Raw genomic sequence first — 136803 nt, forward strand, 5'->3', positions numbered from 1 at the left:
GGACCATGTCCCCTTATACATATCTTTTCCCCATTCCCTTATATATATGTTTTTCCTCATTCCCTTTATACATCCATTCACCCATTCCCATATATATCTTTTCCCCCTTCCCTTTATGTACATATATATTATTTAATGCATTAACCAAGCATTAAATTGAGCCCATCCTCCCCCTGAGCTGCCCGAGCCCCAGCTCCTTGCCCTCCTGTATCCCCTTCCTCCCTCCAGGACAGGCAGGGAGAGGACGGTGAGCGCTGCAGCCCTGAGGACCGGCTTATTTCTCCCTTAGGTTGAGCTCCGATTTGCAGTGGGGTCTTTGAGCCCCACACCCCAGGAGCCAGCAGAATATTTCGGCATGGGTGGCAATGCGGGTCCAGATTTGTGCCCAGAGGGGAGGACAGGGTTGGGAATGGGGCGCAGCGGAGGTTTCATCCCTGAGGGACCAGCTCCATCCTTCTCCCTCCCGCCCCACAGATTACCAAGGTGACTACTACGGACCGGGAGGCAACTATGACTTTTTCCCCCACGGGCCGCCCTCCCAAGCCCAGTCCCCGGCCGACTCCAGCTACCTTCAGAACTCAGGACCCGGCTCCACACCCCTGGGACCCTTGGAGCCCCCCTTAAGCGGACACCACTCCTCAGAAAACCAAAGGTACACGGATATGATCTCGCATCCCGACACCCCCAGCCCCGAGCCGGGGATGACCGGCTCGCTGCACCCCATCCCAGGGGAGGTCTTCAGCGGGGGGCCCAGCCCACCCTTCTCCATGTCCAGCAATAGCGGCTACAGCGGGGCCCTCTCGCACCCCAACCCGGAGCTCAGCGAGGCAGCGGTGTGGTAGGCCTGGTGTGGGCACGTGTGTGTGTGGGGAGGGGGAAAACACCCCCGTGTTCCCCCACCCCACGCGTGTCCCCCCTCCACCCCACGGATAAAGACCCCCGTCCGATGCCAAAACGCATCCCTGCGTCCCCTCCAATCACTGCAGATCCCTCCCTCCATATGGGACCTTGGGGCCACCCCACTACCTCCCCCTCCCGGCACCTTCCCCCCCCAGCACTGGGGGGGGGGGATAAGGAATGGTGCCCAGCCCTGAAGACCCCCGTTGGCAGCGGGACCCCCGCCTCTCGGACCAAAGCTGAACTTGCCTGGACACACAGGTCCCACCGCCCCGGCGGCTCCTGGGGATGGGGACGGGGGGCTCTTGGCAGGGCTCCCCCCTGCTCATTAGCATCCTTTTTAATTATCCCCGACCACATCGCAGCAGGGGGGAAACGGGGAAGAGCAGGAATAACACCCCCCAGCCCCTTCCCTGCCCTGGTTTTCCGTTGTTCGCCTTTTATCCCCGAGGACAAGGCGGGTTTGGACCCGGTCTTTGGTTCAGAGGGGGTGTGGAAGGGGGTGCCCAGGGCTGCCCCAGTGACTGGCTGAGATTGAGCTCCCACACGGTGGCAAAGACAGAAAGAGGCAACCCCCCCCCCCCACTAACCAGGGAAATAACCCAGGACAAACCCACGCACCACCAGAGCAGAAATCAAACCCTGAGCCTCACCACCGAGCTCCACCCCAGCGATGCCCAGCGGCTCTGCCGAGTTACGGATGTATCATAGTTTTTGCTTCTAGTTTCTTTATTTTGTATAAAGGAGAAACAAATAAAGTATGGTTTTGTGTTTACTGATTATTTATTGTACTTTTAGTCACGGGAGGCTCCCAGGGTTTTCTATTCCGCAGGCGGGGGGGGGGGGGGGGGGGGGGAATATATAGAGTGGGAATGACAAAATAAAGAGGAAGGAGAATGGAAAAGGAAAGGGGAAAAGTTGTTTGCTGAAAGCGCCGTGGGTTTCCTGTCCCCGCTGCCTCTTGCGGAGGCTGTTAGTGTGAATGGCTCTTGTTGTTCGATGTGAATAAAGAACCTTTTAGTTACCTACTGCTCGGTCACCTGGTCCCTTTCGTTTCGTTTTGTGATCACTCCAGAGAAAGGCAAAGCCACGGGAGGTGCTGGTTGGGCTCCCCCATTGCCGACCCCAGCACTAATGTGGGGTCGGGGGGAGCCGCTACCAGCGCTCCCCTGCATAGGATGGGTACCATGGGCACCTCAGTGCTGCTGTATCACCCACCTGGTACCCCAGAACCCCCACATCCCCCCAGCTCTCCATCACTTGGGGGGGCACATTCCCCAGAGCAGAGAACCTGGGACATGATTCCTTTCTCCTGGGGAAGGGATCATATGGACACCCCAAAATCACCCGCCCCAAAGCAGTCCAGAGGCACCCTCAGCCACGCTGATCACCATGGGATGCTGCATCCCTACAGGAATACTGGGACACACACCACGGGGGTGGGATGTCCATGAACCCCATCTGCACCATGCAGGTACCAAGGGCAGGCAGGAGAGGGGTCCATCCCCACCAGCATCCAAGTCCATCCCCATCTCTCTTGCTTTTCCCTCTCTTGTTTTCCAAGATCCCAAACCAAATAAAGCCCACAACCGGCTGCAGCTCTGAGCTAATATTTAAAGCACACAATCGTGGCAGAGCTTAGAGCTTCCCCCCCTCCCTTGGCTTGCAGGAAACCGATAGAACCAGAATGAATTACCTCCTCTGCCTGGCTTACCAGCGTCCCTCTCTCCTGACCTGAATTTCAAGTCCTGGCTGGGTTGCAGCACGGAGCACTGATGATTTATGGAAAGCCAACCACTGCTCTGCATATTTCCCTCTGCTCAGCCAAGTGGTGGAATTTATCCTTCCTATGCCATTACCAGCATTAATAACGGGGTGGCAAACGAGCCGGGCTGAGCCCTGAGGAATCCCTCAGCCTGAGACCATCACAGCAGCTCAGCACACAAAGCACCTTCCCCCCTTTTATCAGGTGGGGAAACTGAGGCAGAATTGAAGCTGGGCCCTCCCTCGTGCTCCACCCCTGCCAGGTTGGGGTTATCAGGGCTCGTTATAAGGATGGGGCGTTGCATTGTTAAATAGCTCCCTCCCAGCATCGTTCCGAGGGTTATAAATGCAAGCACAAGGTCATTCAGTGGGTGAACACGCCGCCTATTATGATGATCATTGCTATTACTATAGCCAAGGCACACACTGGAGGGCTGTCAGCGGGCTGCTGGGCATCCCATCCCTGCAGGAGGGATTTGGGATGCTCCAAGCTGCCTCCTCCCATGCAGGCGGCTGGGGCTCAGCACCCATCCGAGCAGGGACCCACTGGCACTGAGGGGTGTTTCTGGTTGGGACCCGCAGCTCAGAGCTGGTTGCAGGAGCGAAGCCTTGCCCTGCTTCACTGGCCACCGGCTACTGCTGCCACCCCATCCCTGCAAGCACCCACCTGCGGCTTGGTGTCATGGAAAGGGCTGGATCCAGGGCACAGAGCAGGGAGCGGATGGGTTCAGCCCCTGAGCCGCAGCCAGGGCTGGGTCCCCATCACAGCCAGGGTCCCCACTGCAGCTGGGGTCAGGGCCCAGTATCACAGCCAAAATGGGGGCCCCACCACAGCCATGTCACAGCCAAGGCAGGGATCCCCCCCACAGCAACATCATAGCCAAGATGGGGATGCCAAGTGTGGCCACGCCACCCTCAGTGGGGTGTCCCCCACATAACCTGCACCCCCATGTCCCTGCCTTGGCCTAATCTTCCTCAGCTGGCACCCAAAGACCAAATGCTCCCTCAAGGCAAGAAACGGGGCAAAGCTCCCCGTTGGGGTCACCCCAACCCCAGTGTCAATAACCCCCCATGGGGCCATGCTGGGGACACACCAGTGTGAGCTCCTAGCTCCCCCCAGGCCCAGCAGAGCATCCTTAGTCCTGAGGATGAATTCCTTTCCCATTTCCAGCCTTTGGACAAGCATCATTGCTATTTTATATTGTATTCTGACTTTTCCCCCTTTTTGGGGGAGAAAAGGGAAGGGGAAGGTCTGCAGAAAGTGGAAAATAACCAGGTTTTGGACCCGGGATAAAAAGTAGCTGGAGTAGGTTGGGCTGACTCCTTACAATTAATAGTGTGTCTTGCAATAGGATTCTCCGGCCCTTGGTGCTCCTTGGAACACCTTTTTCGATAAGATGTTGCTCACGATGGAGTGGCAGAGGTTTGATTGATGGGGATTTGGCCTCCAAGAGGCAACTGGGGAGCAGGCCTGGACACTGGGAGAGATGGGGGGAGGCAGGGAGGGTGCTGCTGGGGGGAGCTGGCCAAGAGAAAGAGTTTCATGGGGCTGCCGGTGACTCAGGGGGCTGAGCCCCCCCTGCTCCAAGGGGAGAAGGGGGGCACCAGCAAGACCTTAGAGCAGCTCCGGTGCCTAAAGGGGCTGCAGGAAACCTGGAGAGGGGCTTGGGACAAGGGATGTAGGGACAGGCCAAGGGGAATGGCTTTAACCTGCCAGAGGGGAGACTGAGATGAGCTCTTAGGCAGAAGCTCTTCCCTGTGAGGGTGCTGAGGCGCTGGCACAGGGTGCCCAGAGAAGCTGTGGCTGCCCCATCCCTGGCAGTGTTCAAGGCCAGGTTGGACACAGGGGCTTGGAGCAAGCTGCTCTAGTGGAAGGGGTCCCTGCCCGTGGCAGGGGTTGGAGCTGGATGAGCTTTAAGGTCCCTTCCAACCCAAACCATCATTCCATGATCACCCAGGAATGGAAAGAAGGACAGGGGAGAAATGCACTGAGGGACACAACACCCAACAGGAGGTGCATTAGCAACAAGCTAAAAGGAAATGCAGCACTAGTGCAGGAAAGCCTAGAGGAAAAGAGGGGTTAGGAAAAAGAGTGCTATGGGAAGAAAGGGGGATCTTGTGGCTCCAGGATGGGGTCTACACCCCCCCCCCCCCTCCATCAGTGCACCTCAGAGCCCATGGGTGTTAAACCCAGCCAGGGAGCTCCACCAATAAATCACTGCAACCAGCAGGTCCATGTGTGTTATTCTCTTCTGACCACAGACAGAGCGGAAGGAATGGGAGAAGACTGTAATAATTAATAATCATTAGAATAATAATGCATAAAGGCAGTCACAAAGTAATTAGTCAGAGAACGAGTGCTTGCTAATTGGGGTGGGGAGCTGCATCCAACAGGGAGCAGGGGGTGCGGAGCAGGAGCTCATCCAAGGGGCAAAGAGGGGTGCGTGTACCCCAGTCCTGCCCTCGGACGGGCAGGAAGGGCCCTGGCTCCATCCCTGCCTGCAGGGTGAGCCCTGGCTTCACCCACCCTGCGTGCCTCAGTTTCCCCATCCTCTATAGATGCTGTGTGCTGGGCAGGGACTGCAGGAGGAGGCGAGGGGTCCAGCTCAGAGACCAGGCTCTATTTGGGTTATCCTAAAGGCCAGTCTGGTGTGAGGCACCGCTGCCCATGGCAGCGGGGTGGAACCGGGTGATCTTCAGGTGCTTTCCAACCCAACCCATTCCATGGTTTGGGAAGGACCCCACACGGGCAGGGATGCCTCACACCAGACCGCGTCACACACGGCTCCGCTGTGCCCCCCTCCTCAATGGACATCACTCCAGCCCCAGCTGGTCCTTGAGGGCGCGGAGCTGCGCGGGCCGGATGCTGCTGCCGCCGCACACCACCAGCACCACGGAGGCCAGCGGGGCCCGCAGCCGCCCCTCTCGCTGCAGCCGCTGCAGTCCTCCCGTGTAGAGCAGGGCCAGGGCAGCGCCGCACGCCGGCTGCACCAGCATCCTCTCGTCCTCTGCGGGGACAAGAGCCACCCTGAGCCGCGCCGTCCCCATCGCCCGCCACCAACCGGCACGGCGCAGGCTGCTGCCCCCGGTGCCGTCCCCATCGCCACCCGGCTCACCCAGGAACTGCTCCACAGCCCGCACAGCATCCGCGTCCTCCACCACCTGGGAGATGACCTCGCATTCCCGGGCGCACTCCAGCGCCCGCGCTGCCACGGTCTTGGCTCCCAAGCACTTGGCCACGCTTGGGATAGAAGTGGATGGGGTGTTCCTGAGGACCCTTCACGGAGCTGGGCTGAGACCCAGCAACTCCTCGCATGCACGACACGGCCTTACCTGGTGATGTCGGGCAGGGTGATGAGCCGCCCGGCCTCCAGCGCCGCGTGCAGGCTGTGAGCCCCCCACGTCTCCACGGCGATGATGGGGGTGTCCTGCCAGCCCACCCGCCACAAGCCAGCCACGACACCCGCCAGCAGCCCCCCGCCACCCACCGCCAGCACGACGGCGTCTGGCTTGGTGTCCAGGGAGTCCTTCAGCTCCTGGACCAGGCTGGCGTGGCCCTGCCTGCGGCGTGAGGAGGGGAGGATGTGGCCCAGAGCATCCCGGCCATGGGGATGGGGATGGGGAGCTGAGCACCGGCAGCACTCACTCACCACACCAAGGGGTGGTCGAAGGGGTGGATGCTGACCCAGCCCTTGGTCTCCACCAGCTCCAGGGCTCTCCCGTTGGCATCATCCCATACCTGGGGAAGTAACAGGGGCTCCGTGGGGCCACATCAGCTTTCACACCCCCCCCCGAAATGGGTCCGTCATCACCATAAACCCACAGAGGCACTGGGTTGAGGTCTGGGGTCCCCACGGTGACCATGCTGCAGGGCCAGGGTGCAGGTGATGCAGGACGGGGGGATTGCCATGCGCACCGCAGAGATGCTCCCACCCCGCACACCCCCAGGCTGCGGTACCTGTCCCGAGACCTCCACCTCTGCCCCCATCTCCTGCAGCCTGCGCACGGTGCCGGGGCCGGTGCTGCTGGGGACCACCACGGTCACCGGCACCCCCAGCTTCTGCGCCGCGTAAGCCGCGGCCAGCCCCGCGCTGCCCCCTGCGGGAAGCGGGGGTCAGGAAGGGCTGGATCCCCCCCCTCCGCAGCCCTCACAATGGGCCCCCTGCTCCGGCTCCAGTTACCTGAGGCACAAACGAAGTGGCTGCAGCCCTTCTTGGCAGCCTGAAAGGCAGGAGAGGAGGGAAAGGGATGGGGTTTACCCCCTCGTTGTGCCCCGTAAGGGCAGGAGCAGCGCCCTGGTACAACCCTCACCTCCTGGCAGAGGTGGCCGATGCCCCGGATCTTGAAGGAACCGGTGGGCTGAACGTTCTCCAGCTTCATGTACACCTTGGTACCCGCGGCCCTGGACAGGGGCAGGCTCTCCAGGAGGGGCGAGACGATGTGGAAGGGCTTTTGGCCCCCGCTGGGCTGGGCTGCCATGGCCTCAGGGGTGATGGATGCTCTGCTGTGGAGAGCTGGGTGAGGCACTGGCTGCTCCCCATGGGTACCCCCCGTTCCCCACAGCCCTGCTGCCCGCCTTGGTTCCAAGGGGGCCACATGGCTGGGACAAGGCTGTCCCCAGGTCCACCCCCAGTACCGCAGCAATGAGTCCTCCCTGCCAGAGCCCCATTGCAAGCAGGGCCACCCCATCTCCATCCTCCATCCCCAAGCCCCCCCCTGTCCCCAAGCGCCCCACGGTGGGGTTACCCAATGTCCCGTGTCCTCACTGCATGTGCTCAGCTCCGGATGGAGGAGGTGACGCCAGGGGGGCCGTGCCGATGTCCCCAGGCCCCCACGTGAGCCGGCAGCAGTTAGACATTGCCCTGGCTGTTTGCTCACAGCCGGATGGGCTTTGGCATCCACAGCACTGGACGCGTGCCCAAAGCACCCAGGCCATGGTACGGGCACGGTGCCGGTGGCCCAGGATCAGCCAAGTCCCAGCAGCCTTCATGTGCCAAGGAGATGGGAGGCCAGGAGAGGGGGCAGCTCCCAAATGACTTTGGGGGTCCCCAAGGGTAAGACCCCTGCACCTGAGCACAAGCCCTTGGGTCCATGTCCCAGGAGGCTGGAGGACTTTGCCCATTCAACCTGAGCCCATTGCCCCCACAGCAGCCATTGCACCCCTATGCCAGCCCTGCCAAGCCCCACAGCAGCCTTGCTCCGCCCCCCCCCCCCCCCATCCCAGCCTCATGCCCCATGGAACAAGCCCCTGTGTGCCAGGAGGGGTCAGGGGGTATGAAGGTCCCAACAGGGGACTCACTGCACATGAGCTGGCATAGGCATGACACAGCCAAATGGGATGCACTGGGAACCCCCCCCCCCCCACTCCCTGGCTCTGCCCCACTGTCACAGCAGTGAAACAGACCTGGAATGCTATGGGATTGCAGCCCCAGGATCCAAACCGGAGCTGGTCTTCCCCAGCAATGGAACAACTCCATGCTCCCATTAGGCTTCAGAGTGAACAGCGCAGAGCAGGGCAGGGCACCACAGGCAGTGCCACACCACGCTGCTTTGGGCACATGGGGACTTGCAATATGGGATGTGGTGAGGATTCCTTCAAGGGGGGCACACGAGCTCCAGCCCCCCCCCCCCCCATCTCCCAGTGGCCGCAGGGACCGCAGATGCTTCCCTGCGGATGGGACAGGGGTGTGGGACCATTGGTGGCAGCGCAGGGGAAGCGGTGCAAGGAGACCCCGCTGCTCATAGGGAGGATGCTGGAGCCAAGCTCAGCCCTCCTCAGCATGGGTGCACCCATCCCTCCTCATTGCTCTCCTTCTACCCCGGGAAACCGAGGCACAGGGAACCCCCACACCAGGGACATAGGCACGGATTCTGCCACCCCCTCAGCACCCATCCCTGTGGGATGGCTCCGGGGCTCCCATCGCAGCTTTAGGGGTACCAGCCCTGCTGCATCCCAGCTCCGTGCAGCCCCCAGGTTGCTGCAGGGCCCCCCAGGCCTGGTGGGAACCTGGAGCCATCAAAGCGGAGCCGCAGTAGCTCATTAATCCCCCGGTAATGACCTCGTTATTCCTAACGAAGCAGCGGGATCAAGGGAGCTGCCCTAAGAGGATTTTGCAACGGGGGTTTTGGGGCTGGGGGGAACACAGGTGTCAGAGGGAGGGGGAGGCAAAAGGGATGAGGAGGGACACCCCATCCGGGGGGGGGTGAGTGGTGGGGACCTCCCCGTTTCAGCCCCACACCAAGTACCCAGAGAAAGCTCAGCACCCCAAAAGAGGCCAGCCTGGAGGGCTGTGCACCCGACCACCAAGAAGCAGGGAGCATCCTGTTAATGTTGGGGGGGGGGGGGGGAGAAGACCGCTGCGTGAGCCCAACCCTTATACGAGACACCAGAGAATCTCAGCAGCGTGCAAAGCACAGCCACCCCCTCTGCTGCACGCAGAGCACTTTATTTGTCACAGCCAAACCAGTTCACTGCCCTGCTCTCTGCCTGCGGACCAGCACCAGCCTCCCAAGGGGGGGGGTCCCCCTTTTCTGGGAAGAGCCCCCCCAAAACCCGGTGTCAGCATCCAGGGAAAGGTCCCAGAACCCCATGGCTGGGAGGGGACACGGTCCCAGTGCAGCTCAGCACCACGGGGACACGGCAGTGAGAGGCAGAAGCAGAAAGACCCTGGGGTGCAGGGGACCCCCCCTCCTTGCACCCAAACCAGTCCTGCGGGCGCAGGGGCAACGCTGCGGCCCCCACGAGGGATTCCCACACAGGGATGCCCATGGATGGACGGGCTCATCCCGGTGCCTGCTCAGTCCCAGCGGACCTTGATGGGGGGGAAGGTCCATAGGTCCGGGTGGCCCATGTGCAGCAGGGCGCTGCATGGGGACGTGCTCCAGCGGAACGGGGGCACATCATCCCAGGCAGGACCGCTGGCAGCCACCAGCGCCAAGGTGGGGACCATGCCCGAGGAGGTGACCTGGGGGGGGGACACAACACATCAGCAAAGGGCTGTGGGAGGGGGTGCACCCCTAAAGAGGGGGGTCCTGGCTCCCACCTTCATGTCGGTGCCGCCGTGGCAGCGCTGGCGCAGGGCAGGGAAGGGGTAGGTGCCGTTGGGGGGGTTGAGGTCAGAGCGGGCGGAGATGGCGTTCTCTGCGTTCTGGGGGGGGTCACAGCCCCGGCACCGCGACAGCGGGTCCTGCAGGTAGTTGTTGGACCTGGGAAGTGAGGGGTGGGTGATGGCAGGGAGGGGAACGCGCATCATAGAGACACAGTCACAGCATGGGGTGGGTTGGAGGGACCTTGAAGCTCATCCAGTTCCAGCCCCTGCACCCTTGAGCTAGAGCAGCTTGCTCCAAGCCCCTGTGTCCAACCCGGCCTTGAACACTGCCAGGGATGGGGCAGCCACAGCTTCTCTGGGCACCAGCGCCTCAGCACCCTCAAAGGGAAGAACTTCTGCCTTAAATCCAACCTAAATCTCCTGTTTCAGTCTGAACCCATCACCCCTTGTCCTATCACTACAGTCCCTGATGAAGAGTCCCTCTCCAGCATCCTTGCAGCCCCCTTCAGCCACTGGAAGCTGCTCTGAGGTCTCCACGCAGCTTCTCTTCTCCAGGCTGAACAGCCCCTATGTTCTCAGCCTGGCTCCATACGGGAGCTGCTCCAGCCCCTGAGCATCCTCGTGGGCTCCCCTGGACTTGCTCCAACAGCTCCATGTCCCTCCTGTGCTGGGGACACCAGCACCGCACACAGCGCTGCAGGGGGGTCTCCCAGAGCAGAGCAGAGCAGAGGGGCAGGATCCCCTCCTTCAACCTCCTCCTTTCGATGCAGCCCAGGACAAAACCACCACTCCTGAGGGCTGCAACCCCCCTGTGGGGGGCACCCAGAGGCCTTGGGGTGCCCTCAGCACCCACCTCATCAGCCGCACCATGGAGTCCAGGTCGCGGACCAGCGTCTGGTTGCGGCGGAAGATCTGCGCGCGTGGGTTCTTGTCGTAGCTGAACCAGTCCCCATACTTCTCCACCAGCTCCAGGGTCCCGCTGGCGTTAAAGACCTCCTCGAAGTACCTGGAGATTTGGGGGGCAGTCAGCACCCCCAGTGCTGCGGGCTGGGGGCAAGGGCCAGCATCGGCTGTGCCCCTCTTTAACGGGATGGGGACGGGGGCTGGATGCAGCTCACGGCAGGTTGTAGCTGGCCCAGTAGCCCTGCTGGTACAGCAGCTCTGTCCGATCGGCCACCACCACCAGGCCCCTGCGTGGGGAGGAAGGGCATTGAGTTGGGATGGATGGGGATAGGCCGGGAAGGGGAGCAGCCCTGCCGGGATTCCCACCCCATCCAGAGCCGCACAGGCAGCTCCAGCCTGTATTTGTATCCCCAGCACCCAATTCCCACCCATTGGGCAGGGGCAGCTGTGGCTTCCCCCAACCCATGGGCGACGGGAGAGGGGATTCTCCCCCCATGGCTCAACTCACGGGATCTGCTCCAGCACGGTCAGCACGCCCTGCGGCGGGCTTGCTCTCCCCGGCGTGAAGGCGTTGTAGTCCACCACCATCCACTGGTTGTTGTACCTGGCACGGGGAGAGGAGGGAGCATCCCTGTGGCACCCAGCCGCATCCCTGCGCGCGGTCCTCCCAGCCTCCGGACCCCGGCGCATCCTCACGTGCCGCTGTTGAAGCGCCGGAACACGGCGGCCCACTCGGCACCGCTGCGCGCCAGGCGGTTGGCCACGATGTTCCGCAGCCACTCCAGGACGCTGCCGCGCGGCTCCAGGTACTTCCACCGCGCCGGGTTGTTGTTCCCAATGGTGGTTTCCAGCGCGACCTGCGAGGAAGGGAGGCTTTGGGAAGGCGGCGGGGCCGCGGAGGGGTCCCCCAGGGCCAGACCCCACTCACCAACCCGCTGCTGAGGATGTAGAAGTCGTCCCCGGAGAAGATGGTGCCGGGGTAGGAGGAGAACACTTGGGTGCTGCCAGGGATCTGAGCGTTGCCTGGGAAAGGGGATGTGGGAGCGAGGGAGCATCAGCAGGGGGGTGTCAATGGGAGCGAGGGAGCATCAGCAGGGGGGTGTCAATCGCAGCCCCCCCTCCCAGCTCACTCACCAGCACCCGAGGTGCGGAAGGGCAGCGTGTACTTCTTGATGACGCGCAGCATGGACTGGTAGGAGGTCCACGTGTCGTGGGCAACCAGGAGATCCCGGTGTCCCGGCAGCAGCTTCAGGAGGGCAGAGCAGGAGCCCGAGCCCAGGACGCGCCGTGGGGAGGAGCGGTTCAGGGCTGACTCCAGGTCCTCCAGGTCACCCCCCAGCTGCAGCAGGCTGGGGCAGGGAGTAGGACACGGGGTATGAAGTGGGGGACACCGCAACCCCGGAGCAGGGCCGCATCCGGAGCTCTCTGCACATCAATATCCAGGCCGGGGGTGCTCCTCCATCCCACCCCAGCACGGGCACCAGTGCTCAGCAGGGAGGGAAGGAAACTGAGGCAGGTGGTGAAGCAGGCTCGGAGGGGTACCCACCACCCAGCCCACGGGGTATGGAGGAGCCCCAGCAGCAGAAGGGTTTGAGTGGGACAGAGCTGGGCATCCCTCATCCCCCCAACCTCATCCCCCCCTCCATCACCCCCCCGAAGGAGCTCACAGGAAACCAAAGGGTGACAGAGAGACCCTGCCCCGGGGGAAGTCCAGGCGCCCGTTGTAGCTGTCCTCCAGCCCCTTCAGCTGCAGCAGGGCCAGGCGCACCTATGGGGACAGGGACAGGGCTGGGTTCCACAGGGGCACCCGGAAGGATGCTGGAGCACACAGCAGGTCCGGTGCTGCTGCAGAGGCAGGATGAGGCACAGGGGGAGCGTGATCATCAGTGTGGCTGTGACTCAGCACCGGTGGCTGGGGGGGGGAAGGAGGCAGTGCTGAGCCACCCCATGGGCACCCCAACAGGGGTACGTGTGGGGAGAAAGTCACGAGTGGGATCTGCTCATCCAGGGGAGGAGGATCCTCATCCCTGTCATCCTGCATGGAGCACAGCCAGGACCCAGGCACCTCTGTCTCCATCACAGCCCCAACTGATTTGGGTTGGAAGGGACCTTAAGGCACATCCAGCCCCAACCCCTGGCAGGGACACCTTCCACTGGAGCAGCTTGCTCCAAGCCCCATCCAGCCTGGCCTTATGTTAGCACGGGGGCCACCCAGGGTGCGGGGTCCCCTCTCCTCACCTGGTGCCAGTACTCGGGGTCCTCCCCCTTCCCCATCTGCTCCTCCATCCAGCCCAGGTTTGCCTCCAGGTAGCTCCGCAGCTTCTCGCAGTACTCGCTCTCGTACTTGAAGGGGCCGCAGTAGCCCACCATGGTGTTCATCCAGTGCATGTACATCAGCTGCGGGGCACGGCACCGCTCAGCGAGGGGATGGGGGGCTCGGGAACCAGACAGACCCCAACCCCACGGGGGTCCCCCCCTTACCTCCTCGGACACGGCCGCCTCGGCGAGCCCGGCAGCATAGGCCTGCAGGGTGTCGCTGTACGAGGCGTTGGTGCTCACCTCCAGGAAGGCCCATCTTGGGGTGGGGGGGGGAACACACACGGGTTAGAACCGGGGCACCCCCGCCCCCGACGGCTCCCCGCGAGCCCCCGTCGCGCCCGGTCCCTACCCCACGGCGGGGATGCGGTCGTCGAGGCTGGCCCAGGCGACAGCGGCGGGGCTGCGGCCGGGCAGGACGCGGAGCCCCGAGCGCGGCTCCAGCACCACCGAGACGTTGCGGGGCTGCGGCGGGACGGGAGCGGGGCTGGGCCCGGTGCGGGGGGCTCCGGGCAGGGCTGCGGACACCGCGCACAGCAGCAGCGGCAGCGGCAGCCCCGACACCGCCATGGCGGGCACGGAGCGGAGGGGCAGGGACAGAGGCGGGGCTTGCGATGGCCGCGCCGCCCCGTCGGGTCCCGCTGCCCGCCCCGGGTGCCCCCATCCTGCCCCCAGCCCCGGTCCCACGGGCGGGGCACAAGTGGGTGCCCCCCCCCGTGTGTCTCCCATCGGGGCAGCCCGTGGGGAGCGGGTCAGGGTGTGGGGACCCCATTGGGGTGATGCGCGGGGTGTGGGTGCCCTGTGGGCAGTCCCCGTTTACTGCAGGCAAAGTCCCCTTGGGGCGCGGTGGGGCGGGCACAGAGGCCTCGGAGCCCCCCCCCCCAGCATCCCTGCACCGCCGTGTGTCACCCCCAGCACCACCTGAGGGCTGGTGCACTCGTGCCGTGCCATGGAACAGGGGGAGGGAGGGATGGGGCTGGACCCCACAGCGGGGGCACCCAGTGTGGGTCCGTCCGGGTCCGCGTGCCCAGCAGCATCAGTAATGCCCTTTATTGGATCAGCTGGAAAAGGTGCCACACGCTTGGGGCTATTCCGGGCTGCGCAGCACCCGAAGGCACCGCACGGGTGGATCCCGGATCCAGCGCTCCCAAATCCCTGTGCTCGGTGCTGTATGAGCCACCCAGCCCCGCACCTACAACGGGGGGAGCGCGGGGCACCCACCGAGAGCAGGACCCGGGCCGCGCAGCCAAAGCTCCCCGGTGCGGTCACAGGGCCCCACCGGGGCAGCACCCTCAGACCATGCCTGCGATGAGCTCAGAGAGGGTGCCCCCCAGAACAGGGGCGCATCCCGCGGGGTGCGTGTCCCGCACAGGGCACCGGGACGCGGAGGGAGCTCCGTGTGCAGCCCACAGCGGCGCGGTCGCTTTAAGAGCGGAGGGTGGCGGCCCCTTTAAGATGCGGGCGGGGCGGTGGGGATCAGCTGCCCGCGCACAGCAGCGCGGCCGCGGCGCCGGGGTGGGTGCGCGGGGCGGGAGGGGACCTCGGGTACCACCGGCATCCCCCCAGCATCCCCCGGCACCTCCATCCCCTCCCTTGGGGGTGGCCCCCCCCTTTGCTGCGCTCGGGGCTGACCCCCCCCCCCCCCCGCTGGGGACGTGTGGCCGCTTTTTATCGTTCTTTTCATTTTAATTAATTATTATTAATAATAATTTGATTTTTAATTATTTATTTTAACCTTTCCTTCCCCCCATCCGGGGATACGGGGATGGGGGCCCGCGACCTGCCCCCGTTCCCCCTCCCCGGAGGCCGCTACCAGCGGTAGGTGCCCCCCAACCCGCTATGGGGCAGGGTGCTGTGGGGCTGGCTGGGGTGCTGGGCTTGGCCGGGGTGCTGGGACTCGCCGGGGCGCAGCCGGCCGGCCCCCCCCCGCTGCTGCTGGACCCGGGGCGCACGGTCCCGCCCGGGGGGGAAGCGCAGAGCCACGGCCGGGACCTGGATGTGAGTGAGTGTGGGGCGGGGGGGATGAGGCGGGGTTCGGGGGGCCCTGTCCCTGCTGCCCCGTTCCTGCAGCCGGGCTTTCCTCCCGGTGGGAGGGGGGTGATGGGGGCTCTGTGGGCCCATGGATGGGGTCAAGGGCTTGCACCCCCTTGGCCCAGATGGGGAAACTGAGGCAGGGCTGACGGTGCCCAGCGGTGCCCCTTACTGGAGGGCAATGGGGATGGGACCCTGGAGGGGAGCCTCTGAGCCCCCCCCCTGCTCTGCCCCACAGTGCTGGGAGGTGCGGAAACACAACAGCTCGGAGTGGTGCCGCTTCATCCGGAGCAACCCCGACTGCCGGCTGGACGGCGGCTTCCTCAACTACCTGGAGGGGGTGTTCTGCACCTTCCCCCCCCGGCTGCTGCCCCTCGCCGTCACCCTCTATGTAAGGATGGGCATGGGGGATGCTCTGCGTTCGGGGCACGCGGTGGCACTGACCCCTCGCTCTGGCCCGCAGGCTCTCTGGCTCCTGTACCTGTTCGTCATCCTTGGAGTGACAGCAGAGAAGTTGTGAGTAGCCCCATAGAGGGGATGGTTCCTGGGGTGAGGGGGACCCCTGTGTCCCGGGGCTGCCCCGTCACCCTTCCCCACCTCTTCTGCCTTTCCAGCTTCTGCCCCAACTTGTCGGCCATCTCCACCAACCTGAGGCTGTCTCACAACGTGGCAGTATCCTTGGCACGCCATGGCCGGGGAGGGCGATGCTGTGATGGGGTCACTTTGTGTCCCCTCAGCACCGTGCCAGGGGAAACCCATGCAGAGCATGAGCCATGGGGTTGGGTGCTGGCTCCGGGATGGAGCCCTGTGGCGCAGAGCGGGCAGACACCCCATGTCCCCACGGGAAGGGGTCTTTTCCTTGACGTCCCTTCTCCATGGTGTCACCTTCCTGGCCTTTGGCAATGGGGCACCCGATGTCTTCAGTGCCGTGGTGGCCTTCTCCAACCCGCGGACGGCAGGGCTGGCCATTGGGGCTGTCTTTGGTAAGGAGACCCCCCCCATAGCAGGGGGGTGTGATCGCTGTGGGGCATTGCCCCTCACAGGGAACCTATTGCTTTGGTAGGTGCTGGTGTGTTCGTGACCACGGTGGTGGCTGGTGGCATCGCCCTGGTCAAGCCCTTCACAGCCGCCTCCAGGCCCTTCCTTAGGGATGTCATCTTCTACATGCTGGCAGTCTTCCTCACCTTCCTGGTGCTCTACTTCGGCAGGATCACACTGGGAGAGGCTCTGGGTGAGTGCTGCTGGGGCTAGGGGGCAGCAGGAGCATCCTGGGGGTGCTGTAACCCCCGCGGGGTCCCCATGCAGGGTACCTGGGGCTGTACATCTTCTATGTCCTCACCGTGGTGCTGTGCACGTGGATTCACCGGTGGCAGCGGGGCGATGGGCCGGGCCCTCCCGGAGCCTGGGAGCCAGGTAAGGCTCATGCCAGCAGGACCCCTGCTGTGCTGGGGTCTCCATCCACTGCTCCCTCCTCTCCTCTCCTCTTCCCCACAGAGATGCCGACGGATGCTGAAGAGCCGGAGTCCTCGGGCACAAACAGTGGGGACTATGGTATGTGGCTCCCAATGGGCCCTGCTCTGTCCTGAGGCTGTGACTGAGCCCATGGGGCAGCTATGGCTGGGTGCAGGGGCCACGCAGGTGACCACAGCCCCATGGTATAGAGGGGTCGGGGGCCCTGGGGAGCCCCCATCCCGCTCAGCTGCCGTATCCCCTTGCAGGTGAGGAGTACCGGCCCCTGCTGCCCTCACGGGAGCCCTCCCTGCGCATCCTCACCACTGCCCTCAGCCCCCTGGACTGCCGCAAGTGGAGGAGGAAGCCCTGGTACTGGCGGCTCTTTAAGGTCCTCAAGGTGAGTAACTGGGGACAGGAGCCAGGAGGAGCCCCTCAAAGGGGGGGGCTTGTGATGGGGATGGTTGGGGATGGAAGATCTTGGGGTCCCCTGCTCACAGCTGCGCACCGTTTGCAGGTGCCAGTGGAGCTGGTGCTGCTGCTCACCGTTCCCGTTGTGGACCCTGACAAGGATGACCTGAACTGGAAGAGACCCCTCAACTGCCTGCACATCGTCACCAGCCCCCTGCTCTGCATCCTTACCCTCAAGTCGGGCACATGTAAGAGCCCTGAACAGCCCCAGACCCCAAAAGAGGATAGGATGGGGCTGGGATGGCCACCAAAGCCCTAGGCACTGTAGGAGCCCTTTGGAGTCCTGGTGAGATGAGGGTGGGACAGTGCAGAGCTGAGCTGGGGGCCCTGCTTTGCAGGGGGATGGTTCTGTCCTCCCCATAGGGGTGGGGATTTGGGGCCCCCAGCATCTGGGTCCTAAGGGGACAAAGGGGAGCAGACTGAGGCACAGAGGGGAATAGCCCCATGAGAGCTTAAGGCAGAGGTTGCTTTAAGGGGTAAGGATTTACCTTGTACCATGAGCCTGGTTGGATCCTGCCCCAGCCCACTTTGATGCTCCTTCTTTCCTCCATGTGCAGATGGGCTGTACCAGATCCAGGGCGTCTTCCCAGTCTGGGCACTGGTCACACTGGTTGGCTCTGTCCTGGCCATCATCATCTTCATCACCACAAGCAATGAGGAGCCACCCAAGTACCACTGCGTAAGGTGTCCCCCAGCCCTGAGTGCGCACTGGGGACCAGTCAGGCCCTCCTTCCCAGTCCCCAGGAGAGACACGGCTGGTTGGAGCTGTGCAGGGTCCCAAGGGATGCACCCAGGGCCCAGCTTGCCCCTCTTCTGGGCAGGTATTTGCCTTCCTTGGGTTTCTGGCCAGCGCCATGTGGATCAACGCCGCGGCCACGGAGCTGGTGAACATCCTCCGGACCCTGGGCATCATCTTCCAGCTGAGCAACACCGTGCTGGGCCTGACACTGCTGGCCTGGGGCAACAGCATCGGGGGTGAGGGCTCTGCTGTGCCCCGGTGCCACCCCATGAGCTCGCATCCTCCTGGCAAACACCAAGGTTTCCCTTTGTCCCCCTGCAGACACGTTCTCGGACCTCACCATGGCACGGCAGGGCTACCCCCGCATGGCCTTCTCTGCCTGCTTCGGGGGCATCATCTTCAGTATCCTTTGGGTGTAAGGGGAAGGTGGTAGTGACACTTGAGGCTCCTGGGAAGGAGGTGAGCAGGATCCATCCCAGGGATGCTAGCAGCCTTCCCTATGCCCTTCCCAGTGTGGTACCTTTGAACAGAGGTGCTGCAAGGATGGAGCCAGCAGCATTCCCATTGCTGTCCCAGCACCAGTGGGGCTGGAACTGGCAGGTTTGGGATCTGCCAAAGGTCAGATCAGCAGGTGTTGGGTGGTCCCTGGACCAGGCTGAAGCCTCTCCTCCTAGAGTGCTCCAGGTTGTATTTGCCACAAGCTCGCAATGCTTTGGGCTGGGCACCAGCCATGGGGTGCAGCCAGGGAGGAGGGATGCAGCCAGCTCCATCACTCCCGAGGTCTCCTGCTCTGCTTGTCTTCCTCCTGAACGTGCTGCAGACATCCTGGTTGGTGTGGGACTCGGGTGCCTGCTGCAGATGACCAGCAGCCAGCTGGTGGTGAAGGTAAGGCTGCAGGGACACAGCGGCACGGGTCGGGGTGGCAGCAGGATGCTGGTGTCACCCTACATCACTGCCCATCTCTCCGGCAGCTGGAGCCCGACAGCCTCCTGGTGTGGGTGCTGGCTGGGGCCCTGGGGCTGAGCTTGGTCTTCTCCTTCGTGTGGGTGCCTGCGCAGTGCTTTCAGCTGGGCAAGGCCTATGGCATCTGCCTCATCCTCTACTACCTGGCCTTCCTCTGCGTGGCCCTGCTCACCGAGTTCAGGGTGATCCGGCTCTCCGCAGCGTGAGCAGCCCCGCTGCTGGCAGGAGATGCGCATCCAGCTTTGCTTCCTGGCTGGATCACTGGGAATCCTGTCCCCTCTCTCCATCCCTGCCAGGGGGACCAAGGGCACCTCAATCCCAACTGTGCCGCTGCAGGCATCGCATGCCAGCCCTCAGAAGCTGTTGGAAAGGAAGAGGAGCTGTGAAGTCATTAGCTACGTCTTCTCCCTGCTCTGTTTAAGCTTGTTTAACTCAAGGTGGCTCTGAGCAGGTTAAGACCTTGGCTTCCACTGGCCTCAGTGGCAGAGGAGAAGCCAGCTCCAGCCCATGGTCACAACAGGAGAGGTTTTACTTCTTCAGCCACTTCACTTTCCCTTCCCCATCTCCATCCTTGCTGCTCTGGGCCTGGGCAGTCCTGCTCCATGGGGTAACACTGCAGGTCTGAGAACAACTTTGTCACTGCAAAGCACATGATGTGTTTGTGCCGCAGGTTTGAAATAGCTGAGGCAGAGCGAGATGGGGTTAAGGTCAGCCGAAGCTCCAGGGCAGTGCAAGCAAAGCTGGAGCAAAACCAAACCCAAGGAGCCTGGGTTCCCCTGTCTTTTTAAGCTGTGTTTTTCAACTTGAGTTTCAGATCCTAATTCCCTCCTCCTGGGGTGAGCAGAGCTGTAGGGAGGTTTCCACACACAGTGTTGGCCTTTAAGCACTGTAAACCACACCGAACTGCAATAAAACCCCCAAACCCCAGCCTCGGCTCGTGCTGTTTGTGTCGAGGGTGTTCTCTGCTGCTCAGGGGGAGCGTCACACAGCCCTTACCCTGTGGAGCTGAGCCAGCAGCAGTGGTTTCCTCTGGGTTCACGGGCAGTTGATTTCCCAACACCAGTCACATGCGCCTGACTCGGCCGTTCCCAAGCGGAGCTGCGGTGTCATGCTGCTCCTGGCACGGGTCCACATGGGACATTGCTCTGCTCCCCGGGATGGGGACAGCACTGGGGTGGCCCCAGGGCCTGGGGATGCAGGGCTGGAAAGCAAAGGGCTGTTAGAGACACAACCGCATCTATGCTCCGTGAGGGGCTGTTTGGCAAGAGGCTCAACGGCCAGACCCGGTTCCTGCTCCTGGAGCCTTCCTCCTTTCCCTAACCAGACACAGGCTCTCACAAGGAGGTAACGCTCCCGGTGCCTGCAGCCACTGGCTCCGCCCTGGACCTGCTCACAAGTTACAAGCAGTTGCTGGAATTACGCAGGAGATGAGCCCCACTTCCTTACGCTCAGCAGGGTTAAAGCAATCCAAACCACAGCCAACGCATGGGGCCACAGAGCGCCCTCCTCACCTTAAGCACTGCGTTGGGGTAGCTGTAAAAAGCAGGGGGTTGAAGGGATTACCTTAATATTAGGGCAGGGGAAGGCAAAAGGGAAGCTTTGCATTGTCCAGGGCCAAGAATCCAGGGCACGCATGCGGAATGTGCCCACATAAGCAGTCGCCGCCGGAGAGGGCAGACACCTCTTCAAGTGCTTCAGCTGCAGCCGAGCCCCACTTGTGGAATTCCACGGGAAGGAGGAACGGAAGCCGCTGCCTTTACAAAGCCCAGGATGCTTTTTATTAGTGTGCTTGGAAAAAAAAAAACGATCTAGAGAACATTTTACAGCTGTGTCCATAAAATCATGTGCTAAACAACCCCAGCATACAAAACCCTGCAGTGCTTCCTCCCTTGCTCCCTACAGCATGATTGTCTCTGTCGTCAGTCTGTGTGTCAGGTGGGGAGAGGAGGAGAAATAGAAGGGGATGCCCCGTACTCGAACTTTGTTTCCTTCCAAAACCATATGGAAGAAGTAAACTGTGACCCTTCTTGGTGTACAAAAATATACAGTCTGTACATGGGGGCAGCTCAACACCTCAGGAGCTGTGGAAGCAGTGCCTGAGCCCTGAACCCCATCCAAGCATTCCCACCTCCGTGACAGCCCTGGTATTGCATGGGAAGCAGGTTAGTGCCCCCTCAATAAAGCTGCAGCTTCTGTTACACCCAAACCCCATCCCTGACAGCCCTGTGAGGAGAAATAAGCTGCAGGGGAGTGCAGTGCTTAAACACAGTCACGTTTTGCTTCCCCCTCGCCTTCACAGTGCTCATTCTTTCTGCCCACAACTTAACAAACACCACCTCCTCCATCCAGCCCCAGGACTAACCTGGGTAAGGCTCCCAGGCTGTGGCTCCCTGCAGAGCAACAACTGCACTGCTCATTAATTTGTGGTCGAGTTTATGGTTTGGAAAACAGCCCTTTAAGATCCTTCTCGGTTCAGCTCAGGAGCAGTTTCATACCTGCAGGACCCAGAAAGGAAACAAGAGTTGCCCTGAGGCATGCAGGGAATCTGGCAAGGGTTGAGAGCAGCCACTGCCTGGAAAGTGGCTCTTTCCATCCCAGAGCCCAGATGCTCCCCTCTGTGCTCTGTGCAAGGAGAGGGTTTCAGAAGCAGCTCTGTTCTTCCCTACTTTTGAAAGGCTCATCCACTCAGGGAATGCTCCTGAGCTGCTGGGCAGGATCAGTCGTCTCCCGCTGTCCTTGTGCCATGTTGTGAGGCTACCAAGGAAAACACAGGTATGTGGGACAAGGGGAATGGGGACACACAGATCTCCCACTGCCTGATCTGCCTGCAGGAAGGAGAAAGCCTCCCCTGCAAGCTCTACTCTTAGTTTGAGCCTGAAGAAAGATCAAACAGCAAGAGGCAAGGACAGCCTCACTTTCTGTGCTGTCAGGAAGAAGAAAAAGGGACTTACAAGAGACAGGCTCTCACCACGCTGTGGGCAATGAAACACACGCAGTGATGCAACCTGCCATGATCACAGAAGAAACGTGGCAGGATGGGAAGGGATCCCTCTCCCCCTTCCTTCCCACCCCTCAGCAACGAGGTCTGGCAGCCTCCTTGCCAGCCACGGGAAAGAATCGCTGTGTCCCGTGTTCCTCCTGCATCCAGCATTCAGAGGAACAGAAAAGCTCTTCAGTGGATCCTCCTAAGCTCTGACTCAGTCAGCATCTGCCAGGCTGAGGAACATCTCTGCACAGGGGAGAGCAAGGGAGGAGCAGCACTGCTGCACTGTATGAACAAAGCAGCGACCTGGCAGCTAGCTGATGCTCATAAGCTCTCCCTAACCCAGAACCAAGCAGAAATAAGTCAGACTTGGAGGAGCAAACTCTTCCATTGCTTCCTCTGAGTCATCTATGTGAGCTAAGGACCAGCCAGAGACTTGCCACTAAGTGGCAGAGGTCAACAGCCACCATCACCCTGCAGGATCCCCCCTCTGAAGAGGGAGAAGCTCTGGGGTTTCCAGGGGTGATCCCAATCCTGGGCAGTACCTCTGAACGGACCAGCAGCAATGCAGATACCGGATAGCTGCAGCAGAGACAGACTTTGTCTCCCCAAACTCCTGTCCAACCCATGGTCATAACATAGTAAGATGCTGGCCCACTGCCACAGAACTGCTCAGGGACAGCCAAATTCAATCATCAGAGCTGGATCTACTACAGGGGGTGCATCTAACTGTGTCAAAAAGGAGGGGGAAGGCAGACTGCTCTTCCAAAAGTGCTGAAATTTCACACAACCTCTCCTTTTTTGCATAAGGAAAGGTGGAGAAGAAAGAAAAGCTCATTCCCTGATCTCTTATTCCTAGGTTAATGGTACCCTTTAAGCAAAAGAGCTCTCAAAAAGGGCTAAAGTTTTAATATTAAGCAGGTAGCTCTGGCGCATTTCCTGCTGTTAATGGATTACACAACCCTTTCCCCAAGGTCTGTTAGTGGTAAGACAAACAGCAGGCTGGAGCCTGGGCAGTGGCTCAGGGGGAGAAGGTCTCTGTCCTGTCCGAGCTGTTTGCTCTGTGCTGAGCATGGCCATCATGCTCAGTGTGTGTGTAGCAGCCTTACACAGAGTCCCCTGGGCCTCTGGTTTCCAGCAATTCACTGCCTAGGGGAAGAGCTTGAAACCCTAAAGCCAAACACTGAACAGATCTATATACACCATCCCGATATATACGCTGTGAAGTAATACTCTAGGTTATTGCATAGAAGGTGGCTTGCATTAGCTAGGCCTAAATGACAGTCTGGGATCGTTGTCGGAGGCTTGAGGGCTTCACAGAGCTGTTGGAAGCAGATGCAGGCTCCTGCAAAGGTGTCTGAGTTTCCTCTTTTCTGGAATGCTCCTCATACCATTCCTGCAACAGGAGATCAAACACACCAAGATAAGGCTCTGCCCCACACTGGCCCTGCAGCCCCCCAAAGGACCCTGAGGGTGCTTGGCTGCTCTGCCCTTTGAGGGCACACCGCCTCAGGCTCCAGGGGCTCATTCCACAGCCCTGGACACAGCCCAACCTCCTGGAACAACCTGGTGAACTGCAGCATGGTTGTGATGGATGCACCAAGACCTTCCCACCCACAGTCCAAGCAGGAAGCACCAGCTACAGTTGGCTGAACTGATAAAACCTGGGCAAGGAAACATGCCTCTCTCAGGATGTCTCTCCTGAACCTCTCCAGCTTTGATGTCTGTGGGATATTTGGGATTCGTGGAGTTGCTCCCAGTCCTGGGCAGTATGTTATGAATCAGAGACCAAGCTGAATGGGTGGGGAGCTTCTCTGCAGATTTCCATCCACCTCCATGGTAAATAACACGTTTAATTTTATGAGGGGTTTGAAGACTCATCCCCAAGCAAGCTGCCCAGGGACAAAGGACAGGTTTAAATGGGTATGAAATTAATTCTTTCAGTACTAATCATTACATTAGCCCACGACCTTCAACCTGGAGGTGAATATCTGGAGAGGAGTACAGTGACCAAAGCCATGGCATAAAGCTCCTGACCACGAAGGGCACTAGCAAGAACCCCTCAATCTAGAGAATGACCTGATTTAAGCGTTTCCCATCTTTGTGAGCTTGCTAAAGGAAAACCAGGCAGGAGAACACTGTGTCTGTCAGCCAGACACACCCAAGCTCAAACACAACCACATTCCAGTGGCTTAACAAATCCACCTGCAGCAGCCAAGCCCCAGGAACACAGCACACGTGTACTTGTAGCCCCAGCAGACACATCCACCTCGATGAGTCCAAGCTCAGAGCCTATACACCCTGTGAATGGATGGAGCTGGGCTGACACACACCACGCTGAGCACCTCGACACACTGAGCAGGCTCTGACATGCTCTGCAGATTAAAGAAGCCCCTGAGCACAAGAACTGGTCTATTTGGAGCACACTTCATCTACTGGCCACCCTCCATGGCTGCCTGGGTCTTGGAGGAAGAAGGCCTCTAGTGTTTAAAAGGATGGTTTGTTCCTCTAGGTAATGTTTGCCTCACCAGAGGCTTGCTGGTGTTTCCAGCTGAGGCCCACATACCTGGATCTCCTCCTCATACATCTTCATACTCAAATCACTCTTGGTTCTTGATCTGCGTCCCAGAAACACTGTTGACATTTGCTAAAATGTTGGGGGAAGGAGGAGGAGAAAACAAAGACAAAGACATTCATTAGTCACTGAGCAGCTCACTTGGTCAGCTCCTGGAAGGGCATCCTCCATGCTGACACCCATCATCCACCGAGGAGCTCAGGCTATCCTGGGCTCCTTCTGCTGTCACGGGAAAAAGGCGTTTTAGGGGGCACCTCACCTAAACAAATGCAGGCATCTACTGCAGGCTGAGCCAAATTGCACTGAGCAGATCCCCACAGACTGCAGAGGGAGATGGGGCTCAGACAGATGTGTCTGTCAGTGGTGCTTCATTTAGTGCCTGGAACAAGGCCTCAAGCTCAAGCTTCCAAGTAAGATCCTGCCTAAGAACAATCTCAGATCCCACTTGCCTAGACCACACTATTTACTTCATAGGCCTGGACTTCTTAATTCGTGTGCACAGAGAGCTGAGATCTGAATTACTCTCTGACTGCATAAGTTACATGCACAGGATTGAGAAGCAAAAGATGTTATCATCATTCTGTACTCCACTGCGAGGCTGAGGACAGCGTCTTCCTTTGCTTTACTGTCTTGACAACTGCTTCTGAGCAGTATCAGCATGGCTACTCTGAATTTTGTCTGCATGAACAAGAGCTCAGCCTTTAACCAAGCCAACCAAAGCAAATAAAGGTCATTTAAGAGACCAAAGCACCTGCACTTTATAGTGGTGATACAAGAACATAATGGCTATTATTAAAACAACCACTTAAGCTCTTCCCAGATGCATGAGACAACAGTTCTGAGGCAAGAGGTCAGCTCATTTTCCAAACGGTCCATCCTGGTCTAAACCAGTGCCATGGTGTTTGGAATCAATACCACCATATTGCTGCATAGTGTTTTGGGACTGCCCAAGCCTATATGTATGATGGCACAGGGAGGTCAGCAGAATTACAAGACAGTGGCTTCCTTAGGGAAAAACAAACCTACTTTTTTCCAGTCAATACTGGGCAGGACAGCTCTAAGCAAAGTCTGCAGACAACAGCAATGAGCCTTTGTCTTTGTTGAGGCTATTCAGAGCATTGGGGAAATTCAGCTGCTGCTTCCCTAGAGCAGCAAAACTTTGTGCCCATGCTGCAGAGTCCCTCCAGTAGCTCAGCTCTCAACGCTACAAAGACAAGTGCAGTGTCTCTCAAGACAGCATTTGTGGCCTTGGCATGCCTCCCTCCCTTGGAGCTGAGAGCTTGCACTCAGTGTTTCCTCTTACCCCATATTTGTCCATCTGCAAAACGATCTTCTGCAGCTGAGCTGTCTCACTGGCACCTGAAATCCGCTTGTACAGCTCAATGATGCCAACCACTTCCTCCTTGAAGATCTCCTTCTCCAGCACAATGCCGTTGTCTTCTGGAGAGGCAAGAAGAAAGAGAAGTCTCCAAGATGAGCATTGCTTCATCAGCCACTATTATAACCCTGGAAGGCAAAGCTTAACAGCACACAGGACCAAGCCAGATGTCAGGCACAGCCTGTACCTGCTTCTATGACTAGAACATGTAATGTCTTTGTCCTGCAACAAGGCAGGGAAGAAGTTAACTAGCGTGTAGGGCTAGCAAGCATCGAAGCTTTAGAAAACATCATGCTCCTCAGTATCTTGTAGCTATTTGTTTGCCTGCAAATTAAGTAGCAAAGCAAATAATCACAGGGGAATTGTTGCCTTTTGACCTTCAGCTGCCTAACCCAGCTTGGGAGTTCAGTGCTAACCAATGTCTTTCACTGCACCTTTCAAACAGGGTGCAGGAGGGATCACGATGGGAAGTGTTGCTGTAACTAACAATGCCTGGTGCCCATAGGCCTGTGGCACACAGATTTGATCTTCTGGCACCTAAGGACGAGGGGCTGATCAAAGGTACTCCTGTGGCTGGGGCCTGCATCACTTTGCTGTGGTAGATTCTTAGGTACTAAATGTATGAGCACAGAATCTCCTTCCTGCAGAAGTGTCAAGAATTATAAGGACTAATTTGCACGGAGAATGACTAGAAAAGTCTGGGTGCAGCTCACCTAAAGGACTAGTAGGAGAAGGGCTGTAAGAGATTAATGTGTTTATGGCACCTAAATTAGCAGGTCATGGAGTTAGATGCAGCTTCAGACAGCCAGCTCAGGAGACAGACAGTGAGTAAAACTGATGACTCACAGGGGTGAAGGCATGCAGAGACCAGTCCCTGCCAGCTCCTAAAGGGGACATGAAGGCATGTCCAAAACCAGCACACAGTCACCAGCCTAAGTACAACTGGGACATGTGGAAAGAACAGGACAGAGAGAGTCCATTGTCCTCCATGTCAGGGCAGAGAGTGCTGGGAAACCGCTTGGATACCGCATTTTGGTACTTGAATGCCGGACAAGCCACTTGGAGACATGTTCTGGTGCCAGTGGGTGTATTAATGAGGAAGGAAATTGGTTTAAAGAGAATAAAGAACTCCCTTCTCCTCCTATAAGGTCTCTTGTTCAGCTCTGCTACATCACTGCTCTAATGTTTCCTAGATTCCTTTCCTGAAATGTGTCAGACTTCTACCTTCAAATAATTTGCTTGAAATGGCTCAAGTATTTGATCTTTCCTGGCTAATCTTACTGTCTTTTAGAGATGTAAGACGCCAGGGAGAGAAGACACAACACTGTAGGTCAACCAGTCCTGACCTTCTGAATCCTGGTTCTTCCGAGTGTAGTTCATGCGGAAGACAAAAGCATCCAGAATAAAAGCCACGATGATGGTCATCACCACCTGGGAGAAGATGAGAACAGAAGGGATCAGGAGGCTGCTGCTGCGGGGGGTTCTTCCAGTCCAATTCAACAGGAAGCTGAGCATTTGGTCTGTGCTTCAACTCTATGCTCCTCCATGGCAGAGGAGATGCACATCATACATCTACCTGTGAGTAAACTACTAACAGTCAACTACAACAGGGACATGCTGCCCTAGTCCTTACCCCAGGCCCAGATTTGTGCAGCATCAGCTTTGTCAATGCCCTTAAATTCAACTTTCTGCAAGTGATGTGGACTCACACTTGTTTCTGGAAGACGTTTAGGTAGAAGAGCAAAGCTGTCCTCATTTAGGGATGTAAGCTCCCTCTGAACACAGTAAAAGCTGTCTCCCTTCCTCATTCCCACTATTAGATGCAGGAAGCATGTCCAGAAACCTACCATGGTCACAATATAGAAGATCATGAAGTAAAGACGGCTCCAGTGAGTGGTTTGGGATGTCACCCCTTCCTAAAGAGGAGAGTGAAGAAGTCAGTAGTGCACAAAAGAAGGGAGAGTCAGCTGTTATAACTGCTTGCCAACAGACATAAACCAGCATAAATACTCTCTCTCTCATTCACGACTCTGTAGCTAACCCTGGAACTGCCTTTGCAATGCTCAATGCCCCAGCTGCTCCTTGCAGCTAATCTGCCTCTCAGGCTAGAAGGAGAGGTTCCTGTATGTGACACACAGAACATTTAAAGCTCGAGGCTGCGGGAGACGTTGCTGCTATGAGAACACATCATGGACAGCAGGGTGACAAGCTGGAATACAGAGTGACTTCATTTGGGCAGATTGTGAAAGAAACGTGGCCTGAAGGCTGCTCCAGACTCATGCCCAGCAGCATGCCAGAGCTCAAATGCCAGCCAGTGATCAGGACCAAAAGACGCTTGGCAACAAGTGACAGTGTTGGGCCTGTCTCCAGCCACCAGGGGAAGAAAGCAGTGGTGGCCTGGAAGATCTAACTCGAGTGGCCAAGAGCCTGAGCTGTCTGTACACACAAGGTTTACTTACCATGATGATGTACCAGTCATTGACGACCGTCAGCTCAAACAGTGTCACTGTACACAAGTAGGAGAAAACCACAGACAATTGCTTTATCCATCCTGACCTACTTTACAGTGATTCTTAGATAAAGTATTTGACAGGGAAGACTGAGGCAAGACACCAAAGGTTAAACACAGCCAGCAAATCCAGAGGCAGAACCCTCATCACTGCTATTACTTCAGACAAAGAGCGTTAGGTCTACAGAACCAGGAGCACGGCTTAATCTGTGTTTCTTAACAGAATCAGAAACAGATCCGGCTCTTTCCACCAGAGAGCACAGAGACCTCTGAAATCTCCAGCAGATAACCATCTCTGCTTATACACTAAGAAAAACCATGGAGAGTAACAACACATTCAAGTTATTCTTCATCGGTGGGTTTATATAAATGCATTAGCATCACTATTGGCTCTTTAGAAGAGTAGTGACTTAAAGCCCTCCTTAAGCACCTCTGGAAATCTGGTCTGATCACCAGTCAGAACAGATCTGCTGGCTTCACGCTGGCTTTTAAGAGACCCTATGGCTTACCCTGCAAAACAGTCATGGCACAATTAGCCAGCTGGAGTTCTCCAGACAGAGAGCTGCATTAGTTGGACTCTGGGAGAGTCGCAGGCTTATATGAGCATCCCAGTCCTGCCATTCAGCTCTGCAGGAACACAGAAGCACTAAGGAATAATCTTTGCTACAGACAAAACTGCCCTTACCAAAGCTGTTCAAAATGTTGTCGAAGTTGTTGAGATAGTAATAACCTTCCTCCACAACAGTCTTGTTGCCAACTGTATGATTCACCCAGCGGTAGGCATCTGCAACTGTGCTTGTGCTGGTTGGAGAAACCAGGACAAAGAATGAGACTGGAAAGGCAAGGCAGATCTCAAGGGTTATAAATACCAGAACACTTTGAAAGCGCTGAGCAGCAGTTTCTCCTTCTTGGCCAACACTTGCCTTTTCCTCTGAAAGCAAGAGCCTCTCTCCTTCACAGTTCAGCACAAGCCCAGGGAGCACATAAGACTTTCTAATCATTCAGCAAATATTATAGTAGAGAAACTGAGTGTTTGAGTTGGACTCCTGGGCTCACACCCTTAAAGCTCGGTGTTTCCAAGTGCTCTGCCATCATTTAAGATAAAAAGGGTACAGGACAGCTCAGCTTCCAAGACCAGGTGAATTTAACTTGGTACAAAGTGAGGCCTTAACTATGTAACATGTCTGGACAAGCAACTCTGGCATCACCAAGATAGAGCAGATGTTACTAGAGTTTCCAGTCACAGCAGCGTGAAGAAGTGCAGCTCCCTGAAGCAAGTCAGAGCTCATTAAAACCAGCCAACCTACCACAGAACTCCCTCCCTTTCCAAACCCTTTCAAAAGCCATTTCATCCAATCTTGCATACATAGAGAAGTGAAGTGGCTCCTAGATTTTCACAGCCTTAGTTGCAAAACTCCATTCAGACCCGTTCTCTGGCCCCTTCTCACAGGGAGATAAAGCTGCCAAAGCTCACTGCTACTGCCTGTGCCCCAAAACCACTGCAGAGAGGGGAAAATCTGCACTACTCACTTGCAGCAGTTCGGGTAGACCACGCCTGCAAAGAACTCCATGCCAACAATGGCAAAGCAATAGTAGAAGATCAGCAGGGTTAAACCTAGGCTGGAGGCAAAACCAGAAAGCACTGTGTTACTGGAGAGTTGCTAGGGCAGGGAAACAGTCACAGGCTGGCTGCTCTCAAGGCATTTCCAAAGGATGGGAACCCCAGACCACCCTCCCTGCCGCTGTGGCTCTGCAGTTCTCTGCCTGCTCTCACTCAAGAAGCCCTAGGACAAGGAGCTTGGCACTCACTGAAAAGAGAAAGTAAAGGGCAGCCTGGATCCCCTCCCAGTCTGTCTTTTACTGGTAAACAAAAGCCTCTCCAGTTTCTTTATTGAAGAACAACACACACTGTTTCTGCCCTCTCCATGTCCTTGGATGCAGGGACTGTGCCAAGAACAGGGTTCTCTAACTAACACACTCTGCTCAGACCTCCTTCAAGGGAATAAAGTCTGAGGATGCCCCACTCAAACACCAAGCTCCTTCTGCCCCACCATTTCACAGTAATGCTCTTCAGTGGTTGTACTAAACATCTGGGGCTGAGTATCTTCATGTCAATGTTCCTCCCAAATGGACCTCCCTTCTCATCAAAAGCTGGGGTGGGGGAGACAAATTGAGCATTGGCTTGTAGTTATCCTCCTAACACAAAAGTAGGAGGAAGCCCAGGGTGCTGGAGCGTTGCTTATCACACACTGCTCCAAGAAACTGGAAGATGAACACCTCACTGCAGCACACTGAAGGATCAGTAACAGCCTACTGACAGATCAGAGCAGACAGATCAAATCTTGAGCAGGTTTGACAGGTCCCTATCCTAGATCCCAACCCTAGACACTAAACCCTCACTCCCCTCTCCCCACCATCACCAAAGGAGAAGCTAGTACCTGGCCATCCGGGGGAACAGCTCAAACATAGTGTCCAGGACGTTTCTGTAGCGTTTCTTCAATTTAAATAGCCTGAAAGGAGAAGCCTTTAAAGGAGAAGCTTTAAAAGGAGGAGTTACCTACACACAGCAATGCTGCTGTGGTGGTACCACAGTTCTCTCTACGTCCCAGGTCAATGAACAGCAAGGTTTCCCGATACCAAACTCACAGGATCCGCTCTTTCTGCTCACCTAACGGTGTCCTACTGTCCCACCTGAATGTTTATGGCACATTCAACCAAGTGTTCACAGGATTGAGGAACCTCAAGGAAAAGTCAAGGTCTTTTTACACAGCACGATGCAGAAATAGCAATTTAACCAACAATAAACTGCAAGAACTTAAACTAGTCCCATGCACAGGGTCAGGACTCATCACTCCTTTCTATCCTTCCCCCACAACCCAATAAAAATTGATGAAAGAAAAATACATTGAGCTAATGTAAGAGTTGGCAACCCCATCAGCCTCTAGAGAAAAACACAGCTGCCAAACACAGCCTTTGGCAGGGCAGCAACAGAGAAAACAGTATCCCCCCCCCCACCTTGAGTGTCATAAGGGGTTCTTTAAATCCTCACTGAAGAGCTAAATCACATTAGTTTGTTTTTAACAGAACAACATTTTGCCTCCAAGCCTTCCCACTGTGGCCCTCGCACTGTTCTGCAGAGGTACATCCCAACAGCCTCGAAACGAGAGGGTTAATCAGACCCAAGTAACTGAGCTGCAGGGAGGTTACAGGCCACAGTCTTGCTTCAAGTGTGTGAGACGTAGGGAGAGCAGGGTTGCACTTCACCCTAGAAAGCAGCATCCTTTGAGAACTGTAATTTCTGGTAATTCAATGGAAATTATTAAAGTGGCTCAGGCTGGCTCACCCTGACACAACAGCTTTCCTCTGAACAGCCTCAGACCATTTAGAGGAGGTGTAAGAACCCCACGAAGGCAGACACAGGATAATCTGCCCCTGGTAAATCCCTTGATCTCTATTAGAGATCAGCTTAAGCTCCAAAGCACAGGGTTTCGTATGCCATCCCAAGTTTTTGTTATCATTCATTTTGATAACTCTGGCTAATCTCATTACCCCACGCAATTCCTGCTTGCCACGGTCACGTACCCACAGAGCAATCCTTGCCCTCTCCTGGTAAGGAGCTCTGTCCTCAACTGGATTGATGGAAAACAAGCCTGGCTGTTTTCTCCCCTCTATATCCCCCTCCAGCCTTCCCATCTCACCTCAGCAGCTGAAGGGGTCGCAAGACCACAATGAAGTAGAAGGGTTCCATGTTAAACGCCAGTGCCATGAGCCCCAAAAACGCAAACAGGGTGACTGAGAAGTCAAAGCTGGAGAGAAAACGGAACAAACACCACAATAAAATAAGAGCAATGATTTAGCACTAGCGTTTCAGCAGAGAAGAGGTACTTGGTGCTGCTCCAGCCTAGCAAGATACACAAGGCCTGCTGATGGCCTCGTCTACAGGCCTGAAAACTCATCTCAGAGGTCAGTCCTTCTCACCCAAGCATTTTGACCACCTCTCTCTCAACAACATCAGTGCACACTTACAGATTCCAGCCTGAGGACAGGTACTCGACAGGCCCCAGCCCAGTGGTCTTCAGGAGCAGCTCCACGCCATAGACTGTAAGACAAGATGACAGCCATGGTCAGAAACGAGCAGCATCACAAGGAGGGCTTATGCAAAGGTTTGCCCTCAAAGATGTGTGGTGCTTTAAGCGCAGGACTTCTGAACATAGGTTTAACAGACTCCCACTCATCTTCCTTATTCTCTGCGTGATGCCAAAGAGACATTTTCCCTCCAAATCAACGCATTTCCTTGTATTCATGGTGATTTCTCTCCAGAGCAGTCTACAAGCCACTTAGTTGGCTGACATCCTATAAACATTGAGGCACAAGCTCCTGTAGGAAAGGCCAGAAAGTGGTGCAGGGAATTCAGTCCTGCCTGTTCATTTCCTTCTACCTCAGTGGAACATATTGACATCCCATAGCCTAGCCTTGACCTGCAGGGAGAGATGCTTTCAAAGAGGAGCTGTTCTACTTTCACCCTCTGTCTTGGCAGCACCCTGTGGCCCTGTATGTTAAAGAACACCATAACAACGTGATGATACCCCGTTTGTCACTCCCAAATCCTTCTTTCCAGGTTCCAAGGAGGGCGGTGGAGAGAAGTGAAGAGCTGGATGACAACATCCTTGTTAAAAGAAGCACTGCAGAGTGCCTCTGCCTTCAAACTTCCCTAACAAGTGTTTTGAAGCCTAATGGCAGGGAACTAGAGCTATTCTTTAGAGTAACCTCTCCTAGATTCTCCAAAGAACCTCCTTTTGCAGTTTTACATGCTATTTTCATTCAATGGAGCTATACTTTGCTTCTCCTCAAGCGAGAGACGCTGGCAGGAGAGGGGAAGTGAATTCACATCACTGGAGAGTTCTACAGCAGTGCATTGAGCCAGCACATGAAGATAAGCAATTGCTTGTACCATGTAAATGGCATTCAATCAGAAAACTCATCAATTAGTTCACCCAGTCCTTTCAGTGTTCTCCTCAGCCCCTTGCACTCTGCACTCCAACAGCACTGCCTTGCTTTGTGTGGCAGATCTCCAGCAGACCAGAGCTGGTAATGCCTCCTGGAACAGCCAGTGTAGCACAGAGCAATGTGAGCAACTCCACACAGCTCCAGCTCTGGAGGAGCTCATCACCCTGCACACTGTGCCTAACAAATGGGGCTGTTCTGGTCCCAGGGCTGAAGCCAGAAGAGTAAGAAAGCAGCTTTTGCAGAGCTGCAGCAAAGTTCACATGGGCATGTGTGGATGCTGACAATCCCTGCTGGGCACAGCACCACTCTAGATGGAATCTGTACACCTGTGGTTAAGTTTTAACTTCAAACTGAACATAGGAACAGAGCTGTCTGTTCTCTTTCCAGCTCCTTATGAAATGGCATCCCTCTGTTGGAACCATCAACTTACTTGTGAGGAAGACTATGTAGCTCCATGGGACGTTTCTGGAGAAGAAATTCCCTCCTGCAAGACACAAGAAGAGCTTTGTCTGGCCTTCCCTGGTTTTTAAACCCCAGCATCACAGTCAAGAAACAAGCTGTGAGGTTGCCTACCTTGCAGCATGAAGGTTTCAACAAGAATCCAAATTCCATTCACAGCCACTACAGTATCTGGAAAACAAAGTAAAAACTCACAGCAAAACCACTGCTGGAGCAGAGGTCATACATTTCCTAGGCTAATAAAAAGAGCACAATAGAGGACAAGTGGCAGGGTCATTGTTTGCAACCAACACACTTATAGACTCTTCCATCCCGAGTGTTCCCAGGCCTTTAACAGATGTGGTACCTTTATCTTCAGAAGGAAACAAAACCAGTGGTCTGAATCAGCTCAAATAATTATCTTACATTCTACCATGTTATTACCTGTGTATTTCAGCTTCCTCCTGGTTCTGGAAGAAGATCTCAAGGACCTTTGAGGTCCCAGCAGTGCAGGACAAAGCCTTGCTGGATCTATCGCTGCTCTCCAACATTCAGCTCCTGAGAACTGGAGGTGCAGGACCTCTCCTTTTCACTCAGATCTCCTCACTCCACCCAACCTCCTCAGTTTAGTATCCCAATTTACAAAAAACCTTCTCCTCCAACATTCAAAACCTCCAAATGACTGAGCAGGAACAGATCTTTCAGAACACAGCTGTGTTCTTCTAGAGAAGAGGAGCACAGAATCATTCCTGCAGTTGCCAAGGGATCCCTTCAGCAATAAGGATGCTTGCACCTTCTTAAGTACAAACAGAAGAAGGTGTTTGACTGACAAGGCAGTTCCTTACCCAGCAAGATAAAACCCTCAAGGCTTGTGAAAGATCCCACCAACCTACCTGAGCACAAGCAGCTGCCTCCTGCAGACTCAGACCCACAAGTGTGTTACGAAGCAGTGAACCAATGAGCCTCCCTAGAAGACTCAACACAGGGAGAGCTGAGTCCAGGCTGCTGTAGTGCTTGGTACAAGCACGAGGGTCCCTCCCTCTCTACCAAAAGTGTACCTGGGCAATGGCTCAGAGCAAAAACCAGGCCTCACCACACTGAAGACCTTGCAATAGCTGGCAGAAGCAGCATACCAGCCCCAAGGGAGCCAAGCAGAGACTGTTTGTTACTTCTACTTACACATAGTGTATTGGAACACGCGGGACTTCACAAGGATGTTGATGCCTGCATGAAGGAAAGTATGACAAAACACATGTTTATGTGATCCTCCAGACCTCACACAGATTCCTCTATCATCTTCTTAGAGACATTTCTCATACCAGTGCTCAGCACTGAAGCTATACAGATTAGCAGATTATTAACTTGCACCTCTTGGGACCAAGTTCCAATTTCCTCTAGGATTTTAGCAGCAATGAACTCACTATCCTTAATCCCCAAGATGCCTTTTTTTACCCCCTCTATATCCTAGTTCTGTGGTGTGGACAGAGGTAAATGCAGCTGCTGAAGCTCCGTCTGTGTTTGGAACAACACACATGCTGTCAAGCAGGGTTGAGTGCATCATATGTAGGACCCCCAGGGCAGCTGTGTCTTGGGATCATGATGGTGTTGTCTCCCACTAGTATGCAAGGCTGAGAAAGAACTGCAGATAAGTTCTTATTTGTGAATGGCTACATTCAATCAGCAAACCTGGCACCTGAGAGATAAATCACATTATCAAGACAGATCACGCTGATCTGTCACACCTCTTTCCCCTTCCTGAGCAGCTGCACTTAGAGAATCATAGAGTGGTTTGGGTTGGAAGGCACCTTAAAGCTCATCCAGTTCCAACCCCAACTTGACTTGTATGAGCGCTGCAACCACATCTTGGAAGTAGGAAGCCCAAGTTTTGTGAACACACTCCACAGTCACTGCAGTGAGTTGCTGTCTGGGGTATGGAGCAGCTCTATGAAGTACTGGATTTGGGACTCATAAATCCCCACCTAACTTCTGTGCTCAAAAAGGAACACAGGCCTCCATGACCTCAGGGTTTGCTTCTGCGAAGAAGTCTCTTGTTTTAAGGAAGCCAGGGTCAGAGCACAGGGAATATTTACATTCCCTGGAGACTCAACACACAGAGAGTAGGTTAGCAGGCCTTCATTCAGTGGTTTACCAGGGACATAAGAGAAGACCCCTTCAGAGGGCTTTGTCATTGTGCAGAAATGCCCTTCCTGTTAGCTGAACATATGCTGTCGTGAAAGCACAGCCTGTTACCTTTAAAAATAAGGAATGCTGTCCTTGGAAGGTCATCAAACCAGTGCTCCCGATTTCGTTTTGCCTGCAAGCAGAACAGCCACAGTCAGAAGCAGTCGATGCTACACCCATACAGAAACATGCAGTGATGGACACCCACCTTATCCCCATCATCTGCTGCTTTTAGATTGCCTTGCTTTCCTACCCACCTTCTTTTTACTCACCGGCCTCCCCCACACACTTCCCTTCTTTTCCACCCAGTAAATACTCACCTTCCATTTTAAGCCAACAACTTCATAGAAATTGTAAAAATCCTTCAGACTGCAAAACAGAAAGAAGCATCTGATCAGAGCCTTGGAGCTGGTTACATCCTTAACTCTCCTTGGCAGGCAGCAGCAGCACAGAGTCCCTGGAAGTTATTAACTCCTTATTAGAGCTGAACCACAGCTGATAGAACTCAACACTGAGCTCTTCCCAGCCTGGCCAAAGGTTACTAACTGACAACATGCACAAGAGGGGGCAAAGCCAACTTTCTTCTGCTACAGTTCTTAGAGGAAACTCTGACCCTGCTCATCTCCAGAGCTCTACCACCGAGAGGGAAGTCCTGAGGCTTAGATAGCAAACTGAGATAGAGTTTGTACTACTCTTCATGAAAAAGCCTTGGACTGTCTTAATGCCTTGTACAGTCCCTTTGTATCATCTTTGCACATTTTCTTTCCAAGGTAACAGTGGAATTTGAACAAGGCCATGAAGGCAAAGAAACTCATAAACCATGAATGCCTGTCTAGGTGCTCAGGGTCAGGCCTCTAACAGCTTTTAGCTGTCTGGAAGAGAGGATTCCGAACTTCTCAGACTTGTACTGGTGTCCTTAGGTGCCTGCATTTAAAACCTCAGTTTTTCTCCCTATGCCCTTTTCAATACTTCTCTGTGGCACTTGATTATCAGGAGAAGCATCAGCACCACTTTCACGGGAGACTCACTTGGAGCCTATCTGTGGCCAGAACAAAGGAAAAGGACGAGAAGTTCTCCTGCTCTATTTCCCTCTACTTCCATGCTGGCTGGAGTTGGTTGCCCCCATCCACCCACCAGGATGGTAATTCTCTGCTTCATAACACAGAGGAGAACAGTCCTGAAAGCACCACCAGAACCAGAGCTTAATTAACAAAGCCCTGGGGGACGCAGCCAGCTGCTGGTAAAGCACAGAAACTTGTTATGCTGTGAGGCTGCACTGTGTGCAGAAATGCTCTTTGCAGGCTCTGATGCTGTTCCTTGCTCTGCTCTGGCAGGGGAGGTGGGGAACAGGCTGCCAGCAGAGCGCTGTATCCACAAGAGGGCACGCAGGAACTCCACCGCCTCTGAAGGAAAACCTCAGCTCTCAGGGTACCCACCCCTCCAAGCTGCTTTCCAGGCAAAGCCTTTCAATCGCTTAACTCTATCCCCACATCTCAATGCTTGCTCCCTAAACCCAGCCATCCTTTCCAAAATACAGCCTATAGCTTCAGAGAGTAAAGCAACCTCCCTGCTCTGGGTGCAGCGCTAAGACCCCATCCTACCTGACTAAAGGAGTATTGCTTTGATTCAGTGCTTTGAAAGTGAGATAGCGCTCTCTGGCACACATCCGAGGCTTGTAAAACCGCAACAGCCCTTCGAAGTGCTTGAAGGAAATTCCAGACGGCCTCTGGAAACAAAGGAATGCTGTCAGAAGCAGCGACATCGGGCAGAAGCACACAGAGGCTAACAGATTGAATTCTCACTCTGGATTCTGATTTCTCCATCACTGTAAGATGCCATTAGAACTAAGCCCCAGAAGTACCCTAAGCTATTAGTTCAACGTGCTGAGTTAATCCCAGAGCACAGAGATCAGGAATTCTCCTGGCAATCAGCTCCCCCCCCCAGCAAATGCAGAACTCTTCCCTATTGCCCTATCATGGGAAAATTGTCCAACCAGACACCTCAAGCAAGCGAGTTCAACCCCTCTTCGTGGGAAATTAGTAGGCAGCCTAACAGATCCCATTACTGGCACTACTTTAAGACTATCAGCTATGTGCCCTAAACATGAACTAATCTACTAGAAGTGGGTTAGTTATTTTTGGGTCTTATTTCTTTTGCTGCTCCGTGGTTAAGCAAGAAATCAGCCCTCTCCCCAAGTGCTCTGTCCTCGTAAAGAGCTGTTTGTATGTGTGTTAGCTCTGTTTCTGAATCATTTACTCATGCAGTACTCAGCAACTGTACCAGTTCTTCACCTGTATGACCCACCCCTCCTCTCAGTACTGGTGCTTGAGAGGCAAGTCAAGTGACCCACACTGAATCAGAGAGAAATCGATGCCTGCGTGCACTCCAGAACAGATTTCACTCATTTCCATCACTTCCATGATCTCACACTGAATTTCAGACTGCTTTGGTTTTCTTCCAGAAACAGATACACACAAGTCACATGAATGAAAAACCCCGGTAGCCTTTGGTGTGATTACAGGCAACAAACCCCAAGCATCTCTTTTGGAACATGCTTTTTAAACTCTCTGGAGCGCTGGTGGTGTTAGAACGCTGCTGACCTCCCTCCTGCTGCACCCCAGTGCCTGCAGAGCCCTGTACCTGCTTGGTGATCAGCAAGCGGTACGCGTGCTGGATGGCCGTGCGCTTGTGCAGCAGCAAGGACTTGAACTTCCTCTTCTCGATGTCATTGAAGGTGTCAAACACAACAGCCAGAAGCTGCAGAGAGAAGACAAGAGAGAAAGTCATGTTTTGATCTTTATATTCTGCAGCTACCCGAGGCACTGCTTCTTCAAAGAGGCAGTATCCAGCCTAGAGAGGCAATGCCTGCAGGAGGCATTTATGACACTGACTGAGGCAAGCGCAGTCAGTGAGGGCCTGTCGGCCATAAGGGATCCCACAAAGGGATCATCACCAAGCACGCTGCACACACACTGATCCGCTTTCTGGAAGAGATCCAGATGTTTCAGGCCTCCCATACACTTGCTAGTGGCTCTAGGAGCTAAGGCTAAACCTCACACGTGCCAACAGAACAGTATTAAAAGGTCTGGTAAAATGCCGTGATTTCTTCCTGGAAAGCAGGTTTTGAGGGTTCTCTCTGGATTCACCCTTCTTTGGCAAACCCATGTCAAAACTAACCCTCCATCTAGGACAGCAGCGGTGAAAACCAAGCATCAAATCACTCACCTTGGGTTGCAGAATTCCTCAACTCCTTTGGCAAGCCCTTTTCCACCACTCACATCCTGCCCTGAGCTGGTCCTGGCCCTGCCCTAGATGCTGCAAGAAGCAGAGCCAGCACAGCAGCCATACTCTCACACTGCAGTTGTCAGCACTCAAGTCCTGCCATCCTTAGTAATTCCATCTCCTTCAAACTGATTTAGACAGTATTTTAGGCAAGGCCAGATCATAAAATGCCATTTTATGATAAATAATTAAGCCAGAAAAGGACAATAAATTTCATGCAACCGAGTATGTCACTCCAAGCATGATATTAATGTGAGAGAAGCTGAAAGATATCATTTCGATTTTGTGTGATTTAGTTCAATTCCTTGTGGTTAAACATTAAGAGAGTCCTGTCTGTAGCAAAGCTGCCATTTCTAGGAGTATTCTGCCAAAGGGGCTCAGGTTATGACAGAGGACTTTTGGGAATGGGGAAGCCTCTGCTGGGTAATGAGCTCTGAAGTCAGGCAGAGAGAATGCAAGTGCTTCAACAGGGGACTCACCAAGTTCATGATGAAGTAGAGCTCAATGGAGAGATACACTATGAAGAAGACACAGGACCAGGGGTTCCGGGCGTAAGAAGGCATCATCACATCAGGGAAACTGCATCAAAAAAAGACACAGATCTAAGCACCAAACAGCTCATGCTACACATCCCACTACAAAGGCAAGAGGCACAGGGGTGTGTGTAATCTCACAGATGAAGAGCTGCACATTTCTGCCTAACAGGGCTGCTCGTGGCACAGGTTTGTGCCTAGCAACGAGCAGCAGGAACGTGGAAGCACGCTGAAAAACATCAATACAAAAAGCACATTCCTTGCACATCCCAAAAATCAAATGGGCAAAAGGGGGTTGGAACAGGGCTAAGGGCTGTGCTTTGACATGTAGCAACAACAGCAGCACACCCTCAGTGTGAGGGGGTTACAACCTGAGATTTATTCCATCCTTTGCTAAATTCCTAACCCTCAGAGCTCTCCTTCACAGTGGATCAATGTTGACCCGCTGCTCTTATCCCCCTTTCCTAGTAGATAGGTGAACTGAAGTGGAGGAATAGGAGGTTACTTCCCAACAGCAAACTGTTGGCTGGCAAAGGAGCACAAAGGGAAACTTTCCTTTCCTGGTGCAAGGCCTAGTAAAGGCGTTTCCCCCCTTATTGCCCTCACAGCGATGAAATGGGCTGAGCTGCTCAGAGATAACTCTGCATCTGAGGTCACAGTGTCCTAAGCCAAAATGAAATACCAGCTCTTCCCATGAGGCTGACCCAGGGAATCTCCCTCTCACGCAGAGGAAAAGAGATGGAGCATTTCTGCAAACAACCTCATGGCTCTGCCAGGTTTCCTTAAGGACAAAGTGAAACCCTGAGCTAAGAAAGCATGAACTTACTTCGAAGTGGTCAAAAGCACGAAGAGATTCACGAGGCTGTTCTCTAAGGTATTGAAGTACTGAAAGAAAACACTCCCATGACAAAACGCAAGCAGAATTTCACAGTGACATTTCATTCACAAAACAAACAACCCTCTCCCTCCTCCCTTCAATACGGGCAGCTCTGCAAGTCCCTGATGCCTTCCCTAGGGAAAGGGTACTTCAGCACTGATCTGGTTTAAAGGTCTCTAACAGATGGCATGTGAAGAGTTAAACCAATTAAAAGCTCATCCATTTGGAGTAGTCACTCCCAACAAGTTACAGACTCACAGCAGCAGGAAGTAGGGGCTGTTAAGACGCTGACATCCACAGGCTGTCACCCAGACACCTTCCTCCCCTGGGGACAGTGGCAGGCAGCTCATTTGACTGAATTAAGGCACCAAGAACAAGGAACAACTCTATGAATGTTCCCTTTGGGACATCCTGTCTTTAAGGAAGTTCTCTGCACTGTCTTCCTTCCGAGCAGAGGGCAAACCAGGGTAACACTGCCAAGCAGCCTCTGACCAGCTTGTACGTGGCCTGCCAGGAACAGGCTATGTCTACACAACAATGTTTGATTCTTCAGCCTGTTAAAATGGGACTGAGGTTTCAGCTGCAAGAATCAGGGATACTCACCGGGTCCGAGTGGTTAGGAGAAAACAAGTAAAAACCTGGAGAAGCAGCAGGGAAGGGAGAGGAGAAGAGAAGAAAGGGGGAAAGAAGAAACAAAACCAGTCTGTTTAATGTCACGCATTAGTGAGTCTCTGTTCCCAAAAAGAAGGTCATACAAAGAGTAAGCCCTCTTTGAAACCATGAAGAGAAGAGTATCTGGAAGGCCTCCTCCATACAGATTTGTCAATACATGACATTGGCATTGCACCAACCCGTTTGGAAAGCAAACTTTCTGGGGATGGTTTGAGTATAGGACTTGTAACAGGTACACTACAGATATATGTATTTGTGGGAATGTAGACTAATCTTACAAGGACTGAGGAATAGTTGATGGAACCACAAACAAACAGAGCACAGGCTATCTTTTAGCAGAGATCAAAGGACCTTTGTCTCAAAATCAAATACTCAGCTTCTAGATCGTTTGGATCTTTAATTCTGCCTTCCAGATGACTGCAAATGAAATGGGATAAATGGAAGAACTTGGCAGGACTTTGAGTCTGATCAGCTATATATTCATCCAGGCTGTGTGTCTGGTATAAGAGCATGACTTCACATTCCATAAATACAACTCACCCAGGATGGCAAAAATCACCATGAAGAAAAGCAGGAGGAGAAGAATGTCAATAAATGGTGGGAGGGACTGGAAGATCTGTCGCAGATTTCTGCAAGGTAGAACAGCAATGAAGTAAAACTTGCATGTTTTCTCTTCCAGGGTGGCAAGGAAAAAAACCCTGACAACACACCATACTTGAGGACTTCCTTCCCACTCCCTCCAAGGACCCGAAGTAGAAAGCTAAGATTGTTTCCAAGCTACCTATCTGTCCTTTGCAGGCAGCTCTCAGGTACTGCAAACAATACCCATGTCACCCTGTCAACTTTCCTGCTCCAGACTAAAGACAAGCTATGTGATTCATTGTGCAGTTTACAGACAAACCTGGGAGCCAGAAACAATACAGCCATGTGTGCTCTCTGAGGTGGTTTACACAGCTGAGGACAGTACACATAAGCAATAGGACAAGGGGTAATGGGTTTAAACTTAAACAGGGGAAGTTCAGGATAGATATAAGGAAGAAGTTCTTTACTGTGAGGGTGGTGAGCACAGGGTGCCCAGAGAAGCTGTGGCTGCCCCATCCCTGGCAGTGTTCAAGGCCAGGTTGGACAGATCTTAGGCGACATGATCTAGTGTGAGGTGTCCCTGCCCATGGCAGGGGGCTGGAAGTGGATGATCTTAAGGTCCTTTTCAACCCAAACCATTCTATGGTTCTATGAGCACATCCAAATCTTCTAACTACGAAATTTCCCTGCATTGCCAAGACACCAGGTACACTTCAGCCGCAATTACAAAAGACTGATACAAGATCCGAAATGCCCCTTAAAGACACATCCTGAGATGCCTGCAGGATCAGGGTGCTTTTCCTGCCCCGTCAGTCCCAGACATGACTGCAGAAAGCCCAGGCAGCTGCCCCCTCACCTTCTGACAGCCCCACAGTAGCGGCAGTCCACCAGGAAGATGCAGCGCAGAGCTCTGGTGATGCGCACGTGCGAGGTTTGGCGCACCAGCACCACGATGGCCTCGATGAACTGTACAAAGAGCACACAAGTCTGCAAAGAAAGGGTTAATGAGAGGCACAGATCAGTCTCCTTTTGGCAAAGGCAAAGCTCTCACTGACCACCCATTTCTTTGGACACTTGAAGCATGGGAGTTGTCCCTGAGAGCTTAAGAGACCTCACATGAATCACTTGGCAGCTGGGACACATGGCTAAGTCATCTCTGCTACAGCACAGGCCAATATTTAACCTGGTTCTTTGGTTCCTGAAGATGCTGAAGGAGAAACACTAACATTCAAACACACAGCTTACCTTTACCATAGTCCTTTTGTGCCTGATAAAGGTTTGGAAGCCCAGCCACCTCATCTTCATGGAGAGTTCAAAGACCACCACAATTAATGCAAACAGCTCCAGGGTTGCATGGACCTGTCAGAATGCAGCAAAGCTTCTGGTTAAAAGCAGCAGCATAGAAGAGGCCAAGCTTCCGCCCTTCCTTTCTGAAGAAGCACATGGGTTTGACAATAGTCTAAGCACAGCTCTGACACAGGCAGGAAAACCCAAGGCCACTCTCAGAGCTAACACAGCACTGATTTGCTTTGTGCTTTTATTATTGTCCTCTGATCAGTATGAGCTCAGAATTTCCTGAAATCCACATCCCTTTTGGACTTGAAGAACACATCCAAAAATGCATTGATACATTTGAAACAAAAGGGCAAGGCCCCAGTAACTTCAGCAGAAACACCTTCAGAAGATTGAGACTGAAGTAAGACTAGTGTAATGCAGGAAGAAGAGCTGCTGGGCAGAGAGGATTTCCATAGGGAAAGGTTTCCTCTTGATTCAGACCTTCTGGACAACTACAGACAGGGTCCTATCAAGCTCTGGAGGAGAGCACTGCTTTGGGCAGTGCTGAAGGACCCCGTCCCTGTTGGAATATGCAAAATGCAGCAGAAAGAAGACAACAGAATTTTCTTACAACTTCAGCTTTAGTCACAGCTCAAACCCCAACTGAATTATGCAGCCATGCCTCATCTTGAGCAATACTCTGACCCCAGGTTGTCACAGCTGTTCTACACCCCTGGCATGTCCTAGAGTACCATTAACAGCCCCAAAAGCAGATGTAGATTCTCCCAGCAGCAACAGCAGCTCCTAGCACTGTGCCTGACCAGTGGTACCTCATGAAGCGGTTGTGGACTGACAACAGCACGCACCACTTTGTGTGCCCCTTCTCTCAGCCTGCGTTTTGGGAATGTTAGACATAAAACTTAAAGTCACTCACACGTTAAAAACAGTGCTCACAACACTGGGAGGAGAGGCCAGGAGGAGGTTTAGCAACCTGTCCCAGGCTGAGATCTGTTTGCATTCTAGGAACCAGTGATGGTGCTGAGCTAAGGGCACTAACCCTGAAAATGACTTTAACAGCACACAGATTCTTGAGTTATCACAAGAAAAAGGGAAAACCACACACTCCTCATCTGCACAAATGGAGAAGATGAAATAAATGATACTTTCATTGTGGTCTCTGCCCATCAGATGAAAAAAGGATGTTTTGCTGCCTGGCTTTTCTGCTTTCAACCAATTTACAGAACAAGCCAGGTGGCTTTCTTCCTGCTACTGCTCCCTTCTTCCTCTATGCTTAGCCTTCTTCTTCCTCTCACCCAGCACTGCAGAACAGGCAGACTTCTTCATTGTGCCCAAAAGTACTTACAAAGATGCCAAGACGGAGCATGGGAACAGCCGGTGCTTCGCAGAGAGACAGCAACAGGAGCAGCAGTGCAGTGCTCAGCTCCATTAGGTAGAAAAGGTGATTGTGTGCAAAGAGGTAGGCAGCAAGTGCTTTGGCGTTTTTGGGGTGAGTGAAGAACTTGTCATTATTTTCTCCTTCCTAGGGCAGCAGGAATAAAGAAGAGAACAGCATTAGCAACTCTTGGTATTGTAACAGAGCTTTCCACATGAAGAATACAGACTTTTAGAAGGATTAGATACAATTCCCATCAGACTATCCCCACGTTACAGCCTAGCATTGATCTATTTATCGAGGAATGAGCTCTACACACACAGGACACTCCCTTCCGTTCATAAGCACGTTTCAGTAATGAAACTCCTTAACATCCACGAACTCCTGCTTCAGAAAGCCTTAAAATGAAGAGTGCTGAAAGAGTTTATAGAGGCAGGCAAAGAAACTTCGGTCAACACCCCAGCATAAACACAGCACGCACTTGCCATCACTTCCACATGTTTACACACTGCTTTGATTAACTTCCTCAAGACAGACCAGGAAAAACACAGAGATAAGCTCCAGGGTACCTGCCTCACAGTGGCTCCTCTTTATCTTGGCCTTGCAAAATGTCTGGGAGAAAACACTGGAGCACACACAGTGTTTTCTGCTTCAGGAATGTGGGAAGACAGACTCCATGTAAAATCAACAAGCCTCAATGCATATTTCTCACTCCCTCTTAACTAGAAAGCTTAATTAACAGGAAAAGGTCAGGTACTCCATCTTAGCAATCTGCCTGCGACTGATTTTTACACAGCTACACCAGTGCTATCTTTACCTCTAGGATGAAACTTTGCTTGGGGAGAATTTCGAGGGTTTTCATGCAGAAGCTTCCAATAGCTTCTCTTCTTTCTTGAGTCAGTGGTTTAAGCAAGGGAGCCTTTGTTACTCACGGGAATCTTGCAGCCAATTGGAAACCATCGTAAGAGACCATTTTTGCTCCACTGGGTCACTCAGATGCACAAGAAAAAATGGTTTGTTTGTGGGTTTTTAAATTAACATCTTTCCAGGTAGGCAATTACTGTAAGGACAGCAAGCTATTGCTATCAAAGGCGAGTAACTGTGATTGCAAATGGGTAACAAGGTCAGGAAACAGGCTCTCTTCTAAGAAGTGAAGCATTCTCGAGACTAATTCAGAAGAGGGTTTCAAACATTTCTCATTTACTCATCTTGCTTTCTGCTGAAGAACAAAGGAGCGCTGCCAGGTCAGGCAGCCAGCTTGTGAGCAGGACAGAACCCAGCAGCGAGCTCCATATCCCTCACTCCAAGAGAGCTGCAGCTCCCAGCAGCAGGGCATCCTCATTCACGCTTGACAAAACACACTTGCAGGATGAAAACCAGGCTCAATTCTGCCTCTCGGTAGCCAAGCAATTCAAAACATTGCTGGACAGCAGAGAGCTCTTATTCAGATAAGACACTCTTGCCTGCAGCTACTGGTTCAAATAAACAAGCTGCATGCTCTTTAAGTTCTGCCTGCTTCAGTTCAAGGGCACTGTCATTATGACCACTGGTCAAGGCAGCAGCAAGAATAATGTGCATGTGAAGGGCCAAGCCTGCTGTGTACATTACCATCAGCCACTGCAGCAACTCAATGACACTTTGCAGAGCAGCTCCAATAATCATGAGTTTAAACAAAAGGCTGGGAGGGCCTCGAGCTACCAGTGCGTTGTCAGTGTTGCTCTTGTGTCTTACACGACTTCCAGGGCTTGAATGATGCTAAACAAACACCCCAGGGCCACCCACCCAACCTGCAGCCAAGGCAGGAATAGGCCCTGCACTTCCAGAACAGGACCTGCACTTCCAGAACAGGAGATGTCTCCAGGAGGGCACTGACCATTCACGCTGGGATGACTGGAGAGATGACAGGACAATCTGTGACAAGTTACAGACATCTCCATGGCAAGGTGGCAGAACTGAACACACACTGAATCCCTCAACTACTACAGTCCTTGACACTAGAAGAGATGGGAGGGGATGGGTAGCTTCTTCAGTTGCTCCCAAATGACTTGCCAGAGGTCATGTGAAGGTGCTTCCAGCACTGCCCCATTCTTAGAATCATAGAACCACAGAATGGTTTGGGTTGGAAACAACCCTAAGAGCATCCAATTCCAACCCCCTGCCATGGCTAGGAGCATTTACCACTTCTTTGGGCAACCTGCCTCACCACCCTCACAGCAAAGAACTTCTTCCTTATATCTAACCTGAACTTCTCCTGTTTCAGTTTGAACCCATCACCCCCTGTCCTATCACTACAGTGCCTGATGAAGAGTCCCTCTCCAGCATCCTTGTAGCTCCCCTTCAGATACTGGAAGCTGCTCTGAGGTCTCCATGCAGCTTCTCTTCTTCAAGCAGATTCCTTCACAAGGAGCTAATCCATTAACCTCAACATGGAAGCTCAATGTTTCTTCTATCAAAGCACTACCAGAGTTTGAGCAGTCCATTTTTCACACAGCACCCCAACAGCAGGGCTCACCTGGAGGTAGATTGCTGCCTCTTGGTAGTTCATTTCCCAGTTGTGTCGGGCAGAGCTTTGCTGCGCGCAGCAGTCCCCCGCAGCAGGGCTGGATGCGTCATTAATAACATCATAGCTACCTCCATCTGCAGCAGTAGAATAAGAGACACATTGATTCACAATTAAGCAAGCTGAGATTGATCAGGAGGCATGAAACAAGGCAGGCACCAGGACCAGAGACAAACATCAAGAGGTGGCAGAGTACTCAGGACACCACCAGCCTGTACATAGGCAAACTGATTCTTTGCATGTAAGAGCTTAAGGGACACACTCAAACCCTGCATTTCAGCTCAAGAATGCTCCCAGAAGATCAGCAAAAGAGACAGCATCTTCTTTAACACCAATACCCCTCTGATGGAAACAAACAGCAAGAGTTTCTCTTCATATTTCTCTTCCTATTTCTCTTCCTATCCAACAGATTGATGTTGGAACTTTCAGGTCTCACCACGAAAACCCTACCAACACCTGCTTTACTGAACACTAGCACCAGATTTCATAACTAAAGATTTCATTAAAGGAATGAAAACACGTGAAACCCAGGCATGAAGACAATTACTGCTCAAAAAGGGAACGTCACCTGCTTGCTGCTTCTGGGATTGGGATTTGGATGTTGCACCTTTGACAAAGAATATACCTCAGTGAGATCTGCTTAGGATCAAGCATGAAGGCTGTGGTGGAGCTGCTCATGCACTCAGTGCTCCAGAGTTTCAATCACTACCCAAAGCACACAGTTCTTGCTCTCAGAAGAGACTTCCCTCCTCCAGTGTCTCATGTTCCCAAAGACAGCCCATGTAAAATGGATCTTGCCAGTGCAGGAGTGCTGATTTCCTGCTTTTCACGAGCACAGAAGCTGTGATGTGGTAGCTTGTTCTCTCTGTGCTGTGAGAAGTTACCTGAGGGTGGGAGCAAAATGACAATGAGGTTCTTTGCCTCTCTCGTGACAGCACGCTGAAGATTTGCTGCATCTCTTTGCTAGGACAAAATAATCCTGATTGAATCAGTGATTCAGTCCCTTTAGAACACCCTCCGGAGGGGATAAAATGCCAATGCCAAAAAGATCTACCCCCACCAAGAGAAACAGCACCACTGTGCTCCTGGCACAGAGGCAGGGAGTGGGAAGCAAGCAGAAACCCCTTCACCAATGTGGAGCCCCAGCTGCCTTTTCCACCCTCAAATCAAGGGAAGAAAACATTTCTCTGGGATTTGTGAAGCCTTTCCAGATTGCATGCTCAGATTGCTGAGAATCCTGCAGCATGAAGCCTATTTCTCTTCCTCGCTTCCCTCAGAAGCTTAAAATACCACTCAAAATCTGGACAAGTGTTTGAATGAGGCTGATTCCTCGCCCACATCCCTTTCACACCTTGAATGATCACATTGCTTGAACAAAGTGAATGACGGAGCTTTTTATTTATGTCCAGGACTGGAATCTTCTGGGTTTGTTTGCTTTGTAATTCAAAGACGACAGCAACATGCATTATATTGTGAGCTCTAAAGAGTTCTGAAATATTAGTATTTATGAGGCTTTTACCACGTGTGCCTTTCAAGGAGACAGACTGCAGCCTGACAGCAAAAACCCTTCTGCATTTTCAGTGCTCCTTCTGTCACAGAATCGTAGAATACCAGACTGGTTTGGGTTGGAAGGGACCTTAAAGCTCACCCAGCTCCAATCTCTGCCATGGGCAGGGACACCTTCCACTGGAGCAGTTTGCTCCAAGGCCCTGTGTCCAACCTGGCCTTGAACACTGCCAGGGATGGGGCAGCCACAGCTTCTCTGGGCACCCTGTGCCAGCGCCTCAGCACCCTCACAGGGAAGAGCTTCTGCCTAAGAGCTCATCTCAGTCTCCCCTCTGGCAGGTTCAAGCCATTCCCCTTGGCCTGTCCCTACATCCCTTATCCCAAGCCCCTCTCCAGTTTCCTGCAGCCCCTTTAGGCACTGGAGCTGCTCTCAGGTCTCCCCTTCAGGAGCCTTCTCTTCTCCAGGCTGCCCCAGCCCAGCTCTCTCTGCCTGGCTCCAGAGCAGAGCTGCTCCAGCCCTCGCAGCATCTCCATGACCTCCTCTGGCCTCGCTCCAACAGCTCCACGTCCCTCTTGTGCTCTTGCCCCAGGGTTGGATCAGAACTGCAAGGGGGGGATTCAGGAGACACTGAAATAGCACAGAATCCACACCTTGGCTGCACCAGCAATTTTAGGGAGGAGGGACATATTAAGCAGGTCCTTACAATATTACCATGTTATTGCAGCATTACAGTAGAACACCAAAGCATGCTGTGGTCAAATCAGTGAAGGTTTGTGGCATTAAACAAATTAAGCATTAAATCAAAAGATGCCAAAAACACCTTTACCCTTTTTCACAAAGACCAACCTCTCTTTGAAAAGGATCAACACTAGGAAAAGAGACACCCCAACAAAACCCCAGGCCCCCTCTCTGCACTTCACACAGAGGACTCACAGCTGAAACAGAAGAGATGTCCCATGAGATCAAGGTTGTGAATACAAAACAGCACTCAGAGATGCAAATCAGCAACAAAAAATAACTCCAGAAACCCAAGATGTTTTCCTCCTGTCTCAACCAGGCATCATCTTTCTAGGCACAGAAAATGTACTGGTGAAGTGGGGAGCTGCATTTTGTGGCTCAGCTCCTTCCCCATCAGGTACCAGAAGGTTGATCGAGCATCCCTGAGGCAAGAGCATCATCTGGATAATAAATAATAATAAAAATAATAATACATTTGAAAAGCAACCCTCTGCCTGTTTGTTTGGCAGCCCTCCAGCTAGCTAATTTCCTCAGCTGCTCCCATGATAACAATGACACAGACTAATGCAACCTCCAACTCCACTCCGCTCGTGCTGCAGAACATCCCCGACGGCATTTACCATTAGTATGGAGCTCAATGAGATAGGAGGATCTCTCCACAGGACTCCCGTAATCCTCGAAGTAGATGGCAGGCTGCTCTCTCCACTGCATGGCAGCTCCCACATCGGGAAGCAGGCACGCTTGGCTTCAGGGACGGGGCCAGGGAGACAAGTCAGATGTGAAGTTCCTCCCTCCCACCCCTCCGAACGCCGATCCTCAGTTCACAGCTCCTTCAAGGGGAGAGCTGCAGAGCTTTCTCCTGAAGAAGCTACAGAAAGCACAGAAGGTTTTCCTCTGCTCTCTGCAGAACTAAACGTTTTCTCCCCTCCCCTCTGAGGAAGGTGGCTCAGACTTCAGTTAAATCGTTTCCCTATCGCTGTCTAAGCAGCAGGATGTTTCTAAGTGCAAGTTGTTGGAAGGCTTAGCTGCGGGACAAAGAGCTTTTAAGCATGACCGTGGTGGGGAAGCCAGGTTTCGTGTGCCACGCTCTCTTCTTTTGGAATAGAGCAAGAACTTGCTCACCAGTGAACGTGAACAGCTATGGGGAAAGGAGTCCAAGTGCTGACTGCTCACAGCGAGGAGCCTCCCCCCTGCCCCCCGCAAGCAAAGGAAACAGATATTTGTGGAGCTCACAGTACAAGGGGCATGGCAAAGTAAACGAACTGAGCTGCTCACAGATGGCAAAGCTTCTTTCCACACTGGTGTAACTTATCCCAGGCGTTCCCTGAAAAGGGAGAGAGGGAAAGAAAGGGGGGGGGGGGGGGGGGGAAGGAAAAGCAAAACCAGCTGGCTGCTTACACAAGGCATCCGGAACGATACTGCCGGGACTCCAACATTCCCATTCAGTGCAGCAGAGCATGCTCCTGTGTAAATAGTTTCCATATGTCATCATTACAATAAAAAACAAAACCACAAAAAAAAACCAACAAAAAAACAAGAAAAGAGAAAGAAAAAGAGCAGGAGCAGAAACTTTGTAGAGCCCAAACTTCTCCCTTTGCGAAACAAATTCCCTGCTTAAGGGAAGGGAAAAGTCTCCTTTGGCTCAGAGAGCAAATATACTCCTCTGGTTCAGAGATGCTCATGGGGGATCTCGAGAACAGAGCTGGAAGCAGAAGAAGGGACAGAAAACATTTCCAGGAACACACCACCCTCCCAGCCAGGCTATTACATGTCAAACTAAGTCAATTCAGACTCTCATTGTTTGCTCTTTGGGGTCTGCATTTGTTTTAATCGATAATATATATGTATTTTTTAATCCAAACTAGTAACCTCCTAGAGATTCAAAGAGTTATAAACAAACTCTACAGGGTAGCTCTCCCATTTGCCTCCGAGCTCTCCCAGTCTGGCTCTCATTAGCCTGTTTGCCAGATGTTCTGCTTTCTAGATAGCACACGCTTTTTATGGCATTACACTGAAACAGACTGAGATGCTTCTAATTACCTCGCCTGTCTCCAAAGCCATGTGCCTTTACTGGACTCACCAGGGCTTTCTCCTACAAGGCTGAGGAAGGTCTTGATGGAGCTGCTCGTTGCCATCCTGCCAGGATAATGCTATTTTAGCATGCATACCTGTGATAACAGAACTCTGCAAGCTGTGTGGAAGGCAGAGCAAGTGACATAATGCAGCAAAAATATCCTTATAGTTCAATCTGTCATTCAGACTGACATCAGCAGCTTCTCTGGGCACCCTGTGCCAGCGCCTCAGCACCCTCACAGGGAAGAGCTTCTGCCTAAGAGCTCATCTCAGTCTCCCCTCTGGCAGGTTAAAGCCATTCCCCTTGGCCTGTCCCTACATCCCTTGTCCAAAGCCCCTCTCCAGGTTTCCTGCAGCCCCTTTAGGCACTGGAGCTGCTCAAAGATCTCCCCTTCAGGAGCCTTCTCTTCTCCAGGCTGACCCAGCCCAGCTCTCTCAGCCTGGCTCCAGAGCAGAGCTGCTCCAGCCCTCATAGCATCTCTGTGGCCCTTCTTCATTAAATATAATCTGGTACCAACTTTGTCCTTTCAGCCTTGTTCGTAAGAACCGTCTTGCATTTACCCCTACCCTTATAGTCATAATTTCTTCTTCATGAACCCTGTTAGGGAACACACTTGCCAGCTGTTCTTTCACAGGAGCACTGTCTTTTCCTATTGGAGCTGGACACACTTCCAAGAGGGCAGGCTGTCCAAGGCAGATGTGGCTCCCTAGAGCTGAGCAAATGCTTCCGAAGTTTGCTGTGAGAGTCCATATGGATGCGTAAGCAGCACTAAGGTCTCACTGGGAGGCTTGAACCCCTCTGCAAGCAGGGAAAGGGCATGGAGCAGGCTGAGAGTGACCTGGCTTCAGTCCCTCATCACCATCATTGCTGCGCCACTTATCAGAGCCTTTTCTCCTCAGGCTTTGCATTCATCACACCACCTCTGTTCCTAACACTATCCCTCTTGACTGTATTTGTACCCAATTACCCTAACTCACAGAGCTCAAGCTTTCAGTTAAAAGGAAACTGAACCAGGCACCCAGCAATGCTGGAAGGCCATGGAAGAAGGCAGATCCCAACAGGATCAAAGATGCTTTCCCAGACCTCCTGACCTGTCCCAGTGCAGGATCCCCATGCTGGCTCAAGCTGCCAGCTCTCTGAGGCTGCAGTGAGGATGAAGAAGGCTGCAGGAGGAGGGCAGCATTTATCTGTCAAGACAAGCAGCAGCACTCCTCTCTCCTGGAAAGCCAGGAACTACATGAGGTGCCCACACAGAAGACAAATCCATGAAAAACCATGGAAATGAAGTAGATGCCTACCCTTCCTCAACACAAGCTGTACAGGCGCCTGCAGTCCCAAAGCCAAGATATTAGTCAAGTATGCTGGAGTTGTACCAGCACCAACCATGGCATTTTCCCTTCCAAGTGCTTACATGCCATGTAGCTTCACCTCCAGAGGATTTATCTCCCCACTCCATTGCGGCTGATAAGAAACTGCTCCTTTTCAAGTGCTGAAGCATGAACATGTGTGCATTTGGCTTCTTCAAGGCCAGACTCACCTACCCAGGAGGAACAAAAGCTGGAAGCTGCCTGGAAAGCGCAGCTGGTTTGGCATTTGGCCACACATCTCAGAGGTGAGAGATACAGACAGCGAAATCACTGCCTTCAGTGCCTGATTGCCAGTTCAGCACCGCAGGAGCGAGCTCTGCAGCTCAGCACATCCCAGCGCCTGTCCTGCTTTCAGGAGATGTTATGGGGAAGTCGGAACAATTTACTAGCCGTTTGTTGCCTAGGAAAAGCAGGGCAGCTCCAGAGTACAGTGCCAAGCCCTTCTGCTGCAAGAGAAATCATTTCCTTGCGAGTATTTCAAGTCAGTGTAACTGAGTCACGCTCTTCCTTAGAGACGACTGCACAGCAGAAACATATGCAAAGGCCTCAGGGCTCTTTGTCTTACTATACCCTCACAGCACTTACTTGCTGTGAAGCTCAATAAATAAAGTCACTTCTGCTTCCTATTTAACACAGAAAAGTTTATTGGTAAAAATATGGATGTTGCTACTTCCTGTTAGTGGTATGAGGAGACTGAAGCACTGACCCCACCTTCCCCTGAGAATCCAGGCAGCTCCTACAGCATCAACACGAGCTCCCTTCATGTTATCATCCACCACACTCCAGGGAGCTGAATCCACATGAAGGAGGAGCAGATGTCCCTCAGCATGGTAAGCCACTTCTTATCTATTATTGCCTCGTATCAGTTGTGCTGCCTATCGTCTTATAGTGAAGACAACTTAAGCCCCGTGTTGTTTAATTAGAGGACCGCTGTATCCTTGCTAACATCTGCACTGTACACATGTAACAACCCTGATGCACAAGCTGAACACGAGGACAGAGCAGCTAAAGCTTGGGAGGAAACTGTTTTGTCTCAGCAGAAGCCATGGCTCCGGCCAGCAATTGCTCTGAGTGGGTCAGAGCCAATAGTCAGTTAACCCTTTGCTTTACAGCTCACTCACCATTCAATGGGGGATGAGCTATGACAATTCACTTGGACATTTACCTCCTGCACCACCTCACAGGGAAAAAAAGGGACATTTGTAAGAAAGAAGAAGAAAAAGTAAAAGGCTTCTAAGAAAATAAGGGTAAGGGATCAGTTAGTTGGAGATCCTCATCTGTGCAGCTCACTGCCTTGTCTCTTAGGGCATCCACCCTCCTTTGATCTCAACACTGACTCACTCTGGGCTTGATTCTTTTTCCTCTTGCTATGTTGGAAGCTTTGACCAGAAAATGCTTGATTGCTGGCCAATTGTCACTCTTGAATATGTAGCAGCAAGAGGCAGAGGGACAGATCCCTTCCACTTGGGATGCCTGGGATCCACACTCAGGTTAGTGAGAGGCTTCAGTGGCTCGAGATGAATTGACAGATGCTTTGTCGCCCTTAGATAGGCCAGCCCTGACCTCTCTAAGCCTCCCATAGCTCACTGATACACACCAGACCACACAGCTCAAAAGCCTCCTCAAAGGAGGATCCCTCCTTGTGTCCCAGAGCTGCATCCTGCAATAACAACATTACCTGCCTTACCAGCTCTTGCTCCTCAGCTGCATCTTCTTCCAGCAGCTCACACAAACCACTGCATGCATAAGCCCTCTTCCACAAAGCTGCTTTCTGCCAGATGTGTGACTAAATCCTCCTGCATGAGAAAGTCCATGAAATACCGTAAGAGAGCCAGAACCTGACATTCCACAGGCTAAGACTGTGTAACACCGGAGTACCTGCTTCTTAACAGAGCTGCAAAGTCCAACCACAGCAGTTTTATTCTGTAATACTCACATAAAAGGTTGTGTTAGGAAAATACAATTAAGAATCTCGCTAGTGTGTTAAAGCAAACTGCTGCCTGTTTCATATCCTTTATTTCTGATCTTCACAAGTGAACCTCCATACCACAAGAAGGAGAAGTCAAAACCACAACAGAAGGATCATCTACAGCCTTACATCACCGATCATTTTATATGCGCCGTAATCTTGTCAGACTGATCCTATCACAGCAACAAAGGCTTTACAGACACAGAAATAGAATTCTTCTGTAACTGGGATTAAATAGCCGAGCCACTGAGGGGCTTTACGATACAGCTGATTTAGAATGGATAAAAACAACTGGATATAATAAAGGTTTTACTTACCACCCCCCAAAATAAAGAGACGAGCTCAAAGAGTATGGCTCATGAGAGGCCAGACATGAAATACACACAATTCCTAATGTACTTTTGGAGGAAGCAACAGGAAGGGAAAGAGACAATATCTGAATCTCTCAGATAGAGCAGTTCTTTAACATACCCTGTTACATGAAGGAATTTCCTCTTTTTGTACCAAAACGGGAAACTGATGCCTCATGGTTTTAAGACGTTAAAAGAGCTGCTTTAGCATCAGTAACAACACAATGTCAGCATTTTAAAAGCACGTTCCTCATTTCAATTCTCCAAAGCAGAGCCTTTGGATTTGCCTGATGCCGTTTGGAAAGATGTTTGATTAAGCTGCAATCTGGCCTTTTTACCCAAAGCAGTGTGCTGCCAGGTCCCACTGCCAGCTCCAGCCCTCCAGGGAAGTCACAGTTAACAATGGGAAGGACTTTCCTTATGTGAGGAAATCAGTATTAGTTTGGGCAAAATCCTCCTGCATGACCACCCAGAGCTGGAGCAGGACTAGAACAGAGTAGGCAGCAATAAGGCACGCCCTAAAGAGAGAGGGATAGCAAGAAAATGAGATAAATTTAGTTAAATAACAAGATTATGGCAAAACTCCAATGCCTTACCATGGCAGGCTGAGACTGATGGCAGTTATTTGTTGTGGTACAGTAGGGAGAGGTAGGTAATTGTGTTTTGTGGTGTCAGAACACAACTCCACCACGCTGCTTCTAAATGATAACACAGCCACAACTCCTCTGCCTCACTATTGTGCCTCAGCCAGGAAGGAGAAGCTGCCAACTTCAGAGGAAGCTGCACATAAAGGGATGGGGAACCCCCCAGTCTCTGGGGCTGCGTAACTGCTCTCCAGTAAGATCTCTGCACATGTGGCAGGAACTGAAGAGGTTACATGGCTGTAGAGGAAGGAAGGAGTTAAACCATTAGCGAGGAAGGAAGGAAGGAGTTAAACATCTGCACACCAGCAGCCAGGGGGGTTTCCCTCAACCGGTCCTTACTCCAGGTGCTACAGTTCTCATACTTAACCCTATCTTCAGAAGACGGACAATTTTGATGTCTAAAGTCTTCCAGCACTGCAGAACTCTCTCCAACTCTCAGCAAGTGATTCCAAACACTGTCAAATACGTGCTTATTCCAACAGACACAATTTCAGTGTTACCCAGTTACTGAAACTACCTCTAAGCCTCATGGGTCTTGGATGAGCAGGAACAAGGGCACTAGAACCACACCAAGCATGAATACAATGGCACCATCACCTGCCTACCCTAAACATGATTCTTATTGTAAGGTCTGAGGAATACACACCCCATATACACACTGGACAAGTGTCCCACATGCTCACTTTCAGCTCAGTTGATCGTGCAAGGAACGTTGCAGTTGGCAGAGGGACAACACGTAACCCCTGTGACAGCCCCTGCTAATAACATACCTATTCACCAACCAGTCCCAACAACCAGCTGGATTTTGAGACCTGTCCCTCAGACTCTTTGCAGACTCACTGCCTACACAGTGTTGATTTGTACTGTTCACTTCCTCAATCCAAATGCTGCGGGGGTGCCAAAGTAAATATCTTCTCAAAACGGCATCAAGCTCTCTTGCAACCTCACCAAATAAGTTAGAGCATGGGTTCAGGTCCATATGGCACTCACCTTTCCATAAACCCACACTGGCCAACATGGAAAACTGCCCTTTAAGTCCAGATCTTAGAAGAGCTGTTGCTGGTTTCCCATTATTTTGCCTGGAAACCCTGTTTGGCTGCAATGTCCTGCCTGGTGCAAAATCTCTTCGGGGGCTAGAAGGAAGTCTTTATCACAGCAATATTCACACTGCAGCCCTAAGGGAGAATAACAAGTGGTCTGCTGCTTTTAAATGCCTACCTCTAGATTCAGCTGTTTAACCTCTATTTACCACAGGAATGGAAGAACAGAGCACGCAATGACCAGGTCATCTGTTTTCTCAACAAATACACACTACACAGAGGATTTCTTGAGCTTCCCCAGAGCATTACTGACCAGTGGTCAACCTTGAATTCCTACCAGGTCAGTAACACTTCACATGTCTTTTTGTTTCTCAAGTCCTTTAAAGCACCTTCAAGTCACAGAATTACAGGATGGGATGGAAAGGACCTTAAGATCACCCAGTTCCAGTCCCCTGGCACAGGCAGGGACACATTCCACTAGAGCAGCTTGCTCCAAGCCCCTGTGTCCAACCTGGCCTTGAACACTGCCAGGGATGGGGCAGCCACAGCTTCTCTGGGCACCCTGTGCCAGCGCCTCAGCACCCTCACAGGGAAGAGCTTCCTCCCTACATCCAATCTGAACTTCCCATTTCTCTTCATGATTTTCTTCCACTCCTTTCTTCCTTTGCTATACAGCAGTGCAGCTGCTTTCATGGCAGCCACCACAGGCATGTCTGTGCCACGTTTTGCCACCTCTCCAACAGCTTTAAAGCTTCCATGAGCATTTAACTGTGCTCTCTCAAAGCATAGGAATAATTTTCCATGTTTTGATGTCTTCCCCTTTGCAGCCACCAGAGATAAAGTCCTGCCACCAGCTTTGTATTTGAAAGGAAGGGGCTTTGCCTTGCTCACTTCCCCCTTCCTGACTCTGAGGCCAAACTCCTCCTTAGGAACTTGCTTGGAAGCATTTACTGGCAGGACCAAAGCACCTGCAGCAGGTCAGGAAAAGGACAACACTTACTACTACTTGCAGGTAGTAAGGCAGAGATATAGAGCAAAGCAGCAAGCAGTCAGCAAGAATTCCTCTCCTAAATCCCATTTCCGGTACTTGTGTTCTGCTCAGCACCCTGGCAAAACAATGTTCCCCTCAGCACCATGAAAACAAAGACACAAAACCCAGCAGTGTTTTCCTATTTCTGCAGTGACTCACCATGAGCTAAGTGAATACCCAGCTGGACATCACTGGGAGGTGGTGCAGGAACACTGCATCGACAAGAGGGATTACACAGCCACGCCTGTGCCTCTCACCAGGCACGGATGCCCCCAGCCAGGCTGAGTGTGTCACAGGAAAAAGGGGATGGAACATGGAAATACTTCCTTTGGAGCCTCATACCCCCAGCCAGCAGCCCCAAAGCACTTACCCTGGAGGGTGGCATTCCTTCCTCCTCCTCCCATGTCCGATTATTCTATAATGGCATGGCCAGGCCACCAGTACATTTTGACCCTGGTGGGTTCTCAGTGCTCCCACTTGCAGGATTGATCACTTCAGCTTCATTCTACAGGCATTTCTTCATTTAGTTAACAAAAAGCAGGAATGTATTTGTGCATTCTAGTGCAATCCTTTAGCAGCTACATTGCTTTTGTACAAAGAACTTTCCCAAACGCACTGAGGATAGCGAGAGTGCTCTCAGAAAATCAGTTATAGTTGGAATAAAACACAGATGATGAGACAGTCCCAGATGACAATGTCTGCACACACATGTGTGGGAGGCAGTCATGTAGGAAATGCAAGAGTCCAGCCCCATAGAATGAGGGGCTTTAACAAGGCTGTGCAGAGAGATACGTCCTAAATTTTATTCCTCCACATAACTGGTAAAGGAAAAGCCTTTTGTTCCAAGCAGACACCACCAGATTGTGACTACGGATCGCAATAATAATCAATAATCTTTGAGGCCAGAGGTCACAGAGATGCTGCGAGGGCTGGAACAGGCTGAGAGAGCTGGGCTGGGTCAGCCTGGAGAAGAGAAGGCTCCTGAAGGGGAGATCTTTGAGCAGCTCCAGTGCCTAAAGGGGCTGCAGGAAACCTGGAGAGGGGCTTGGGACAAGGGATGTAGGGACAGGCCAAGGGGAATGGCTTTAACCTGCCAGAGGGGAGACTGAGATGAGCTCTTAGGCAGAAGCTCTTCCCTGTGAGGGTGCTGAGGCGCTGGCACAGGGTACCCAGAGAAGCTGTGGCTGCCCCATCCCTGGCAGTGTTCAAGGCCAGGTTGGACACAGGGGCTTGGAGCAAGCTGCTCTAGTGGAAGGTGTCCCTGCCTGTAGCTAGGGGCTGGAACTGGATGAGCTTTAAGGTTCTTTCCAACCCAAACCAGGCTGGGATTCTATGATTCTATTATAAAAGCAGCTCTGGATACAAGCTCCAACCCACCCCACTATGATCCGAATCACACTAGGCTCCTCTTGTCATCCTCAGGATCCTTTGTCAGCTGCACAGTGCTGTGGTGGATCAATATGAACACACCTTTCCTGCCTCCCCCTCTCCCAGATGCAAACACCAGCAGTGGCGGTGCGTGAGCTTCCGGCTGAACTGCTCACTGGCAGCAGATGGATGAACTCCTAAAGCTCCCTGTAAAGAAAGCAGCCATGTAAAAACCAGGCATCTTCTCCACATGCAAAAAGCAATTATGCTAAAGACACAGGGAGAGCCCTGCAAGGTCCAGATCAAAAGCCAAAGACGTTGGAGGCAAGAGAAAGACCTATCAAATTCACCGCACTTTTCCCAGCTTAAGGATCAGAAATGGAGCGTTCTGGCTCATAAATTCTACTTCCAGCAAATTCAAGCTTAAATCCCCCCGAAGGCAATAAGGAAAAGGCAATCAACAACAACTCTAACCACTTCACAGATGCTCCTGTTTGGTTTATACAGCACTTCTTACAGCATTCAAATGGGTAAAATGGGATTTCAACGCAGGGGGGCTGACGGCAGCAGGCAGGATTCCTCGCTGAAGATACCAAGGGCAAAGGAAGTTCTGAGAAGCATCATATTGGTTATGATGAGTGAACTCAGCGTGCTCAGCCTTTGCTCATTTTAATCTGCCACTAAGCAAGCTTGGCTAAACTGAACATCTTGCATCTACAGTGCCTTAAAAATCCACAGGAATCACCAAAATGAACAAACTGATGCGGTCCCTGGGAAGCCATGAAAAAACTCATCACTGTTTGTTTCCAACTGTTGTTCCGCTTCCCGAGCCAAATGTTCCCAAGTCAGCTGCAGTGGCTGAGGAGTGACCGGTTAGAGCCGGAAAGTTGTGGATTTTAAACTGCAGCTTGAACACTTTCAAGCTCTTTAACACCTTTTATAGCTCCAGGACTGCCTGTTCCAAAAGCGGAGCCCTCCGATGCCACAGCACATGCCCTTACCCCAGCATCTTCCAACTAAAGCCATCACCTTGGGGAGAAACCACTTGGCTTTGCCTGTTCTGCTCTCACACCAAAAAGATGTGAGCTGTGTCGTAGAGAAGAGGCACACAAAAGGAAGGGGCTCTCACCTCAAAGCATCAAGGTCATTACCCCTGTGTTCACAAAAGGAGAAGCAGCTTCCAGACTCCTTGCCCCACTCCACAGCATCCTCCCTAATTTACAGTGAGCGTGTTTGAAGGATGATATCCATTGCTAGGGCTCCGGGAGATGACAAAGGAGAAAGAACCATTTGACTGCAGGAACACTAACCAAAGTCATCTTTACCTTGTATCCTCTTTTACTCGCTCACATTTGAACAGCATGGGGCATTCAAGACCAAATCACTTGGACTTCTTATTTTTTACTGCACCAAAGAGTCAACAGTGCTGGGATTCTGTTGGACAAAGCTTCCTACTGTGAAACACACAATGTGTGCATTGTGCCAACCCATCTCCTGCAGGGCGAAGAAAACAAGGCAGGCTTGGAAAAAACACACACATGATGACTGCAGCCCCCAATCCCTCCTGGTACTTTGCTCCTTCTCCAGGTACCACAAAGTCCTGTTGAGAAGGTCTCAACACAAATACTTTTGTGAGGTCGCGACAACACCGTGTTGTTTCTCTTGCATCAAAGGTACCAGCTCTACCCATTCTGTACAAGTACTTAAAGCATAGCTGAGGTGGTTGGTCCTGCCTTAAAAAACCCTGAATTCTCAGGATAAATGACATTGCAGAGGGTGATGCATTTGGAACTTAAAAGCAGAAACACATTTTCCACTATTTCTAACATTGTTTGAAAGACACCCAACATCTAAAAAGCAGCGTTCACCTCCTCCCTCTGAGTTCCCAGTGCTCATCACCCAGGGAAACAAATTCTACTGAAGGAGAAAACAATAATCTCCTTATGTTTTGGGTGTTCATGTCCCTTTCCAACTTCTTCACCCCTCACTCATCTCAGAGGCAGTTCTGCTTCGCTTTGATTGCTTAAAACATTCATTACAAGTCACCGAGGCCAGGAAAGGATTAGAAAAGCACTGGCAGAAGACGGGAAATGCAACAAGGCTGTTAGGTGAGAGAAATGAGACTTTCAGAAGCATAAACAGCAACCCAACACGGAGCTACCACTTGTGCTCCAGTAGAAAATTCCTCCCTCTGTATACATTTTAAGCAGGTATATATTAAGAAAAGCAAATCATGCACAGCAATGCGAAGCTGCACCTTGTCAGAACCAGGTCGTGAAGGCTTCCTGCCCACTTCCAGGCTTCCTGCCCACTTCCAGGGAGGCGTCATCCATGCTTTACAGATGAGACATGCTGACCACAGTGACGTTAACTGACGTACCTAGGTATGAGGAGGAGCAGCTTCAACAGCAGAACTAGACTGCTTCCAAAACTGAGATCCCTGTCCTGTGCTCTGGCCATGCTTCACCCCTACAGGCTGCAATGGAAGCACTGCTACTGGAACTCATGAAAGGCAAATCAGCCTAGGAGCCATGAGGTGGGAAAATATCCTGCCCAGCATCCAAGAAAGCCAGATAACCAAAGAGGCTGCTGGAGAGCCCGCCAGTGAGAGATCCCAGGATCTGCCAGCTCCATTGCAAGCCTTTACATGTTCCCTCATCCCTATTTCCTCACACCAATTAGCTGCAGCATTTCACAACCAGAGCCCAAATCCACATAAGCTTTGAAATCCTCACTTTCCCACAAGATCCTGAAGGATTCATTAAATCTATTAGATGGCTGACATTTTAAATGCCTGTTTTCCTTCACAGGTAGCAAAGCCAGGATGCTTTCACAGCAACTAAAGCGGTTGCGCAAGCACAGCTACTGAGTTTGTGTGGTCGCAGCATCTCCCCAAAGGTCAGGTATTTATGCTCTGTTCCCTCAGTCCATCAGAAAACACACTTATTTTACACCTGGAGAGCTCTTTCATCCTCGGATGGCACTACAGGAAGCAGTGGGAGGAATGAGGCAGAGATGTTTGTGGAGCAGGGACTCACTGCCCAGATGAGCTGCGAGTTACCAGGACAGGCTCACTTTCCCTCACTGCTGATACAAACATGTTCTGGACCCTGATCCAACACAGAAGAGAATTATAACACTTCAGGTTGCATTGGTCACTGCACATGTCAAAATACCCATGTCTCAAAAGAACAACATTAACTGCCCTCAATCCAAGAACAAATGTCTACCTGTGGATTGGGAGATGAATTGTCTGTTGTACAGAGCATCCATTAATGCTGTAATTAGACTCTGTGTCCAGAAACACGATTTTCCATCAGGCAGCTCCACAAAGAACAGCTTTGCTGAAAGCCTCTTCACACATCCCATCACAGCATGGGGCCGAGGTGCAGAAGCAAGGCAAGGGGGAGGCCTCCTTCAGCAGCTCCAACAGCACAGCACATACCACACACTGCTCCACAGACAAAACCCACAGCCTCTAGGGCAGTCACTGCTTTCCTTACCCACAGCCACATTCCTCACCAAGGACTCTGGGCCTCTTGCTCTTCCTCAGCAATGCACACTAGCAACACTTCTTCTACCCAAAAGGCCAGGCTGGCTCTAGTCCTCCTGACAATTCACTCCTTGGGCAGCAGACCCTGAGATCACAAAGGCTCAGCTGAAACTTCAGCCTTCCAAGTTTTAACTTCCCATGTTCCAACAACCCTTCTAGAAAGCATCTCACCTGGCTGTTGCAGTTGCTCCCTCCCCTCCCCATGTCCAATAATTCATTTTTACCTCAACAGCAGATGCAGCTGCTTTCTTGTAAAAACCCAGAGTTTAAAGATGACTTCTTCCACTTGCCATAATCCATTGTGTGGGAGAAACAGACAATATTATATTGTTCCCTGTATGACACTTCGAGCTGTACTTTCTGCTCTGAACACACTGAAACTCCACTTGAGGCTACAGCAATTTCCATGCGGGAGGCAAAGGAGGATCTTGCATCTGATCTAATACAGGCTAAATCAATGTGCACTCATTTATTGCTTCTAGTTGCCATCAGCTCAAGGAGAGACACTGCCCTAGAGTTTCAAGGCTATCCATGCTGCCTTTGTCTAGGGAAAACATTGGAGATCTGTTGAGAACCCCATCTGAATGCTTCCCAGGAGTGTGGGTGAGGGATGGGAGTCACTAAACCCTGGCTGCTTCTCACTGGTTTCAGCACATCATTTTGGGAGAAGTCGCGTAAGGATTGCATCCCTTGGGTCTGCCTTCTACAGAAATGCAGTTCCTGGTAGTCATTCACTCAGAGAGGTGCTGGAAAGCTTAATTAGAGCGTGTGCAGCACTTGGAGATTTTCAGGTAAAATGGATTAGGGAAGGGCAGCATCATTAGCATGGATTCAAGTGATGAAAGCACTTCCCTCTGCCTCCTTCAGCTGCTGGAGCTTGAAAGGAAAACTACCCAGCACCACAGTCCTATGTGTTGTAGTCAGAAAACCATCAGCACCACAAGGACCACGGTTTTCTGGATGTGGTCTGAATTCCCATCACCTTTACAGGAGTCTGACCTTCTGCTGTGGCTGTAAACAGGAGCCCCCTGGAAAAGGTGTCTCCAGCAAAAACCAAGGCAGAGCTTTACTATTCCTCTCCATGCAAGGATTTTCTGCTGCTAAGTGTGATTAGGGAGATTAATTTTTGCAGCTGGACATTTTATTTAAGAATATCATTTTCCACCCAGTTTTCTCCTTTAGCTTTCGTTTATTCTAACCCAAGACACTCACTTACCCAGAAGAGGACTCTTCTGCAAGGTTCACTCTTGCACTTCAGTCCTTTCTTTGGCATCAATAACAGACTTGTTTTCAAAAAGCCCTGTTATTACTTATTGCAGCTTGTCTGCATTGACAAACAACATCAAGAGTCCAAAACTATAAATTCATTTATCCAAGGACGCAATTGTAACAAAGCCACATTATGGCTCAAGTTGTTTGTTTGACTTCTAAAGCAAAAGAAGTTCCTTAAAAGCCATGAGAGCTGAGACATTGAAATCACACAGATACACAGTGCTCAGGATGGAATATGGATCAATATTTAGAGAGGTTCATTGAAACAGCAACACAAAACAGCTTGGTTCTTATCAGCTCTGGGTGTATGATTCAATACAACTTCACACCTTTACACCCACTTCACTTTGTCTTTCCCTCCATGTCACCTGGGAAGAGGCTGGTGGGTCCTTCACTGCAAACAGTTCCAGCTAGTATCTGGGAAGAGACTTCAATAACAGCTTTGTGTTTCACCTGCCACCACATCTCCAAGAGCTGATGGCTGGGCACAGTAACAAGTGAGCTATTCCTCCAAATGCTGGCTGAACCATGAGAGTTTAGGCATAAGGAACACAGAACCAGAAGGAAACTGCCTTCTGAGCTGCCCTGTCCCATGCCTTCACCATCACCCTGCCAGCACTCCCTCTCCTGAAAGGGCTTCTCACATCCCTGAAAAAGACAAGCTGAACAAAAACGTGAAATCACACAGCTCTGTTAATGCCATTTCAGTCCTCAGCAGAGGAGTGGAGGCAGAACAGAAGGGAAACATTTGAATTGCTCCCAGCCTCCATGGGACATTGTGCATTTCACAGTGGATTTCCTTTGCAGGCAAAGAGGAAAGCTGGACCACACATTCTGCTTCCTAAACAAGCTTACTTTGCGAGCAATGGCATCAGCCTGTTCACTCACTAATTCAAGCTTCCCGCTTCTCAGAGATAAATAAATGTGCCTTTCACGTTGTTTCTCCAGCTTTCCCCTTCTAATCTTTCATTCCCTTCTCCCAGTACTCCCTGACTTCACAGGGCTCTGTATCACCCAGTATCCCTTGCATAGAATAAGCTTTGTAATTTCTCAGCAATTTCAACTCGAACAGTGATTAAAACAGCAAAACTTCTTCAATGCCAAAAGACCCTTTATGCAAAGAATCCCAGGAAATGAGTTCTCAAAAACCACACAGCAATCTTTCAAGCAGCACAAAATTGGTCCCTAAACAGTTTCCCTGTATTTCAAGTGAAGCAGACTGGAACAGTTTTATTTATTAATATGCTCATCCTCACACTTGTGCTTTAACATGGTGGCTTTAAAGAAGTTGTGTGAGGTTTATCACTGGGTTAAAGAGATGGGAGGTGGGTGGAAGAAAAAGATGAGTGAAGAGGGATTAAAATTACTCACAAGAAAGCCTATAAATACACCAGTGGGGTGAGGAAGCATTCTCTCTTCTATTTAACTTTAAATTAGAGAGCTAAACTTTAAAAGACAAAGAGATGTAATGGAGCAAAGATGCAGCAGAGCTGAGAGAAAGTCAACTGGGCAGTTTAGCCAGGGATGGGTATTGCAGAGGTGGGAGAGGAGGAGGGAGAAGGAATCTTGAATGTCAGCAACCAGCCCCTGGCTCAGGAAGTTGCAGGAGGAAACTGAGAGAAGCCACACAGTTGTGATAGAGAAATCACAGCACAGGATCACAGAGGCAGTGTGGATTAGAGGTATAATGGAGGGAAAAGGGATGCCAAGCCAGGAAATTATTTATTTGTTACAAATGTTAATCTCGTGGCAGCAAGGGCTTGAATAGGCTCACAAGACCTGCCAATACACCTGCAATGTAGATTGGAAGTCAGAGGCTGTGCTGAGCCAAACTGCTCAAATACATTCAGTGAGGTATAACATAAACCAGAGACTCACTGAACGTGCACGACCACATCTGCTGCTCCCATCTCTCCCAGTGCAGAGCCATGGCTTTGACAGAGATATGCTGAGGAGAAAGCAATGCTTCCAAGAGATGGGCTTGTGCTTCCTCCCCTCCTGACATGCACAGCCTGGCGCTGTCCCACTGAATACTTTGGGACTAACACAAGTGTATTGTCTAAAAGTACTCCAGCTTCTTTGATAAGAACACACTGAAGATGTTAAAGTGATTTAGCACCATGTATCACTTACCTAACTGCAAAAATCAAAACGTAAACTAGAAACAGGCAAAACAAGAGTTGCAAAGGAATAGGAAAATCCTCCAGAACATCATCAGAGCCGCTGTATCTGCCAGCTCAGGCCACAGGTACAGCACAGTGGCCAGTGCTGAGGAAAGGAGATGCCAGTGCGCAGGAAAGGAGATTTGAGCTTAAGGACAATGAGCTCCCAGGTTATTACACGGAAACCACAAAAATGTGTGTTAGAAACAGCAGTGAAGGACCTGTCTACCCAGTGTCCTTCCTCTCGGTGCTGGGAGTAAACAAGCAACACAATAAGCAACTTCCTGATCTGGTTTTCCCAGGCAGGCGGCCGGGCTGCCGAGTGACAGCTCCCAGAGGTTCAGGGCCTGGCAAGCACTACAAAGAGCAGCCACTACAAAGAGGGAAAGCAGCGAGGCCAGCACAGCAGGCAGGAAACAACGACAAAGTGATCTTACTTTCATTAGGCAGCTCCTCCCGGTCCGCATCATCGAGGGGGGCTGAGGCGCTGCTTCCACTGTCATCCAGGGTGAGGATAAGGGGAACGTCATCATCCATGCTTACAGCCATCCTCTCCCTTCAGAGGCTCCTGCTCCAAGCACTTTAAACGATGCCTGTTTCAGTTCCACTTGTAACATTGATGTCAAAAACTCTCCCCAGGGATTCCTCCACCTGGGGTGTCTTCTATACGTAAGAACACAAAGGTATGCGGACCCATTTCTCGAGACCACAGCTCAAACAGGATCTAGCGATTTGCTTTCAAAACGCAGCACAGGATACCAGACCCACCGGCAGGATTTACGCCAAAGCTAAACGCAGAAAGCCAGGTCCAGGCCGCTCCTGTCAGCGCACAGCTCGCACCGCAGCACGGAAGCAAAAGAAAGTGCTTCTTGACAAACTCCTGAGCACTCGGCGCAGGAAGCGAACAGGAGTGCCGCATCCAGAGCCAGCATGATGCTAAGTGTCACCATCGCACACGGCTCTGTCCCCTGCCATGCCAAAGCGCCTCAGCTCCAGGTGCGGAGGGGAAAGAGGCCGGGTTGAGGCCGCACACATGAAGTTCTCGGGGGCTTTCCTACTGGGTGATGCCACCGGCACAAGGTCTCGGGGCTCTTTAAGAGCTGGAGGAAGAGAAAACTCAAGCAGGGCCTGGGCAGCGTCACGGGACGCTCCACAGCCGGTACCGCCGCGCTGCCGTCACTCCCCCATCTCCGTCACGGCGGAGGCCGCATCCCTTCAGCGACAGGCCGAGCCCCCCGGGGCACCGGACGTGCGGCTTCGCGGCGGACAACTCCCGGGACCGCGGCCTGCGGGAGACAGGGACACCGAGACGGGGCTGGCACCGCGCTGGGGGGGCCGGGCCCCGCCCCGCTCCCCTCCGAGGCCCTCCCCGAGGCCCCGCCGCCCCCGGCCCGCTCAAACCGGCTCCATCCCCTCCTTGCCCCCCCCCGGGCAGCGCCTCCCGCCGCCGGACCTCAGGCACGGCCCCGCTGAACCGGCGCCCGCTGCGACACCTCTCCTCAGCGCCCCGCCGCCTCTCATTGGCCACGGGCAGCGCGGGCCTCTCCCTCCAGCCAATCCACGCCCCGCGCACGCTTCGCCCCGCCCACCGCCAGCCCTCGGCCCCGCCGAGAGGCGCTGAATTATTCCCGCCTCCCCCCACCCGCATGTGCGTTTGGCCTCACCATTGGCTCGCGGAGCTGTCACTCCGGCCAGACGGGGATGCTGATTGGGTGCTGCGGTGGGAGGAAGGGGCGGGCTCTCGGGGGACAGGGGCGCTGGCTGCCATTGGCTCTGCTGAGGACCCCGAGGAGCGGTCGCCTAGCAACGGTGCGGCGCGAAGCCGGGCCCACAGAGGAGGAGGAGGAGGAGGCGGCGGCGGCCGCCATGCTCTCATGTCAGGCCGCTGCCCGCTCTAAGGGCAATTACCTGGCTCCTGCAGGCTGCACATGCCGTTACAGTGCTGATTTCAGCGGAAAGCACCCCTCCACCACCACAACTGCAGCCACGGAGCAAGCAGTTTCCTCACAGCATCACCTTTCCAGCACGGAGAGGCTGCGTGGTCCCCAGGACACAGAGCAGTTAGGCCGCTGCGGAGGAGGTGAGGTGAGTGCTGAGAGACACGGGAGCTGGTGCAGGTTGAGAGAGCACAGGTAACACTGACCACACATAAAGCCATCCGTTACAGCTGTCTGCAGCACCAGGGCTGGGCACAGCTGGATTGGGAAGCTAAGTGGTCCTCAGAGCGACTGGTGCTTTGCTGGGAGACATAAGGCAAGGGTTGAGTCGATGGCGGAGAGGGTGCTGAGCAGATGGGGAATGAGAACTAAGAGCAGCAGCAGGCAGGACCCCATCTGTAACTGAGCATCAGTGACACTGGGCAGGCTGAATCTGAATCACAGAATAGATAGGGCTGGAAAGCACCTTCAGATCACCTAGTTCCAGCCCCAGCCTCATTTCATGCACATTTGGTGTTGGCTGCACACAAGCATCAGCCTCCTGCAGGCAGGGCAGCCCACAGCAGTAACAGAGCAGCTTTGGCTCATGTGATGGATGCACAGCTCTGGTAGAACAAGAGGACAGGGCAGCACTAAAGAGTCAAATGTGAGTGAGAACCACAGGACAAAATCCATTCACCCCATTTATACTGTAAGCAATACGGTCCGTGTGGTGTAAAGAGTGAGGAAGTTACCCACGGCTTACATTTTGGGGCGGTTAGCCCAGATTGCTGCTGACTCCCTTCAGTGGATCCCACTCATCCACCCGCTGCTAGGGACCAGGGCTCTGGCTCTTGTGTCAATCCTTAACCCTCTTGTCTCCATCTAGTGTCCAAATCACACTTCAGTTTCTCTCCCAGCCCACTTGAGACACCTGCAGGCTTGTTTGGCACCGTGCTGGCATCCACACGAAGCTGAACAGCCTCAGCCCCATCAGCATTCCCTGATGCTCCAACTGCCTCTGTGTCGCTGCAGTCTTTACCCAGCTGGACAGCACTTGCACTAAGGCAGAGCCTGCCAGGGCTGGCCGGGAGGACACCAGAGCATGACAACACAACTTACTGTTTGAGATTGAGCTCTCCTGCCTTTCAAGAGCAAGAATAACCTTTCTTGCCAACAAACTGGACCAGAATCACAGGCCCCTGGCTGGCTGCCTAAGCTCCAGTGCCCTTGGTGTGCTGAGGTGGGTCTAACCCCAGTCCTGCTGCTGCTCGAGGTGGCAATAAAGGCATTCCTGGGGGCAGAGTGATGCCCTTACCCTGGCTGGGCTTGTCCTTGATTGAATTTGAGGGAACGGTTCCCTTTGTGTGGGAGTTACCAAGCTCCCAGTGACTTCCCTGCAGCCTCCCTGCCCAGGGGAGCAGACCCCAGGTCGCCCAGTCCGTGTCCTTTATGTGCCTCCCTACCTGTATTCCCTCAGACTGAGCTGCACTTTCCCACCTCAGGAATGGACATGGAGGAGCTGCTCTGCTCAGCCAGCCTTTGGACACGCTACCCATGTGCAGATCACACAGCAGCAGCCCACGGTCCAAACATGAGGCCCAGCAGATTTGCCTTGGACTATTTATTCAGTGATGAGCTTGGTGTTGCTGTGACAGCACCCCATGACCCTCAGTACAAACCGCAGGATCACGTTCACTCAGCACGTCCTCATCACCAGAAGCTGCTGAAATGCCTGTGGCAGATCCTTCTCCATCACAAACCCCAACCAGTCCAGGGGCATCCCACCAGCAGCAGGACACAGGGTGATGCCAGTCCTCACCTTCTCCTTCCTTGCCAGAGGGGACCATTAAAGCACTGATGAAAGGCCAGCAGAGAGCCACCCGGATGGCCAGGGCTGGAGCACGTCCTGTGCACAGGGGCTGAGGGATTGGGGCTCATTCAGCCTGGAGCAGGGATGGTTTTAGGGGGCTTCAGAGCAGCCTGTACCTGGGAAGAGGAGGTGACCATGAGGACTGAGGCAAGTTCTGTGCAGAGCAGAATGAGAACAGACACAAACCGGATCAAGAAAGGCTCTGCCTGGATATCAAGGGAAACTTTTCACCCCAAGGACAATCAAGCAGGGTCAGAGGTTGTGCCTGCCCCTCTGTCCTTGAGGGCTTCCACACCTCACTGACAGGAGAGCAGCCCAAGCCCAGTCACCTGCTTGAGCAGGTTGGACTAGAGATCTCCTGCAGGCCTGTCGAGCACGAGCGATGCTGTGGCTGTACACATGAGGGAGGACACAGCAGGACTCCTCTCATGGAGCTGGTCAGCGGAGGTGCCATCAGGACCCTCAGACCATAGCTCTGTCCCTGCCCGTCCCCACCACACTCCGCTATAGCAGTACCTGTGCCTGGTCCTTCTCCTGGACTCCATGCTGCAGGCAGTCCTGTCTCCTGCTGCTCCAACTTCCCAGCTGGACCCTTCCTAATGGGTCAGAAGGAACCTGACCCATTACCGCACCTCTGATGACCACTGGGCAGTCAATGGAAGCTGCTGTCACCACCAAGGCTGTCCCACTCTGGTGCTGCAGGAGCGTGCCCCGCGAAGAGAGGTCACTGCCCGCTTGGCACTGCGGGCACGCACGGCTCCCAGCACAGAGCAGCCCCATCCTTCATTTCCAGCCATGGAAAGGCGCCGGGTCCCCATGGACTTGCCCATCAGGAGGTCTTGGGTAGGCATCCAGAGGGACGTCTGGCTTCACTTCCAGGGAGGCCTGGCCTTGCAGGTACTCACTGCCGTGCTGCTCCTGGCCAAAGGAGGTCCGGACACACGCTGTGACCGACCCAGCACCCGAGGGGCCGCGGGGGCTGTCAAGGGACCCCCGTTTTTACACCTTCCTGGCTTGGGGTTGTCCAAAGCCCGGCAGGGCCCATCCAAGGGGGTGCTTGGGCAGTCCAGAGACTGGGGTCGTGCTCTGCCTGCGGAGCGAGGCTCGCTCTCGGGACGCTTCCACACACAGGATGTGTCCCGTCGCGACACCTCCGAGCCCGCTGCGGCCGGCGCGTGGGCAGCTCTTACTGGGGAGCCCCTGCAGCAGCGGGAGAGGCCAGGCTGGGCGCGGGGTGCAGGCGGGGGGCTCCAGAGCAGAGCCTGGAGCTTGGCTACATCTTCCTTGGTCATGCGAGGAGCGGCGCGGGCCGGGCCGAACAGGGACTCATCGCAGAAGGATGGAGCGTGGCCTCTCAGCCTGCGGGACACAGGAACCGTGCACCAGGACCGGCCACTGCACACGGGGGAGCATCAGGGTCACCCAGCACCCTCCTGAGGGCCACCCGCCCACCCCTGAATACTGAATATAGAGACTTAGACATAAGCAAGGCTACAGGGATTCCTGAGCTAGGGTTTTACTGTGTATAGAGGAGACAGAGCGCAGGAGCTGCAACACCAGGACCAGGTGCCTTCTCTCAAACCAATGCAGGTTCCTCCTGTTGATAAGCCTTAGAAACAGGTAAATGGCTGTGAAAGAAACAGCTCCAGGAGCCTCTCAGGGTTGTAAATCAGCCCACACAAGGCCACGCAGTTAATCTGGCAAGAGCTCATCAGGGACTGCAGCAACAGGACATGGGGCGATGGGTTCAAACTGAAAGAGGGGAAGTTCAGGTTGGAGATAAGGAAGCTCATCCCTGTGAGGGTGCTGAGGCGCTGGCACAGGGTGCCCAGAGAAGCTGTGGCTGCCCCATCCCTGGCAGTGTTCAAGGCCAGGCTGGACACAGGGGCTTGGAGCAAGCTGCTCCAATGGAAGGTATCAAGGACTTGGAGCTGGATGAGCTTTAAGATCCCTTCCAACCCAATACCCGCAATACCGGAGGTACGGGTACAACCGTACCCCCGGGACCCCACTCACCTCCGCTGGCCGCTCGGCCTGGACCTGGACCCGGACCCGGCAGCATCAGCCCATGGCGGGGCGAATGCGGGCGGAGGGGGACGAGAGGCCACGGGGTTCCCGAACAAGGACTCGTCCACGAAGGATGCCCGAGGACGGCGGCAGCAGCGGCGACCCCCCCCATGGCACCGGGGCAGAGCCCGCTGCACGCATGGCCCCGTTCCGCTTCGCTCCGCCCCTTCCGGGAACCGGAAGGGGCGGAGCGAAGCGGAACGGGGCCATGCGTGGGGTGAGTTCCGCTTCCGCCGCCGTTACCGACATGGCCCCTGCGCGACCCCGCCGCCAGACCCGGGACGCGCCGGTACCGGGTTGGGGGGGGGGGAACGGGAGGAGGGGGGAGGCCACGGCGCGCGCGTTCCCGCGTCCTCTGCGCCGGCGGCAGCGCGCCACGTGTGTCCGGTGCACGTGTCCCGCGTCCACCGCGTGTTGCTGGGTCTGGTACCGGTGTCCCCAGTACCAGTGTCCCAGTACTGATATCCCCCGTACTGGTGTCCCAGTACTGATGTCCCAGTGCTGATATCCACCATACTGGTGTCCCAGTGCTGATATCCACCATACTGGTGTCCCAGTGCTGATATCCCCCGTACTGGTGTCCCAGTACCGGTGTCCCTTGTACTGGTGGCCCAGTACTGATATCCCCCATACTGGTGTCTCAGTACCAGTGTCCCTTGTACTGGTGTCCCTTGTACTGGTGTCCCAGTACCGGTGTCCCTTGTACTGGTGTCCCCCGTACTGGTGTCCCAGTACCGGTGTCCCTTGTACTGGTGTCCCAGTACCGATGTCCCAGTACTGATATCCCCCGTACTGGTGTTCCAGTACCTATGCCCAGTGCTGATATCCCCCATACTGGTGTCCCAGTACTAATATCCACCGTACTGGTGTCCCAGTGCTGATGTCCCAGTGCTGATATCCCCCATACTGGTGTCCCAGTACTGATGTCCCAGTACTGATATCCACCATACTGGTGTCCCAGTACCGATGTCCCAGTACTGATATCCCCCATACTGGTGTCCCAGTACCGATGTCCCAGTACTGATATCCCCCATACTGGTGTCCCAGTACCAGTGTCCCTTGTAGTGGTGTCCCAGTACTGATGTCCCAGTACTGATATTCCCCATACTGGTGTCCCAGTGCCAGTGTCCCAGTACTGATATCCCCCATACTGGTGTCCCAGTACCGATGTCCCAGTATTGATATCCCCCATACTGGTGTCCTCCATATCGGTGTCCCAGTGCCAGTGTCCCAGTACCAGTGTCCCATGTACTGGTGTCCCAGTACCAATGTCCCAGTACAGATGTCCCAGTACTGATGTCCCCCATACTGGTGTCCCAGTGCCAGTGTCCCACTACTGATATACCCCCATACTGGTGTCTCAGTACCAATATCCCCATTACCAGTGTAAGTAACCATTCTCAATACTGATGTCCCCTACCTTGCTCTCCCAGTATCAGTGTCCCAGTACTGATATCTCCCATACTGGTGTCCCAGTGCCAGTGTCCCAGTACCAGTGTCCCTTGTACTGGTGTCCCAGTACTGATGTTCCCCATACTGATGTCCCAGTCTCAGTGTCCCAGTACTGATATCCCCATTACCAGTGTAAGTAACCATTCCCAATATTGATGCCTCCCATGCTGCTGTCCCAGTGCCAGTATCCCCAGTATTGCTGTCCCAGTATCAATGTCCCCAGCACCATTGTCCATGCCCTCCATGCTGGCAATGCAGAGCTGCAGCCCCTGGCACCACTGTGGCCGCAGCCGTGTCCCCACTGTCCCCAGGTCCCTGTGTCCCCGCTGCCCGCCTTCCCCAGCACCAAGGAGGAGGATGATGCAGAGGCCGATGCTGAACCGGACACACGGGCCCTGGTGCGGGCCCAGAACCAGAAGAAGAAGAAATCCGGTGGCTTCCAGTCAATGGGTGTGTGTGGGGCCTGGGGCAGCGGTACCCGAGTGGGGACCGTCCCTCACCTGCACCCCTTCACCCATCCCCATCCCCGCAGGCCTCAGCTACCCCGTCTTCAAGGGCATCATGAAGAAGGGCTACAAGGTGCCCACCCCCATCCAGAGGAAGGTGAGCGCGGTGGGTCCCCACCACGGGACGGTGCCGGTGGGACGGTGCTGGTGACGGTACCGTGTGCCGCAGAGCATCCCCGCCATCCTGCGCGGCCGGGACGTGGTGGCGATGGCGCGGACGGGCAGCGGGAAGACGGCGTGCTTCCTCATCCCCATGTTTGAGAGGCTCAAGGCGCCCAGCCAGGCCGGGGCGCGCGCCCTCATCCTGTCACCCACCCGAGAGCTGGCCCTGCAGACCCTCAAGTTCACCAAAGAGGTATGGGGTCAACAACGGGGTGAGTGGGGACAACAATGGGGTGAGTGGGGACAACAACGGGGTGAATGGGGTCAACAACGGGGTGAGTGGGGACAACAATGGGGTGAATGGGGACAACAATGGGGTGAATGGGGACAACAACGGGGTGAATGGGGACAACAATGGGGTGAATGGGGACAACAACGGGGTGAATGGGGACAACAACGGGGTGAGCGGGGACAACAATGGGGTGAGTGGGGACAACAACGGGGTGAATGGGGTCAACAACGGGGTGAATGGGGTCAACAACGGGGTGAATGGGGACAACAACGGGGTGAGTGGGGTGAACAGGGGGGTGAATGGGGTCAACAGGGGGGTGAATGGGGACAATAACGGGGTGAATGGTGTCAACAACAGGGTGAATGGGGACAACAACAGGGTGAATGGGGTCAACGGGGGTGAATGGGGTCAACAGGGTGAATGGGGACAACAACGGGGTGAGTGGGGACAACAATGGGGTGAATGGGGACAACAATGGGGTGAATGGGGTCAACAACGGGGTGAATAGGGACAACAATGGGGTGAATGGGGACAACAATGGGGTGAATGGGGTCAACAGTGGGGGGAATGGGGTCAACAACAGGGTGAATGGGGACAACAACGGGGTGAATGGGGTCAAAAACGGGGTGAATGGGAACAACGGGGTGAATGGGGTCAACAATGGGGACAACAACGGGGTCAGTGGGGTGAATGGGGACAAAGAGGGGAAGGGGTTTGGTTTTACCCCCCCCCCCAACACGTTTGTTTCTCACCCTGCAGCTGGGCAAGTTCACAGGCCTGAAGACAGCCCTGATCCTGGGAGGAGACAAGTGAGTTGTCCCCATGACCCCACTAAAGCCTCCGCGGAGCCTGGCGAGGGGCTGAGCTGCCCTGTACCACCCGGTATGTCCCAGCCTCTCCCCGCTCCCACAGGATGGAGGACCAGTTCGCTGCCCTGCATGAGAACCCTGACATGTGAGTGGGGCCATGGGGAGGGGACACAGTGGGGAAGTGGCATTGGTGGTGCTTGCAGCCAGTACACCTGATGGATGCATCCCGGTGTTCCCTTGGAGCATCTTCCTGTGCTCCCCAGGGGGGACAGTGGAGTCTGTATTAGGTTGGATTTGGGACCTGTACCCACAATGGAGTGGGGACACTGAGCCCCCCCCCAACCAGCTCCCATCACCAGCTCTGTCCCTGCAGAATCATTGCCACTCCTGGGCGCCTGGTGCACGTGGCGGTGGAGATGAAACTGAAGCTGCACACGGTGGAGTACGTGGTGTTCGACGAGGCCGACAGGTCCGCAGTGGGGTCCCCGGGGCTGGGGGGGGGTCCCCACCCATGGGGTGGGCTGGGCACAGAGGGACCGAACAGGCGCTGCCATGTCCCGTGTCCCCTCCCTGCAGGCTCTTTGAGATGGGCTTTGCCGAGCAGCTCCAGGAGATCATCGCCCGGCTCCCGGATTGCCACCAGACCGTGCTCTTCTCCGCCACGCTGCCCAAGCTGCTCGTGGAGTTCGCCCGGGCTGGTGAGAGCACGGGGCAGGGACACGGCGTGATCCCATGGCTGGGCTGGGGCCGGGACTGCCAAAACGGAGCTGGGATAGCGCTGGGCCAGGCGGGTGTCCCCGAGCCGAGCGGTGGGGCTGGTCCTGGTAGCGCATCCCACGTGTGACACGTGGCCTGTGTGTCACCGCGTCCCGCAGGCCTCACCGAGCCCATGCTGATCCGGCTCGATGTGGAGTCCAAGCTCAGCGAGCAGCTCAAGGTGAGATGGGTTCGGGGGGAGCTTGAGGTGGGCTTTGTGCCCCTAACCCCTGCAAGCACCCTGTGGTGTGGGGACGCAGTGGGGCTGAGCTGTGCCCCCCCCCTTTGCAGCTGGCTTTCTTCCACGTGCGCGGGGATGACAAGCCGGCTGTGCTGCTCCATCTGCTCCGCACTGTGGTGAAGCCCCAGGACCAGACGGTCGTCTTTGTGGCCACCAAGCACCACACAGAGTATCTCAAGGAGGTAAGTGGCATTTGGGGGTGCCCAGCCTGTACCCCTGTTAAAGGGCAGGGGGGTGGGGCTGGGACCGCTTCCCAGGCTCACTTGGGGTCTGCACTGGTGGGCATAGAATCATAGAATGGTTTGGGTTGGAAAGGACCTTAAGATCATCCAGTTCCAATCCATGGCATGGGCAGGGACACCTCACACCAGCCCATGTCACCCAAGGCTCTGTCCAGCCTGGCCTTGAGCACTGCCAGGGATGGAGCATTCACCACTTCTCTGGGCACATCCTTGCTGGAGTCTCTGCCTCTGTTTTGCTGGGTTGCAGGAGAAATCCCAGGATGTGATACCATGGAGGTGCTGCATCCACTTACCCCTTGGAGAGAGCGGGATGTGGGGTCTGGGTGGGCACCCTGGGCTCCTGGGGCCCTGTCTCTTGCCTGTGGGTGCGTTCCCTGGTGGGATCTGATCCCTGTTCCCCGCTCCGCAGCTGCTGACGGCGCAGGGCATCCGCTGCACACACATCTACAGCTCGCTGGACCAGACCGCCCGCAAGATCAACATCGCCAAGTTCTCCCACGGCAAGTGCCCGGTGCTGCTGGTCACCGACGTGGCCGCCCGAGGGCTCGACATCCCCATGCTGGACAATGTCATCAACTACAGCTTCCCCGCCAAGGCCAAGCTCTTCCTGCATCGTGTCGGTGGGTGCCGGTGCCCTGCGCAGGGTGCATTGCAACCCGGGGGTCCCTCGTGGTGACAAGGAGGGTGCGAGTCCCTTGTCCCCTGTTTCATAGAATCACAGAATGGTTTGGGTTGGAAAGGACCTTAAGATCATCCAGTTCCAACCCCACTGCCATGGGCGGGGACACCTCACACTAAACCATGGCACCCAAGGCTCTGTCCAACCTGGTCTTGAGCACTGCCAGGGATGGAGCATTCACAACTTCCTTGGGCAACCCATTCCAGTGCCTCACCACCCTAACAGGAAAGAATTTCCTCCTTATATCCAATCTAAACTTCCCCTGTTTCAGTTTGAACCCATTACCCCTTGTCCCTGTTAGGCTGGCACTGCTGATCCTGCCTCGATGGGGATATCTCTGGGGCAGGAGGTGACATCAGGGGACAAAGCAGTGTCAGAAACATCCCTGATCTCCCCCCTCGACTCTGGGAGCAGGGCTGGTGCCTTCCCTTTCCGATGGCACCACCATGAGCTCCCCTTTTCCCCCTTCCCAACAACCCACATCCCCTTGCCACCCATGCCCACCTAGTAAATGTCACATGCATGTGCTCCCAATGGCACCAGTAAGTCCCTGCTGGGCTTCCATCAGGCTTGGGCTCTGGTTTCCCACTCTCCTCCATCCCTTTCCAGGTCGTGTGGCCCGAGCTGGCCGGAGCGGCACTGCCTACTCACTGGTGGCTCCTGATGAGATGCCCTATGTCTTTGACCTCCATCTCTTCCTGGGGCACCCGCTTGTCCTCGCTGGTACCCAGGAGATGCCTGCTGGTAAGGTCCAGACTGGGACACTGGTTTTATCCATTTCATGGAGGGGTATGTTCCCCCAGGCATGTTGGGGATGCTGATTTAACACCACTGAGCTCTCCATGGCCATTTGCTCTATTAAATCCTATGCTGCTGCCATGCCAACACGCTGATGTGGTGTCTCCTGGTACTGCAGATGCTGGTGGGGTCCTGGGCCGTGTCCCCCAGAGCCTGGTGGACGATGAGGAGTGCCTGCTGCTCACGGACCACGAGGGCTCTCTCGAGCTGCGGAGCCTGCGCCGTGTGGCTGACAATGCCCACAAGCAGTACCTGAGGTCCCGGCCCGGCCCCTCGCCCGAGTCCATCAAGAGGACAAAAGACATGGACGTGTCCCAGCTTGGCATCCACCCACTCTTCAGTGAGTTGCTTTGGGGACACCGAGGGAGGGGACCCCCATTCCCATCACCAGGGAGCTGATCTGTGCCCCTCTCCCTCGCTGTGTTCCTCAGGCGCTCGCTTTGAAGACACGGAGCTGGAGAGGCTGAAGTTTGTGGACAGCATTAAAACCTACAAGTCCAAGGCGGTGAGTTGAGACCCGTTCTCTGTCTTGACTGGGTGGGAGGGAAGGTCCGTGCCGCTCATCCCATTCCCGCTCTGGGATCAGACCATCTTTGAGATCAACGCCACATCCCGGACGCCGGCCAGCACCGTGATGCGCTCCAAGCGGCGCCACGACCGTGCCCTCATTGAGAAGTACCAGCGCGGGCAGCAGGAGAAGCGGGCGGCAGCTCTCAAAGGGCAGGGGCTGTGCCCGGCACCCCCTGCCCCTGAGGAGGGAGAAAGAGAAGGCGACAAGGAGGAAGACCTCCAGGTAATGGGGCAGGGCTGGGGGCTGGCCATGGACACACGGACCGGGAGCTCTAGGCTGTGCTGGGGGCTGATGCAGTGGTTTGCAGGGTCCTCCCTTGATCCCTTCCAGGACGTGTTCTCCAGCATCTCGGGCCAGAAGCGAAAGCAGGGCCGAGGGGGAGAAGGCGGCCCCAGGAAGAAGCTGCAGCAGTCGGCGCAGCAGGACAAGGACTTCTACATCCCATACAGGCCCAAGGACTTTGAGAGCGAGAGGGGGTGAGTCTGAGGGGGGGCTCCTGCTGCTGCCCTGCCCCAGCGGGGCTGCTCTCACCGCCTGCCCTTTGCAGGCTGAGTGTTGGTGGCGAGGGCAGCCCCTTCGAGCAGCAGGCAGCCGGAGCCGTGCTGGATCTCATGGGCGATGAAAACCACAACCTCAACAAGAGCAAGCAGCTGCTCAAGTGGTGAGTGGGGACTGTCCGTGGGCTGGGGGGGAGTGGGATCAGGGCTGGGGGGGGTTCCACCGCTCTCCCCTCTCCCACAGGGACCGCAAGAAGAAGCGTTTTGTGGGGCAGACGGGCCAGGAGGACAAGAAGAAGGTGAAGACGGAGAGCGGGCGCTACATCAGCAGCTCCTACAAGAACAACCTGTATCCTGCCTGTGACTGTGCCCTGCTCCTGGGGAGCCATCCCATACCCACGGCAGGGGGGGAGGCTGGTCAGACACCGCAGTGGGTCAGGCAATGGGGAGCCACCACACATCCCCTTAACGCACCGGCCCAGCTATGAGAAGTGGAAGCAGAAGTACAAGGTTGACGAGCGGGATGAGGACGAGGAAGAGGGACACAGCCGGGGGCAGTTCCGCGGGAAGCACCGGCGTGGTGAGTACCTGGAGCAAGGGGTGAAGCCCCCCCCCATCATCCTCCCCATTGCCTCACCCCAAGCCTGGCCGTGTGCCCCCTGCAGGGCCCACGCAGGCCCCGGCCCGGGTGCGCTCGGAGCTGAAGAACAAGCAGCAGATCCTGAAGCAGCGCAAGAGAGCGGCCAAGCAGCGGTTCCTGCAGAGCGGGGCGCTGAAGCGCCTCAAGGCCCGCAACCGGCAGCGCGTGCAGGAGCTGCGGCAGATGGCCTTCGGGCGCAGGGTGCAGGGCACCAAGAAGGGCAAGATGAGGAAGAGGGTGTAGGGATGGGGGCTGAGCCCCGGCGGCTCCCCCCTCGCCTGGGCTGGGCACGGGGGAAAGGGGCATTAAACACGCGGCCGGTTTGGAGGACTCGGGCTCCTCTTTGTCCTTGCTAAAAGCACTGTGCCTGGGGTGATTCCTCTTTGGGCCACCACCAGGCGCAGTCCTAAACCAAACAAGTGCTGCGGGTGCACGGCTGGGTTATAATCATGGATTGGTTTGGGTTGAAGGGACCTTAAAGCTCATCCAGTTCCAACCCCTGCCATGGGCAGGGACCCCTTCCACTAGAGCAGCTTGCTGCAAGCCCCTGTGTCCAACCTGGCCTTGAACACTGCCAGGGATAGGGAATATTTTGATGGGAGATGCCTGAACATGAGCAGCAGCTCCCCCACTGTGTGGTACCCAGGTCCCGCTTGCAGGAGGGTACCCCAGAGGGTCAGGCTCTGCCTTGGGGTGTCCCATCCCCTGCCCCAGTGCAGTGCCACCCCACTGTGCCTTGCCACTGCCCCTCGCGCTGCCTCTTGTGGGTTCCCAGATGTGTCAGGCAGTGACCTCCATTCCCAGTGCTGTGGCTCCATGCTGGCCATGGCAGCGGTGGTCCCAAGGGGTTACTCGTGGCTCGGTGGCACCCCGGCACCCCTGTGATGCACACTGGTGGCTGCAGGACACGGCCCCAGCTGCCTGGGCTGCAGCTCAGCACAGATGGCAGCCAGGTCCTGCATGCAGAGCAGCACCTGTGGATGGGAGCCTGATGCCACAGCCATCCGAGGACAGGAACAGCCCCGTGTGCCCCTGCCCGGGGGAGAGGCTGCACTGACCGTGTCCAGCTGCGCCTCGGTGTCCTCCAGGGCCACGTCTGTGCAGACCTTGAGCGGCGCAGTGGTGAGGTGGAAGAGGTTGAGCACTGCCAGCTTGATCTGCGCCAGCAGCAGGGTCTCCTCGGTGGCTGTGCTTTGGGCATGAGCCCAGCAGGACTCCTGGGCACAGAACAGCAGAGAGCCCTTGCCCCCCCCTTCCAGCCACGTCCCCTGCAACCCCTCCCCTGATGGGACAGGGACACCCGGGGGTCCTGGCTGTTTCCCCCATGCACAGCTGATGCTGCTTTATGGGTGCATGGGGAACGCTGGCTCAGCCCAGTGGATGCAAGCCAGCTTCCCACCACCACCACACTGGGCATCCCCCTCTTTGTCAGGTTTTGGGGTCCTTCTGCTGCCCCTCTCCTGGTCCTTATGCACCCCACGTCCCTCCTTACCCCCTGCAGCACCTCACGGTGGGCAGCCTCCAGGCACGCATGGAGCTGGGCCCGCTCAGTGGCGATGCACAGGAGCTCGCTGAGGGTCTCCTCGCGGTACCCCCGGAGCCATGCCCAGCCCCGCGCCAGCCGCTCCTGCCCCGCTGCTGCCTCCTGTGCCAGGGCTGCCCGCAGGGCCAGCAGTGCCTCGAAATGGGCCAGCATGGATGGGACATCCTGGAACTGGGCACCAAGAGGGGGCTCAGAGCCTGCAGGGGTAGGGGGGCCGCTGCACCACATGGGGCTGGCCCCACACAATGAGCCTGGGACGTGCTCACCTGCCCCATCCTGACCAGCACGTCCTGCAGGTAGCTGTGGAAGCGCTGGAGGCTTCGGAGGCGCTGGGCTAGGCGGTCCCTGCGCTGCTGCAGCCCTGCAAGCTGCTGGTGCAGGCGAGCGGCCTTAGCATCCTGCTCCGCTGCCTGTACCTGCGCCTCTGCTGCACGCTGCAGCACCCGCTCCTGCCTCGCTGCTGAAGCCTGTGGTGTGGGGACGGGGTCAGCAGGACCCCCATGGCCACCCCAGCCCCAACCCCTGCACAGCACCTTGAGGAAGGAAGTGAATTTGAGGACAACGTCCCGGAGCCGCTGTTCCCTCTGGTCCAGCTGCTGCCGGCGCTGTGCCAGGCGCTCCATCCTCTGCCGGAACTCCTGTGGGGACATCAGGGATGGCAGCGTCCTATGGACAGCCCGTGCTGTGCCAGGGGTGCAGCACCCAGGCAGGGGACACACGGAGGGGCCGGGGTCTGCCCTTACCTCCCGCTGCCTCTGCAGCTCCCGCTCCACCTCCGCCACCTCCCGTCTCTTCAGCAGCAAGCGCATGGAAGGCCGCAGCGCGACACTGCCGGGCACCGGCACCGTCCTGCCATGGGCTGTGTGGAGCTCACCGTGCCCAGGAGGGGGGAACCCACCTCCGTGGCACGAACATGACCCCCAGGGGCCACTGCTGCCTGCCTGGGCTCGGCACCAGGAGCCGGGCCTGCTTTTCCACGCAGGAGTTGGTGGTGGTTTTATCCCTGCCTTCCCAGTTACCACTCACCCTCCCTCCCTGCTTCAGCCTCACCCCACTTGGAGCAGCATTCCAAGGAAGGGGATGGGCATCTTGGCACAACCTCGGCTCTCTGATTAGACCCTGGGGCATCCCCCTCTGCCTCCCCATAGCCCACAGCAGGGCAGCAGCTCTGCAGATCCCTCCTTCCCAGGGAGGCAGCAGGAGCTCTGCTCCTGGAGCAGGGGGAATGGTGTGAAAGCCATGCGGGAGCGTGTCGGGGAGCACCTCTGCCCATCCCAAGGGATCTGACTCACAGCAGCCGCAGCTTGTCCCGGAAAGCCCTGCTCAAACGCTCCTCCAGGTCCAAGGCCATCCCTGCTGGTGCCTTCCCAGCACGGAGGACTCGGGGCAGCCGGGATGGCGGCAGCACAACACCGTTGCCAAGGGCAGCCGGAGCCTCCGGCTGCTCCCTGGGGTTTTCCGGGCCTGGCTCCAAGCACAGGGCCTGCACTCAGGCTCCTGGGGACACTTGCAGCCCTCTAAACCCACCCTGCACCGCAGGCCCCCAGCCCTCAGACCCTGCTCCAGCCTCCATCGCCCCTTCAGAGAGCACCGCACACGAACAGATCCCACGCACTGCCCCACTGAGCGCTCAGGGGTGTCCCCATCCCTCCTCCATCTCTCACTGCTCTCAGCACACTTCACCTCTCTGCGTGCCCAGGAATGCCTCCCCTTTCCACCCCACGCGCCATCAGATCCCCTTTGTTCCCCCATGTTCCATGAAGCCCCCCTCATCCCCCATTACCCTTCACATGCCCTCAGGTCCTCTCTGTGCACTCCCTTCTCCATCATCCCCACTTCACACAGTTGATTATTGCTGGTCCCCTCTTGCAGAGCCCTCTGCTCCTCTCCATGCAGATCCTGCTCCCCTCATCCCCTCCCCGTAAGTCCCCTCCGTGCTTCCCACCACAGCCAGGCATCCCCCTCAAAACCACTGCCAGCTAACTCCCAACTTAGACACGGCACGGCATTCCAGACGGATTAGGGGAAAAATGTTTATCATAAAACCAATAAAGCCCCCTATAGCCAGCAGCACCCATGTCCTGCCCATGCACCACTTGTTTCTTCTGTCATCCCAGGACCATTGTGGCCCCGCAGTGACTTCATCACACTCCTGCAACCCCAGCACTGGTCATGGGGACCATGCCATAGCCCCATACTGGTATCTGAGTCCATCACGGGGAGCAGGCTACAGACACCCACTTGTGAGCTCTGCCTGCACTGGGTGCCACCTTGTTCAAAAGGCATCTGAGACAAAGAGGAAGGTGAAAGAGGGGAAATGGAGACACGTGGCTGGGTAAGGACAGAGGGGAAGCTGGGGAAGGGGCGAGTGGAGAAGGCAGTGAGGATGCTCTGACCGATCCAGCCCGCTGAGGACAGCCTGTGCTCAGCCACACAGCAAGGATGTGCCTGGCGCTGGGCATCCAGCTGGAGCTCTGTGTGCTTCCGCTTCACGGAACTATGAGCCTTGTGTCTCCTCTCCCCTCATTTCCTCTGCAGAGCCCCTGCCATGCTGCTCGCCATCATCACCTGCACAGGGCACAGAGCAGCAGCATCTCAGCAGGAGCCAAGGAGCCAGAGAACAGGAATCCCTCCCTCCCAGCAGGAAGAGGCTGCAGAAGGCACCAGGGCTCACCTTCCATAAGGCACTTGAGATAAGAAGCCGGAACGCTGCTCCCATTGACCAGTGCCAGCACCTCCTGCTTGGCAGAGCTGCTCATGGCCTCTTCTTCCCCATTCCCATCGTCATCATCTGAGTCCACCAGCACTAGGATGTCATCTGAGTCTCGATTCCTGAGGAGCAGAGCATGCAGATGCTAAAAGGCTGAGGACAGCCTATCCTGACTCTCCCTCCAGCCTGTGCCCCCTAGGCTTTGACCAGCCTCTACCCCAAAATGACCAATGTTGATGGACTCCTCCAATCCTGCACTAACCATGTGCAAAACCAGCTCATTTCAGACCACCACCACATTCTGCACTGCTTCCCACTCACTTCCCAAGTCCTCCAACCACTTCACAAACATTCATGTACTAAACTTCACCAGCCCCTCCAGAGAGGAGCTGTCTTCCCTCCTGTACGGATGGGGAAATGATAGCACCCAGAAGAGACTTCCCATGCTGCAGCTCCACAGCTGTGGGAAGAGGGGCAAGGGAAGGAGCGGGGCCAGGAGGAGTGCAAGCTGGAAGTGGGGAAGCAATGTGGTGCACCCAAACCCCGAGGTGGCACTTGTTCATGTGCATCCTTCCTGAGGGGATAAGGACATGGCGCAGTCCGGTTACTCCTCCTCAACTTCACTGTCCCTGTGCAATCCCAAAGTGACTGGGATCCTGCTCCTGCTCTGATGCCAGGTGTACCCCTCTCTACCCTCAACCTCTGGCTCCTGCACCCACTGCCAGCCCCACCACCCCCTTCCACAGGCACAGCTCCCAGGTAAGAACAGCTCTGCTCTGGGAATGGCTCCTGCCTCAGAGGTGGATCCCTCTCCTCTTGCAGGAGCCTCACTAGTGAGGCCTCGTGGGACTGGGCTGAGGAACATCAGCACTTACCTGAATGCAGCACCTGGATGGGAGAGAAAGGAAGGGAAAAGAGCATTAGAAACCAGCCCCAGAGCAGTCCCAGTTTTACTGCACAAGCCCTGTCTATCCTGCCTGGGAGAGGATGGTCTCTTGCAGCCACACCTGGAGGCTCAGACAGGAAGGTGACCTGCCCATGTATGCAATGGCAGCATTAGAGGGGTCACAAGGAAAGGGGAGAAGGCCCACCACAGTACAGCTCCCTAGAGAAGGGGAGGGGGAGAACACAGCTGCTGTTTCAAACCCATGTGACAGGGTTTATGACCAGGAGCGGGGTGAGGCCCAAGGGCTGTGGTGATCATCAGTGGCTGACTCCAGCACACCAGGAAGGACAAGCAGGTTGGGGATAAAACCAGACCAACCCGGTCCCTATGCAGAGCAGAGCTCCTACCTCTGAGGCATAGCAGGGGACTGTAGTACAAGACAACCCCGGTGACAGTGAGGACAGCCAGCAGGGACAGGACCACCACGGCACCCACGACCCCAACAATGTTCACTGGCTCTGTGGAGTGGAGACAGAGCAGGTCAGTTGTCAGGAACAAGGATGGATGAGGAATTTCCAGTGCAAGTAACAGAGCAGGTCCCAGCTCCCATTTCCCATCCCAGCAACAGTCACACCAGCACAAAGGGTGAGGGTTTCAGCCACTCAAGCTTCATTGACTTAGAAGTGACCAGTGCAGTTTTGTGCCCACTTACATTTAGTGACAGTGAATCAACCCCTGCACAATGCACCTCGAGCAGCTTGGCTCTTGGAGGTGCTCCTCTGAGCCCACAACCCCCAGGAGGGATCAAGGATGTACCTCTCTGGCCCACTGCTCTGAGGTGAGGGGAATTGGTCCTTTTCACCCTGGGCTGAAGGGAGCCAGTCCTGCATCAACACTTGCCACAAGAGCATGGGAAGCATCAAAGGATGTATGGAAGGCAAAGAGGACTCTAGTGCAAACGGCCCCAGTGAGCTGTGTCCCCACAGTCCCCACTCACCCTTCACTGTGAGGCAGATGAACAGCTCCCTCAGCCCCACGGGGTTCTGAGCCTTGCAGACGTAGCAGCCCCCGTCGGTGGCCTGGGAGCAGTTCTGGATGGTGAGCCGGGACACGTTGCCCTCCTGGGCAATGAGGTACCTGCCTCCGGGCTGGATCTCTGCCCCTGGCTGGGTGATGCCCCGCAGCCACGTGAGCCTCGCTGACGGGGTGCTCTCGGTCACTCGGCACGTCAGGGTCACGCTGTCACCCACCAAGCAGGTCTTTGGGGGATCTGATTCCAGTGAAGGGATTTCTGAGCAGCCCCAGGGCAAGAGGAACAAGGAAAGAGTCAGGGAGGGAATGGAGGAGTTTAACAGAAGGAGCAATCAGCATCTGCCTGATTAATAATCATTAACAGGAGGAGGTCAGGCAGGAGTCTGGGCTTGAGCACTGAGGGGCTGGCATTCAGCTCACTCGCAGGACTGCAGCAGCCTCCTGAGGACAATCTGAGCAATTTCACATTGCTTGTCTGACACCCATCTTTGTATCCCCATTGGGATATACAGATTTATATCTGCCAGTGGGAAGACGGCAGAGAGGAGAAAGGCAGCCCAGGATTGTTCCTTGGGATCAGCAGAGCTCTTGTGTAGCTCTGACAAAGGAGGATAAATACAGCTCAGGTTTCCCAAAGCAGCTTTAGTCAGATCCCTCAGATGCCTGATGGGGGTCTGGGGACATCCATGACCTTCCTCCCCTAAGCCCAGCCCTACCAAACTTAACGTCAAGCTAACCAAGGCACAAAAACCACCTCCCACTTTCACGCAGTGCTTGCACAGGTGAAAAGCTTCGTGTGGGACGATTCAGCCCCTGAAGATGTACCCAAAACACAACTCACCTGCAGCTGTGCCCTGATGGATCTCAGCTGCAGGACTTCCATGCCTTGGGCAGTCACCTCTGCAGAAGCCCAGCCCTGCTACTCCTAGCATCTCCCCCTGCAGCAGGCAAGTGCCTGCAAGCCTGTCTTGCCTGAGCCCTGCTTTAGTGCTCTGGAGGGCCGAGGATGACCAGGGTTGCTGCCTGCCCCACCATCAGCAGGCTCCTGAATGGCCACTAAGGTGAGCAAGAGAACTCACTTATCTCCACAGTGCACGTGGGCTCCTCCTGCCTGACCACGTGGCTCCCCACACACTTGAACACTTGGCGGTGGGAGAGGTGGGAGCTGTTGAGCGTTTCCACGTGGGTGTCCGAGGAGCTCGTGGAGCTGAGGACCCAGCTCGAGTTCTCCAGGTCCTGTCCCTCTTCTCTCCAGTGCAGGGTGGGGTGGGGATACCCCCCAGGCCAGCTGCAAACCAGCTGCAGCATCAGCCCCGATGCGGAGGTCTCAGCCCAGCACTTTGGGGTTGACTGTGGTGGATCTATCAGAAAGGACAGCACGTGGTTAGAGACGCTTTCAGGTCACAGCTCTTGGTGTCCCAGGGGCTGGAACTCCCCCAGGTGCTGGTGTTTGACATCATTCCCCTTGAAAACCTTCCTGGTTTCCCTGCTTATCTTCTCCCTGACCTGTGACCCACAGCCCCAGGGGAGCACAGGTCTGAATGACAGCCAACAGGGACCAAGCAGGGGCTGTCACAGCAGCCACAGCCAAGCCCTGAGGGACTATTGCACAGGGAGGAAAAAGATCATTGCCACAGCTTTATCCAGTGGAGCACCTAAAGCACAAGACAAGCACCTAAAAACACAGTGAGAGAACCAAATCTCCACCCTGCCCTTGGTCCTCATGCCACAGCTACAAAGGGGTGACACCGATTCGCACTACTTGACAACAAGGATCAACCTGTCCCCATCACTGAGACAAGCATTAAGACTTCTCAAGGGAATGTGGAAAGCATCAGGGCTCTTGCTTAGGGACAAGCCACCAGCTCCTCAGAGCCACTACCTCCAAGCTGGAGCACTTCCCCAGTCCATGCTGAAGGAAGAGGCTGTTCCTAGTGTACAAGATGCTCTGCCCACAGGGTGACTCCAGCTTGCAGGGCCACAGATACGTGCCACTGAAGCCAAAGCAAGTGTGCTCTGCTCCTGCCCAGCACCACTGTCACTGCCACATGGTATCGCTCACCTGCACAGCACACTCTGTGTCCACACCATGCTGCAGCAGTGGGGACAAACTCCAGCAGGGAACAGAAGCCGGGTAAGTCACCACTGGCCTTGTGCCAGGGCCACCTCATCACCACAACGACTGTGTTTGTTATTTAAATACAGGACCCACGACATGGTGTCAGGAGCAGGTCAGAAGGCAACAGAAACCCAAGAGCAATCCCTCAGGCAGAGCAGGGCTTTATGCAGCAGGAGTTCCTGAGTGTCTCCCATGGGATGGTTTCACAGGCACACACCCATGCTCAGACAGACACACGTGTCTGTTTAACAGCCACAGGGATTCTGGACTCTGATCCAGGCAGCATTAGCACACCGTGCCCCTGTGGCTGGCTTACCTGACCCAACCAGACACCACTGAGAGCTCAGCCCCTCACAGGAGGTGTCAGAGGGATGCCTGGGATTTATTTTGTGGAGCGTTTATTCAAGTGACTTTCAAATGACAAAGGAAACAAGTCACCATCATGGCAAAACCCCCTGTGAGCTCCATTCATACCTTCCTGGGGCTTGGCTTTCCAGGAACTACAGACACACAGCTCGTATAATCTTTGAAACCATCCAGCTTTGGCAAGGAATTTCTCGACACCACTTCCTCTGCCTCAGCTCTAGGGAGGATCACAACTCACCCCAAACCCTGGCTGTGGATAACAACAGCAACCTGTGAGCCTGAACCACCACAAACCGCCCCACTTCGAGAGGCAGACCCAGCACAGGAGGAACGTGCTTCATGTCCTGGACTCCCAGGCTCTCCCAGTACAACTCCAGCGCCCAAATGCCAACAGAGATCTGTTCCCAAAGCGTTAATAAACCACAAAGACCTAAAAACCTCTGATCTCCCCCAACCAAAAACCCTCAAAAAACACCAGCAAAAAGGATCTCATGCCCACAGAGAAGCCCACAGCAGCTTGTATCACACTGGACACAACCATACCAAGGAATCCCTTGGAGATGTGCAACGCACACCATGTGCTCCCCATCCAGAACAAACACAGACCAGCACCTCAAGACAGGGCTGCAACTTTGTTGTATTGCTAGAAGCAATACTGCTGGTGGGAGTTTTAAATGCAGTGTTGAGCAGAGAACTTTAAGTACAACCCATGAGACAGTTGAGAAGCTTCAACCTCCAGCATTTGCTGATGCTGCTTCTGCTGATCTAAAGCACCACCAGAAACACCTCTCTTGCCCATTTTAGGGCACACCAGTGTCCCAGATCACCTTTGGAAATGAATTTACACATTAATTCCGGGCTAGTCAATGAAGCTCAGAGGCAGCACCAACACTTGGCATGCCATAGGTATCTTTTGCTCATGTGGGGTTGGCACCAGTGCTCCAGATTGAGGGCTCCCCCTCCCCAGCGCTGTGCCTACATATATATATCCTCTGAAGCAGGCTGGGCTTTGAGTCCCTCACTCCAGCTCTCTGTGACCCTGCAAAGCTCGTCTGCAAGTGCCTTGACCCAGGAATGAATGTGACCTTTCTGAGCTTGAATCTGTCCAGAACAGGCACAACTTTTACAAACACCGAGGAGCAAGGAACACCCTGAATGCAAACAGAAAACACCTCTCACGTACAGCAGGCGTTGACGGCAAGCCCAGCATGAAAGGAAGGGGCTGAGAGAGCACAGAGTGCCACCAAAACACGCAGACTGACAACAGCCCTTCCCTCTCCTCAACCCTGTCACATGGACTCGGCTGGCACAGAGGCCAGCAGCTCAGAGCCCAGCTCACAGCTGGTTTGACTTGGGGAAGGGTCCAAGAATGGCACCAGCCACAGGACCTCCTAATCTGCATGAGGCTGTTCCACAGAAGAGATGAGGCATCCAAGGAGGATACTGGTCCTGCACCAGCAGCGTGCAATGTGACTTCAGAGCTCTCCAGCCTGGGCTTGTGAAGGGTTCAAAGGGGATGAATGAACGAAACAGAGATGGGAGAAAGCACCAAAACACACAACAGGACCAAAAGGCTGAAAGAATGGCCTGCGCTGGCACGCTCCCAGCAGGAAATTTAAAGAATGGGGTTTTTCCATCAAATTCGGAAGGCTTCACTCTCAGACTTGGCACAGACAGCTTCTGAGCTGAGGTCCCTCCATTCTCCCACTGAAATGAACAGCACAGCAGACCGATTTCAAACAGTCTGTAAGGCAGTGAGCAGCAGCCCCCATCCTAAGATATACGAAGGCTCAAGTCAGCCATGTTCTGAGGCACCGGACCAAGTACAGGATATGAAAGATCTGTTCAAAAACTAGTTCATCATCACCACCGAGGAAGGAACTGAAGTGACACAGTGAAAAGTTCACTGCTGGTGCTTCATCCTCAGCATCACACACAACTGGTCCTTGACAGACCTTACAGATACACATCCTCATGCTTGGGAGTGAACCTGTAACTGAGCAGCACCAGCCTGCCCACAGGTTTTGCACGATGTGGCCACCTCGTCCTATTTGACATTGCTTTTCCAACACTGCAAATGAATGTGGGCTCCTGTGGGACTGAGGGGAGGGAATTCGAGAGGCAGGACAAACTTACTGGCTACCAGGAGCTGGACCCTGTGCTCATGGTCTGTCTGGTTCAGCACCTCTTTGCAGGTATAGTTGCCTTCATCCTGCGCACGCAGCTCTGTGATGCTCAGAGAGCTGTTGTCAACCAGGGAGAAGCGGACATCTGGGGGGAAGGCGACCCTTGAGGAGAAGAGTGGGGGGAAAGAGCGTGGATCCCCTTGGAACCACAGCACCTCGGTGGCTTCTTTGGAGACATTGCGGCACAAAAGGAGGATGCTTCCTCCAACCTTCCCGAAGACCACTTCCTCTGTTCCTGCAAAACAGAAGGGACAGCATTAGGGATGTAGGGAACCGGCAAAGCCCTCTTCTGCCAGCAAAGACCTGTATATATATATATATATCTCATATATATATATATGAGATATACATGAAGACCTGTATATATGTATATTATACGCAAAGACCTGTATACATATATATATGATATATTATATGCAGACCTGTATACATGATATATATTATACACAAAGACATGTATATATGTATATATGATATATATTATACACAAAGTCCTGTATATATATATATGATATATGCAAAGACCTGCACATATGTATATATGATATATATTATACACAAAGACATGTATATATGATATATATTACAAAGACCTGTATATAGATATGATATATATTATATGCAAAGACCTGTACATATGTATATATGATATATATTATACACAAGGACCTGTACATATATATATGATATACATGCAAAGACCTGTGTATATATATGTTATATATCATACACAAAAACCTGTGTGTATATATATGAGATACATACATACATACACAAAGAGGTGGTATCCGTCCAGGTCTCTGTGATACATACCGACCCTCCAAGGTGCTTGTTAGGGGCCCTGCTGCCAAACTATCCCCAATACCCATTTGGCAACTACAAATGTTTGTTGCAGACACGGTCAAGAGGAGGGACACAGCTCAAAAGCCCCAACAGGGAAGCAAGAACCAAGCCATTTCTGACCCAGAGGAGGCCAACAGAGACCCAAAGGAGAGCAGCGCTGGAGCACCAATACAGCGAACGGCAATGGCCAGGCTCCGAAAAGGAGACAAAAGCCACCCCAATACTGGTGATGAGGAAGGTGGAAAACTGATGGAAAACTGAGGAACTGATGCCCCCCTCTCACCTCTCCCACCCTCCCCTGCCAAACGGCACCCCACAGGGCTCTGCAGCAGTCCCCCCTTCCACCACCCTCCCCTCAGCATCCGCCCCGCTTGTTTCCAACGGGAATCGTGTTGTTTTATGCACCAAAAAAAGTACTTTTCAAACCGAGAAGCCCGCACCGGGGCCGGCCCTCAGGTGCGCGCCGCGCTGAGGTAAGAGCTGTCATGGCCACGGCCCGGCGCCCGCAGCTCTCCTCCCCTCGCTCCCCGCTACCTGTGGCGTCCCTGCGCGGCACCAGCCTCCACACGCAAAGGGCGAGGAAGAACCGCGCTGGCGGGGTCCTGCCGGGGAACCGCATCGCCGCCGCAACGAGCCTCCCGCCTCGGGGAGGCGGTGCTGCCCGGCCAGCGGGCAGGAGAAGAGGGCGGGCAGCTCCGGACGGGCCCGCCCGCCTCCCTCTGCGCCGGCCGGGGCCGCGGGTCCTGGACCAGACCCTGCCGCCTCAGCCCGCCATCTTGGGAGCCGCCATCTTGGGCGCCCCCCGGGCCACGCCCGCCATCTTGGGTACCCCCCTCAGGGCAGGGAGCCGGGCTATGGCCGGCGGTGGTTAACACAAGGAGGATGGTGCTTCCACAGCAAAGCGAAGCAGACGTAGTAAGCAAAACCTCCCAACCAGAGGATCTGCCGTAATTCAACCGCTCAGAGACACCCCGAGAGCAACGGGAGCAGGAAGCACAGCGATAAATGGCTGTGAGCCTCGCCGAAAGCTGTGTGGTTCTTGGGGATGGGGTTGGAAAAGAGGCAGGCAGCAGGTTAAGGTAAAACTGGACAGCAGCAGAGCACGAAGAAGGATGGGGAGGAGGAAGCAGGTGGAAAGGGGAAAGGATGAGCTGCTCTGCAGCTGGAGGGATCCCAAGGACACACGCGACCAGGAAAGATACGACTGCTTTCATGTTTCAAGGTGTCCCTTGGATGTGAAGGTAACACAGCACAGCCAGCGCGCTGCTAACTTAAAGCAGCGGATGCATGAGGAGAAAAGGTCCCGGTATATAGGTTTCTGTGCTAAGCGATGCCAAGTGACCCCAAGGGCTGTGTCCTCAGGCTCCTCCAGGACCACCTGGGCAGGGCAGAACACGACCAGCTCCGCACCTCATTAATAACCCAATTAACACTGGGGCAGCAGAGCCCGGCCCCTCCCGCCCTGCGCCAACACCGAGCGGCACCGCCTGGGGGCGCCATAACAGCTGGAGCGTCTCCACCAATGGGAACGGAGCGTGGCGGCGCCTCCGCCAATGGGAGCGGGGAGGCGGGCACGGTGCGCGGAGCTCAGGTCGGTGCAGCCGGAGCCATGCCCGTGGACCTGGCGCTGTGGAGCGGGCCGCTGAGCCTCACCGAGGTGGAGCAGAAGCCGGCGCAGCCCTTGCGGGTCAAGTACGGCTCCGTGGAGATAGATGAGCTGGGCAAGGTGCTCACGCCCACTCAGGTGAGGGAGGGCCCGGCCTGTGGTGCAGGGGGGCGCGGCAAAATGGCGGGAGGCGGCCGGGCCTCTTGGGCCTTCTCTGTGGCAGCTCCTGTGGGAGCCTCCCCGGGTGCTGAGCTCTGCTGTCGGCTCTTGTAGCAGGGCGGCGCGGTCCGGCCCCGCTCCGTGCTGCCGGAGAAACCCCGGCGGCTCTGATAAGCCGGGGGTGAGCCGGTACGAACGGCCTTGAACTGCGCGGTTGTTGGTGCGTGCGGTGGGCAGGCGTGCGAGCAGGGCGGCTGGCGTGGAGCTGGCTGCTCCTGCTGACGCTGTCGTCCCTGCAGGTGCAGAATCGCCCCACCAGCATTGAGTGGGATGGCTGTGATCCCCAGAAGCTTTACACCCTGGTTCTCACGGACCCAGATGCGCCCAGTAGGAAGGACCCGAAGTTCAGGTAACGGGGACGGGGCAGCTCCCTGGGGTGACTGGGGAAAGTGGAGCATCGCTCTTGGTCTGAGCAGGGGGTCAGGAACGTGCAGCAGTGAGTCTGTGCCCTTGTATCTCCCCTTGAGACAGGGACAGCATGGGGAGGAGCAGCTGCTTTTGCCAGGGGTGGTTGAAGGTCTCTTGTAGCTTAGAGTAGCACAGCATCGTCTGCTTGCTTTAATTTGGTGTGTGTGCGAGTTAGAATTAGGGCTCTCTGTGGAGGCAGTGCAGGCTTCAACCTGGGGCCAGCTCACCCTTCTCAAGCCAAGCTCTGCCTATTACATAGCCACAGGGCAGGAGGGCAGATCCTGCTCTAGGACTGGCAAACGAGGAGGGGCAGTTCTTCAGCTGCAGTTACCCTGTCCTGACTGCAGAAAAGCAGCAGCCTGGGGCAGTGAAGGGTCTTGCTGGGGCTGTGATGCAGCCTCACTGCTTTTTGCCGTTCTCCTTCCAGGGAATGGCATCACTTCCTGGTGACCAACATGAAAGGCAACAACGTGAGCAGCGGGACTGTGCTGTCCGATTACGTCGGCTCCGGCCCTCCCAAAGGGACAGGTTGGTACTTCCATGTGGCAGTTCCCGTGCTCCAGGCACAGTGGTGCTGTGTCGATCAGATGCAGAGAGGAGGGTGGGAGCTCTGCAGGAAACTGCCTGCCTGCTTGGCACGTGCCATGCTGCAGGAATGGCCCACACAGCACAGCTTGTGGCTGCATGTGCTCATGGCTGTTATGAATAGCTGCCTGGTTCAAGGCCCTCACAGTTACACACAGCATACTCAGGCTGCGTTCCAAGCCTGGGGAATGCAGACATCCATTCCCCAGCACTCCCGGGGTCACTTCAGAGCAGACCTGGCCCCGGGAATCGCAGGTGCATGGCCCTGGTAACGCTGTGTTGCTCCCCGCAGGGTTGCACCGCTACGTGTGGCTGGTGTACGAGCAGCCCAAGGCGCTGTCCTGCAACGAGCCCATCCTCTCCAACCGCTCCGGGGACAAGCGAGGCAAGTTCAAGGTGGCCTCTTTCCGCAGCAAGTACGAGCTGGGGGTGCCGGTGGCTGGCACGTGCTACCAGGCTGAGTGGGATGACTACGTGCCCAAGCTGTACGAGCAGCTCTCGGGCAAGTAGGGCGCGGGGCGGTGAGGAGGAAGCACTGTGCAGCACCCCAGGGACCGGGCTGGTCGGAGCGCGTGGCTGTAGTTCTGTTTCGTTAGTGAATCGAGCCTAACTGCTCCCGTTCCTGGAGCTGTAACCTGCCCCTGTCCTCCCTGAGGCTGCTCCGTGTCGGTGTGCTCCAGCCCCGTGCTGTGCTTCTGCTGGCTCCCGCACGTCCAGGTGATCACTGTAAGAGCCACCACCCCCAGGCTGACCTGCTCAAGGGAAGCCAGACCTGTGTTAGTGTCCCTGCTGTACTGAAGGTGGTGTGGGTACAGGACCACTTCTGGGGTGGTGCTGGCTGCGTAGTCTCCCTTTTCCAGGAGGGGAGGGGGCAGGCGAAGGGAAACCCTCATTTCTGTCGTGTATTCCTTTTACCCTCAAGCCTTTGGCCAGCGCATCCACTGCAGTGAACCACTAAAGTAGTGAGGGTGCAGCTAAGCTGATTTATAGCACTGCCTTCTGTTCTCTGTTGCCACTCAAAGCTGAGAGACCACTTCCTTTGTCGGAGTTCTGTTGTGTCCCGATCTCAATGTGCTGTTTGCTCACAGTGCAATTAAAAACGTACCAAGGTGGACGGTGTGGTTCTTGTCTTGGGGGTGGAGGGGGGCAGCTTGGTGTCACCATTCCTTTCCTCCTGGTGGTGCACCCTCCTGGCAGTGCGCCCTAGAACTGGAGGTGCTGGAGGAGTGCAGCTCCAAGCAGCCACGTCCTATCCAACAACTTAACCTTGTCTAGATCCATTTTAATCTACATCCATTTAATCTACATCCACTCACCTCGAGGCTCAGCCTGCTGTCACAGCAAACGGTGCTGCCAGGCTGGCTGTACAGCTGCAGAGAGGACACTTCTCGGGGTGCTACTGAAGCTGCTCTAACTCATCAGCAGTGTGACTGATCCCCTGAGAACCTTCTGTCACCAGCCTTGAAGCTCTGCAGCTGATGAGCCCCTCCACCTGCAGAGGTGACCCGTGGGCTGTCCCACATGGGTGCAGAACTGGAGGCCTCATCACCCCACAGGAGCCCACCGCAGAGGCTCCACCAGCTTTACTGACCTGCAGCCAGGCTCCAGCATCCTGGTTGTCCTCCTGATGCTCCAGCAGTGAGGCCTGGTGCTGCCTCCAGAGTGCTTAAAGTGGAGAACGAGCCTTTGGTCCAGTCTGGCATCTTTAAAAGGTTAAAAGATGGGGCCAGTGTAATTCCCAGAGAAGCTGTGGCTGCCCCATCCCTGGCAGTGTCCAAGGCCAGGTTGGACACAGGGGCTTGGAGCAAGCTGCTCTGGTGGAAGGTGTCCCTGCCTGTGGCAGGGGTTGGAACTGGGTGACCTTTAAGGTCCCTTCCAACCCAAACCAGGCTGGGATGCTGTGATACTCTACCTCATGGAACTAAAAGCTTTAAACTGGTCCCTTCCTCAAAGGAAGTGAGTCTGGAACTGAGGAAGGGGCTTGGGTTCTACCCCAAGACAGTTTGTCAATCCAGCCATCAAACCAGGTAATCCAGATGGGAAACATCCCCACCTGCTCCAGCCCAGCATCCCCATGCCCAAGCGGATCAAGCAGCAGGGACCCATCAGCTCATCCATCCTGGGACTAAACCCAACCTCAAACCCCTTCACTGCCTGGAACAACAGATTTGGGGTTGGGACACCCACACAGTGGGGGAGTGACCTCCCTGTGCTCCCACCATCCAATCCATCCATCCATCCATCCATCCATCCATCCGTGGCGCTGGGCTGGGGCCGGGCCCCACAATGACACAGGCACGCGTTGTGATGAACACTTTTATTTACAAATATAAGTAAAAGCTCTGACAGTTAATTCATGCTCTTCCTTGGAACCTGAAAAATGGGGGCGTTGGGGGGGGGGTGGGGGGTGTTTTTTTGTTTCATTTTCTTCTCTTTTATTCTTAAAGTGCATGCAAAAGAAGTAAAGCCTTGTTTTTTCCTCTTTTTTATTGTAAGAAAATACACAGTTTGAAAGTGTGGAGAATGCAAGATTCGTGACCAAGATCGGGGGTGGGGGGTGGGGGTGGGCTGGGGGCAGGGATAAAGAAAGAGAACCCAAGAACTAAAAGCAAAGAAAGCCAAAAGTAAAGCAGAGAACAGAAAGGGGCTGGGGATGAGCCGAAAGGCCGGGGTCAAGCCCCGAGCGCTGGGAGGGGAAGAGGGGAAAGGGGGAAAGAAGTAAAAAAAGTTCTGATCAGAGAACCAGTTAAAATACAATATGAAAATAAGTAAAAGCTCTCCTTAAATTTTTCCTTCTATACACAAAATACACGATTTGACAAAGCCCAATTTGTGCTACCGGGAATCCTGTGGGCTCCTTTTTTGAAGTGTCAATTCCCATTCTCTGCGACAGCAGAAAAGGATTTATGATACAATCAAAGAGCTGATGCCGAGGAGCGAGGCCCCGTCCCCTCCTCGGCGCTGCTAAAAATCACCACGTCTGCCCCCTCCCCGCCCCGTCCCCAGAGTCTCAATGTCACCACTGATATGTACAGCAGGAGTTAAGGTTTTGTGTGGTTTCCTTGTCCTGTAAAATGTATCAAATCTTTTTTTTTTGTTTTTTTTTTTCAATCTTTAATAAAATTTTTATTATTTAATTATTCCTGATGAATAAATACCAAAAAAATAAAGACTAAAATTAAATTATGCAGCAGCTGGTTCAGGTAAGGCTGCGGATTTGTCTCTCTCCCCCTGGGCTTGGAGCTTACCATTAGAATCGAGTTGGGTGCTTTTTTGCTTGGTACTTTCATCGATCGGTGGTAAAATGAGTGATTGCTCAAAAGCAACAAACATCCACTTGGGGGGGGTTGGGGGGGTTATAGCCTTTTTTTTTTGTGGGTTTTTTGCTTTTTTTTGCCATTAAAATTGTCACATTTTGAATCATTGCACAGAGACATCAATACTGGGACATACTATGGAGAAGAACCACCAGGAGCTGTCCTGCACCGGGCTGGGACACGGGCCCCGGTGGCGGAAGGAGGTACAGGCACTAAGTCCGACACGATGTCAGGAAGAGAGACAGAAAGAGAGAGAGCACTCCCGGTGACATGGGGAATGTTGGGTTTGCACGTTTGCTCCTTACTTGGTTTTACCTCTTTTTTGTTGTCTTTTTGTGTGTGTGTGTGTGTGTTTTCAATGGCATAGAGCAATCTAATCTCATCTATAGTCCTCCTTGGGATATTCTAACGTCACCAAATTCCCAAAGCCCATCCGCAAGCTCTCCATGTCAAACGTCTCAATCTCTCGCTCCTGCCTTTCCAAGAGAAACTTGATCCTCTCGCTGCGTTCCTTCTGCAGGGCTGCCAGCTCCTCCTCGATCTGCGGGAAGCAGAGGAGGCAGCCCCTTAGCACAGCACCAGCACCCCGACCCCACGGCCACAGCCTGGCATCCCCGGACCTTACCTTCTGCTCGAGATGGGCCCTGCGCAGCGACACCCGCTGCTCCAGCTTCTGGAGCTCTCTTTCGTGCTGTGCTTCTGTCTGCATCTTGATTTTGCTCTGATACGCGTTGAGCAGCTCCATCTCCTGCTGCAGTTGCAGTCTCAGGGCTTGGCATTCTGCTTCTTGGGCCTCATCCAGCCGCAGCTGTGGGAACGTCGGGAAAACAACGTTGGAATCTCCACGTGTAACTTCCCTGCTCCGACAGCAGGGACACGCAGCTCTGCCTTCTCGGAGTGCCCCTTCCTTCTCAGCACCAGAGCCTCTGGTGCCGGTGCCGGTGCCAGCAGAGGAAGGCAGCAAGGGCTTCATAACAGCAGCCACCACACACACAGAGGCAGGAGCTTCAGAGCAGACCCAATCCTAAATCCCCAGCTGGGAATGGATGTGTGTTCTGTGAGGTGCTTGTTACAAGGGGACAGTGTGTCCTGGTGCACTATAAAGCAGTTGTTACCAACCCAACCACGCCACGTGCTGCAGGGATGGATGGATTGACTGTACCCACATCCGTCAGCCCCCCTCCCTTGCCCAGGATGCTGCACCTACCGCCTGTGAGGCCATCATCTCGTTGATGCTCTGCTCGTACTGCTCGGCCAGGATGGCGAGCTTCCTCGTCTGCTCGTCCTTCAGACTCTTCAGAATTGTCTTGTGCTCACTCTTTGGAGTTACTTCCAGCTGGTGATTCTTCAGTGCTTTGTACTGCTTCGTCTGCACTTTGCATGTGTCCTGGAACTGCTTTTTGATCTGCATTTCCATAGCCTGCCAAGGAAGGAATGGTGTGAAGAGCGTTGGGAATGGAGAGGTTCCCGGACATCCCAATGGGGGGGTTGGGTCCCAGCCCATCACCCTGCCTCCTGCCCTCCAAAAGCGTTCACTTCCCCAAAGCCTCCCGTTTTGCTGTCTCCCCACCTCAGGGTGTGGAGCTGACAGCCAGTGAGGGGGAGACAAGTGGACAGAAGCAGTGTGCCTTTGGGGTGTTCACAGGAGGAACAGACATCCCCACAACAAGCAGCTCAGAGGGCTCTAATCCACCTGGAGCCAGGCTGGGACAGAGCACAGCGCGCAGCACACCCATGCTCTCTCTTCCCTTTGAAAGCAGGAAGCATCCCCCAGCCCCACTCCCTATCAAGGTTTATAGGCTGATACCAGCAGGGCCTGAGGAAAACGCAGCTCACCAGAAGCAAACACTGAACCATCTGCTGGGGATGAGCCTATTTTTACCCAGCAGCCTCAATCAACACAGCACTTAAAAGCCCTCAGCGAGCTCTTTGCTCTAACAGCTCACAACTTCCTCACACCAGCGAGGCCCTGTGCAAAGGAGAGGGATGCCAGGCAGGAGGCAGCAGGCCCAGGGACTGGCAGAGGAGGAAGGAAAGCTTCCGGCACCTTCAGGTTCTTTGGTTGCTGCCGGAGCTCCATGAAATGCTTCCTGTGCAGCTCCCGCTCCCGCCGCTTGTTGTATTCCAGCTGGTTCTCGAGCTCAGTCTGGTGCTGCAGCCGGATGAGGTCCATGCGCAGCTTCTGCAGCGTGTGCAGCTGCCGGTACTCCAGCTCGCGCGTGGACTCGTCGTGCCGGATCAGCATGGCGTGCTCCATCTCCTTCTGCGTCCGCTTCTTGTTCAGCTCCTGCGCAGAGCGGGACACAGGGAGAGAGCTCAGCAGTGATTCCCCCTGTCCTGAGGGGCAGTGGCAGGGTTTGTGGAGCTGGTGTCTATAGACAACACCGAGGGCTTCCATGTGCCACGGGGAAACAAACCCAGCAGCACGATGGGAATGGTGAAGTGACCACCATCCGTCCATCCATCCATCCATCCATCCATCCATCCATCCATCCATCCATCCATCCATCCATCCATCCATCCATCCATCCATCCATCCATCCATCCATCCATCCCAAGCGGTAGGACAAGAGGAAATGGCCTCAAGCTGCCCCAGGGCAGGTTTAGATGGAGCTGAGGAACAATTCCTGCCCCAGAGGGTGCTCAGGCATTGGAACAGGCTGCCCAGGGCAGGGCTGTAGGCACCGTCCCTGCAAGTGTTCACACCCCGTGGAGACCAGGCCTCAGTGCCATGGGTTAGGGGTGGCCTTGGCAGAGCTGGGGTGCACTGGATGAGCTTAAAGGGCTTTTCCAACCTGGTTGATTCTATGATCCATCCATCCATCCATCCCATCCATCCATCCCATCCATCCATCCCATCCATCCATCCCATCCAATCCATCCCATCCATCCATCCATCCCTGTAACCAGCTCCTGGCTGCCCCAGGGAGTCTCCAGCAGGTGGCACTGGGACCACACATGAGCCCTCTGTGACTGCTGGGGGTCAGCAGTTGTTAACACACACATCCTGGCGTGATGTATTTGTCTGGGGGGGTCCTGGTTGCCTGCTGTAAATCACCCAAGCCCCTGGGAAGCACTGCGAGATGAGGCTTCCCTCCTGTCACTAGTACTGGAATGGCCAAAGCAGAGGTGAAGAGCCCCAGCTCACCACATGGGGGGAAGGAAACCCTTCCTTGCAAGTCAAGGATGAGGGCAGTGCTGGACTCAGCATCCCTGGAAGTGTTCACAAACCATGTATTCATGGAGTGACACAGGACAGGCCTGGCACACACACAGTGCCCAGCACAGGGAAGGCCCCGTGCTGGCTCAGTCTAATGAGTGCAAGCCAATAAAGGTGTAATTAGAATCATACAATAGTTAGGGTTGGAAAGAACCTTAAGATCATCCAGTTCCAGCCCCAGTGCCGTGGGCAGGGACACCTCACACTAAACCATGGCACCCAAGGCTCTGTCCAACCTGGCCTTGAACACTGCCAGGGATGGAGCATTGACAACCTCCCTGGGCAACCCATTCCAGTGCCTCACCACCCTCACAGGAAAGAATTTCCTCCTTATATCCAATCTAAACTTCCCCTGGTTAAGTTTGAACCTGTTACCCCTTGTCCTGTCACTCCAGTCCCTAATGAAGAGTCCCTCCCCAGCATCCCTATAGGCCCCCTTCAGACACTGGAAGCTGCTCTGAGGTCTCCACGCATCCTTCTCTTCTCCAGGCTGAACAGCCCCAACTTCCTCAGCCTGTCTTCATACAGGAGGTGCTCCAGTCCCCTGATCATCCTCGTGGCCTCCTCTGGACTTGTTCCAACAGTTCCATGTCCTTTTTATGTTGAGGACACCAGAACTGCACACAATGCTCCAGGTGAGGTCTCACCAGAGCAGAGCAGAGGGGCAGGATCACCTCCTTCAACCTGCTGGTCACGCTCCTTTTGATGCAGCCCAGGATACGGTTGCTTTCTGGGCTGTGAGTGCACACTGCCTGCTCATGTTCATTTTCTCATCGACCAGCACCCCCAAGTCCTTCCCCACAGGGCTGCTCTGAATCTCTTCTCTAATTACTCCCAGTTGCTGCTTGCATGTTGTCATCCTGGTGTAACCCTCAACACCAACAGCACCTGCAAGCAGGCTCTTCAGCCCGTGCGGCTGTTGTGCCTGTGAGAGGTTTAGGGAGGAGGGCAGGGAAGGAGACAGGGCCAGGTCTTGTCCCTGTTCTCAGCTCTGAGGATGTTGCACACGTTTCATTTAAGCAAAACAACACCTTGGGTCGTAAATGAGACCTGCTGGTGTGCTGGAATGGATCCCTGCTCACACAGAGGCACAAGGACAGGCAGCCCATGGGGAGAGATATGGCTTGTGTGCCTTCACCTAAGGCAGGGCAGCTTCCTCTCGTGTGCCAATCCCCATGGGAACACCATGTCAGCTCACACAGTGGGAATAAAGAGGGGCACTGCCCTCAGAACACTTTTCCACTGGAAGAACCTCTGGGATTGCTTAAAATAGCAAGAAAAAAAAGGCTTTCAAAATGGTCTGGGGTTTATCAGGGCCTGTAGGGACAGGCCAAGGGGAATGGCTTTAACCTGCCAGAGGGGAGATTACAGTGAGCTCCTAGGCAGAAGCTCTTCCCTGTGAGGGTGCTGAGGCGCTGGCACAGGGTGCCCAGAGAGGCTGTGGCTGCCCCATCCCTGGCAGTGTTCAAGGCCAGGTTGGACACAGGGGCTTGGAGCAAGCTGCTCTAGTGGAAGGGGTCCCTGCCTGTGGCAGGGGTTGGAACTGGATGGGCTTTAAGGTCCCTTCCAACCCAAACCAGGCTGGGATGCTGTGATTTACTTCAGGTGTCTGATCCAGCTGAAACGGGTCAGTAGGGGTGTTACTTCCAGGAAGTAAAACACTTGGATCACTGTGAACATCAGGTCTTTGAAGGGCTTCAATGCAGGAGCTCAGGGGAGTGTTTCCTGGTTAAAACACATGGCAGGTACCTGCATTGTTCTTATCCCTGCCACATGGCTTACACACTGCGATAAGGGTGCCCAAATCTGACTTTGCAGAGTCCTTCATTTTCAGGGGGTCTGAGCTGATGTCAGGATGGGATAGCTCCAAGCAGGTAAAACGCAGGGCGGTGTTAGGTGTATGCAGGCAAATGGGATGGTAGCAGACCAAGTATACGATCATGAGAGGCTTGTGACCACTCACTCATTCTCAGCCTTCACTAGAACAGTCTTTATCCAAAGCTAACATTAATGAAGAACTGAGACACTATCGTGATGTCACTACAAGTGACAATTCCTTCTCCAAGGTGGGCTTTGAGTGCAGGCAGCCACTGAGGAATGCAAGCAGGATGGTGAACAGCTTCCCATTAAAAGCTATCCCCATTCTGTGCACCAACTTGAGCAGAGCCCAGTGGAAAAGGAAGATCTCGTTACCTGAGCGTGACAGATGCAGACACACAGGACTGAACTGGTATTTCTGACACTTCCTCCTGCACCCTTAACACCGTCACTGGTTCAGCACACCTTTCACCTGCGTTAGTGCCCTTCAGCCACCCAGCACAACTCCCTCCCATGGTACCTTCCCAGCCATTCCCCCCTGGGTGGCACCCACCATGGCACAAAGTGCCCTGGGCTGTGACAGAAGGATCCCCCCAAAACCTCATGCCCATGCTTTGCAGCCGTGAAGCTGAACCCCTAGCCGCAGTGCCTGGGGAAGGGAGGGAGGAATGCCTTACTTCCCGAATGTTCTGCTGCTCCATCTCGTGCCTCTTGATCATGGTTTTTCTCTTGAAGAAACGGCAGTTTTTGTCGTAGTAGAGTCTCTGCTGGCTGAGAAGATGGGCCTCCTCTTCAGCCTGTGTGTGCTGCAGGTTCTCCTTGTGTTTGGATATCCTTTCCTGCTTCTCTTTCTTCGGCGTGCTGTGGTCCTCATTCATTTCCTGCCGCAAAAGAAGACTTCCCTCAGGATCAGTGACACAGGACTGAGACCTTCGCTCACTGCCTCTCCTCTGGTCATGAAAGGACACTGAAACCCCAACTACATCACCAGAACCAGACTCATCCCTGGCCATGCCCAGCCCTGCTGCTTCCAGAGCTGTGTTTGAACGCAAGAGGAGGAGGAAGCGCCCATTAAACATCCCAGGGGCAGCAGCAAAACAACATCAGCACCCTCTGGTTGTCCAGGAAAGAGACTGGGTCAGCCCCAGGGGCTCCCCTCTCTTCTCTGCCCCTGTTCTACACAGGAGCCCAGCTGGGCTTCAGCTTTATTTCAGCAGGACTCATGCTCGGTTCTCTATTGAAGCAGGTACCCAATGGGGCTCCTTGCTGTTCAATTGCTCACCTTTATGCTCTGAACAGCAAGTGATTTGTGTGTGTGCTGGGATGTGGGACTTCAGTGATGAAGTTTTGGACAGATAAGCTATAAACTTAGTTACTACTTTGTCTGATTCCTGTAAGTGACCATTAAACAAATGGCACCCGAATGGGTGCTCTTCACTTACAGCTTGAGCAGAAAAGCCTCAACCCCCCAAAAGCAGATGAGGAAAAAGGGGAGGAAGAATCCTGTGAAGTCCTATTTCCTCTTGGTTCCAAAGCTCCTGCTCTACAGCAGGGTGTGAAGGCACCTCCAGCACACACTCACAGACTGGTTCAGGAACCTAAATCTGCTTCCAAGCCTGACAGTGTCCCTTAAACCCCTGGGCTGGCCCAGGTCTATCAGAAGGAAAGGCTGCTTTATGTTCATTCCACACCCCATCAGCCCTGGAAATGACAGTTTCTTGCCTCTTTAATCTTCTCCTTGCAAAGCTTGTATTGTTTCTTCTGACTTTCTAAAAAGGTCGCCAGGTCTTTCTTTTGCTGAGCCAAAATCTGTTGCTGGAATTTCTTTTCATCTGCTGCAGCTGCCTTTGCCTGCAAGGCACAGAGAGAGGGGGGGAAAAAAGAGGAACAAACCACAAAGGGTGAGGAAGCAGGTCAGGAATCCAGCCCAAATCAGTGCTCTGTGGTGCTTTATGGGCTGCCATTCTCCCAGCACTGTGCTAGACAAAGCCACACGAGTATTCAGCCGCATGAAAGCCGCTTGCACAAAACCCCCATAATGCCCACATGCCTTTAAGAGTTCCCTCATGCTTCTTACCTCTCTGCACCAAAACCAGCCCAGAGGGTGAAACCCCACTGCTTTACCAGATGGATTCACACGATGAGTTTTAAACAGGTCCACTAACAGCAGCAAGCTTTGACCTGTCCTCAGCCAGGAGGCAGCAGCTCCCTCCAAGGCCTCCACAGGGCCTGTCAGCCTCTTTTAGCCATCGCTTGGCTGCAGCATCAGTCAGTGCCCATGGAGCCACGAGGCTTGGAGCTGGGAAGCTCCTGCACGGAACTGGCCAAGGCAGCTCCACACAGAGACCATGCAGGGAGCTTTAAGCGGTACGCCCACTGCCTTCTCTTAGAGCCCTGGTTCACCCCTCTCCCCCTGCCTTCAGGTACGCTTAAGGAGCCTCCTCACCTCTTTCTCCATCACAGCCACTTGCTTCTTGGCCAGCTTCTCCAGCTCGATGGACGAGTTGTTGGCATGGGTCTCCACCTCCTTCTGCAGCTTGAGGCGGTGCTCGTCCATCTCGGCCTTCAACTTGTTCTCCAGGGCGATCAGCTGCTTCTGGTGCTGGCGCCGCATCCGCTTATATCCTGACATCTGTTCCCGCAACTCGTTCTCCTGCTCATGCTCATGGATCTGTCTTGTAACCTGACGGTGGGAAAAGGGGGACAAGTGCTACAGGGCCTTCCTCACGGACATGGGAGCTCCACGTCCACTGCCTACCTGCAAACCCGACCCGAGGAACCAGCTGTTCCCGGTGTCAGAGGGTGCTGCTGGTCAACATCACCCATGAGGCCACTGCAGTTTCCCTCTCCTGATCTTTACCCCTGTCTTGTCCCCATGGATTCCATGGGTGTTTTCAGTGCCACGGCACAACTAAAGGAAGCAGCAGGTTACTGATCACTGCTGGAGACACCAGAGGAGATCTGGAAACAGAGCTGGCTGCTGGACAGCCTTCTGTGGACCCAGACTCACATCCTGAGGGTGACATGGACTTAAAGTCTGCATCCATTCCAAGACCCCTCCCACGGTTCCAAGTCAGTCCCTCAATACCCATCCCCTGCACTCCTCCTAAAAAATGGCTTCTTAAAATCCAAGAAGATGGCAGCGGAGCTCATTCCCTACCAGAACAGGGAGATTCCTAACACGGGAGCACCGTCCTGGAGCTGCGTGCTCTGAACAGGACTGATCAGATGGTTTAAGCAGGGTTTAAACCCTGCTCAGCTGAACCAAACTCACAAGTTTCCATGTTCATTTCCATGCCCAAGTGTGGCCTTGTGAAAGGAAGGCAAAAAAAATCCAGTTAAGTTGTGCCAAGAACGGTCAGGAGTTTGAATGGGAATGCTCCCACTCCAGAAGGAAAGGGGCCAAAACGGGGTTCTCTTTTTCGTGCAGTGCCAGGAACTTCATGTATAAAGATCTGATCTCCTGCGTGAGAGTCCTGGGAGCCAAAAGCTGGAGCCACAGAACATGTGCAGAGCTGCAGTCCCTGACTCTGTGGGGGTCTCTCCTCTCACACTTAAAGTGTGAAGCGAAGAGCTCAGCCCTTTGAGGGTGATCACTGAAACTTTATGAGCCAACAGACCTGCAAAAGCCTTCCATGAGAGCCCAGAGAAGGAACTGGCACCTACCACAGGCATTGGGAGGCTGTTTGTCAGAGCTCTTCGAGATTCAGATACAGGATGGACCCACAGACCTCAAGTTCAACACTCACCAGCAGCCCTGTGCTTCAGGACCAGTGTCTGATGGGCAGCAGCAATCAAGAGCTCCAACAGCCAAGCTCACCCAAGGCAGGCAGCATGCTCAGATGCTGCCTCCTGCCTCAGCTCAGATGACTGCCAGCACTTGGGAGCAGTGTGAAGAGAGGTGAGGAAGAGCCTTCCAAAGCCTTCACCTTGAAACAGGTTAACAGCAATTCACAGTAAATGGTTACCAACCAAGACTGTAGCCGGAGTCCAGAACAGAAACAAGAGGTGAAAGGATGAAGGTACTGGACAGGCTCTGTCCTCCCTCTGCTCCATCCAAAGACAACCCCAGAGAGCAAAGGGAACATCTGACTGCAAAGCCTGACTCTAGTGCTGTGTCTGACTGACTCCAGTGCTGTGTCTGACTGACTCCAGTGCTGTGTCTGACTGACTCCAGTGCTCTGTCTGACTGACTCCAGTGCTCTGTCTGACTGACTCCAGTGCTCTGTCTGACTGACTCCAGTGCTCTGTCTGACTGACTCCAGTGCTGTGTCCGACTGACTCCAGTGCTGTGTCTGACTCCAGTGCTCTGTCTGACTGACTCCAGTGCTCTGTCTGACTGACTCCAGTGCTCTGTCTGACTGACTCCAGTGCTGTGTCCGACTGACTCCAGTGCTGTGTCCGACTCCAGCACCAGGAAGGGATGACGGTGGGTTCACCACACCAGCAAAGTCAAACATGGACTGATCACATCCTCCTTGTACAAGGAATGCTGGGATGCTGTCTTGAAGGCAGCTGGGTTAAATACATACCTACACCTCTGGTGACAGAGCAGCCTTCAAATGCTTGAGACAAGGTAATTAAACAGATCTAAGACAGATACCATGGTAAGTCAGTTGTAGCAGTGACTGCAGCACGCACACCCAGCATTAGCCCTGTGTATTGCTGTAGCTCAACCAGTGACACCCGTCCTGAACTCACACATTTCAGTCAAGTTCAGCAAGAGTAAGATCTTTGCCAGCAGCTTCCAGGCCAATGAGAGCTCCTCTGAGAAGTCATCCAGGACAAGGCAAACCCCCAGCACTTCCAAATGCCTTCTCCTATATTGAATGAGATGTGACTTGGACAGAACTGCCTTGGTCGGGGACGTGGAGACGTGGTAAGCACCATGCAGCAGGATGAGACCTCCTGTGCATGTCTGCAGCCATTCTGTGATCCACGGGACCTCCTGCAGGGCATGTTCCATCCCAAGACGTTGGCAGAACAAAGCAAACAGCGAGAGCATATGAAAAACTGAACGTAAGAACCCACCAGTGACTCTGCCATTCTCCCCTTTGGCCTCATCTCTGATGGGAGTTAGAATGTGCACTTCTTGTTTACATCATTCAGCTTCTACCCTTGCTGGCCTTGGCTGCTCCAAAGTGCGTATCTCGCTTCCAGTTTTGCTCATCCCTACCATGACAAGAATTCCACCTTTGAAAGGTTTCACACTCGGTCTGGGATATTTATCTCCAGCAATAGGATGCAATTACTCTGTGTAACACTGGCTGGTAAAACTTGCCAGTCACAGAAGAAGATGGGACGTGAAAAAGCCAAAGGAAAACCAAAAGCAGCATTTCATTCCCAAAGACAGGCGAGAAGGAGAACAGGAGACTCGGTGGACATGGTGCAGATGTAATGTCTGCGTTCAGCATGCTCAGCTATGGACCTCATTTATCACCATAATCTCCAATCAAGACCAAGACTGTTCAGAGCTCCATCTCTTGGGACAAGGTCTCCAGATGACGATCTCAGGGCATGGAGCAAATTGGGAGAAATTAACTTTAGTGACTGAATATGAGCAGTTCAGTGCCAGAGAAGTACTTGAGACTGAGCATGGCAGCACATGAAGAACTATAGGGTAAAGATTAAGCCCCTAATGACTGAACAGCTGGAGCAGCCATGTTAGAAAGCATGTGGGTAAGTTCCAGTGGTCCAGTTTGTTCTTGGACAAAGGTACTTGGAACTTGATGAAGTCTTTCACAAACATAATCCCAGCAGTTATCATGGAAAGGAAAGACGACAATGGAATTGCTCACTGCACATTTGCTGTCCACATCACCAGGAAAATGTTGGGATGCTTTGAAGCAGAACCCTGCAGCTCTATCTGCAGCATGCAACAATCCATCAGGTTATCAGCAGACCCAAAATATCTGTACCAAACAGAAGGGGTTTTATTGAGGTATGACGTCTTCTCAGCTCCTTACCTCTCTGTCTTTGGCACACACAGAGCTGAGAAGAGAGATGTCTTTTCCAATCAACTCCCACAGGCAGTTCACTTGCCATGAAATCCAAACTTCCTCCCTTCCACCTCTCCCAGAGTTTTGCTTTATGTAAGGAAGTTGAGTTTAGCTTCTTCAAACCAGCAGCTCCTCAGAGCTCCTTTCCCTACACTGTTTAACCAGGATACTGACCTCTTTCCTATAGGATGGTTGCTCTCACCTCTCCATAACCAAACGAAACACTGAGCTCCTCTTTGCTGGATGAAGCAGAGCACTGAGACGCCTCCAGCAGCCTCTCACAGCAAGAGAAGAACTTTGAGATGAGAAAGAACAAGTTCAGTACCTTTAGAGCCCTATGAAGGCAGCAGCCAGAGGAGTCCATTGGGAGAAACTCAACCATCTGGAATAAAGTGTCACTGCTTCAGCAGGAGAGGGTGCAAGAGCACAGCCATCATGTGGATGTACCTGGTTATGGAGTCAGACCTCTTCAGGGACCTGCTCACACCAACCTAGACATGTGGCTTTGTGGGTGCTGGAGGAGGTCACATAACTCTCTTGCTGGCATGTGGATGTCAAAGAGGATGCCAAGGCCTTTGGTAGAGTCCCCCATGCCTGATCTTTCTATGAAATGTCAACTGTGAAATCATTTCATTTGAGAACTGTCAAAGCAGCTACTGAGGAAACACATGAGGAGGTGCTGGGGAGTGAAGGGGTCAAAGCATGAAAGACAACCAGAAACTGCACTTATTTCACTTAAAGACATTGAGAGGTGCAGTCTTACCACGCAGAAGAACCTGCACCTTTCCTTCTCAACAACTCTTTAAGCTCCAAGGCTTAGATTTCTAGTTTCTAGCTTACAATGGGTGGATGAGTGAGAGTCTGCAAAAAACCATGGAGATGTAGCAGGTACCTGATCTCCACTTCAGACAGCAACTTCCCCTGCAAGAGCAGGAACACGCTGCAGGTTTTCCACCACTGTTCCAAGGGAGTGATGATCACCAGTGCCACGGGAGCTCCATAAAACAAGGAGAAATAAGAGGGGAGGGGACGTTGGTCTGCACAAAGAGCAGAGAAAGGTGGTCCAGAAAAGAGTGGCTGTTAAAACTGTTGCCTGAATGAAGACCAGAGGTAAGCTCCTTCAGCTTTCTTAGCTGCATGTGCTCATTTTGCCATTATCATTGGTTTTAACACGAGTAACCCCAAAGCATCACTGAAAGACAAGAACATTCCCACCTTATTTCATTATTTCATCTGGAATTCTGTCCAGTTCCCTTATTATTCACATGATGCTTTTGCAGAGCAACAGGGCAGCGGAATCACACTTAAAAATCACTGGGACATGTGCAGTTTAGAGCTTCTGATGGAGCTCTCCTGTGACCCCTGCACTCACAGAAACTACTCAAGCTTAGTTTTGGAAAGAGACTCAGCTTCAGAGCTGAGAGCATCCTTCCAGCAATGCAGCCTCTCCCCCCTCTGCAGCATCCTGATCTAAGGGGGAATAATAAGGATTTAAGACTCTGGACTCCACCAGTAAGAACAGCAACATGCACAGCCCCGGCCCCTAACCTCAGTGCTTTTCCCTGCTCTCATGTTGAGGGGTGGTGTTCAGCAAGTCCCACAAACACAAGCTTTTCCACCCAAATATTACTCCATACTATTGAATTTGGGGCCAGAACTCCCACTTTCTGATTCTCTGCAACACAAATCACTGGATGTTCTCAGCTGCATACCCTATCTGTGGCCAGGAAGCAGCACCCAGTTGCTGAGGAACCAACTGATGGTCAGCAGCAACAACACTGGGAACACCAGGACATGCTGGTTTGCTTAGCTTTGAACACTGTGGGCTCTGGAGCTCACATTCCTACAGGATTACTCTTTCCAAGATGCTGCTGAAAGAGTAAATTAACACAGAGAGGTAAATAAAGCCTGAATTCCTGGTCTCACCTAAAAATTCCAGACACATTTGGGTCCCTGTATCATGGCTGCCCTTACCTCCCCATGGGTGCTAAGGGGGCGGGCATGGGAGAAGCCCACCAGCATCATCCAGTACTGAATGCATGGTGGTAAAGTGTAAGCCAGCCACATCAGCACCCAATCCCAGCATGGACCCTGGTGGTGTTCATCTCCTGGGCAATAGGTTTCAAGTCAGCTTCCCCCCTAGATTTCCATTTTGGAACACAAAGAGGTGGGAATGGAAAGTTAGTAAAGGGAAGGCCCACCACAAGGGTCACTGAAATCAAATGGAACATTCCTGTTCTGAACACAGGGAAAACTTCTCCCCCAGCACACAACCTCAGAGCCTACGGAGGTGGTAACACCTCCTGGAGCACACCAAGGTGGTGCTGTGGAACTTCCCTCCGCACTGGGAGGAGGATGTGTGAGCACAGGCTGAGGACAACAGAGCTTTGACGTGACACATACCCCCACGTGCTTCTCTAGAGGCCTGCTGGCTGACACAGTGAGCTAAGGGGTGGGATTCCCCTCTCCCCCCAAAGCTATGCACGTACTGCTCACCCTAAGCCCTCCCAGCACGATCCCAGACACGCTCTGTATCAGAGTGTGTTCCACAGAAACCCCAAAGAAGAGAAGTTCTCCAGGAAGCCAGCCATCCTCCCCACCCTGTATTAGTGCTCTCTTTAGCAGTAGTGGCTCACTGAGCCAAAGAGATGTAGCAAATCCAAGTGTGGAGGGAATTAAATCCCAGTCCCAGCCCCACAGGAGGCTGCCATGGGATTCAGGAGTGACCTTGGGACATCAGCTGCCTTCCCCAGAGCTCAGAGGTGCGGGAAGACCTCACAGTCCGTACCTTCATAGCAACGCCTCCCATCAGCTCCCTGGGGGCCTTTGCCATGCAACCCCTTCAAGCCACCCAAGCAGACATGTTCAAGGAAAACAGGAGCTATGGACTCTGCTGCTGAAGGCAGGGAAGAAGGTGCAGCAGCTTTCCACATGGAATAAGAGAACATGAATACATTCAACGCGCATATCTACTTATCCACCCCATTGTGTATCTATTTGGAGTACAACACTTGAGTCATTCATCATTTCTTCCCTCCAGTCAACCTAACTGGATCTGACACTTCTTTGCTCAGTGCAGGCAGCAGTGTGGGCACTGCACTGGGTGCATGCACACAAACACACACACAAGGCAGAGGGTCTCCAAGAGCCCAGGGATCCTGCCTGTGTCAGGTCTGCTGCACCAAGCCCTCTAATGCACACGTTTCTAGGTCACTCTTTAAGCTGGGGAGGGAAGGGGGAGCAGAGGACAGCAGCCCGAGGAGCACTCGGGGTACACCTGCAATAAAAGATGGGACTCAAATGGAAGCCTCTGCCCAGACCCCCGAATGCCACAGCATCAGCAGCAAAACCACACAGGGGAAATCTGGGCTTCTGGCACTGCTGCTGCCTTTTCCCCTTGCGCTCACAACCACGCACACACCGTGCCTGGTGCATGGAGGAATGGGAAGCGCTTTGGGGGCTGGAGAAATGGTGGTAGAGGAGGAAACACCCCAGCGCCGAGGCAGGGTGAGACAAGAAGGGGAGGGCTTGCTGGTGGAGTTTCGGGGTTGGTCTGGGATGATGTCATAGCACTGAGCAAGTGCCATGGCCGAGCCGTGGGTACTTTCTGCCGCTCCCCGTCCATCTGACCTCTAATCCCAGCACCCTCAACTATGGACCGTGACATCTCTTTTGGCTTTAAAACCCCATTTTCCACTCCTTTCGCTGCCGAAAGGCTGCTGCCCACTGCAGCCCGTGCCGAGGGGGAGGCGGCACGGCAACTAACTCTTCCGGCACACACCCCTTTCCCTACTACAAAGGCATCCACAGCAATCACATTTGCAATAGTACAAATCCTGATGGATTCACCCCATCCCCCTCCTCCCTCTTTGTAAGCCCACAGCCCCGCTCCCTCATCCCAACCCAGGGATCCTTCCGAGGGATCCGGCTCAAAAATGCAGCCAGAGCTGCTGGAAAGCAATGAATGAATGAAAACCCAGGCGGCGGCGGCAGCAGCAAGCTCATTGTTTCAAACCCCACCGGCATCTGCATCCCCACGGCACTGAAGCAGATTCCACACGAGCACAGAGACACACTTTATGCACATGCAGATAAGCACATGAACAAAAAGGGACAAGTGGGAAGGGGTGTGGAGGATGGGGGATATCAACTTCACCCTGGAAGGTGGCTTCTCTCGCGCGTATTGGAAACACACAGGGAAATGAGACAGAGATCGCATTTTACATCTCACACACACACAGAGCTAAAGCATCTTTCAGTGCAATATCTCGTTGCTATGCCAACAACAGGGAAAGAGCACATATTAGGAGAGGAAAGCCAGGGAATCGCTGACCCGTTTGCAGCGGCAGAGGGGACGAGGGGAGGTGGGGTGCGGTGGCTGCTTACCAAAGATGCTGATTTGATTGTGGCAAAGCGCTCTCGGTTCCGGTAGTGGAGGGCCTGATTCTGCACTGACTGGGTAGGCCGCACCTCAGGCCTGCGATCCCTGTGGCCCACCTCATCCCTTATAAATACATGATCCTGCAGAAATGGATAAAAACAAGGAGAAAGTCCGGCTGTGCTCTTCCCGCGGCGGCTGCCTCGCTCTCACCCCTCTGTCTGCACAAGCGCGGCGGTTGGAGAGGCATAGTTCAGCTCTCTGCTAGCCCCGGCAGCTCCCACCGTACGAAATGAATAAGCAACACATTGCAGGCTCGGCACGTCAGCTGATCGGGAGGCTTCCGAGTCCCTCGCTGGGGCTGGCGTGGGGCTCTGGCTCTGCTCTAACCCTCCAGGGTTACATAGGTGCAGAGCCCCAAAGGATGGAGGAGCGGGAAGCGATGCAGAGCGGTCGGACTCCTCGGAGAGGTCGGGTTCAAGCACTGCAACCCAGCGATCCCAGCACAAACGTGATTCCCATGTCTAGCAAAGAAGGTGCTGTTCCCTTTTAACACCAGAGCAACACTCTGCCTCATTCCCTTTGCCGAGTGCTTCGTCCCCAGTAGGGTTTCTTTGTCTCTCGTTTGCTATCTGCTGTGGAGGACGAGCATTCTGGCTAAAAGCATGGCAGGCTGGAGAGCACCAGGAAAGCCTCCGTGACCACTCAGGGATCCTGCTTTCCAGTCATGATCCTGCACAGTTCTAGCACTTTCTCTCCACAGCCCACAAAGGATTTAATTCTTTTCCCCCCTTTTAAAGCAACAGCTCCCAGGTTTTAGCAGGAACGGCTCCCGGTACAACCTGCCTCCTGCTCGCTGCACAGCAGCGCGAGGAGCGGCTCTGCATCTGCCAAACCAGCTCTGCAATGGAACAAAGCTCTCAGCAGGCACAGAAAGGAGAGACCCTGACCACAAAGGGCACTGAAAACCACCACCACCAGCTTCCTGCTTCAAACGGTGACTGCCAACAGGCAGCGCATCCACAGGTTACACCCTGAGGATGGAGCAGCCTTTGGACACCTGCAACCAGCCCAGCGGCGTGGGCTCCATGGGGCAGCACCAGTGGTGCCCAGTGGTGGCACATCTGCCACAGGCAGCTGCGTGATTCCCATCCTCAAGCTTCTAAAACAACGCAACAAAAAACAGATCCTCCCTGACTTGAAATCAAGATTCCAGCTCTCAGAGGTGCACAATCAAGGCTGCAAGTGCCTATGTCTGAAGGCAAAGAGTCGCCAACCCTCGTGGCCTCTGCGCACTGAGGGTTTGAAGGTGAGTAGGAGCAGCTTTGCCAACCTGCCATGCCAGTGCAGACACCGGTAAAGTCAGAAATCCCTATGGTGAGAAACCAGCTGATATGGAGGAGCATCCCTACCATGACACTGCTGTCACTGATGCTCCTTTCCCACTGTACAGGCCCCTGCTTCCCTCTGTCCTGTCCTCAATTTCCAGCTGCTTCTCACCTGGACACACACATTTAAACACCCACAGGCTGGTTTGTGATGGAAAGGACCTTAAAGCTCCTCCAGTTCCAACCCCTGCCACAGGCAGCGACACCTTCCACTAGAGCAGCTTGCTCCAAGCCCCTGTGTCCAACCTGGCCTTGAACACTGCCAGGGATGGGGCAGCCACAGCTTCTCTGGGCACCCTGTGCCAGCGCCTCAGCACCCTCACAGGGAAGAGCTTCTGCCTAAGAGCTCATCTCAGTCTCCCCTCTGCAGGTTAAAGCCATTCCCCTTGGCCTGCCCCTACAGGCCCTTGTCCAAAGCCTCTCTCCAGGGTTCTCACAGGTCCCTTTAGGCACTGATCAGAGCACTGGGGGAGCTTCCAGTTACTGAAGTGATGCTAAAGAGCAAGTCACTCAAAACCAGTTAAACCCCGCCATGTGCCCCTGCATGGATTGTGGATTAAGAAGCTAAAATAAACAAATAACTAAAACCTGTTCCTGTGGCAGTTAATCCCTGCATATCTAAAAGCTGGATATAAAAGCTGCCACCTAGCTATTTAAATGGCTACTGCTGGTGCATTGTTGGAGCATCTTCCAACGCACATGGAAGATGCTCAAACCCATGAGTCTTGCCCCATTGTCAGTCTACAGAGTAAGAACCTGGACTTTCCTCCCTGGAGTCCCATGCCAGTTCTACCCCACATCTTTCCATCCTCCTCAGTGAAAAAAGGCTTCACCAGGTCCTGCCCTCAGCACAGCACTTGAGGAAGATCTGCTCAGCACCACTGCTGTGCATTTGTAAGAGCAACGCTAACAGCATGTTGCCAACAGCACTTTCATTTTATGTTCAAGATATTCTGACCAGACTCCTTCCTGATCACACTCAACAATTACACTGAACAGGGAATTTGGGGGTTTGGTTTCAGAGCATGATGTAGCTTGTTCCAAGGCATTTTAGGGGGAAACCACCCCACACAAACACATTGCTTCAACAAAACCTCCTAGGTGAATACAGTACCTGCTCAGAGGACAACTGCAACAAGCAAGCTATGGAAGCAACCAGAAACCATCTCAGTAGGTAGATAGGAGTTGCTTGTTTTCCTATGGGAAAATCAATGAGGATTTTGGCTCTTTCATCACAGCAAAACCAGGCAGACAGATCTATAAACTGCATTTGATATTTACATTTTTTTCCAGTACATTACAGCGTCATATGGCTGCAGCAACTACTTGCACTGACAGAGCATCAAACACAAGTTAACAAAGCAGAGGAAGGAGTCCCATCATCTTCAGCAGCTGATTTAGAGACCTCAACCTCAAACTCCGACCACACTGGACTATCCCGAAGCTGAAACATCTCAACTTCCACCTCAAAGGCAACATTCATTTGCACACTGCAGTTTCTGTTATGCACACCAAAGAAAAAACCATCACAAACACTGTTTACACAAGAGGATTCCCTAACAGGAAAGGGTTGCCAGCCTCCTAGACAAACAGGAAAGGCAATTTCTGAGCCATAGTAAGGACTTTAATGGAATTGCAGCAAATCCCTTCCTTCTAAGCATTTAAAGAGCAAGGGAAACAACAGTGTGCTATTGCTCACTTTAACACATGGCACTAAATGCCTGGATAATCTACAGAGAGGTCTAAGTATTTGGGAGTCTTTCAAGAAAAGGCTTCATGTCACCAACCTGCTTGACATCATTCCAGAAGGTCAGTGAAGGATCATCACTGCTGGCACACATGAGCCAAAACTCACCCCGTCATTACCTAAATCTCCTTTACATCTCATAAAAACAACATCTTTTGCATGTATGAATCACAAGCGTTGGTATGGAGGAAAACACCCTCAGCTTTGCCTCAGCTGTAACTTGTGCAGAGCTGCTGAGCCAGAGTCCTCTCCAACTCAGCGCAAGTGCTGCACGTTACCTACAGCAGTGATAGGTGACACGTGCAGGTTAATTCAGTGGGTTTGCAAAGTCACTCAGCATCCAACAGTTATTACAGAAGGATGTTTGTATGACAGACACTGGGGAAGAATTTGTGATGATCAACTGTAATCCCTGGCAGTGTTGAGGGCGAGGCTGGACAGAGCCTTGTGTGATATGGGCTAGTGTGAGGTGTCCCTGCCCATGGCAGGGGGCTGGAACTGGATGATCTTAAGGTCCTTTCCAACCCAAACCATTCTATGAAAATCCTCTTTCCATCTTTTTGTTCGAAACTAGATTTTAATCAGAGGATTCCCTGACATCAACAGAAGCGTGACCAGCAGGTTGAAGGAGGTGATCCTGCCCCTCTGCTCTGCTACTGTGAGACCCCACCTGGAGTATTGTGTGCAGTCCTGGTGTCCTCAACACGAAAAGGAACTGTTGGAACAAGTCCAGAGGAGGCCACGAGGATGATCAGGGGACTGGAGCACCTCCCGTATGAAGACAGGCTGAGAAAGTTGGGGCTGTTCAGCCTGGAGAAGAGAAGGCTGCATGGAGACCTCATAGCAGCCTTCCAGTATCTGAAGGGGGCCTACAGGGATGCTGGAGAGGGACTCTTCATTAGGGACTGTAGTGATAGGACAAGGGGTAATGGGTTAAAACTTAAACAGGGGAAGTTTAGATTGGATATAAGGAGGAAATTCTTTCCTGTGAGGGTGGTGAGGCACTGGAATGGGTTGCCCAGGGAGGTTGTGAGTGCTCCATCCCTGGCAGTGTTCAAGGCCAGGTTGGACGAAGCCTTGGGTGAGATGGTTTAGTGTGAGGTGTCCCTGCCTATGACAGGGGGGTTGGAACTGGATGATCTTAAGGTCCTTTCAAACTCTAACTGTTCTATGATTCCCTGACATTTTTATTGCCCAAATTTCATCCTCTTAAGTAGTGATCATTTTAAGGCCGAATTAACTCCAACAAGTCTGTATTGCACTTGAACAAAGCCATACCACAGTGGCTTTCTGTTTAAAGGAAAACGACCTTTTTACTAGTATAAAGTTGTATGGAAATAAAAGGACACAATGGAGGAGCATTCTCAATCTTACCACTTGGCACGTTCATTTAGGACAACGAAACAGGAGTTCTGGAAAGCCACCTGTACACCCACTGACATGTACCTGCAGTTGAACAAAGCAGATGGCAAACTACCTGTGACGCATCAACTGATGCCTATACTCTTAGGGAGCCAAAATCTTCATCCTCACTTTAAGATGAATTAACTGATACCTATCTAGTTTTTAAAGCTGGGTTATGTGTCTTTGAAGCACAGTGTATTTGGAGGTTAAGTCCCTGCCCTGTTTTGTCTTTGCTTTTTTTGCTCTCTGATACAATTGGGTTTGCATTAGAGCTGTCATCTAGTCTTCAATCTACTCTTCAGTTCTCAACCTGTGTAGCTGAACAGCTGAATTAGCTCTCAACAGGAGATGGACATGAGAATGTCTGTCCATAGGAAAGATGATCCCTGGATGGAGGAGCACAGTTAACTGTCTTCAGAAGACAAATGTTAGAAAACCAGAGCTCTTACACTGATCATATTGGGACTTACATGGAGGAGGTCACCAATGTGAAACCTGCAAAGGGGCAAGGAAAAGTTCTGAGCAGGATAGGAGGACAGCTCATCCAAGCTAGGCACCTGAACTTCCTGCAAAGAACTTGCTGGTGATTAAGGCATCCTCCTGAAGAAACATCCTAAGGATGGACTGGGATTCCAGAAAGGGAAGATGCAGGCTTCATACCACAGCAGCAGACATTATAGCAATTCTCTTCCTCCCAGGAGTTTAGGACATAGCTATAAACTAGGTTATACAAAAAGCTACACATTCACTTATGCCTTATGAGTATTTTCTTTCTGTGCAGTGATTTTTCTTCCCATCTACAAGTTCTACTCAGCTGATAGGTAGGCATCACCTTTATTCTAAGTACAAGTTTAGAAACGTAGAGCATTACTGCTGCCCCAAAGCCTTTGTATTGTGGAAGGGGTGAGACTGTACCTGCTTTTCATGGAGGATTTATCACAAATGCTATTCTCCATCAGGCAAAAATCAAAGCATCATCACCAATACGCCCACATAATGCAAACAGTTGACTAAGTGTGTGAATCAGTATTTTCCTTTTAGCCTTTAAAGGCTGATTAAATACAAATCAAAAGCTTAACTTAAAGCTGAACCTCAGGTTCTTTCCAGTTGGTTTGGGATTAGGCTCCAGAGTGCTACCAATCTTCCTACTCCTCACCTGCTAGAACAAAACCAAGTTGTGTGGAGCAGCTCCACCACAGTTAAACCAAGCACAAAGTGATATGTTTTCAGGATAAGAAACTTCACCTTAAAACCAGGGTGGGATGTATGTGTATTTAAATCCCCTCAAGCGTCCTGCTCCCATTTTGGGCCTGTCATGTGTGTCAATATATACACGAAGCAATTTTCCATTTAAAATGTCAGTCCCCAAAGTAAGAGAGAATAAAATAAAATACAGAAAGCGCACACTAAATTAAAGCAACACGTTTACAGACTGGAATATGTCATGCTACTCACAGTCCAAATTTGCCTTACACATCCACACGCTGGAAGGTAACATTTGCCAATTGAGAAGGTACCTGCTCCACTGCAGGAACTGGTAAGCACAGTCAGTTGGTAACTGTTTTGTAAAGGCCATCAGTGCAGAACTGGGGTTTGTGCTCCCAGATTACCCTAAGAAACCTGTGTTAAGAGATCTACAGGTGATTTCTTTTACAATACTTTGGTTTGGAGTGTGCAGGAGACCCTATTTTTTTTCAGCAGCTGACAGAAGCTTCCATGTGGTGACATGTTGATGCATTCTCCTCAACTGAACATCTTAATCTCAAGAAAACAGCAGTTACGCAGAAGCCGAAGAGGCCTGAGTTTGTAGCCTCAGAAATCTCCCTGTATTTGTACTTTAGAAGTGTCATACAACCACTATGGAACAAAACACTATCCTTAAACCGAGCAGGAACTCTACTTCTTTCCCAAATACAATTCATGTCTGATGGGAGTGGCTCACATTTTGTTTTCATCAACTGTCATGACACTGATCAGAGCTATCCTGAGCACCCAGTAACAGCACAATGTATGACTCCTGTGTAAACCAGTCCCTCAAGCTTCTATTTTAATGCATATGACTACTTAACAACGTAAAATCAAAGTTAATGTGGGTTTCTGAAGCCTACACAGAATGAGAAGGAGCTCCAGTTACCATCACCCAGAACATCAAATCAGTTCCACTGCTCTTCATTTAAGGATGATCAGGGGACTGGAGCACCTCCTGTATGAAGACAGGCTGAGAAAGCTGGGGCTGTCCTGCCTGGAGAAGAGAAGGCTGCATGGAGACCTCACAGCAGCCTTCCAGTATCTGAAGGGGGCCTATAGGGATGCTGGAGAGGGACTCTTCATTAGAGACTGTAGTGATGGGATAAGGGTAACGGGTTAAAACTGAAACAGGGGAAGTTTAGATTGGATATAAGGAGGAAATTCTTTCCTGTTAGGGTGCTGAGGCACTGGAATGGGTTGCCCAGGGAGGTTGTGAATGCTCCATCCCTGGCAGTGTTCAAGGCCAGGTTGGACGAGGCCTTGGGTGATATAGTTTAGTGTGAGGTGTCCCTGCCCATGGCAGGGTTAGAACTGGATGATCTTAAGGTCCTTTCCAACTCTAACTATTCTATGATTCTATGATGGTGTTGGGTTGGCACTTTGGACTCAACACTGTTTTCTTCAGAAAGGTGGAAATAAAGTCCTCTCTGAAAATGCTATTACAGGTGGATTTCAGGAAGATGTAAAGCCCTGAGAACTATGCAGCTGATCTGCCAGTATCTTTAAATATGAAAAGGAAGCTTTTGGTAAAAAAGGTAATCCCTTCTATAAGCGTTTCAATATTCAATTACACAAACGCTGTTTCAGGAGGAAAAATTGCTTACAAATATCTTGTTAGTTAAAGCCAGGCTTCACTGTAACCTTACAAATGAGAAATTCATACTTTTCCTGCTGCTGGAATGTTTTAATTCCTCTGGCAAAAAGCACATGTACACTCTGAAGCTCTTTGCATATGCAATCACACAAACGACTTACATTTTACTGCCCGCTAGCAAATGACACCACTAAGGCCAAGCCAAAACTATTTTAGTCCAATGACCTTAGATTAGATGCCAACTTACAACTAGACGACTTCAGATTGCTCTCTAGCACTATGAAAATGAAAGGCAACAGATCACAACATGCAGCAAAGGAGCAGAAAGGCACTGAGTGGAACTTGACCAAAACATACCTCGTGGGAAGGGTCCAAAGCTCTGCACACTTCCACTTCTCATGAGGGGAATCCAAGTGCAAGGAGATTTTAATCATACATTGTGACTGGTAAACAGTTAGCTGCTACAACCACTTGTCACCATACTACATAATACAGTACAATCATTCACAAGGAAACAAGGACTGTTGTTACAAGCAGAGGTGAAGTAGTGCACATGCAGGGCTGGGTAAGGAGGCATGCAGTGAGTCTGTGTGACCCCTGCCTAGACGCTGAGAGCACTACCTTTCATTAGTGACCTCTGTTTTACTTTCAGAGGTTATTTAAATGCAGTTCTGCTTTTAAACAGGAAAAAAAAACAACCACAGAACTTGATTCTGGCAAGCCCAACACCAGCTCCTGCTCCCAGCAGATGGCTCAGCACAAGACCACAACACACTGATGCTTGGGCCCTATGCAGGCGAGCCAACACAAGCCATAGCAGGGACTGCAGGAAGCTACAGAGAGCACCAGAGAACATACCTTCTTATGAACAACGGAGGAAGTGGAATTAATTGTGCTCTCATCACTATGCATCATGACCAGTTCGGGGCTGCTCTCATCCAGGACCTCCTGCATGCTGCTCACACTGCTGCTCTGACTGCCTGTGCTCACAGACATACTTGGGATGGAATGGTTGCTGCCCAGACTGTCCATCTTCCTACTCAGGTTTGATCCATGCTCACTGTCCTATGAAACAAGGGCATCAGTTACAAACACTGCAGGAGATCACCTGCCCAGCACGTGCCAGAGTTTCTTTTAGAGGTGGCTCTGCAGAGTTACAAGTTCTTTGCTCATTATTTTGGCAACTACATTTCCCAGTGCTACTTGGGTTATGAAACACTCCATGTGGGGCAGTTAGCTTTTGCCTTTTCCCCAGTAATCTTACTGCATCAGGCTTCAAGCCAGTTCTTTCCATGTATCAGTAAGTGTGGGCATGGCTTTTGGCTTGAAGAGGAGAGATCCAGGAATACTGGATGGCTGGTGGAAGGAGTCTCATAATTAAAAGGAGTGATTTAAGTTTGTATTAAAACAATATTCCAAGTCAGGATAAGCTACAACACATCTTGTGCATCAGAAAACACAGAAGACAATGAATCCATTTGGTTTCTTACTTGATAAATAGCATGTGGTGCTTAACAGGCATAAAGGTTTCAACCTCCACGTCCCAAGCAGTCAGCAATTACATTTTGTCACGCTAAAACCACCTTTAGCCTTGTGTTTTCAGCCAAGATAAATTCTTCATCCACCTTTAAGCAGCTGACTCAAAAGAGCCTGCATTGAAACTGCTGTAAATATATATAGCTTTGATTCTACAGGCAAACATCAGAAGTCAGCAGCTTTTTTTCTTGTTGCATACTCATACAGGCACAGTAATCCCAGAGTATGTGCTTAATCTGGCCTGATTTAGGAGAATTTATGGAGTTCTGTGATTAACTAGTGGCACTGAAGAGGCCTGCAAGGAATTCACAGTGAGGACCAAGAAGTCAACCCATCCTTCAGCATCCTTCAGGCCCAAAATATCCCCAATTCACCAAAATGAATGGCCTGCTACTGCACCCAGACTGTCCTGGCCTCCAGAGTGAGCTTGGGGAGAATCACATTACAAATCACTTAACAGGGAACTCATTTTGCTGGGCACTGACAGAAAGCTCCAACTGACAGATCTGAATTTGATTGTGGGATTATTTTTGAAGCAATCAGCAGATCATCAGAGCCTGTGTGGCAGTACTTCAAATCCAAGAGCACTGTTTTATACAGAACGTGGCCACATGAGAATTAAAGTATTTCCAGGATGCTTATATGCAGTTGCAGAAGAAATAACCAAGCATCCAAGATGTGGATATGGCTCTGTAATTGGTGAGTGTATATGCACAAAGGACAGGGATGAGATCGCATGTCTGACCTTAACACCGGCTTCCTGACTTGAATCCTTTCCAAATGACCTTAAGTTTCTTGCAAGAGCTCTGAGGAAAGCATTAGTCATATTTTAAGTGGCACAGATTTGTAATGCTCCTTTCCCACCTTAGAAAGCCCGAAGTAGAACAATGTTTCGTCGCATTTGCAGCTCAGCGGCTTCTGTTAACCCATTCAGTAGTAACTGAAGCACGTGCTATGTTTCATTTTCACTGCCAAGTTAGTGATAAACATGAGCAATACAACTTCCTTTCAGGGTACACAAAAAACAAACAGTGCAGAGCATGCTGTGCACATGCAGAGTAGCGTGAGCTTCATTAGTGTTAATTCCTGGAGATACGATATCTTTCCTACCCCCTTATTTGAGGAGCAGGGACAGGAAGAACAGAAGAAAATACATCTTGAAGTCAACTACTACCACATGTATCCCACTTCACTGTTGAGCTTGGATCAACAGCCTTGTGATTTCATACCCTGTCACCCCCCCACAGCTTTTCACACATGGGTAGAGAAAGCTTGAAGGTTTCAGTGCAGGACTCTGCCTATCCTCCCATCCCACAACTGAGCTTAAGGTTTAGAAGTTGGCTATCTGGAGGGTTAGAACAGAAGCCCTTTGTAGCTTTAATCACAGTGGTTGCTGTTCTTACTCCTTCTGGGTATCTCCTCCAAAATGAAGGACAGCGCTAAGTGTCAGTCCCCTCCTTCTGCATCTGACACCCAGGCTCACCCATTTCTTAAACCAGAGCTCTAGTTTAAAGGAACAACTGCCATACACAAACCTCAAAACCAAGTCCCTGTATATATGCTGAGCTTGGACATCTCACTGTATATTATCTGGCCATATTGAGCAAAAAGAAATACAAGCATCAATTTGCCTGTCAATTCTGTCTGTGGAGAAGCAGGCAGAGATTTATTTATCCAATGTGCCTGCATGAAGTGACACTGTAAAATGACTGGTTTCCTTCTCTAAGCCACAGTTAGTGTCAGTTATCACACACTGATTAAGTGGGTTGGTTATTACAAGATTTAAACTGAAGCTAAATTTTATGTCTTTAACCTTTTTCTTTAACATTAAAGAACTTAAAAAAAGAAGTCTTACTATTTTGGTGATTTGCTTTTCAGCTCCTGAGAGACCAATCACCTTATAGTAAAGTTATGGCAAGTGAAAAAATATTCACCAAGCGCCCTTGCCTGTGCTTATGAGTGAGGAAAGCCTGGGCTGTCGCAGACTCTCCTTCACACAGGCTGTGAGACACTTTCTTCCCCCTCCAGATGAGTTCCTTCCCTAAAGCTTTCAGAAGAAAGGCCACCACAACACCCAGAGTTTCAAAGCTGCCATTAAATGTACAGCTAACAGTGAGTAAAAGGGCTACTAACTCAGGTTATGCTGTCTCTTTGCCAATCCAGGTGATACTCCAACACAACAAGGATTACATCCTCTCCTAGGCTGTGCTTGTTCTGCCGCATTAAGGAACATCTCACTTGCCTGGAAACTACTTCTAACAGTGCAAATGGGGGAACAAACTCAGAGTACCTCCTCCTCTTCCTGAGACTCCGTCAGGGGCCCATTCCGGGTCTCCTGGAAAAGGATCTTCTTCATTTTCCGGTACTGGAGGTTGTCCAGTTCACGCACCGCATCTTTTGTCCTTTGGATGAGGTCTATGAGCACCCGCGGTGGTCGGTCCCGGCGGACAAAATCGTGCTGAATGAAAGAAAAGGCATCACTTCAGACATGGCACAGGTATGGCTGATGTCAAAACAGGAACACAGTGACCTGAGACACCTGAAATGACAGCTCCTGATCAGTAATTGGGCTGTTCATATTCAGTAGTTACTAATACTCATGAAGAAAGAGCCCAAACATATTGAGCACTGAGTACACTGACTGTGCTCATCACTATGGCAAATAACCAAACTGATCATGCTACACATTGAGGTTTGAAGTGTAGGCTGCAACATCTTTGGTTCACAAGGTCCCTTAAGCACAGAACTGAAGCCAAAGGCAGAGTAGAAAGAAGTGAAGGCAAAATCCCTTTGCTACTTGAAACCCACGTGTGTGTAGAGAAGAACATGGAGAAGCTGGGTACTGGATGGAGAGGCAGAGACCTGGCTGACCCTTTCCAAGCTCCCTCTACTCCTGACTCCCCAGTTCACTTTTCTGTCTCCAGTGGAACAGTTTGGAACAGAGTCAGGTTTTCTGAGCTCTCCAGGCAATGCAGCTGATTTGCTCCTTCCTGAGTTCATTCACTTGAGGCAACTGCTAGGCCAAGGGGGAATGACTAACCTGCCAGAGGGGAGACTGAGATGAGCTCTTAGGCAGAAGCTCTTCCCTGTGAGGGTGCTGAGGCGCTGGCACAGGGTGCCCAGAGAAGCTGTGGCTGCCCCATCCCTGGCAGTGTTCAAGGCCAGGTTGGACACAGGGGCTTGGAGCAAGCTGCTCTAATGGAAGGTGTCGCTGCCCATGGCAGGGGCTGGAACTGGATGAGCTTTAAGGACCCTTCCACCACAAACCATTCCATGATTTTATGATAGTAGGTACAAGATGGTGCTGCTTCAAACCTTACAAAGGACTTCAGAATGAACAAAACACTTGAAGGACAAAGATGGATCAATCTTAAGTATGCAAGTCTACCTGCCTAAGCTACATGCAGAGATTTATCCTACATCTATCTATCCCAACGCATACATAAAACTAGTAAGAAGACTACAAGGTTTAGTTATATATATAACTTGAAGCATAATTTGTAGGCAGAGTTAAAATAAAGTCAGGTTCTTACCTGATTTCTAGTACATCCTCCTAAGGATGTACTAAGGATGGAACTGCTAAGGATGGACTTTAAGCCCAGGTTTTAGGTGCAGACTTAACAATAAATTCTTCAATGGAATTAAAGTACACAGTTAAAAGCTGTTCTCTATCAGACACATTCTCCTGCACTGTACAACTGGCAACAGAGTATGAAAGCCTCAGAGCTTTCCCATTTAAGCTCTGACTCGATTAGACAGCCCAAGCATACACTTGCCAATCCTCTACATGGTAGCAGTAGAGTTGGGTATGTTGCCTAGTGTGTACCGTGTGAGACAGCCTTAAGGCACAAACACCTCCTAGAAACATCAGATGTTCTAGAAACGTCTTCTAGAAACATTTCTAGAAACATGAACGATGAAAGAAAGAAATGGGGGAAAAATCTGTTCTCTACTCTGGCTCTTCTGTGTGCCCATGGTCTCATAGGACAGGGAAAAGCATTTCTACCCTCAATGTGTGGCCATTCCTCCAGTTGAGGAGCTGATACATCCAACAGTAGCTGGTGTAACCACTCCATGAGCCCAGCCCACCTAAGACCAGGAGTCTGGTGTACAAAGCAGCTAAAGGGATGAGCTGATGATCTTGCAATGATTTGTAAATAAACATGGAAAGTATCATGCCACAGGCTTACTTCTTGCTTTTAAATGAATTCAGACGGTTTTGCTAATGGGGACAGCTTGTCCCTTATAGAATCACAGAATGGTTTGGGTTGGAAAGGACCTTAAGATCATCCAGTTCCAGCCCCACTGCCGTGGGCAGGGACACCTCACACTAAACCATGGCACCCAAGGCTCTGTCCAACCTGGCCTTGAACACTGCCAGGGATGGAGCATTCACAACCTCCCTGGGCAACCCATTCCAGTGCCTCATCACCTTGACAGTAAAGAATTTCCTCCTTATATCCAATCTAAACTTCCCCTGTTTCAGTTTGAACCCGTTACCCTTTGTCCTATCACTACAGTTCCTAATGGAGAGTCCCTCTCCAGCATCCTTGTAGGCCCCCTTCAGATACTGGAAGGCTGCTAGCCTTGTCTAGCCATTTCTTTTTGCTAGCAGTGGTGGTGTTGACGTTTGAATTGTAGCTCAAAGTTCTAAACATCATTTCACACAGAAGCAAAATGAATCATTTCTGCTCCTCAATGCAGATAAATCAGCATTTATTTCTCTGTAAAGAGCAACAATCTGCAGCTTATTTATGATTAGAAAAGGTAATCACCTTTATCTCACTATAGATAGTATTTAGAAAGCAGTATCGCATTTGGATCAACAACCCTGTACTTAAATCCACCCTGTATGTGCATTGTCTACTTGGTTATGCGTATTCTTTAACAGTGTAAATACTCATTTAACTGGAAAGAGGATTTCCTTCATATTCAAACACTACTCAAGTATTAGAAGGAACCACACAGAAACTGGTGAATGCTCCATCCCTGGCAGTGCTCAAGGCCAGGTTGGACAGAGCCTTGGGTGCCATGGTTTAGTGTGAGGTGTCCCTGCCCATGGCAGGGGTTGGAACTGGATGATCTTAAGGTCCTTTCCAACTCAAACCATTCTGTGATCCTATGTTGGCTGAGTGATTAACACAAATCTCTTGGGAATGTCATGCAAGCTGAGAAAAATAGGAGGAAAAAAAAGTGCTTCATGCAAGTGATATAATTGCTTTTAATTTTAAAAGTGAAAACCATTAGTGAGAGTTTCTGGTTGTGATTTTTAAATGTCAGCCGCATTTTCATCTCACTACAACCATCTGACTGGTTCCATCCAGGACAGGGAATTGAAATGGGATTAATTTTCAAACACACCATTTAAAATTCAGTTCCCTTTAAGAAAAGGTGGCCCCCCCCAAAAAACTGATTTATCCCCATTTACTGCATGCAAGTGAAAAGCCCTCAGAGGACAAACCCATCATGAGTCTTCTCATCTAAGAAGCTTTAGGGAGAGCTACCGCAGGAGGGAACATCTTGGCTACTGTTCTGAAAACCTACAACCAACTAAAAAGACTGAATATACATGATTTAAGATCTCGGCCCCAATTGTTTGTACAGGCTCCAACCTAAGGTACTCATGAAATCATATCCTTCAGTGAACTCACACTGTTCCTAGAGAGCAGAGAGGCTGCCAATCCACATGAATGAATCATTCCTGAAAGCCACAACACAAACCTATTAGCTGGTCAGAGGATTGTCAGGGTGTTGCAAACAGAACCAGCGAACAAAACGCTGGTGCTGTGCCACAGCACAAACGCATCACAGGACAAGAAATACACCAGGAGCTGAAGAGAGAGAACAAATGAGCTCGTTCATCAGCCTTTACCTGGAGAGTGAAGGCCTGAGTGTTAAATATTCCCTGTGGTCCAGGCTTAAAGCAAGGACAGAAGCGAGCGCACAGCTAGCTGTTCAGTAAAGAGCGCAGGGCTTCGAGTTCTCTCCTCAAGAGCCTCAGAAACATCCATGAAAATGCATTTTACTGAGCTGAAAGAGCAACAAGAGAAGCCATAAAACAAAGGCTGAACGGTAGCCTTAGAACAGAAATCAGCATGAAAAGGCTGTCAGGCAGACACTGAGCAGCAATCTAACCTACTGTGGAAATGAAGCGAAACGCCCGATGGAAGCAGCAATTCTCTGCTCAGACGTTTAAGGCAACTCTGACTCCTGTTTGGCTGGTGTGGAACAGCAGCGTGCCATGCAGCAAGCAGAGGAATAGCAGGGCCACTCATCCATTCTAAAGAAAGGATATACTTAAAGCCTGATGGAAAAGGGGCTGGATGGGATTTCACACATCCCCACCTTCTCACGGAAGGCAGCTCCTCAATTTCCCTAACACAGCTCCTATACTTCATGGCAGGGGGTTGGAACTGGATGATCTTAAGATCCTTTCCAACCCAAACCATTCTGATTCTCTGATTCTCAGGTAAACTGAAACCAAATGACTTCAACTGGGTCTTGTTCATGATCCACCAACAAAGCTTTGGCACTCCCAGCACAGGTCCCCCTCCTACATGCTCTTGGCTATTATGAACCTGTACAAGGCACTTTCCAAGACCACACAGTTACTGTCAAACCAAATCCTAATTAATTTGGTTCAGTATAGAACCTATTAATGGGATATAAACAACTCTTGCTTATGGTGGTTTGATTAGGGGAAGATGTTAACCTGGACCTAAACTGTTAGTGCTACTTTTAACAGATACATATGATATATGAATAGAGAACAGAAGCAAGCATGTTACAGGATGCTAATGAATCAAGAGGAATTGCTCAAAATGCATCTAGGACAAAAAAAAAAAATCATTGGAAAATGGAGACCAGAAACACAGATGAAAATACAATGCTACATGACCACAAAGAAGCTTAAAGAGTGTGAAGCCTGCAAACACACAATGCAAAAAGATAGATGCAGAGGATGTTTGGTAAGTAGTGATATGAGGAGGGATCTACAGTTGGCACTAACCAACAAATCAGTCAGGACTTGGGCACCAGACAGCAATCAAAAGAACACAGCATCAGAACCTCCTCCTGTAACACCACAGAGCAGAGCCAGCCTGTCCCAGCTCACTAGCTGCATAGTAGTGCCAGAAGCACCCATGTAGCCACACGAACTATAGACAACCCCCCCCACTAAACCAAAAAGTGCATCAGAAGGGGCCAAATGAATGATTTACAAAAACAGAGCAAAACCAAGGGCTGAACCGAGAATCATTAAAAGATACATATTCAAAAGGTATGAATAAAAAAAGGGCCAAGACAACCTTCCTGAACATCACCTGTGTCTGTCAAAAGAGAGCCCTATAAAAAGCCCCCCAAAGACAGGACAGGGCAGTTCAGAACACCCCACACAGCACAATCCTGCATTGCCAGGAGATAAACTTAACTCATCCACTCTCTTCCCATCTCTAATACCCACGTTCCTTTAAATAATCAGCCACTATCTGTAAATCCTTATTAAGAGCTCAATCCTCTCTTCATGTGGAACACAGTGCTCCAAGTACTACCAGCTCTGCAGAAGAGCTGCTATTGCCCAGGCATCTTGTGAAGCCTGGTTAAGTCTAGACTTTAAGCAGCAATTAAAAGGACTTTTTAGGTTTTCTATCACTTCCACACAGAAAGCTTGTAGTACATTACATATATAATATAGTAACTCTTAATTACATATAAGCTTGGTAGCAAGCATGGCCTGTTACACAAGAGAAAAGTAACATTCTTCCTTACTGGAGAAGGTAAGCAGGGTTAAAGAATAAATAGACAGGAACATTAGCAAGTTAGTAGTTACATTACTGTACACCGAAGTGTGTAACTGCTCCAAACGGGTCTTGGCTTTCACACAGGCTGCACCAAGTTAGTTTCCTCACTCCCTCTGCCTTGCAAATGGGGTCACCTGCAGTTTCATCCCTGATTTCTGTCTGCTTTTTCAGAGACCACATAGTGCAGCACAGTCACAACTCAGGGCACCCTATGACAGCTCAGTGTAGCAGAGAGGCTGGTCAAACCTCCTTCATCAAGGCAGGAGGAAACACACTCCTCATTCCTGCCTTCACAGAGGACTACTGGCTGGAATTCACTTCTGCAGGACAGATTGAACTAACACAGCTCTGGACCCGCTTGCCCTTGGCAAGACTTTCAGGTAAAGTATGTACAGGATTGTCTTGGAAGAAAACACATTAAAAAATAAGAATCAAGATTAAATCCTTCTATCCCCTCATGCTGACAGGTCCTTCCTTCAGCCAAAACCCCCTGTTACTCACAGCAGCATCCCATATGAGGCTTGCAAGCTCTCTAACACAGGTATAAGCTCTGCAGATCTCTGGGGTGTAACAGGAGCAGTGTGTTGGGCTGCTACCCCAAGTAACTCATCACTCAGAGTGTCTCTGTTCTACCACATAACCTACCTCTACTCTTCCCAGTAGTTTGACTCAAGCATCACCTTATAAACACAACTGTGATTGCCCTAACAGGCAAAGTCAGGAAACAAAGTTACTTCAGCCCAAAATACACTTTAGAAGACCCCAAAACTCCCTTGATTCAACTGAAAGCCAACCAAACAATCTTTCTTTTGGAAGGGGTAAGTATTTGTTCCCCATCTGTACAACGCTTTTGGCAGACAAACAGGGTTTTTTTCCAACTTTCTGGAAAAGACATGAAAAGTTACCCGTAAGAGATCTGTGGATGATGGCCTTTCCTGAGGTATTTTCTGTAAGCAGTAATCAACAAATCCCCTAAAGGAGTCTGACCTGTAAATCAAAAAGAAACAAAACAAATAAAGGAAACAAAAGTTCTAAAGGAAAGGGCAGCTCAGGAGCTGGAACAGACACAAACTTATCAGTGCAAAGCAAAAGAAAAACCTGGACTGATTTGTCCTTAAGTTCTAGGGCAGAGAAATCAACTGGACTTCTCTAAACTCCGAGTAAGTCGATGCCATCAGTTCTCTCACCAGTTAAAGACTGTTGAAACAACCATGGACGCCAAATTATCCCCAGCCACAAACTGAAAACCGAGCAGGAACTGTGTGTACCAGTCACTGGTTTCAATTTGACTTTGACTACTTAAAAATTGATGGCACTGAAGTTGTTGGTAACTCCAGAAACACGTTTGTTACCTTAGCACTCTATTCCCTAGAAGCTTCCCACTGCTTGTAACCCTGACCCACTACAGCACCTTGCTACAACACCTAGTTTAACATGACTTTAAACCGTATACGAGGTACTATCCCAACTAGAAAGAAAACTGATGCTCTAGGTGCCACTGAACTCTGAAGGAGCATAAAAGGCACCCTTCTTATTCCCTGTGCTCTCAAAGCCACAGAGAGCAAACAGGTGACTCTAAGCAAACTCCTTGCAATCAAGAGTATGATTCTCACATTGTATTCACAAGATGCCTGTACTCTGCACTGCAAATTCTGCACAGAACATGGGTGCTGATGTGAGACCAGGTTGTTTGACTCTTGAAGAATGGACAAAACAGAGATGATGAAATAAGGAAACTGAAGCAGAGTGGGTCTGAGAAAATGATTAGCAATGAAATAATTATGCTGCTTCACTGCCTAGCAGTGTAACTGGGGGAACTCCACACCTCGTCAGGAGCTATTGCTTCAAGCCACGTGCAGACTCTGCCAAGCATCACTCCATAGTTACATTCCCCTCTTGGGCACAGAGAACAGGAATCAGGGAACCCCTTTGTTCCCACACAATAACAAAAGCATTCTTGTACCATTCTGGACCAAGCCTGTAGCATGGGGAGCATTTACTGGCCACAGAGCTCTGATGACTTTTGAAGTCACTCACTGAAAAAAAAGAAAGAAATCTAATTACCTCTATAATCTGCATCCCTCTTCCCTTCTCTCCACATTTCAGCTGCATCACAATGCTAACAATTCTGTCAGGGATCTTGTGCAGCTGGGAACTTTGCTGATGCTGAGCTACAGCGGGTTTAATGCATCCAAGAAGACTGTAATTCCTACAGCATCTACAGCCCCATAATTAACACCTCCACACATTTGGATTGTAGCATAGCCAAAGTGACAGAAGGTCAAAATTGAACCTGCCTACACAGGAGCATTTCTGAGAACACAGTCAAATCGCTACCCTGCAACAAACACTTTTCTTGTCAGACTTTAATCATGCAGAATGTCACAGAGCTTTTTCAGGGAAGTAAAACAAAGAATATCTGGTAATAGCTCTCTTACCATTCATTTGACTGTAACGTAGGGGAATCGTTCTGGGCTATATGATATAAGGCACTCATTGCATTCATGTTGAAAAGTGGAGGCTTCCTTTCAGCTGGAAAGAGAAGAGAAAGGTGTGATAAGGCAGTCTGGAAAGAAAAGGAGAAAGATATGGAAGTATGAGCAGGGTATCATTGCTAAATCAATGAGTAGTTCATTACTGTTGTCATCACATTTAAACTAATTATTTTAATACTCTAGGTTAGACCAGGACAACCACTCCAGGAAAGCTGCTATTCACTTGAAGAGGGGATGATGAAATCCAAAGAGAACAGGATGTAAATTGTAAGGAAAAGTTTCCAGTAAATTTTACCTTAACTGCAACGTTTCGCACCTGAGCTGCTGTGGTAAATTCAGCAGAAGCTGACTAGAACAGAGCTTAGACACACAGCACATCAGGGCTAGAAAATGTACGTATTAATCCCTCTGGATCTCTGGTGCGCTGCTGTAGCATCTGAATTAAGAGCAAGAGCAGCTGCCTCTTTTATTTGGTGTTGGCAGTCACCTGCACGTGGGGCAGTTTGCCAGATGTGTCATCCACTCCCCCTAACTAAACTTCTTCCTAGTTCTTCCACATCCCTACCAGCCCCTGACCTTGCAGGGGTGCAGCAGAGCTCACACAGAAATGGGGAAGGGTAGGTTTTCCCCATCTAAGGTCAGTCATGCCCATCAGCCAACGACGCCAGGACTTCTAAGGTCACGTCAGGCCAGAGCAATCACTTGTCCTTGACCTGCAGCACGCATGCAAACCACCACATTTCCTTTTCTTTAAACACTACTTTTGGCTACACAAGAAATTAAGACATCAGCATTGAAAGAAAGCCAAGTGGTGCTCAGTAAGACATTTCCTCCCACTGCTACCTGACCCCATATTCAGATTTGGACTCACGCAAAGGCAAAGTTTAAAGCTCTTTCAAAAGAAGAAGTTTAATACTTCTCAAAAGGGTAATATTAAAAAGCAAACCCCTCAACTATGTAAAATGGCTTTGAGGTCCTTGATGGAAAAGAGCCATTGGACTTCTGCTATCAAGACTCAGTGCCTACATAGGGTAGTGTAGTATCTGTTCTACTACTGTGATTTACTCCTTGAGAGGCTGTAACACACCTGAACCACACACACACAAACATCATGTGGAAGAACAGAGGTTTAAAACTTCTGATTTTGGTATTCTTTAGATCAAAGTACAGACTGTGTCAGCAAGGCACTAGTGCTGGCACATAAAACAACACTGGAAGTTACTACTCATCTGCACCGTTACCATATCCATATTGGAGTCAACAATATGTTCCCCTCTTTGTTATATGTATTTCTGCTGCTTAAACCTTTATAAATAACATTTTTGGTGCACTTGCCCTCACAATAAGTTCTTGCTGTACTGCTGCTAAGTATAATCCATATCAAACCTATTTCTGAATATAATCTACTCAGCACATGCAATGTCAACAGTCAAATTGAAAACGCACACATGTGCTCTCTATACCTGCTATTGACATCTGCATCTGCTTCAGGTTGTGTGAGCGCCTACCACTTGCCCTTTGCACTGCTTTTCTTCTCATGTAAAGAACCTGTTCACGTTGATTCACGTCACAAACTTTCAGCTGAGATGGAAGATTTTTGGTTTCAGAGAGTGGGGAAGTAAAAGGAATTGAAAAATCAATGTAGGGCCCTTGTGACACACAGGTCTTAGGACACCAGTGCCCTTGACAGAACAGCTGGAACACCCTTCTCCAAATCCAGCTTGGAAAATACAGACCACAGCTTCCTCTCATACAAGACTAGAATCCTCTAGTTTTTCCGGGAATAACTAAGCACACCAGATAACATTAAAGCACAGCAGCAGTGGCTTGCTCATGATTTGCCAGTGAGTAAAAGATTTAACTCAACTGTCAGTGCTTCCCAAGTCAGGCTTTATGAAGAAAAACCAAAACAAACTTATGAGGAATAAGAATCTTCAGGCTTTTCAGGATTCCTAACCAATACAGCAGACAGTGAATTATCCAAGTATTAACTTTGCCAAGTATTTACTCACCTAACTCAATACATGTGATCCCAAGAGACCAGACATCCACCTTTCCATCGTACTGTCCCTCATCCATCGCAAGGATCACCTCTGGTGCCATCCTACCAAGCACAGAGCAAAACATGGGGGTTAGGGGTTACAAACTGTGAGTCCCAGCACATAACTTCAAATGAGATGGTTTCATCATCTTCAGCAGAACTTAAAGAGCCAGCAGGGAGCTGAGTAAAACCATGATGAAATGGAACAAGGCTTGCCTGCACTAGCATCTCTTTCAAGAGGCAGTTTAAGAAAGGAAAGTAAGAGGCTAGCCTGACCATCTTGGGGTTAGCACATGCTGGCACATGGGAGACCCAGACCAATTTCAAAGGCATTGTACCTGCAGGCAGACAGCAAGGGCAGGGAGAATCCTAAAGGCATCACACGTACTCTCACCAGAGATGGTGGGTTTTCCATTGGCACACCAGGAGAATTTTCCAGCAGATACATGCAGCCTGTAAGTGTAGCTATGGAAGGAACAGGGAAATCTGGAACAGTGGGGAAATACAGTGGTCCAGGATAATGGGATGGAGGGGAGAGGAAGGCAGGAAGAAGCAGGGGGCCCAGGCTGCAAAAATACAGCCTCTTCACTTTTACTCTTCAACAGTGAAGGAGGCTTCCTGCCAAATGGGCTTGTTCAGAGCTCGGGCCATTGGTGACCTCCCATCAATGCCCAGGGCATCTGCCACAAAATAAATGGAGCATAAAGCTATGCTGGTCCACTATGTGAGGAATGCCAAGCAACTGCAGTGACCCTTGAGCAAGTTTCTTCCAAACACAATTTAAGTATTATTGCTCTCTGCAGCTACCTGACAGGATGTTGTAGTGAGGTGGGGTCAGTCCCTTCTCCCAAGTAATAAGGAATAGGACAAGAGGAAACGGCCTCAAACTGCACAGGGGAGGTTTAGACTGGAGATGAGGAACAATTCCTTCCCCAAAGGGTGCTCAGGCATTGGAACAGGCTGCCCAGGGCAGGGCTGCAGTCACCGTCCACACCATGTAGACAAGGCTTTCAGTGCCATGGGTTAGTGGTGGCCTGGCAGTGCTGGCAAATGGTTGGACTTGATCTTAAAGGTCTTTCCCAACCCAGCTGATTCTATGATTCCAAGTAGATCCAGTGTGCCAGATTAACAGGATTCCCTTTCTCCGTGTCGTAGTTTCATTACCTACGGTACGTGTTAGTATTTTTTAAGCCCATGGCATTATACCAGTCAAAACAATAACTGGTGCCATTCCAAAGTGCTGCACAGCCTCTACTTACGGTCCCTGAGGAAGAACATTCTTCCTGAAGAGCTGGACACAGGGATTTTAAGAAATCTGCTTGTTAATGAAGTTTTGATGCCAGGTACGATTTTCAGGTTGGAAAAGACTGGAAATGGGAGAGTGATCTGGTAAAGGAGTGAAGTACTGAAGGCTGACTCACCAGTAAGGCGTTCCCACAAAAGAATTGGCAGGGGAGACTATAGATGCAGACCCAAAATCAGCTAGTTTCACTTGACCTGGTTCTGTTAGAAGAATGTTTCCAGCTTTAATATCCCTTTAAAAGACAAAAAGGGGAAAGTATACTTCTGGTTACAGTAAAGTCAAAGATTTTCAATCCCAGAGAAACCCATTGATTTCTTCTCAATCCTAAAAACCTAAGAATATTCAGAAGTCTAATATTACAGAAAGCTGGAGAAATCAGATACATGGGATCTGGGGAATGGAAGCCTGGCTGTACCCAAGAAGGGCAGAAGGAAGAGATGAACCATGGTTGCAAGGTTGAAGCTTCAACCTGGGATCCAGGAGAGCTGTATCCTAATCCCCAGCTGTGATCCCCCCTTAAACAACAAGCACCAGAGGTTGTTTTCATCTTTCAAATGATGTGTGAGCGTTCCTAGAGCTCTCAGGCAATTCCCACCTTTCAGAGATCAACAGGAATGACACTACTAAAATACAAAAGGCACAACACATTCTGCACCCGAAGTTTGTCAATTCCTGCAGTGAGTGAGATAATTCCAAATTAGCTGCCCATGGAATGCTGAGAACTGTTAACTCATCACTTCCAAGGCACTTGGCAATGACCCTGTCCAAGGTCTGAGACAAACTTGTCAGTGATATCCCAAACATCTGACACAGAAAAATGATTGCTTAAAGGAATTCAAGTTACCTACACGCTGCCAGCTGAAATCACAGTATAGTGATAGCTCCTTATAATCCTGATACAGCACTTCAATACCAAAGGGACAACTGCACATGAGGTACACCACAGATGTCTTTACATGGGGAAAGATACTGGCTTTTGCAAAAGGAGACCCTCAGCATAAACGGAACACGTGTAAGGGGTTCCTGTCAGCCAGGCTGTATACACCACACAGTCAGGAATGTCTCTTTGCCATCTCTTCCAAAACTAAAACACCTTTATACAAACAATACATCAAGAGAAGTATCAGCTTTTCTTATCTGGTATGAAGATGAATTTAATTTCTTGTATGAATATGAATATGGTATTCAACTTAAATCCTTAAACACCAAAGGCACTTATCAGCAGTGACAGACCTCAAGATCACAAGCAAGTTACTGTGTATTGCCAAATGCACTTGTACTGTGACCCTGTGTAAAGTGAGCTAACTGGGTAAATGGGAAGGCAACCAAAGCTGTCTATGTGCTGCAGAGGAAGAGCCCATGCTGGATTATCAAACAACTCCTGAAGCAGGATGATTTGTGCCTCAAACACAAATTGGGTATCACTGTAGACTGAAAGAACAGCTTAGCTAAAAGACACTTTAAATTTAACACAATACAAACCCTGGTGAGGTGCCTTTGTCTCCAAAGGGCAGCACACAGGATAGGAAAAGCTGGGACAAAGAGAGCCACAGGGACAGACATGTACTCACAGTATTGCAGCAGCACAGCCAGAGTAAGAACCTCTAGTCCTTCATTCCCATTCAAAACTAGCATTAAAGAATTATTGCTACTCAAATACATCCTGACATG

The 136803-nt window shown here is 52.4% G+C and overlaps 11 protein-coding genes across 28 annotated transcripts in view; 4 read left to right on the forward strand and 7 right to left on the reverse strand.

The window, feature by feature from the left end:
* The window catches only part of LHX5 (LIM homeobox 5), a 6946-nt gene extending 6020 nt beyond the window's left edge, over nucleotides 1-926 (forward strand). For 5 of the 6 annotated variants that reach the window (XM_061465795.1, XM_061465794.1, XM_061465798.1 and 2 more), the window contains one exon: nucleotides 475-926. In XM_061465795.1, coding sequence (XP_061321779.1) covers nucleotides 475-842 — 368 coding nt within the window. In that variant the 3' untranslated portion in view covers nucleotides 843-926. The remainder of the gene's footprint in view (nucleotides 1-474) is intronic. The other variant, XM_061465797.1, reaches the window with a different exon arrangement.
* Nucleotides 927-5450: 4524 nt separating this feature from the next.
* SDSL (serine dehydratase like) lies at nucleotides 5451-7444 on the reverse strand. 2 transcript variants are annotated; one of them, XM_061465655.1, is made up of 8 exons: nucleotides 7408-7444; nucleotides 6973-7165; nucleotides 6843-6882; nucleotides 6620-6759; nucleotides 6312-6400; nucleotides 5995-6222; nucleotides 5778-5902; nucleotides 5451-5669 (listed from the first exon to the last, which is right to left on the reverse strand). In XM_061465655.1, the coding sequence occupies exons 2-8, from the start codon at nucleotides 7138-7140 to the stop codon at nucleotides 5476-5478; spliced, it is 984 nt and encodes a 327-aa protein (XP_061321639.1). In that variant the 5' UTR covers nucleotides 7141-7165; nucleotides 7408-7444; the 3' UTR covers nucleotides 5451-5475. The 2 variants fall into 2 exon arrangements, with proteins under 2 accessions (XP_061321639.1, XP_061321641.1); XM_061465657.1 differs by lacking the exon at nucleotides 7408-7444 and having other exon boundaries at nucleotides 6973-7261.
* A 1628-nt stretch (nucleotides 7445-9072) lies between these two features.
* Nucleotides 9073-13521, reverse strand: PLBD2 (phospholipase B domain containing 2). Its single transcript, XM_061465802.1, has 12 exons — nucleotides 13282-13521; nucleotides 13095-13188; nucleotides 12852-13010; nucleotides 12281-12381; nucleotides 11748-11962; nucleotides 11542-11636; nucleotides 11310-11470; nucleotides 11122-11217; nucleotides 10829-10900; nucleotides 10564-10716; nucleotides 9705-9867; nucleotides 9073-9626 (listed from the first exon to the last, which is right to left on the reverse strand). Exons 1-12 carry the CDS (start codon nucleotides 13497-13499, stop codon nucleotides 9459-9461), a joined length of 1695 nt encoding a protein of 564 aa, XP_061321786.1. The 5' UTR covers nucleotides 13500-13521; the 3' UTR covers nucleotides 9073-9458.
* A 1054-nt stretch (nucleotides 13522-14575) lies between these two features.
* SLC8B1 (solute carrier family 8 member B1) lies at nucleotides 14576-19507 on the forward strand. 2 transcript variants are annotated; one of them, XM_061465801.1, is made up of 15 exons: nucleotides 14576-14927; nucleotides 15199-15351; nucleotides 15424-15476; nucleotides 15575-15632; nucleotides 15838-15943; nucleotides 16024-16191; nucleotides 16266-16373; nucleotides 16455-16511; nucleotides 16679-16809; nucleotides 16927-17068; nucleotides 17438-17559; nucleotides 17702-17855; nucleotides 17941-18021; nucleotides 18440-18504; nucleotides 18591-19507. In XM_061465801.1, the coding sequence occupies exons 1-15, from the start codon at nucleotides 14769-14771 to the stop codon at nucleotides 18786-18788; spliced, it is 1755 nt and encodes a 584-aa protein (XP_061321785.1). In that variant the 5' UTR covers nucleotides 14576-14768; the 3' UTR covers nucleotides 18789-19507. The 2 variants fall into 2 exon arrangements, with proteins under 2 accessions (XP_061321785.1, XP_061321784.1); XM_061465800.1 differs by having other exon boundaries at nucleotides 16266-16511.
* Nucleotides 19508-20998: 1491 nt separating this feature from the next.
* On the reverse strand, nucleotides 20999-67164 carry TPCN1 (two pore segment channel 1). 5 transcript variants are annotated; one of them, XM_061465817.1, is made up of 28 exons: nucleotides 66339-67164; nucleotides 50471-50535; nucleotides 46780-46904; nucleotides 44238-44414; nucleotides 42845-42958; nucleotides 42456-42586; nucleotides 41558-41646; nucleotides 40949-40983; nucleotides 40295-40353; nucleotides 39415-39514; nucleotides 38294-38410; nucleotides 37255-37379; nucleotides 35974-36022; nucleotides 35723-35786; nucleotides 34652-34696; nucleotides 33608-33664; nucleotides 33465-33518; nucleotides 32054-32126; nucleotides 31726-31833; nucleotides 30466-30537; nucleotides 29558-29647; nucleotides 28713-28828; nucleotides 27978-28024; nucleotides 27366-27434; nucleotides 26865-26949; nucleotides 25444-25580; nucleotides 24132-24212; nucleotides 20999-22961 (listed from the first exon to the last, which is right to left on the reverse strand). In XM_061465817.1, exons 2-28 carry the CDS (start codon nucleotides 50529-50531, stop codon nucleotides 22839-22841), a joined length of 2403 nt encoding a protein of 800 aa, XP_061321801.1. In that variant the 5' UTR covers nucleotides 50532-50535; nucleotides 66339-67164; the 3' UTR covers nucleotides 20999-22838. The 5 variants fall into 5 exon arrangements, with proteins under 5 accessions (XP_061321801.1, XP_061321797.1, XP_061321800.1 ...); XM_061465813.1 differs by lacking the exon at nucleotides 66339-67164 and adding an exon at nucleotides 51153-51264; XM_061465816.1 differs by lacking the exon at nucleotides 66339-67164 and adding an exon at nucleotides 49693-49931.
* Nucleotides 67165-69215: 2051 nt separating this feature from the next.
* On the reverse strand, nucleotides 69216-71898 carry RITA1 (RBPJ interacting and tubulin associated 1). Its single transcript, XM_061465819.1, is given in 4 exon segments — nucleotides 69216-69806; nucleotides 70207-71049; nucleotides 71707-71864; nucleotides 71866-71898. Coding segments are annotated over 3 exon segments (681 nt in total). The 3' UTR covers nucleotides 69216-69806; nucleotides 70207-70559.
* An 87-nt stretch (nucleotides 71899-71985) lies between these two features.
* Nucleotides 71986-79639, forward strand: DDX54 (DEAD-box helicase 54). The gene is given in 21 exon segments (XM_061465812.1): nucleotides 71986-72046; nucleotides 73521-73659; nucleotides 73742-73812; nucleotides 73885-74070; nucleotides 74869-74918; nucleotides 75022-75063; nucleotides 75292-75387; nucleotides 75495-75616; nucleotides 75794-75855; nucleotides 75966-76097; nucleotides 76567-76777; nucleotides 77446-77580; nucleotides 77753-77974; nucleotides 78066-78139; nucleotides 78221-78427; nucleotides 78536-78681; nucleotides 78753-78866; nucleotides 78947-79051; nucleotides 79185-79303; nucleotides 79306-79356; nucleotides 79359-79639. Coding segments are annotated over 21 exon segments (2553 nt in total). The 5' UTR covers nucleotides 71986-72004; the 3' UTR covers nucleotides 79586-79639.
* A 494-nt stretch (nucleotides 79640-80133) lies between these two features.
* Nucleotides 80134-82336, reverse strand: CFAP73 (cilia and flagella associated protein 73). The gene is made up of 7 exons (XM_061465818.1): nucleotides 82178-82336; nucleotides 81629-81713; nucleotides 81419-81523; nucleotides 81152-81352; nucleotides 80835-81056; nucleotides 80401-80559; nucleotides 80134-80316 (listed from the first exon to the last, which is right to left on the reverse strand). The coding sequence occupies exons 1-7, from the start codon at nucleotides 82234-82236 to the stop codon at nucleotides 80191-80193; spliced, it is 957 nt and encodes a 318-aa protein (XP_061321802.1). The 5' UTR covers nucleotides 82237-82336; the 3' UTR covers nucleotides 80134-80190.
* A 594-nt stretch (nucleotides 82337-82930) lies between these two features.
* On the reverse strand, nucleotides 82931-91854 carry VSIG10 (V-set and immunoglobulin domain containing 10). 2 transcript variants are annotated; one of them, XM_061465803.1, is made up of 8 exons: nucleotides 91562-91854; nucleotides 90135-90419; nucleotides 86593-86874; nucleotides 85479-85772; nucleotides 84889-84999; nucleotides 84471-84483; nucleotides 83560-83717; nucleotides 82932-83453 (listed from the first exon to the last, which is right to left on the reverse strand). In XM_061465803.1, the coding sequence occupies exons 1-8, from the start codon at nucleotides 91644-91646 to the stop codon at nucleotides 83383-83385; spliced, it is 1299 nt and encodes a 432-aa protein (XP_061321787.1). In that variant the 5' UTR covers nucleotides 91647-91854; the 3' UTR covers nucleotides 82932-83382. The 2 variants fall into 2 exon arrangements, with proteins under 2 accessions (XP_061321788.1, XP_061321787.1); XM_061465804.1 differs by lacking the exons at nucleotides 84471-84483; nucleotides 84889-84999 and having other exon boundaries at nucleotides 82931-83453; nucleotides 85466-85772.
* A 719-nt stretch (nucleotides 91855-92573) lies between these two features.
* PEBP1 (phosphatidylethanolamine binding protein 1) lies at nucleotides 92574-94949 on the forward strand. The gene is made up of 4 exons (XM_061465820.1): nucleotides 92574-92771; nucleotides 93092-93201; nucleotides 93688-93788; nucleotides 94138-94949. The coding sequence occupies exons 1-4, from the start codon at nucleotides 92637-92639 to the stop codon at nucleotides 94353-94355; spliced, it is 564 nt and encodes a 187-aa protein (XP_061321804.1). The 5' UTR covers nucleotides 92574-92636; the 3' UTR covers nucleotides 94356-94949.
* Nucleotides 94950-96931: 1982 nt separating this feature from the next.
* Nucleotides 96932-136803, reverse strand: part of TAOK3 (TAO kinase 3) — an 88612-nt gene continuing 48740 nt past the window's right edge. Inside the window, exons 8-21 of one of the 6 annotated variants that reach the window (XM_061465806.1) lie at nucleotides 135251-135364; nucleotides 133801-133892; nucleotides 131732-131825; nucleotides 130199-130280; nucleotides 123785-123952; nucleotides 120817-121023; nucleotides 112586-112720; nucleotides 104647-104883; nucleotides 103923-104051; nucleotides 102878-103081; nucleotides 99210-99449; nucleotides 98370-98582; nucleotides 97788-97970; nucleotides 96932-97703 (exon numbers count right to left, since the gene is read on the reverse strand). In XM_061465806.1, coding sequence (XP_061321790.1) covers nucleotides 97542-97703; nucleotides 97788-97970; nucleotides 98370-98582; nucleotides 99210-99449; nucleotides 102878-103081; nucleotides 103923-104051; nucleotides 104647-104883; nucleotides 112586-112720; nucleotides 120817-121023; nucleotides 123785-123952; nucleotides 130199-130280; nucleotides 131732-131825; nucleotides 133801-133892; nucleotides 135251-135364 — 2260 coding nt within the window. In that variant the 3' untranslated portion in view covers nucleotides 96932-97541. Of the gene's footprint in view, nucleotides 97704-97787; nucleotides 97971-98369; nucleotides 98583-99209; nucleotides 99450-102877; nucleotides 103082-103922; nucleotides 104052-104646; nucleotides 104884-112585; nucleotides 112721-120816; nucleotides 121024-123784; nucleotides 123953-127366; nucleotides 127518-130198; nucleotides 130281-131118; nucleotides 131277-131731; nucleotides 131826-133800; nucleotides 133893-135250; nucleotides 135365-136803 lie in introns of those variants that run through there. The other 5 variants (XM_061465807.1, XM_061465808.1, XM_061465809.1 and 2 more) reach the window with 5 other exon arrangements.

This window comes from Pezoporus flaviventris, unplaced genomic scaffold, assembly GCF_033815535.1.
Source record: "Pezoporus flaviventris isolate CSIRO_AGI_PZ_B2104156 unplaced genomic scaffold, CSIRO_AGI_Pfla_v1 ptg000041l, whole genome shotgun sequence".
Lineage (NCBI taxonomy): Eukaryota > Metazoa > Chordata > Aves > Psittaciformes > Psittacidae > Pezoporus > Pezoporus flaviventris.

Excerpts from the sequence above, each read along its gene's own strand:
- VSIG10 (XM_061465803.1), bottom strand. The coding sequence starts at position 91,646 with ATGCGGTTCCCCGGCAGGACCCCGCCAGCGCGGTTCTTCCTCGCCCTT. Across the intron at positions 85,773-86,592 it reads CACGTGCACTGTGGAGATAA|AAATCCCTTCACTGGAATCA; the intron begins GTGAGTTCTCTT and ends GGGGCTGCTCAG. Across the intron at positions 83,454-83,559 it reads TCTCAAGTGCCTTATGGAAG|GTGATGATGGCGAGCAGCAT; the intron begins GTGAGCCCTGGT and ends TGCCCTGTGCAG.
- SDSL (XM_061465655.1), bottom strand. The coding sequence starts at position 7,140 with ATGGCAGCCCAGCCCAGCGGGGGCCAAAAGCCCTTCCACATCGTCTCG. Across the intron at positions 6,883-6,972 it reads TCGGCCACCTCTGCCAGGAG|GCTGCCAAGAAGGGCTGCAG; the intron begins GTGAGGGTTGTA and ends CCTGCCTTTCAG. Across the intron at positions 6,401-6,619 it reads AGGTGGAGGTCTCGGGACAG|GTATGGGATGATGCCAACGG; the intron begins GTACCGCAGCCT and ends TTACTTCCCCAG.
- PLBD2 (XM_061465802.1), bottom strand. The coding sequence starts at position 13,499 with ATGGCGGTGTCGGGGCTGCCGCTGCCGCTGCTGCTGTGCGCGGTGTCC. Across the intron at positions 11,218-11,309 it reads CGGCGCTTCAACAGCGGCAC|GTACAACAACCAGTGGATGG; the intron begins GTGAGGATGCGC and ends TCCCCGTGCCAG. Across the intron at positions 9,868-10,563 it reads TCCATGGTGCGGCTGATGAG|GTCCAACAACTACCTGCAGG; the intron begins GTGGGTGCTGAG and ends CTCACTTCCCAG.
- CFAP73 (XM_061465818.1), bottom strand. The coding sequence starts at position 82,236 with ATGGCCTTGGACCTGGAGGAGCGTTTGAGCAGGGCTTTCCGGGACAAG. Across the intron at positions 81,714-82,177 it reads CGGGACAAGCTGCGGCTGCT|TGTCGCGCTGCGGCCTTCCA; the intron begins GTGAGTCAGATC and ends GGTGCCCGGCAG. Across the intron at positions 80,317-80,400 it reads CCGAGGCGCAGCTGGACACG|GTGCTGCTCTGCATGCAGGA; the intron begins GTCAGTGCAGCC and ends TCCCATCCACAG.
- PEBP1 (XM_061465820.1), top strand. The coding sequence starts at position 92,637 with ATGCCCGTGGACCTGGCGCTGTGGAGCGGGCCGCTGAGCCTCACCGAG. Across the intron at positions 93,202-93,687 it reads AGGAAGGACCCGAAGTTCAG|GGAATGGCATCACTTCCTGG; the intron begins GTAACGGGGACG and ends TTCTCCTTCCAG. Across the intron at positions 93,789-94,137 it reads CGGCCCTCCCAAAGGGACAG|GGTTGCACCGCTACGTGTGG; the intron begins GTTGGTACTTCC and ends TGCTCCCCGCAG.
- SLC8B1 (XM_061465800.1), top strand. The coding sequence starts at position 14,769 with ATGGGGCAGGGTGCTGTGGGGCTGGCTGGGGTGCTGGGCTTGGCCGGG. Across the intron at positions 15,944-16,023 it reads GGCCATTGGGGCTGTCTTTG|GTGCTGGTGTGTTCGTGACC; the intron begins GTAAGGAGACCC and ends TTGCTTTGGTAG. Across the intron at positions 16,810-16,926 it reads GGCTCTTTAAGGTCCTCAAG|GTGCCAGTGGAGCTGGTGCT; the intron begins GTGAGTAACTGG and ends CACCGTTTGCAG.
- TPCN1 (XM_061465813.1), bottom strand. The coding sequence starts at position 51,238 with ATGCATGCTAAAATAGCATTATCCTGGCAGGATGGCAACGAGCAGCTC. Across the intron at positions 44,415-46,779 it reads AGGCAGCAATCTACCTCCAG|GAAGGAGAAAATAATGACAA; the intron begins GTGAGCCCTGCT and ends CTGCTGCCCTAG. Across the intron at positions 27,435-27,977 it reads ATGACTGGTACATCATCATG|GAAGGGGTGACATCCCAAAC; the intron begins GTAAGTAAACCT and ends TCTCCTCTTTAG.